Source organism: Aquarana catesbeiana, linkage group LG02 (genome assembly GCF_042186555.1).
Source record: "Aquarana catesbeiana isolate 2022-GZ linkage group LG02, ASM4218655v1, whole genome shotgun sequence".
Classification (NCBI taxonomy): Eukaryota; Metazoa; Chordata; class Amphibia; order Anura; family Ranidae; genus Aquarana; species Aquarana catesbeiana.
The window spans coordinates 418,241,190-418,378,168 of NC_133325.1; the positions used below are offsets into that span (position 1 = coordinate 418,241,190).

At 43.0% G+C, this 136,979-nt stretch overlaps 2 protein-coding genes across 6 annotated transcripts; both read left to right on the forward strand.

The window, feature by feature from the left end:
- The first annotated feature begins 11,670 nt into the window (after positions 1–11,670).
- Positions 11,671–17,726, forward strand: LOC141127115 (uncharacterized). The gene is made up of 3 exons (XM_073613316.1): positions 11,671–12,223; positions 13,283–13,660; positions 17,721–17,726. Exons 1-3 carry the CDS (start codon positions 11,798–11,800, stop codon positions 17,724–17,726), a joined length of 810 nt encoding a protein of 269 aa, XP_073469417.1. The 5' UTR covers positions 11,671–11,797.
- Positions 17,727–41,882: 24,156 nt separating this feature from the next.
- LOC141128244 (gap junction beta-5 protein-like) lies at positions 41,883–117,688 on the forward strand. 5 transcript variants are annotated; one of them, XM_073615431.1, is made up of 3 exons: positions 41,883–42,035; positions 56,896–57,006; positions 62,178–63,237. In XM_073615431.1, the coding sequence occupies exon 3, from the start codon at positions 62,209–62,211 to the stop codon at positions 62,977–62,979; it is 771 nt and encodes a 256-aa protein (XP_073471532.1). In that variant the 5' UTR covers positions 41,883–42,035; positions 56,896–57,006; positions 62,178–62,208; the 3' UTR covers positions 62,980–63,237. The 5 variants fall into 5 exon arrangements, with proteins under 5 accessions (XP_073471532.1, XP_073471533.1, XP_073471535.1 ...); XM_073615432.1 differs by having other exon boundaries at positions 62,181–63,237; XM_073615435.1 differs by lacking the exons at positions 56,896–57,006; positions 62,178–63,237 and adding exons at positions 111,278–111,412; positions 111,493–117,688 and having other exon boundaries at positions 41,888–42,035.
- The last annotated feature ends 19,291 nt before the right edge of the window (positions 117,689–136,979 follow it).

The following is a 136,979-nucleotide window of genomic DNA, read 5'->3' on the forward strand; positions in this document are numbered from 1 at the left end:
CCCTTCTCTGCTAACATTGTATTTTTTGGAAGGTACATTGATGACCTTATCATCATTTGGGACGGCACCCCTGAATGCATTACCTCGTTTATTAAGCATTGCAATGACAAAACATACGGCCTATCTTTTATCCACGAATGCAATCTGACTTCTTTAGCTTTTCTGGACCTTGAACTAGGATATGAGGGACAAAAAAATCTATGCCAAGAATTACACGAAACCGACGGCTGGTAACTCATACCTACATTTCAAGAGCTGCCACCACCCGAAATGGATCACAAATATTCCGAAAGGGCAATTTTGCCACCTCAGACAAAACTGCACCAGAGATACGGACTATGTTGAACTCGGTGTCCCCCTAAAAAACAAATTCCTTGAAAAACAATGCCCTGAGAGCCTGGTAGATGAAGCATACCATCTATATCTCCACGGAAAACCCTCCAAAACCAATTGATTTGAAAAGGACTGTTCCAGCAGGCTTATTACCACATTTCACTCCAAGTACAAGAAAATGAAAAAAATATTGTCCGAGCACTGGAACATTCTACTACAAGACCCTAATTTAAAAACTATTTTTCCTCCACATCCGAGAGTTACATACCATAGGGCCCCAAACCTCAAGAATAAAATTGTCCCCAGCAAAATAAAACCCACCACTGTTCCACCTCCAGTATCCATCTTGATACCGTTAATAGGGATGTATCAGTGTTGAAAAGCACTCTGCAAGACCTGCAAATATGTAGAGCTCGGCCAAAAAAACTTCTGCACCAAGGGAAAGACCTACCCATTAAAAGAATTCTGCAACTGTTCTTCTGAATATGTTGTGTATGGCCTTACCTGCCCATGTTATTTAATCTACATGGGCCGAACCATCAGACTGCTCAGACAACGCTATGGAGAACACAGACGGTTAATCGAAGGTGGCACAGACCCACATAGTGTTCCCAAACACTTCGCTATGGTCCACCAAGGATCTACCGTGGGTCTAAAAGTTTGGGTAATAGAACAAATCCCTAGATCTCTCTCGACAGCCGAGCGATTTAAAAATACATAGAAAAAAACACCATTCTTTGATTACCTTTATCCATTTCCTGTTCTTTATAGATGTTCCTTTTTTATAGATATTTTATATCTCTCTTTTTTTATTATATTTTCTTAGTTAAGTGTACATAATACTTTTATACTTTTTCCAAATAATATAGTAGTTCCATTTGCATCATTAGGGGTAATAATTTGTTATAAACCATCTAATGCCTTTCCTTTTTTGTCGATACAATTTTAGATTGGCCTTCTCATCCACATCCTATTTTATATTTTATGGGGGTGGCGGGTACCCTTAAGTATGGTTCCCCATCCTCACCCCTTTCTCCCCCCCCTTTTCTTTTCCCCTACTTCACCATACCCTCCATTCCAATCTTAATAAATTTTATTTCCCCCCCCCCTTCACCCAGCCGCTTCCTTTTTCCCCCCCGTGGTATCCAGTCCTCTTCATAAATAAGTATGCACTACCATAATTTGTTCATATGGGTTTACTGATCTTGGTATATGTGCATATTATTTACACATATATAATAATAATGTTTCTTATGTACAAGATTGTTTTATGTACAAGACTGTGTGCAGAGATATGCTTGCATGTGCACTGTCCTTTCCTTAATAAATTTATAATCCCTCTCATTGATATCTAGGCCCAAAAGCATATATATAATCCATTTTTATCCCCTATATATACATATTTGTTTCACTCATTTAATAATAGCAAATTAACTATTACTTTTTAAATTATTTTTTCATTTATCATTTTACACCAGTTAGATGAACACATTATGCCAGGTAACCCATACATTACATCTGTTGTTGTTGCTTTTTTGTGTACATATGCAGATGTATGCGTGCATCTGCATACAGTCTTTCCTATATGCTGTCCTAATTTATGTCCTTTTATGCCCCTTTTGTATCAAGCTGTGATGAAGTGCATTCAAAATACGTTTACATCCATGTATGTTATAATTACGAGTATTCTCTTCCTATGTCCCGCCCTTCCGTTATTTAGTTCTGTTTCCACTCCAATGTGCCATCCAATCACGGCGCATCAGATTTTAAACACTCCCCCTCCCCACCCTTTATTGTAATCTGGCTAGTTACTGTCCTATAGCATGAGTTAGGAGCGCGGCTATTTACTTCATCCACAGCCGGCACGCTCGTGAAACGCGTCGTAATATAGTGACGTCACCCCCCCGCCTGGACCCTTCCTTGTGCCCCAAGCCTCTTGTTGAGGACAGACTCCACAGCGTTAGGCCGAGCACCATCCAGCGGTGCTTGAAGCACAGGACGCTTGCACAGCTGAGAGACTCCACCACAGCCGGCTGAATACCATCTAGCTGCACACTAGAATCATCAGAGGACACACACAGATGGGCCAAAGAGATTGGCTCCACTGAAGACAGTCCCAAGTCTTTGGGAAATTATTCAATGCCTTCTTTTAACTACAGAAATGCGAGTTCATTATAAGAAAACTTTATTGCATATTAAACTTGTTAAAAAATCTGCACCCAGAGGCGCCTCTTCTCCCTATTTTTCCCTTCAGTGTCCCCACTCACCAGAAAATATCAGGAACAAAGCTGTGTTGTAACTGGATATGTTAATGTAAATTCAATGTTTCTCCTTTACTCCTCTGTATCTCATTTTAATTTTCATTTGTTAGTCCATGCCATGAAATCACAGAAGAATTTTCCGCTTGCAAAACCGCTTTATTAGATTTAAAATATATGTCAAAATACACTTACAATTCAGTAGTTAAAACAGAGCATGTAGACAGATAATGGCCACTGCCTCAGCATGCGTTCCAACTGCCGGATGTATTACACTAGGACGAGCTCTCTTGATGCGTTTCTTCCCTCCCACTGGGCATCTTCAGAAGCTGAGGCATCCCTGATTGGTCTCCTTATATATTGGTGCTTTACGATTTTTGGTTATATGTTGGTTTTTCGATTTTTGGACGATGTATTTGCTGTATGGGAGGGTGATTTGAATACATTATCGTTATTCCATGCTTATATTAATTATTTGATACCTGGTCTGCAATTTAATATGACCATCAGCCAGGAAAAATGCCTTTTTTAGACACATGTATTAAAATAAAAAATGGTGGGCTTTTTAGCGATTTGTACACAAAACCTACTGTTCATAATCAATTTCTTCATTATAAAAGTTTTCACCCTGTGGAGTATTTAAATCTATCTCAAAAAGCCAACAAGTAAGGGTTAATAGAATTGTCAGTGATCAAGCAAACCGGGAGAAACGCCTTGATGAAATGGAGAGTAATGCTGGCCATACACTATATAGAAAATCGGCCGAAAAATCGTTCATATAGACACTTTGTTCGTTTTTCGGCAAGTTAATGGGCACAAATCGATAATCGTTTGTGACGTTTTTTGTGGAAAAAAACGAACGGCAAGTTTGGAAATTTTCTGCCGAACGTACGATAAATTGCAAGTTTAATGCGTTCTTCGTCCGTGAAAAAACGAATGGTTGCTACTGCGCATGGTTGAAAATAATTGAACCCGGAAGGGAAATATTCGTGTCAAATACGTTCGCGTCAAAACGTCATGACCAATCGTCAACACCAACTATATAAAGGCCCGCACACACGATCGGACTTTTTGACAACAAACATGCAAATTAGCAGTTCTGGAGCAACATCTGACCGTGTGTACGCTCCATCAGACAAATTTTTTTTTTTTTCGGACTTTTGTTGGCTACGAACGGACAAACTTTCTGTCAACCAAACTCCGATCGTGTGTGCACAAAATACCATCGGACTTTAGTCCAAAGTACAAACACGCATGGTCGGAAGCAAGGACCATCACGAATTTTTAATGGCTTAAGAATAAATCTGCTTTGCTGGTTATACTGACAGAGTACAGACAAACATATTTTAGTTAGGATTTGTGTTCTAGTGATATCAATCCTAAAATTTTTTTTTTTAAGGCCATTTTGCTTATTGTGCATTCACAACATAAATAAACTTACAAAATTATTAGACATGTTCTCTGTCATCACAATTAAAAATTATAATTTCAAAAGAAAAAGAGCAAACGATACACATCAAATGCAAAAATCTAGCTTTTCATGACTAAGCCTATTTTTGAAATTTGGTGTTTACAAGTTAAAATCCCTATTTTTTGCTAGAAAATTACTTAGAACCCCCAAATATTATATATATTTTTTTAGAAGAGAGTCTAGAGAATAAAATGGCGATTGTTGCAATATTTTTTATCACACGGTATTTGTGCAGCGGTGTTTTAAACGCAAATTTTTGGAAAAGTGACATTTTCATGAATTTTAAAAAATCCAAACAGTAAAGTTACCCCAATTTTTTTGTATAATGTGAAAGATGATGTTACGCCGAGTAAATAGATACCAAACATGTCACCCTTTATAATTGCACGCACTCGTGGAATGGCGACGAACTACGGTACCTATGAATTTCCATAGGCGACGCTTTAAATTTTTTTTACGGTTACCAGGTTTGAGCTACAGAGGAGGTCTAGGGCTAGAATTATTGCTCTCGCTCTGACGATCGCGGCGATACCTCACATGTGTGGTTTGAACACCGTTTACATATGCGGGCGCGACTTCCGTATGCGTTTTCTTCGCTGCGCGAGCTCGCGGGGACGGGGGCGCTTTAAAAATTTTTTTTTTTTTTATTTATTTATTTTATTTATTTTTGTACTTTTATAAATTGTGTTTAAAATTTTTTTTTTTTTTTTTACTTTTATTGCTGTCACAAGCAATGTAAACATCCCTTATGACAGTAATATGTGGTGACAGGTACTCTTTATGGAGGGATGGGGGGTCTAAAAGACCCCCCATCCCTCCTTTACACTTCAAAGTATTCAGATCGCCGAAAACGGCGATTCTGAATACTGTGTACTTTTTTAAATTCGGCGCCATTGGCAGCCGAGTAAACGGGAAGTGACGTCATGACGTCGCTTCCGCGTTTACAATTAGAAGGCTGGAACGAAGCCGCTCACAGCTTCGTTCCAGCCCGCCCCCAGCCGCCGGAGATTCCCGAATGGACACCGGGCCTCCCGATCGCACGGGAGGGCCGGTAACAGCGGCGGGAGGCGGCGGGAGGGGGGGATGTCCCCTCCCGCTCCTCCGGTATAACAGCCGAGCGGCTTTTAGCCGCATCGGTTGTTATACTCGGGTAGCCGATCGCCCACTGAAAACAACGGTACCAGGATGATGCCTGCAGCTGCGGGCATCATCCCGGTATAACCCCGGAAAGCCGAGGACGCATATGTGCGTTCGGTCGGCGGGAAGGGGTTAAATCATACTGAAATCCAAAAATTCAACCTGCTAAATTATTAGCCCCTAAACTCCCCACACCAGTGGCCTTGTTGTGGATCCTTGGGGCTGCTTTTGCCACTGACCACCATGCTGCTCAGGTGGGTGGGCTTGCTGGGGTGGGTAGGTTTGTTGTGGAGGAGTGTTGTTCAAATGACACACATGAGATTTAGTGGTTAGCTCTTGTTTCCTGGCCTTGCTGAAGAGCTGGATGATTAGAGCCTCACATAGCTCCCTTTGATCTGCGTCAAGCTCACGGAGCTTACTAGCATTAAAACAGCCAAACCCTTCAGCACTATCGGGTGCTGTGTTTATCAGAGAGGTAGCCCTAGTTAAGAACTCAGCTGTGGCCTCATCCATATGTTGGCTTTTCCTGGACCTTTTTTTGGGAGGACGCAGGGGAGGGATCCTGCACTCAGTTGTTGTCTGGCTGCTGGGCCCAGGCTCTTCTTGGCTCTAAAGTTCCTGTGTGTGTAAAACCAACATCATTTTAATTTTTGGACATCATTCATCAACAATTTTCATGTCATGACTTTTTAATTTGTAATGTGTCCAAATAGGAAAGACGAACATTCTGACTCCAGCATTTCTCATTCTTGTCCTAATCCTTTTTGGCCACTGCTGTCTATTGATATGGGACTCACTTTTTTAACCCAAAAAAATTACTATGCATTCAGGGTCGTAACTACCACCATATTGACCCATGCGGGCGCTATGGGGCCCGCAGCCGAGTGGGGCCCAGTGAGGATAAGAGCACCGCCGGCACAGTCTCCCAGCCAGGGCAAGAGAGAGGAGAGGAAGAGGCAAGCTGAATTGCCCGATGTAAGAGCTTTCATTAGGACTTCCAATGTTCCCGGGGCTCACGTCACATAGCTCCACCTTTTGGGCCAGTGCATTTGATAGAACGCCGATCCAATGCGGGACATGTGACGTCATCAAAGGCGTCGGGCCAAGAGGTGGGGCTATGTGATGAGCCCCGGGAAGACGGGAAAATTCTAATGAAAGCTAGTACAGTGGCCAATCCCGCTCTCTGCTGATCCTAGTAGCTTGCCTCTTCCTCAGCATAGGTGGGGCTGTATGGTGCACAGGCAGACCAGGCTGTATTGGGCACAGGTCATGCTGTATGTGGCACAGGTCACGCTGCATTGACAGTAGGGCAGCTGTGGGGGGGGGGCTGTTTGCAGTGTGCCCCATACAACATTTTCTAATTTGCCAACCTATAAAAGTCTATGGTAGAATTCCAAAGTGATAATTTTAAGAGATAATATGCAAGCTAATTGCCATTAGGGATGAGACCAACACCCCCCTGTTAGTTTTGCAACAGAACATTTGAACAGGCCAAAAATTGATTTTAACACGTGAACACCGTTAAAGTCTAAGGGAGTTGAACATGAATAATTATAAGTGGTAATTTTAAAGGCTTATATTCATGGTATTGCCATAAAAAGTGTTTGGTGACCTGGGTCCTGCCCCAGGAGACATGTATGAATGGACAGAAAAGTTTACAAAACACCCATTTTTTCATGAACAGTGATTTTAATAATGAATAAAGTCAAACAATAAAAGTGTAATATTCCTTTAAATTTATTACCTAGGGGGGGTGTCTATAGTATGCCTGTAAAGGGGCGCATGTTTCCCCTGTTTAAAATAGTCAGACAGCAAAATGACATTTCAAATTAAAAAATGTCATTAAAAATTACGAACGGTAGCGACAGAATTTAGAACCAGCTTCTTTTCGCGGGGACTCTCGGATTGCCTTTGTCTCGCACACAAACAGAACGTAATCTTACATCACACGCTCGTTCGATTGATATACACTACCTATGCGTGAAAACTCCGCTACCCGAACGGCATCACGCATTCATACCGCGTGTTAACTTGACATAGACGGCGCATGCCTGAAACTCCGCCCCTGACGTTCTTTTTCTTTAATATTGCCCGCCCCTTTTCTCTTCGGTGCATAGTGAGGAGCAAGATGGCGGAGACACATGTGTCAGAATCCAGATCCAGGAAGGCCACCAACATGTCATTTGAGGAGATGGTGGAGATGGTTTCAATCTTGAAAAAGCAAGATTACGATGGGAAACATGGCCCATATGCCCATCCCAATTTTGTCAAGGACAAAATACTCACTGATGTTGTGAAGGCCTTGGAGCGGAAGTTTGGGGTCCATAGAAAGAAGGACCAACTGAGGAAGCGCTGGTCTGATCTGAAAAACAGGGAGCCAGATCAGTACCTCAAAATAAGGAAGGAACTTCGAAAAAGTAAGTACTTATTTGTCCCATTTATGATTCTTCACTTGCCTGCTTCTCCATGTGCTTTTCTTGACTGTTATACTGAACGTTCGTAGGTGTAAAATAACGTTCGCGGGTAGGAAATAACGTTCGTAAGGACCAACAGTGATCGTTTGCCAATGAATACGACTTTTTTAAACTGATATAGGCTTATGACTGTTTTGGTCATGATCATTTATGTGATTGAACGAATTTAAAAGACATTGTTGTCTAGATGTCTTTGAAATTTTAATTAATTGATAAATAGATTCAGTGGAATGTAAGGAGAGGACACAGCAGCTGGTTACACATCTGGACTCAGGAGCACTAGTGTGGGACACCATAAAAACTTGTCCCAAAAAGGTAAGTATTGAATTTGGGGTCAAAGGTCTTTTTAATCATAAACAATGAGTAAAGGGACAGGGGATTATAGCGGTGCTAAAGTATTCCAGGTGAATAAGAGAAAAGAATGTAAAATGAAAAACTTTTTATTTCACAATATTAAATACATAGAGAGAGCAATAAAATGGTTAACAACCAACAAGCATAGATATTGTGTGCGACCCAAATGCGGTAGGGTAGGCCGGATGGAGACGGCCATCAAAGAAAGGGCTCGGTTTCATGTCTTCAACTTGGTTCTCTTCCTAAACAGACAATTGTACACCACTTGAAAGCAATGTTTCATATTCCTATTTCGGGCCATAAATATCTGTGTGCTAAGTATACCTTTTTTTAATTGTTCATAGGGAATCAAAGACGCAGACAACAGGGTCAACAGGACCCCCAACCTCGCCGGGACCCCCAACATCGCCGGGACCCACAACCTCGCCGGGACCCACAACATCGCCGGGACCCACAACCTCGCCGAGACCCACAACATCGCCGGGACCCCCAACCTGAACCCAGCACCAGCATCACACATGATGAAAGAGAGGTGGGGGAAGTGGGAGCCTGTACCTCACCAGGTGAGTGTCTGACACCCCAGCTTCAGGTAATCTATGTATGCCTGCATATTTCTAAATACATGTTTTTTCTCACTTTTTTAGGTGATGTTCTGGTTGTGGAAGAGCCACCCGACCACTTTACATCAGACAGCGCCCAAAGGCTCATAGCTCAGATAATGCTATGGAATGGCGAAATAGATGCCATGAGAGATCGTCTCAACACAATGCAGCAGGAAATGAAGGACATGATAGATGTTTTGGGTAGAATCTAAACACTTTTGACGTCCATAAACATCTATCATGTTCTTCATTTCCTGCTGCATGATTATGTCCAAATTATTGTTTGTTTCTGTTTGTTAATAAAAAAAAAAAAAAAAATTAAACAAAAATTTTAAAAAATAATGAACAAAATTTTTCATAAAAAATAATGACCAAAAAAATGATAAAAAAATAATGATAAAAAAATGTAAAAAAAATAAAATAAAAACTAAATTTTATATAAATATTTATAAACAATTTTGTAAAAAAAATGATAGAAAAATTTTCAAAAAAAAATATTATCAAAAAATAATTACACACAAAATATCAAAAAAATATTAAAAAAATTAAAAAAAAATTTACATAAAGATTTTTAAGCAACAATTTTGTAAACCAATTGTTTATAATAAATAAAGAAACTTAAAATTAACATATTTTGTTAATGTTGAACTTTGTAAGTTCGTGGTTGTTATACAAGTTCACTTTTACAATATGCCTGTTTGTCAAAATAAAAAAACGCACAGGAATGTGCACATATAAAAACATTTTTGAAAAAAAACAATGTGTGTTTTTTTATTTCAGTGCTCAATACCACTATATTTGTTAAGTTGCTGTGGTTACATTGACAGTGTACTCTAAAATGTGTGTAGCTGAGACACAGCACAATATAATAGTTAGCTCAAAGTGAGATTGTCACCTCATGTTGCACATCAGGTTGGTTTGCACTAGTGGCAAAAATTAAAAAGATCAAGGCTATTTGCAAAGCTAGTAAACAGACAACAGTATTTCCTTGAAAATCTAATTTTATTAAGAAGTAAAATAATTAATCAGCAAGTAAAAAAGTAGTCCATATATTGTTCACTGACAAGACGGGCATTCTGGGAGCCCAAACCAGCACATGCACTTACCATAGCTGGCATCACAGCCTATTGAGCTGGTCGGGAAAAAGGCTCATCACTTTTCTCTGAGGCAATGTAGCCTCATCTGCCCCAAAGACAAAATGTATTACCTCAATATTGTCCAGAGCATTTTGAAAAATTAAGGTCCCTTTTTGTATACGATCCTAAAATTCAGTACGTATCATCACATTTCCGTCAGAGTGTCGTCCATTCATCCCAACATCCAAAAAAGGCTAAATTGTAATTATATGCTCCCTCACCCCCTCTGGTGGCACATTCCTAAACTTTAAGGGGGGGGGGGGGGAGTTGAATTGGTAGCTGGTTTTGACAAGTAAACCTCTACACTTCCATGAGAGCTAAATGCATGAAAAATTAAGTATTATTTTGCCTGACCATCCATCTTTAGAACATTGTCAGGCCAGTGGCCAGGTAAGAAGTGGGCAAATCCATAAATAAGAAGGCACATTGTTCAAATCTATACACATTTTGACATACATCGGACAAAATAATAACAATGTTCGTTAATTAGGATTATTCGTTATGATAAAGTTATAAACACAGGAAGTCAGCACAGCACAGGGATGGTGTGAGCCCCTCATAATGCTAAATTCATCATAACGAACGTATCATTTTGACCTTTTGAAGGTAATCTTGCAGGCCCTTGCACTACATGCTTTTGAGAATTTAGGCAGCAATCTTACCTAAAAAAATAAGGTATACTATGTATGTGTTTTTCAAAATCAGCAGATAGAGTAGTTATATTGGTTGACTGTTTTTTGGGTGTTTTTTTAGGGGGGGGGGGGGGATAAGTGTTTGCACAACCAAAAAGGGAATCTTGCACTCTGCATGAATTTAAAGGACAGGAATAAGATTGGGACACATTTTAGGGGGTGTTTGTGGTAAACCTAAAAATGAAGCCTAAAAAAATACAGTTTTAAGTTACTAGGCTAGGTGTGTGTGGGCCAAAGGTAGCATGCTGGGGAGGTTAGTGAAGGAAAATATGCATGTAGGCCACCAAAAATTTACAGCATGCATGAGGACAAAGAGGGCATTCATTCACAGCATATTACAAAAATGGGAAGGATGGAATAATAAATTTAGAAAATACTTTAGAAAAACACGAAGGTGATATTAAATCCAAAAAATTACACGAATATAGTCCTTCTGCAGGACTTGGATAATAGCACTACATGTCTCAGGAATAATCTCTCCCAGAGCCTTGTGAGAGATCCAAGTGGTAAACTTGATATCATGGGGACCCCTCCCTGTCGCCAAATATCGTAAGGTAGCTATGAGCTTTTGCTCTGCTCGAATAGCAGCCCTCATGCAGGTGTCCTGCTTCATGATATAGGGGGACAGCAAGGACAATAGTTGCTGAAAGCAGGAGTCCGTCATCCGGAGATAATTCAGAGAATCATTTGGATTATTCTCCTGCAGCTCACGCAGCAAGGGCATATGGCTAAATTGGTCACGATTAAGTAGCCAAGTTTTGGCCAAAATAATCCTCATCCTACTACTCTGACTATTCCTGGACCGGGCTAGAGTCACAGCAAGAACTGCAAGCCCATAAACAACACACTCTCTCCTAGGATTGCGTAACATGGCTGGTTGTCATACAATTTTACAAACGGTCGTAAACGCAAAGTAACGCACGAATCTGCACTGACCAAACGTATAATAATTAGAAATTAGCAGAGGGAGCCCGAAGCGTGACGCCGAAGAATTTAACGTCTTCTTTGGAAGTGTCATCCGTACGTTGTAACGTCACTACGTTCGTGATTGTTGACTAAACGTCAGACCGTCTGCATGCAATACAAGTTCAGAGAGACAAGGCCCTTTTTCCAAAAAAACAACGGGAAAGTTTGTACAAGGTCCGATCGTGTGTATGGTGCTTAACACACACCGAACAGAACGTCTTGCCACTGACCAGACAAAAGGATTACACGGGCCAATACACAGAAGATTTTGAAGAACTGAAGGTAAGCAGACCAGTACAATAGTTATAGGGTATTAATTGTTAGGTGTAGTTTGGCAACTGAACAATGCTGCATTTTTGATTATTACAGGAGCAATGGTGGACAAATTTACATCACCACATTTCCTGCCACAATTCATTGAAATGTACCGAGACCTTACATGTCTATGGAAAGTGCGCTCCAAAGACTACTCAGATCGTCAAAAACGTAAAGAAGCGTATACTAAATTAGTGGAACTATGCACTGTTGTGTATGCAAAAGCAGATATATCCTATGTGACCAAAAAAATAGCCAATCTGCGTACGATCTTCAAAAAAGAATTAAATAAAATTAATGAATCCAAAAGATCTGGTGCAGGTGCAGATGAAGTATATGTGCCACGCCTGTGGTATTTTGAGAGTCTACGTTTTCTGACTGACCAGGAGGAAGCACGACCCTCTGTGTCAAGTTTAGACAGTATCAGTGAGAATATTTCAGGAGATGAAGAAGATGGAACATTTGACGAAATGGCAGACAGTCAGGTAAAGTCATAATATTATGTTTTATTATACACATCTGAAACTAAAAATTGAAGAGAATACATCCAAAAATCAAAGCACATGTAACTTGGTAATTTTGTTTATTTAAAGAAAAATCTTACATGACATCTGTATTTAGTAATGAAATAATATATAAATGCAGCCACTCAAATTTACATAGCATTTAGATATTGTTTTGCCAATCTACTGCTCCAGGACCCAGAAAATAGTGCATATAATCAATGCGACTCTGGCGAGCGACTTGACTGGAGAGACGTGGTGGGGCACGGCCTAGGTTTAATAAGCCTTCGGTGTCATTACGCCACTCACCAGGCGTGACATCCCCAGACAAAGTATCTTCCCGGTCCAACTGGGATTGGGGCATGTAGGTGGAGCTAGTACGCCGTAAGAAATTGTGTAACACACAGCAACTATGGACTATTGTGTCAATTTTTGGGGGGGCTACATTTATTGCTGTATGAAATATTCTAAAACGGTTGGCCATAATACCGAACGCGTTTTCAACAACTCGTCTAGCACGAGATAACCTATAATTAAAAATTTTTTGCTCAGGTGTCAGGTTTTTGAGGGCAAAAGGTTTTAAAATATGCTCAGATAACGCAAACGCGTCATCGACAACAAATGAGAAGTTGAGACCTTCAACTGTGTCCTCTTGGGATGGGAGATGTAGAAGTCCATTTTTTAAGTGCTGGAAAAAAGAGGTCTTCTCTATTATTCCCCCATCCGAATTTCTGCCATTTTTCCCTATGTCAACAAAGATAAATTCATACTTGGCATTGACAATTGCCATTAGGACAATGCTAAAGTAGCCTTTATAATTGTAGAAGAATGAGCCAGAGTTTGCTGGGGGTATTATCCGAACATGTTTGCCGTCTATGGCACCACCACAGTTTGGAAAATTCCAATAGTCTTGAAATTGTTTGGCAGTTGATTTCCATTCCTCCACAGATGATGGCAGCTGTGCAAAGATAAAAATATATGTTACAAAAAAATGTAAGGCTTAATTGTCCAAAAATTATAACAATTGGCTTTATTATACAGGATCTATTTGGCAGTGAAACACAAACTGTCACATCACCACCAGTAAGCATTACCAAAAAGAGAAAGACAAAGCAAGATGCAACAGGCAACTTTCTACTACAAGCATCTGCAGCGTTAAATCAGAAGAAGGATGAATGTGATGACCTGGGTGCATTTGCAGCAAAGAAAATGCGCAGGATGTCAGAAGACCAAAAACAATTACTGGAACCATTACTCATTCAACTTCTTAATAAAGGGTTAAGGGGGGAGCTGACCACAAATACACACTTAGCTGAGCACAAAACCACACACCCACAATCATTGCAAACCACCCACCCACAATCATTGCAAACCACACACCCACAATCATTGCAAACCACACACCCACAATCATTGCAAGTACCTCAACAAATGCATCAGTGGCACGTACCATTCCCACAGCAGGATCGTCAACAAAGCAACTGGGGACATGATTATCAGTACACATCTTTGTGAATAACATACATTTGGTTTAAAATATGTTATGTTTGTCAGTTTGACATGTTATGAACTAGTTTGAGTTTACTGATATGTTTAGAGCTTTTAAAATCAAAGTTAAACAAAGCAAGCTGTACAGTGTTTGAGAGTTAAAAATAAAAGCAGTGTGTCATTACCTTTAGGTATTCCTCTTGCATGATCTTTATAATGGCTTGGCAGGTCTCTGGTATGATGCGGCCAAGTGACTGGGCAGAGATTCCGGTAGTGAACTTTAAATCTTCATAACTTCGGCCAGTTGCCAGAAAGCGAAGTGTTGCTACCAGTCTCTGCTCTGCTGGGATGCTTGGTCTTAAGACTGTGTCTTTTTTGGTAATAAGGGGTGACACTTTACTCAATAAGAGCTGAAAGGACTCATCAGGCATCCTCAGATAGTTCTGATAGTCATCTGGATTGTTTTCCTTGAGCTCTCGAACCAATCTCATATGAGAGAAGTCATCCCGGTTCTTCAGCCACTCTTTACTCCATAACCTTCGCCTTTTGATTATGGGTTCCTCTGCTTGTTGTATAGCCATCACTCCAAGCATGACTATGCCAATGGTCCTTTCATCCACATCCATATTGTAGGTAGAGGGTTCGTTCCGACGTCCGCACGAACGTATGTTGCTCCTCGTCAAACACAGGAAGCCACAGTGCAGAGGTCAAACACATTTTGACACTTCCTTTTATAAATGAAAAAAACGAACGAAAAAACGATACATTGCTGTTCATAAACGATTTAACGATTGAAAATCTTTACTTACCTGATGGCGTGATCATTTGCGGTCATTACCGAACGTTCTTTTTTCGAAAATGGGTTCGGCCGATTTTCTGTATAGTGTATGGCCAGCATTAGTTAAGACAGAGGGGTTATCCATTGCAGGTTATAAAAGGAGAGAGGATTGAAATGGCCAATAAAAGAAGTAGGGTGGGTAAAAGATTACCTTTTGTGTCCCAATATCATTAACACTCATTTCGAGTACATAATATTATTAAAAAACATTGGCACATATTAGGGGGAAATGTTCCTCAAATTCCTGAATTTATTAATCCTCCTTTTCCCTCTTATCGTAAGGGTAGGACCATACATATAATAATATATAATAATAGATTCGTTCAATCGGACCAACTTCAACAAAAATAAACAAATTTATTTTTTTTAGGACCACATAACCATGGATCATATCCATGCTTGAGTTGCATGCATTGCAACTCTATGATAAAAGGGAAATATTTCTCACATCCACATCGAGGTTATAACATAGAAATTGAATAGAAGTTATACATGCCAATCGTCATATGTTATCTAATATCTATATAATAAAATGTTTATGCGGTAGGTAAAGGAGAGAATAGCTAGGCACAAATATTCAATGAGGGATAAATTGACAAAACTGCCCCTTGTGAGACATTTTTTTTAAATGGAACACACTGGGGTTTTTTTACAATAGAGTGAATTTGCGAATGTGCGAATAAATCAGGGGTCTCCAAACTACGGCCCTCCAGCTGTTGCAGAACTACGCACCCCATGATGCATTGTAAAACTCTGACATTCGCAGACATGACTAGGCATGATGGGAATTGTAGTTCCTGAACAACTGGAGGGTAGTAGTTTATAGACCCCTGGAATAAATGGTTGCAAAATGGCTAAAACTGTGCAAATTAGCGTGAAAATTAATTTACTTTAGCGCTCGGGAAAAAATAATCACAAAATCGAATTCACTATAGGTCACAGACAACAGAGACCATCTAACTCAGTAGTTTGGATCGAAACACGGAATTGCACATGCTCTAAACATAAATATGTTTAGCGCATGATATGATAGCCTAAATGGTTCTTAAATATGTGGTATATTATTTATAGATAATCTGCTTTTAAACTACTGAAAAAATTGCTGTATAAACTGAAACATCATTGAAAGTCTGAGATTAGATAAATTCCCCTCTTTCTACAACTATGTACCAGCGCATGCTCAGACATGCAAAATAGTCACAGTTTAACTCCCATTCATTTTTTCAGAGCGCTATAGTAAATTTCCAAATTTGCGCATGGCTAAAAGCGTTTGCGAACGTGAAAATGTGTGTTATATAGCCAAATGCAAGTTTCAACCATTGCTTATGTATTTGTACAATTGTGACTTCCACAAAAAAATACATTTTAATTTTGAGATAAACTGTTTATTTTTCTAAAATAAATTGTCCTTGCTGGGTTTTTATGTTGCTTCTTCTTCATATTTTTTTTTTTTTTTTTTTAAGAATGCTAGTAATGTGTAATGTTTTCATGTTTTGGTAAAATATATTTTTCTCTGTCTTTCTCACTTGTTGCTCTCCATCTCACAAAAATCTAATCCGAAACTCCCATAGGTGTCTTCACAAACCACAAACAATATACCATTGCTGATGCAAATTTTAAGTCACAATTTTGTGTGTTGTTTAGTATTTCCAAATGATCATAATTTTACCATAAAAATGTGATATGTGAACCAACATCAGAAATCAAAATGTCATTCCCAAAATTCAGAGGGTAACATCACTATTCTACACTCACACACCAAAACCCACCAAATATCACAGAATAAATCAAGAAGCATAACTTCTGACTAATGTCATACCACCTATAGATATATGTCCAAAGAAATTCAGTGTTTATGTGTATTTATGGGTAGGAGGGCTCCACCACCATTGCAAATCGTCCATATGTTTTCCATGGGCAAGGACAATAATCAGCCATCAGATTTCCCCACCAGCACTATTTGCAGCCTCTTACCAAGCAAAAAGCAACAAAATATGAGATGGTTCAGCATGCTGACAGTAGTTTACCATCAAAACAAATGACATATGCCAGAAACAGGTTGTTCAATGGTTCTTTGGCCTTCCACAGTACATCTCTATTGATTAACTTATTGCACCACTAGGACTTAGAACTGTTTGACATCACAGAGATGCAGCCTCCATCCATAAGGCAGCACAGTGGCTAACAGGTTAGCACTTCTGCTTAGCGGCACTGGGGTTGTTGGTTCAAATTTCAAACATGCCATTTCATGTAGAGAAGTTGTCTGTTCTCCCTATGTTGTTAAACATGTCCCTACACAAATTATGCATAAATGTAGTATTTATGTGTAGGAGGGTTCACCACCATTGCAAATCGTGCCATATGTTTTCCATGGGCAAGGACAATAATCAGCCTTAAGAATTCCCCAACAGCACTAATTGCAGCCTCTTACCAAGCAAAAAGCAACAAAATTAGAGGTGGTTGTCTAGCAGCAAGCTGACAGTAATCAGCTATACCCAGCCTTTAAAACAGATGGCATATCACAGAAACAGGTTGTTCAATGGCTCTCCGACCTTTCACAGTACATCTGCATTGATTAGCTTATTGCACCCTGGGACTAAGGTCTGACTCCATCCATGTGGCAGCACAGTGTCTAACTGGTTAGTACTTCTAGCAAGCAGCACCGAAATTGTTGGTTCAAATCCCAAATATGCCTCTACCTGGCTAGAGGTTTGTATGTTCTTCCTCTATTGTGGTGTTAAAGTTTTTTTTTTCACTAGTGATTACATTTTTGAGGGGTTTCACATGATGGAAACCCAAGAAATTACATTATAAATCAAGCGACCGTGGGTTTGCACCAAATCTATAACTCTGTGTTTTGGGCCAGATATGGATGTATAAGTTTGGTGCGATCCTGCACACATATTTTAATGTTGTATGCTGATGATGAATGACGAATGTGCTTTGTCAACAATTTGTGTGAAGCAGCCCTCACAAAGTTGTCATTTCCTGTTTTGTACCCTCCCCATGCCCAACAACGTACAAGTTTAATTTTTGGTATCACTGATAATGGCCAGAGTCTTGGACATTTGTTATTTTTTAGGTTTACCCCGCACAGATATATATGCTGATGCATTCTTTAATTTGTAATGAGTGTGTGTTCCTTATGAACAGGTCTGAGCACTTGAGGCATACATGAAGAGACAGAATCAATTACACTGGTGGGTGTGTCCTTTACTGGGTGGGTGTAGGTGTGCTAGCAATCCTAGCTAGGTTATATAAAGGCCTACAGTTGTGGTGGTTGTTTGGCCTGAGAAGAGGCCAGAATCTTTGTTTGCAGTGCTTATATTGGTTTACAAATAGATATGTTTTTTGTTTTTTGGGGGGGTTGTGAATAATGTTTGACCCACACCCCACTAAGGCTGTACTTTGATGATTGCTTTATGTATTTGCTGGTATAATTTTGCATTAGATTTTGAGGGGAACTCCATGCCAAATTTTTTTTTTTAAATGGCGTGGGGTCCCCCCAAAATCCATACGAGACCCTTATCTGAGCATGCAGCCTGACAGGTCAGGATAGGGGGGGGATGAGCGAGCGCCCCCCTCCTGAACCGTACCAGGCCACATGTCATGGGACATCAGAAGGGGGTGGGGTCATCTGGTTATGTCACCGGATGGCCCCGTCCTTGCCTATATAACAGCTGTCAAAGCGAAGAGACAGCAGTTGGCTGGGAGGCCTCCCATCGAGGCAGAGCTTTGTTCATTTTTTCTATTTTTGGCATGGACAGTGGATGGACATCATAAGACACTTTTTTTTTCTTTTTTAATAAAAGAATTGTTAAAAGCTCTTCTTCTATGTCTCTTGTGATTTTTACATTTCTACACTTTTGGTGAATGATGTATCTGATACCCATTCACATGGGGGGGGATCTGGGGGCTCCCTTTTTAAAGGGGTTTTCAAGATTCTCATAAACCCCCCACCCGCAGACCCCGACATCCACAGCCCAGGGTTGTCGGGAAGAGGCTCTTGTCCCCATTAGCATGGGGACAACATCAGCATGGGGACAAGGAGTTTTGGGGTGGGGGGTGCAGAGCCTCCTCTGCCCCAAAGCACCCACCCCCCCATGTTGAGGGCATGTGGCCTGGTATGGTCCAGGTGGGGGACGTTCAGTCGTCACCCCCATCCTGATTTGCCGGGCTGTTTGCTTGGATAAGGGTCTGGTATGGATTTTTTTTTTTAATTTTGGCGTGGAGTTCCCCTTAAAATCCATACCAGACCCGAAGGGCCTGGTATGGACTGGGGGACCCTACGCCATTTTAAAAAAAAATGTTTTTATCTATATTGCTGGTAGGGATGAGCTTTGAGTTTGAGTCGAACCCATGTTCGACTCGAACATTGCCTGTTCGTTTGTTCGTTGAATTGCGAAAGTTATGGACTGTTCGCGCCAAATTGGAGTGGCGTGTCACAGCCCATAATTCCCTGCAGCATCGCAGTGCATTGCTGGCTGAGGATTGGCCAAGCATGCACTATGACCCGCATGCTTGGCCAATCACAGCGCCGTCTGTACAGAGAGCCCTAATTGGCCAAAGCCAGGGTGGCTTTGGCCAATTATGGCTCCGGGGGTTTAGCACATGCCCCACACTATATAAGGCCGCCTGCGTGATGGCCTTGTGTAGTGTGTTGCGGCGCCAGAGAGAGATAGACAGAGAGACAGTGTCAGTGTGTATATATACACTGTATTCAGTTTAGCTAGATCCGTTCCTGTTATTCTCTTCCTAATATACTGACAGGCAGGCAGGCAGGTGTTTTTATAGTATTTACAGTATTTACAGTTAGTGTGCTGTGTCCTTTGCACAATGTGCACCTAACGCTACCTGAAGACAATTGCTGGTGTTCCTCTGATCCTGCTAATACCACAGGCAGACAGCTGCAGTATTTACAGTTAGTGTACTGTGTCCTCTGCACAGTGTGCACCTAAAGCTACCTGAAAACAATTGCTGGTGTTCTTCTGATCCTATTAATACCACAGGCAGACAGCTGCAGTATTTACAGTTAGTGTACTGTGTCCTCTGCACAGTGTGCACCTAAAGCTACTTGAAGACAATTGCTGGTGTTCTTCTGATCCTATTAATACCACAGGCAGGCAGCTGCAGTATTTACAGTTAGTGTACTGTTTCCTTTGCACAGTGTGCACCTAAAGCTACCTGAAGACAATTGCTGGTGTTTTTCTGATCCTATTAATACCACAGGCAATACCACTGCTCCTTTAAAAACGATTGTTCATGTTCGTGTTCCATAGACTTAAATGGCATTCTCATCTTCTCTAAAACTTTTTTTTGCCTGCAATAGGTGAATGCCTAATAGCCAATGCCACATCAGCATGTACATAATACCTCCCTTGGGGTGTCAGAGGGAGTGGAAGATCATAAACATCCGGAAGAGGGGAACCCAAACATTAGCGGCTCCTTCAGGGGTAGGAAATAATGTTGTTTACTTATTTTTTTCCTTATTTTTCCCCACGCCAGTGGGCCATGATTAGGGATGCATGCACTGTCCTGTCAGCATGGAGGTGGGGCCTAGCACTCACCATCAGCAGCAGTCTTCAAGGGATCATTTACAGTCCGAAGAAACCCATGGACTTGTACGTGGCTAGGAGGAGGTGGCTGCAGATCATGTTGTCCTTAGTGACCCAGAGGACTCTGGACCGAATACCCCAGCAAACCTACGCTGCATGGCCTCCCTGATCCTGCAAAGCCTGCGGAAGTATCCTCGTATTCATGGTATCAAGGAGAGGGATCATTACTGGCTGGCAACCCTCCTTGATCCACATTACAAGGGTAGGGTTGCCGACCTTATCTTGCCGTTGCAGAGGGAGCAGTAGATGAAACATCTTCAGGAGGCCTTGCAGAAAGGTCTGTGCAACGTGTTCCCAGATACTGGGAGGTTACAAATTCCTGTTCCTGGACAACGTGTTGCTGAGGCTTCGGTCAGTAAAAGGGGGTGCAGGGGAGAAGGTGGCCGTCTGACCGATGCGTTCAGACAATTTTTTAGTCCGCAGCCCCAAGGTATGATCGGTTCCAGCAACCATCGCCAACGTCTGTTTTACATGGTGCAGGAATACCTAGGGGCAAGATCAGACTTGGACACCTTTCCCACCGAAAATCCTCTGGGTTTCTTGGTCTTGAGGATGGTTCACTGGCCAGAGCTTGCACAGTATGCAATTGAGCTATTGGCCTGTCCTGCATCCAGCGTTCTTTCGGAACGCACATTCAGTACTTGCTGCTAGAGGCTTTGTAACCGATCACAGGGTGCGCCTGTCCACCGACTCGGTTGATCGACTGACCTTCATAAAAATGAATCAGTCTTGGATCACCACCAGCTACCAAGCACCTGATGCTGGTGTAACCGAATACATTTTTTTGAAATGTCAGATCCCTTCAAGACTACCTATGCCGATGCTGAGTTGACTATCCTGTTATGCTGAGTGACTATTCTCTTCCTCCTCAATGATCATGCTGATAACATTTTTGGTTCTGGTGTTCTTCTGCGCCACCAGTGGCTAAGGCCCAATTTTTCAGCCACTGTTTAACAGGGACGTGTAATTACAATTTTTGATGCAATACTTTGCAGCAGGGCTCATTCCTGCGCTCCAACTAGAGTATCTGTGAGGGGTTGCAGTGTTGTGGCACCAGTGCCTAAGGCCCAATTTTTCTGCCCCTGTTCTACAGGGACATGTATTTACAATTCTATATAATATTTCACAGCAGGGCCCATTCCAGCACCCACCAAGAGTAACTATGAGGACTTACAGTGTTGCGGCACCAGCATCACCACCACCAAAGGCCCAATTTTTCTACCACTGTTCAACAATGGCATGTAATTAAAATTCTTGATATAATAGTTCACAGCAGGGCGTTCCAGCGCCCACCAAGAGTAACTGTGAGGGCTTACAGAATTGTGGCAACACCAACACCTAAGGCCCAAATTGCTGCAGAGTATATAGGGCAGGCCCCTACTTTCAAACATCCAACTTACAAACGACTCCTACTTGCAAACGAAAGGAGACAACAGGAAGTGAGATGAAATCTACCCCTAGGGAAATTCTCTCCTGTAAGAGTTAATATGGGAAAAACGTGTCTCCTCTCCACTGATGCTTTGGCACCAATCTTTGTTTCACTAAAAACCCCAAATTTTCAAAAAAATTTGTCATTGGGACAGAAAGTGAGGTGAAATCTTCTTAAGAGGTGCACAGACAGCAAAACAAATGTTCCAGGGGTGATAACCCTTCCCTATTTTTTCCAAAAAGCTTAAAAATAGATTTTTTGGCTGGAGCTACACTTTAAAAATGTACCAGTTCAAAATTACAAACAGATTCTACTTAACAACAAACCTACAATCCCTGTCTTGTTTGCACCGCCTGTATACTGCTGTTCAGAGTATATAGGACCTGGGGCCCCACGCCTTTCCTTTTTTTAATTTGGGTGCGGGGTTCCCCTTAATATCCATACAAGACCCAAAGGGGCTGGTAATGGGCTGGGGGGGGTACCCATGCCATTTTTCTCAGTGATTTTCATCCATGTTGCCGGGACCAGACATTAAATTAGATCCGCAAGCAGTTTTAAATGACTTTTTTTCCTTTAAAAATGTCATTTTGTGCAGGGACAATTCTAAACACGGGAAAGACGTGCCACTTCACAGGCATACTATAGACACACCCCCCCCCCCAGGTACGAAGCATCATTAAAATCACTGCTCCGGAAAAAATGTCTGTTTTTAAAACTTTTTTTGCATTGATACATGTCCCCTGGGGCAGGACCCGGGTCCCTAAACCCTTTTTAGAACATAAACTTGCATATTAGCCTTTAAAATTAGCACTTTCAATTAGAAACGTTCGAGTCCCATAGACTTTAACGGGGTTCTAAAGTTTGCGCGAACTTTCGGTCCATTCGCAGGTTCTGGTGTGAACCGAACCGGGGGGTGTTCGGCTCATCCCTAATTGCTGGGAGTCGGCAATACATTACAGCCACAAGAACGTTTAAATTACATTTTTTTCTTTAGAAATATAATTATTGCTGCGGCATGTTCTAGACATCGCGCAGATGCGCCACTTTACAGGCAGAATAAGGGGACCCCACAGGCACGATATTTAAAGAAATATTTAATTTTTATTGTTTCACTTTAAGCATCATTAAAATCACTGCTCCTTTAAAAACGATTGTTTATGTTTGTGTTCCATAGACTTTAATGGCATTCTCATCTTCGCTAAAACTCTTTTTTGCCTGCAATAGGTGAATGCCTAATAGCCAATGCCACATCAGCATGTACATAATACCTCCCTTGGGGTGTCAGAGGGAGTGGAAGATCATTAACATCCGGAAGAGGGGAACCCAAACATAAGCAGCTCCTTCAGGGGTAGGAAATAATGATGTTTACTTATTCTTGTATGTCTCCAATCTTCAGAAAGACTTAAAGTGGTTATAAACATCAGACATGAAATGTGAACAAACCATATCCCATATAGTGTGTCCTTGTTTAAATTAAAAGCAAGTGTCATGTCTGTCTGTTGCTTGGTTCCTTTGCTATCAGCACGAATCACTTCTGATAATATTTCCTGACACCAAGAGAAAAATGGTAACGGGGACAGACCTCCAGCAGATTAACAGCCTCAACTCTGTTCCTGTGAGCTGTGTGAAGGAGATTCCCTCCAATCAGCTCTCAGACCTCTTGTCACTGAGCTCTGCACAGTGTAACTTCAGCTCTCTGCCCCCTTTTTTTGAACTCTCAGATAAGTTTATAAATTCAGCACTTTCAATGAATGTAAGGAAGAGAAGACTGCAGATAAACAGATACAAGTTATTTAGGAGGATGTGTTTCATCTCTGTGTATCACCCGAGGATAGTCTCCTCACTGGGTATATGTAAGGATTTACAACCACTTTAATATACATTGTGTGGCTTATTTTATAAATGTCAATGTACAATACACTAGTTAACAGTGTTGTGAGCCTTAATGTGATAATGGAAATATCTTATGAGGAATTTATAAAGAGTATCTTAGACATCCTTTAGAATTATGTCAAGACATGGCAACAAAAGTGTCAATGCTTGCATCTGATTTGTTTACTCACCAGAGACAGGTAAATTAATTTGTCAGTGCCTGCAGTGAGGTCAAAGTGTTCATACTGTCCATCCATCCCCTGGCCACTGCAGCTGTCACAATGACAGGCACTTGGCCAAGGAGTTTATTACTGGTATAGGCGGAGCATGATGGGGAACTGAGAGACTAGTTCCCATATCTATCCAGTCTGCTTTACTTTTGACTGACAGCACATGCCAGCGGGCAGAACCAAAGCTGCTATTCAGTCTAATAGCAGTTTTCAAATCCAACCACTGCTGTACACTGTTAATCAAATGTAAGACAGACCTGGTGGAGACGTAGTCTTTCAGTTCAACATGAAGCTCCGCCCACCCAGCGACAATTTATTTTCCAAATATGGGCATTGACATATTTGGGTAAAGACATCACTAGTATCTCCAGCCTTTTCGCTTGCATTTTGTTTTCATGATAGAGCTTTGTGAGAGAAGCTGTCACATACTTTATAGCTTCCAAACACAGACATGCCCCATTCTGAGTACTGGTGTACCATATTACACCAGCATAGAGGTCTTAATTACCACCAGTTTCCTAATCTGAGAACCAGTTGGAATTCTTTAACAGAGATTAATTCTTTAATAGAGATTTTTATTTTTTGTGCTATAAATAAAAAAAGACCTTCCTTACATTTTGTGAAAAAAATGCCTTTTTCTTTGTTTCTGTCATAAAATTTAGCAAATTAGTAATTTTTTCTTCATAAATTTTGGCCAAAATTTATACTGCTACATAGCTTTGGTAAAAATAACCCAAATTAGTGTATATTATTTGGTCTTTGTTAAAGTTATAGAGTCTACAAACTATGGTGCCAATCACTGAAAATGTATCACATCTGATCAGTCCTTCAGTACATCAGGTGTATCTCATTTCTTGAGACACTAACAAGTCAGGAAAGTACAAATACCCCCCAAATGACCCCTTTTTTAGAAAGTAGACATTCCAATGTATTAAGGAAGTAGCATGGTGAGTTTTTTTAAGTTGTAATTTTTTCCCACAATATCAGGTTATTTCTCACACACATCATATGCATACAACAAATTACACCCCAAAATATATTCTGCTACTCTTCCCGAGTATGGTGATACCACATGTGTGAGACTTTTACACAGCCTGGCCACATACAAAGACCCAACATTGAAGTAGCACCTTCAGGCATTCTATGAGCATAAATGACACATCTCATTTTTCAACCACCTATTACACTTTTGAAGGCCCTGGAGCACCAGGACAATGGAATTGCCCACAGAATTACTCCATTTTGGAAAGCTAACACCCTAAAGTATAATCTATGAGCCATAATGAATCTTTTGAATGGTTCATTTTTTTCCAGAAGTGTTTGGAAAATGTGGAAAAAAATTAAACGCATTTTTTTTTACACAAAGTTGTGAAGTTATAAGATATTTCTAACACATAGCATGTATATAACAAAAATTACACCTTAAAATACATTCTGCTACTCCTCCCGAGAATGGCGATACCACATGTGTGAGACTTTTACACAGCCTGGCCACATACAGAGGCCCAACTTCGAAGTAACACCTTCAGGCGTTCTAGGAACATAAATTACTCTCATTTCATTCCTACCTATCACACTTTTGAAGGTCCTTGAGCAGCAGGACAGTGGAATTACCCACAAAATGACCCAATTTTGGAAAGCAAACACCCCAACGTATATTCTATGAGGCATGGGCTGCAGATAGGTACTCGGGTACTCTGATGGGCTGCAGATAGGTACTCGGATACTCTGATGGGCTGGAGACAGGTACTCGGGTAACTTGATGAGCTGCAGACAGGTACTCGGATACTTTGATGGGCTGGTGACAGGTACTCGGTTACTTTGATGGGCTGGTGACAGGTCCTCAGGTACTCTGGTGGGCTGGTGACAGGTACTCGGCTACTCTGATGGCCTGGTGACAGGTACTCGGCTACTCTGATGGCCTGGTGACAGGTACTCGGCTACTCTGATGGCCTGATGACGGGTACTCGGCTACTTTGATGGCCTGGTGACGGGTACTCGGCTACTCTGATGGGCTACAGATAGGTACTCGAGTACTCTGATGGGCTGGTGACTGGTATTCAGGTACTCTGAAGGGCGGTGACAGGTACTCAGGTACTCAGTACTCATATGAACTGTGGCAGGTACTCAGGTACTCAGATGGACTGTGATAGGTACTCGGGTACTCAAATGGACTGTGACAGGTACTCGGGTACTCAGATGAACTGTGACAGGTACTCGGGTACTCAGATGGACTGTGACAGGTACTCTGGTAGTGATATGGACTGTGACAGGTACTCAGGTACTCATATGGACTGTGACAGAGACTCAGGTACTTGAGTACTCAGATGAACTGTGACGGGTACTCGGGTACTCAGATGGACTGTGACAGCTACTCGGGTGCTCAGATGGACTGTGATAGGCACTCAAGTACACAGGTGGACTGTGACAGGTACTCGGGTAGTCGGTAGGACTGTGACAGGTACTCGGAAGGACTGTGACGGGTACTCGGATGGACTGTGACAGGTACTCGGGTACTCAGATGGACTGTGACAGGTACTTTGATGGGTGGTGACAGGTCTTCTTTTTTTGGGGGGAATCAGTGTGGTTGGTGTACACTGTAAGCGGTAACGTGATGTTACCGCAATCTCCTTCTCACACACGGTTGGAGTGCGCCATGCGAAGTGGGGCAGTACCATCTGTGATCGGCCGTGACTTCATTACGGCTGATCACGTGGTGGACAACAATGCCCAATGGCTGTTCACTCCCCTCGGTGGCGAGCGGTGTCTCCACCGTCGCCACCGAAGGTACAGGGCTGCGCGCATACGCTGTTTAAATGGACGGACATCATATGACGCCCGCCCAGAACAAGAGCCACGCTGCCTGGCCATCATATGAGCAAGCGGTTAAGTATCTGTTGCGTCGCTGCCATAGCATCAGGTTCTTAACCACTTAAGCCCCAGACCATTTGACTGGCAAAAGACCAGAGCACTTTTTGCGATTCGGCACTGCATCGCTTTAACTGACAATTGCGCGGTTGTGCGACATGGCTCCCAAACAAAATTGACGTCTTTCTTTCCCACAAATAGAGCTTTCTTTTGGTGGTATTTTACCACCTCTGCGGTTTTTATTTTTTGCACTATAAACAAAAAAAAAGCGACAATTTTGAAAAAAACGCATTATTTTTTTACTATAATAAATATACCCCAAAAAATATATAAAAAAAATTTTTTCCACAGTTTAGACCAATACGTATTCTTCTACATAGTTTTGGTAAAAAAAAAAATCGCAATAAGCGTTTGTTGATTGGTTTGCGCAAAAGTTATAGGATCTACAAAATAGGGGATAGTTTTATGGCATTTTTATTAATAATTTTTTTTTTTTACTAGTAATGGCGGTGATCAGCGATTTTTATCATGACTGCGACATTATGGCGGGACAGATCGAACACTTTTGGAAGTGTCTGCGAATTTTTAAATTTACCAATTGCGATCATTACGAATGATCCAAAAAATGTTAAAGAAAAAAAACGAATGAAACGAAAATGAAAACAAACACATTTTTCGGCAGTGCACATGTCTATTGTGAACAATCTGTCTCTGAAAGTCAAAAACAGTTTGTATATAAAAATATATATGCATAAAAATATACTGTGTATATATATATATATATATATATATATATATATATATATATATATATATATATATATATAAAATGTGTCAGAACATGCATAAAAGAATGTCCCAAGTATGCTGAAGAGCTGTCTGCATGACATATTAAGCACAGAGATCTCTAGGGGATGAGAATGTATAATGCCTGGTAAACAACACTTGCTGAAAAGCACAGAAAACAAGCACTTGGTATAGAAAACTAGAAGTTCTTTTAAATAAAAAGATTATAGTAGTTGCAATTTTTTATAACATGTTTACACAAATATCATAAGATTCAGGTACATAACAGGTAAAAAAAAACAAAAGAGGTATTGCTAAAAGATACAATTTGCTTCTTAGGGAAATATTGTTAATTAGAGGATCAATCTTCATTTCATGTGTAAAAACTGACCTTCAGTAACTGACCAGCTCTCACTCACAATGAATGAAAGCTGTTTCTTTTTAACTATTTTCCCTTGTAACTGTAAAGTGTTACAGGAACAAATACAAACACCAGGAATAGAGTGTGTCCCAACCATAAAAAGGTTTTAGACACATTTTATTGCTGGTAAAAAAATGTTTGCAGAGCATTGCACCAGTAATTAGCAGATCGTGGGTGTAATGGCAGGCTGCTGCAGACTCTCAGTAAAGCTGTCTTCTCATATCGCCCATATGGGCAGACAGTTACTGGAGAGCAGGAAGGGTCATTGAACCACAAGAGCGATCATCAGCGCCTTCACAGTTCATTGCAAACTACAAGCCATTTGGCAGAGGGTACTTTAGTTCATTCATTAACAGAACTCTGCGAATGAAAGACACGGCTGTGTGGGTGGAGCCCCACACAGCCACTCTGTTTTCAAATTGTGACAGCGGGTGTAGGGAGAGGATCCCCCCACCTACTGTCACAATGAGGGGAGATCAGCGGTGCAGGGGAAGTTGCTAAACATGCTATCAAGAGATTAATAATATATTAAGGCAAAATCCTACGGTAGAAAGAGTTAAGAGAAGAAAAGAGACATAGAGATAATACAGATACATTACCTAGACAGCCCTTATGTTACCATGTTTGCAGGGGGGGGGCACACCGAGAGGAAGAGACCGCGTGTAGCTCTCTGTACTGTGTTTTATACCCCCCATGCCCCTATTCCCACCAATCCAGGTTCTACACCCCCCCTAGAACCCTGTCATTGGCCCAGAGTTGCATCAAATTCTGATTGGCTACCTCTGAAGTCTCATTGGTTCAGAGTTGCCTCAAAATCTGATTGGCTGTAAGTTCAATCCTAGTTTGTCATCATGCTTCCCACCACGAGGCTAGTCTCCGGTGCCTCTGTGTCTGAAAACCTGAATACCTGTTTAAGCCTTATCTCTTGATTTACAACCGTCAGCCCTCTTTGATATAACATAAATTAGCATTTCAAGGACTTGTGATCAGGTAGGGCCACTATGTTTGAAATGACCATCTCTACGAACAATAGGGTAATTTAGTTACTATGCAGACAGCAGACCAACACGTTGGTGTGTTTGAGATACCAAAAACAGTAAATAGGCCCACCTTCTAATACACATGTTCCTATAAAACATACACATATATACCCATATACCTTAATAAATATATATATATATATATATATATATATATATATATATATATATATATATATATACACACACATACATACACATGAATATACAGTATATATACACAAAACTGGGAATGGTAATCTAATTAGAAAGTCCTCACAATGGTTCCCTTGAAGCTCCTTGATATCAATATGAATATTCAAAATCTCCACCACAGTTCATTCTTGAACTTATGCCCTCCCTCAATGATCCTGTACCCGCCCACAACAGTCCAGAAGCCCCGACCCTTCCCCACCACTGCGGCCTCCTCTTCCTTTCTTGAACACACTGGAACCCATCAAGGTAGACTTGAGACAGCAAAGAAATCCTGGTGCCTTTGAGACTTTACATCCAAACCATGAGTGTCTGTACTGCAATGTTTCATCGCCCCTCTGCCTTGGAAGAGCGGAACTCCAACACTGATGACGGGATCCTGGCATATCTAGTGACTTGGTAATACGGTGTAATGGTTGCACCGATTTGGATTGGACCGCGAGTCAGCACTTTTCAGCATGGCGAAGGAAAGTTCAGGAGAGTCTTATTCATTGCACATTTCTCTCAAGAGATGACTTGGTTTTCGTTGCTTCTTCAGGTGGTGGTCGGGTGGGCCTCCGGACAGTCATGCATGAGTACAAAAAAAAGAAGGAGAATGTCAGTGTACAGATATTGGAGGAATGCCGGATAGGAGCAGAGGGTTGGCTATTAAGACTAAATGCTTATAAGGGGTGTAATGTGGACGAGTAACGTGGGATCCCCACAGGGTACAGAGTCCGAGCAACAGCCAGTATCATCCATGGCCCTTGATGGTAGGGATAGTCAACATTGCCTGCTATTGCCAGGTCCCTGGGTTCACCACACCTGCTCATGGGGCTCAGGTTAAAGCAGTAGGCAGACTAGGGGAGGTAGAATTACATTAAGACATAAGACCTGGATATCCCTGGATACTTTGTGAAATATGGTAGTATGTTTTAGGAAACCATTCTATAGGACCCACTGCACTTTTAAAAACGGAGTCAGGCAGAATCGTTAAAGCCTTACAATTCGCAGCTCATCTCTGATATTCAAAAAAAGTTCCAGAAGACTAATACATTTACTGTTAAAGATGTAGAAGAACATTATCAGCTAATGGACTGGTACCATCACTTAAAGTAATTAAAGATAAGAATATGAAACAAAGAAAGTAGGAACCAGAAAGAAGAGAAAAAATAAAAAAAGCAAAAATTTAAAAAACCATACAGGTTTAATGCTGCTTTAACCCAGACCGTTTATCACACACATTTCAATTTATGTCAAAGAGCATTGAATCTGCATTTATAAAAACAAACAAACAATATATAACTGTCCTGAAAAATTATTATAAAGTGCCTTGAAAAATAATACATTGCCGCCGTTGCAGCAGCAACTTAGCAAAATAAAAATAAAGAGGAACAAAAAAAATAAAACTAGGTAACTCCTCTCCCATATTAGTGATCAACAGGTGAACCGGATCACTGTCACTAAAAATTTACAAGTCAGGTACAAAAAAATATTTTAAAAAAAGGAGAGAATAAAACAATGATTGCCAAAAACTTTTAGAATTTAGTCAAACCAGACTGCACTTTATTGCTCAAAATTTTTTTTTAGAGGCTTTTTCCCAAAACAACAAATAGAAAAATATAGTTCTAGGGTCCTGTTTTAAATGCGCACAATACTCTACATCTGTCTCTTAATAGCTACCCACATCAGGACAGCAACAGGGTGGAGTTTACTAAAGCTGTGGCCCTAAGAGTGTACCTGAATAAACTTTTCCCATTAAGAAACCTTAGTTTGAGATATTTGGATTAAGATCTTTTGATCTTGAGATCACCCAAAATCGTCCACTTTACTCCTCCTAAGACATCCTGATTTCCAGCTCCCTTGTTACCTCCTCCCATGCTCAGCATCAGGACGGCTCCAGAACCTCTGAATATGTTCAGCCAGCTCCTAACCTGACCACCACTAGGTGATCCTTAAAAACTCTTTTATTCCGGGAAGCCTACCCCGCCTCCACCTAAAATGTTACCTCAGCCAGCTCCATGTCAGATAATTCCCAGCAGCTATTATTTTGTACCACCCTCCTTTCCTTAGATCATAAACAGGGCCCTTCTATTCACGACCTGCACAAACTGTTGGCACTATCTACCTGTTGCCCAAACTACCCAACTTTTAACTCTTCCCCGAATCCCAACGGAAGTTTCAGTAGGTGTAAGGGGATGTCAGGTTTGCTATAAACCCTTTCTTCAGGGGTGATCGGGGTACAACCCAGTGTTCCTGCTATATCAATGCCAAGGGCAAGAGGAGATGAACAATAGACTCCCCAAGGTAGTGTACCCTGTTGAGTACCATTTAACCTGATGCTGAAAACAGTGCATCATTAGACATGTGATACCAGCACCAGTACCCTGGTCTCAGATCTCAAGTATTTTTAACTTTGTTTAGGACCAGTTGGGACACTACCCCGGCATCCATTAGACACAACCCCCTCCTGTGCCATCATTGTTGCCTTTTCCCATAGCATAACACCTTCTATTCTCCAGCACTCATCAGTACCATTCATCTGAGGCTGTCCAGACTCAAACCATCAGAACAAGATGGACCCCAGGGTGTAACACAGTAGAGTCTGATAGGATAGTACCCAGATTGACTGTGATATCAGCACAATGTTTCATCCCTGCCATTAGGGATGAGAACAGTGCAAGTTAGATTTTTGACGATCCTGGAACTGAGTCATCCACCAATCTATTACGACTTATAGGCAACCTGGATACTACCCCCACCCGCCTGTCCTTGCAAAGTGATGCTGGACAGGGCAAGTTGATTTTTCTAACCCCTTCCCTAATATATAGCACAAGACCTTCCAATGTGGTCTCAAGTATCTCCAGCTACATAGTGTTTTAAGGTACCCAGTGCTCCACCTCCAGCTCCAATGGCAGTCTCCATTAAGCCTCTCTTTATCCTAAGTATAAGCATAGTGTAGCACTGGGGCACTGGTCTTCCTGGCATGCAGTACACAGACAACCAGTTAAGGTACACAAGGAGTCTAGGACAGGAAGGACACATATGGGTATTAACTGCGGAGAATACAGCATGCCCACACTTATAACCAAAGTGAGGGCCCTTGGAACAGCCAAGAGCTGGTAACACCCCACACAATCTTCCTGCACAACTCTTCTCCATACTCACCCAAAAACCATACAATACTAGGCCAGACCTATACACTCTCAACTTGTATGCCATCAGGCAGGCCCTCGTACTACACATCTGAAGGTACAATGTACCCCTACTCATTCACATGGGGGGGCGGGATCTGGGGGCTCCCTTGTTAAAGGGAGCTTCCAGATTCCTCTAAGCCCCCCACCCACAGACCCCCACAACCACCGGGCCAGGGTTGTGGGAAGGAGGCCCTTGTCTCCATCGACATGGGGACAAGGTGCTTTGGGGGGACCCGAAAGCACCCTCCCCATGTTGAGGGCAAGCGGCCTGGTATGGTTCAGGAGAGGGGGGATGCTCGCTCGTCCTCCCCCCTTCCTGGCCTGCCAGGCTGTTTGTTAAGATAAGGGTCTGGTATGGATTTTGGGTGGGATGGGGCTTGGGGGCTTGGGCCCCACCCCAATAACAAAAAGAATTGCAGTGGAGTTCCCCTTAAAATCTATGCCAGACCCAATGGGACTGGTATGGATTTTGGGGGGAAACTCCACGCTGTTTTATTTAAATTGTGGCGTTGAGTTCCCCTAAAAATCTATACCAGACCCAAAGGGCCTGGTATTGACTGGGGGGGCATGCCGTTTTTTTCTTAATTCTGTCATAGGGTTCCCCCCTTAACCACTTCAATACACTGTATTATATACTGTACACTGACTGCACTATATATATATATATATATATATATATATATATATATATATATAAATAAATAAATACACACTACACTTCCTGCACTGTATACATACATACTAGACTGCCTGCACTGTATATATAGTCTACACTGAATGCAGAGTATATACAGTATCTCACAAAAGTGAGTACACCCCTCACATTTTTGTAAATATTTTATTCTATCTTTTCATGTGACAACACTGAAGAAATGACACTTTGCTACAATGTAACGTAGTGAGTGTATAGCTTGTATAACAGTGTAAATTTGCTGTCCCCTCAAAATACCTCAACACACAGTCATTAATGTCTAAACAACAAAAGTGAGTACACCCCTAAGTGAAAATGCCCAATTTGGGCACAAATTGTCAATATTTTGTGTGGTCACCATTATTTTCCAGCACTGCCTTAACCCTCTTGGGCATGGAGTTCACCAGAGCTTCACAGGTTGCCACTGGAGTCCTCTTCCACTCCTCCCTGATGATATCACGGAGCTGGTGGATGTTAGAGACTCTGCGCTCCTCCCCCTTCCGTTTGAGGATGCCCCACAGATGCTCAATAGGGTTTAGGTCTGGAGCCATGCTTGGCTAGCCCATCACCTTTACCCTCAGCTTCTTTAGCAAGGCAGTGGTCCTCTTGGAAGTGTGTTTGGGGTCGTTATGTTGGAATATTGCCATGCAGCCCAGTCTCCAAAGGGATTGGATCATGTTCTGCTTCAGTATGTCACAGTACATGTTGGTAGTCATGGTTCCCTCAATGAACTGTAGCACCCTAGTGCGAGCAGCACTCATGCAGCCCCAGACCATGACACTCCCACCACCATGCTTGACTGTCTTTTTACTCCTCACCTGGTTGCCGCCACACAAGCTTGACAACATCTGAACCAAATAAGTTTATCTTGGTCTCATCGGACCACAGGACATGGTTCCAGTAATTCATATCCTTAGTCTGCTTGTCTTCAGCTAACTGTTTGTGGGCTTTCTTGTGCATCATCATTAAAAGAGGCTTCCTGGGGCGACAGCCATGCAGACCAATTTGAGGCAGTGTGCGGCATATAGTCTGAGCACTGACAGGCTGCCCCCCAAGCCCTTCAACATCTTCAGCAATGCTGGCAGCACTCATATGTCTATTTTGCAAAGACAACCTCTGGATATGACGCTGAGTACATGCACTCAACTTCTTTGGTTGACCATGGCGAGGCCTGTTCTGAGTGGAACCTGTCCTGTTAAACTGATGTATGGTCTTGGCTAACCATGCTGCAGCTCAGTTTCAGGGTCTTGGCAATCTTCTTATAGCTTAGTCCATATTTATGTAGAGCAACAATTCCTTTTTTTCAGATCCTCACAGAGTTCTTTGCCATTAAGTGCCATGTTGAACTTCCACTGACCAGTATGAGAGAGTGAGAGCAATAACACCAAATTTAACACACCTGCTCACTATTCACACCTGAGACCATGTAACACTAATGAGTCACATGACACCGGGAGGAAAAATGGCTAATTGGACCCAGTTTGGACATTTTCACTTAGGGGTGTACTCGCTTTTGTTGCCAGCGGTTTAGACATTAATGGCTGTGTGTTGAGTTATTTTGAGGGGACAGCAATTTTACACTGTTATATAAGCTGTACACTCAATACTTTACATTGTAGCAAAGTGTCATTTCTTCAGTGTTGTCACATGAAAAGATATAATAAAATATTTACAAAAACGTGATGGACTGTGTGTATATATATATATATATATATATATATATATATATATATATATATATATCCATACATATACACACATACATACACTAAACTGCTTGCACGCCACCAACTAACCTGGCTCTAGCTAGCATTCTCTCAATCATAACACTATATACGTCTGCCATGTAAGCCAATCATGGCTCAATCATGGCTCTCAATCATGGCTCTCACAGCAGAGCATGCTGTGATTGAATGTTCGACTCTAACATTGAGACTATCCCTATACCTGACAAACATTTGGACTAGTGAGCTTTTTGTGGCTGTATCACAGGAAAGATATTACTAGTTTTTCAAAGATTATTGTAAAAAAAAGTTTTTTTTCTCAGTTTACAACTGATTCAGATAATCTTTTCAAGTTTGAACCTGAACTTTGTGAAAAGAAACCCCATTAGAGCAATATTATGTCAATAAATGCTATCATTTGCACAGGAAGTACCAGGTGTGACTCATGGCGTACTTTATGGAAATGCTGTTATGTCAGAAAAATTGGCATAAAAATTACATCCTTTGAAGTGTTCATGAATCACTTAATTCTTAATGTATTCATCTACTGGTTCCTTGAATTTGATATACATAAAAGTCATAACATGAAGAAATTGTATTTGCCTCCAATTTGCACAAATTAAGCCTAAAACTCTCTTATTCAGCTCAGGAATTGAGGGTCACCAGAATGGTTTCCGCCAGGTGGGAAAGAGAGCACCTGTATAGAAACCTTGTCATTGGTTAAACCAAGAGCTTTGAGACTAGCTTGAACAAGTAAAACAAAGATAGAAGTGCAGCTGAAGTAAACTGTATGACATTTGATTAAACAAGGCATAAGACCACTTACATCTAAGTAAGTGAAGTGAAGCACATCGTGGAGTCCTGTGAGGTGAGTCTCTGCGCTGGCTGGGTTGCAGTGGTGGTTCGATAGCCTTATCTCCTGTAGCCGCTGATCGTCAGCTAGATATATTAGGCTGGAACAGGAGCAGGGGCTGGAATACACGTGGACCGCAGCTGAGTCTGACGTCACTGGATATGATGCAATGCGTTTCCGAGCGTGCGCTCTGCCGATGGTGATGAGAGGCGTGCTCCTTTTTCAAGCTGGCTTATGCAGGAGTATATGTGCCTTATATAAGAGGCGTTGATTGGCGGATGTGGTGCATCAATTATCACTCACATGAAGGGACAGTTCGAGAGGCCCTCTAGTGGCCGAGATTGGCACCATCTTGTGGCTTAAAACTAAAACTACTCATGAATAGGACATAGTAAGATTACTAGTGCTTAGTACTGGAAGGACAATAATTGGTGCAGAATTAAAAACATAAAAACACAGGAAGACAACATGCATCTTAAACAAGCCGATGAGAAATAAGATGATGTTAAATAATAAAAATTACTTAAATGATATCCATAGATCCTAAAGGAGAACCCGCATAATATACAACATTGTAAAAAAATCTACTCCGCTAATGTGGTGTGTTTTATGTGGGGAACATTACATGCTCACATAATAAGTATATATTAAAAATAGCTGTCTATGTGTGCATGGGGGAGACCACAATTGGATAAATCATATGCATCATAACAAGATGATGCATAGAAGTAGATACATGCTGGAATGGATGACAATTGTTTCATTGTAAATATATGTAAAAAACAAAACAAACATGTCAGAATTTTGCACCCCTAAAAACTAGGTTACTGGGTCACATGGGGAAAGGAATGTGTAATATGCAATGATAATCCATTGGTGAATATATCCACATGTCGGTCAGATCACCTATAATGTGGACACAACGTCTGGTCATATAGGCAGTTCTGTATGAAAATATGGTATGACCGGATATTATACGTAATAGACTTTTGTCTAGAATCTATTGCCCATCACCTCAACTTTGTAATGGAGATGATGTGCAATATACATAGAATTATCCATGTATATAGTATAGAGTAGATGGAATTGGGTATAAGTAATTAACAGTCATGCTCAGCATGATGGGAAGGGTGGGGCATGTAATGGTGAGGAGGGTGCTATGGATATCATTGTATGTGATAATACCAACGTGGGCAACTAGGTGCCCTATCCTCAGCTATGCCAGCCGCAAGTCTGGCTCAACACCACTGAGAAGCAGGGCAGCCCATCATGCACAGCGCTAGCCAGACCACAGAGTAGTAATATGGGCAACTAAATAAACCTTATACCACTATATACTTACTAAATTGAGTGATGGAAAGAATGCGGGAGGGGGAGAGGGAAAAAGAAGAGGAGAGAAAAATGTGCCCAACCTCCCTTGGATTTGTGACCACCTGACTTCCAGGTTGAAGTAATAGAAAAAGGACCTTAACAAAAATAGTACATAAATTAAAGTATGGACAAAAAAAACAGAGACAGGGGAAAAAAATGGAGGGGGGAGGGGAGGGGGGGTTATTTTTAGGATTAGAAGGGAAGGGGAAAAAAAGAAGGAACAGAGTAATGTGTGTGTGAACTGGTGTGTGATGTTATATGATGGTTGCCACCTCTAGTTTCTCATTCAACCCTCCTGGTGAGAAGGTATCCAGAGAGTATATCCTACGGTGGATTTTTTTTGACAGTTAGCAAAGTGGCAAGGGAAATTATGTTTGTCCTTTCCTTCCTCTACTAGGCAACAGTGTTCTCCAAAACGTTTTCAGAGCGGGCGAATGGTACGGCCTATGTACAACAAGTTACATGGGCATGTCAAACAGTAAATGACAAAATCTGATGAACAATCCAAATATCTATAAAAAGGATCCAATTATTGATCCCTCTTTTTTATGGACATCATACCGACAACAAGGTAATTGACTCAGGATGAACAAACTCATACTTTTCCTCTCACTTACACTCATAAGTCCTCCACTGAACCCTGTTGGGTTTATCCCCACAGGGATTGCATACCCCCCACACTATGTTTTGCACATTGGCACTCTATCATGATTTTCTACAATATTTTCACCATAATCACTCACTATTTATCTCTCTCATTGGCTGACACTTGACTGCAGTCTACCTTTATGTGTCATATTAGTAATATTGTCAATCTGCATTTTTCGTGGTCCAAATACACATATTATATACTTATTAACCATCATTTGGTATAATTCCTTTGTAAGCCCATTAGGTTGAATTTTTTCATTTAGACATTGAGTATTCATAATTCTATGGTACAATTACACATACTACACATATATATATATATATATATATATATATATATATATATATATTTTTTACTATTATCTCTATAGAATCCTTCTTGGACAATTAATTCATCATTAAAGATATAATATGGACATTCTACCATCATCCTGTGGTCCTCACACTGCAACCTTTTGCCAAGATGGCCCCCTCAGTTCCCGTGGTGGACAGTTATGGAGCCAGCCTTGTTGTTCAGCGCCTGGCACTGACAATTGGAGCTGTTTCTTTCTATTACACAGTTATTTGCTCATTTTTGAGCTAATACTTTCAATACTGTTTAGATATAGTGACATTGATGCTTACTCATGTTTTTTATAGATATTTGGATTACGCCTGCTCCTGAGGAAGTGATTTTTTTTCACAAAACGCGTAGAGCATATTGTGCGTTAATCCCTCTAGTGTATTATCATGTACACAATGTATGCCTCTATTTTACTGTGTATTTTGCTGCATCATTGCTATGGTATGCTATCGAGCAACTGTTACATTGCGATACAACATGGTTTTATAGATTGTTATACAATCCAATAAAGATTGGTTTAATCTTGGTGTATTTATCTTATTTATATATTCATATCAAGATTGTGTTAACTGCAATGACCATTGGTATACAAGCCTCATTTAAAGTGCCAAATTCTCTCTCTCTTTTTTGCAAACATACCGGGATGGAGGCACATGTCTATGTGGGCCTCATTTAAAGTCCCAAACTTGTTCTATATGTACCTGCTATGCTGTAATCATCATAATAATGATGATCATAAGCACAGCGAGGTGCTACTTTACACTTGTGTTTGATGGGGCAGTAAAAACATGCAGCTGGATCGCTTTTAGTGCCCCCCACCACTCCCCTTTAAGAAACTTTTACCCAAGCTTTTCAGTTAAGGCCACCAGTCAGTTTTTCATATGGATTGATCTGTGTAGGGGTGGGGTCAGGGACAGGGTTGGGGGCAAGCTGCACAGGGCCCCATGATTTCTAACAGTGGCCCTGTTCTGGAGAGATCAGTGAAAAAAGATGGTTATCCCACCCACCTGTCCTTGTTTAATGTTAGTCATCATATTTTATATGTGGTTGTCACAGCAGCTTTATGGGTTAGGGGTCTTTGCGGGGTCTGTGAAAAGTTGAACTGGTTACAAAGTGGTCATCAGGTGGTATGTTCTCCCCACATTGGTGTTAGTTGTTTAACGGGGCTTGGTCCTTGGGAGATCGAAAGTAGTCAATTCTGGAGCTGTCTTCATGCCGGCCGGGTGCAGCTGGGAACAAGGGTGGATCATATTAAAGTCTTTTTTGGCTAACAGACACCAAAGAGCTATTCTTGTAACCAACAATTGGTATGTTATTTATTTGGCATGTTTTAGTTTTGGTTATTGTAAAACTGGAACTCAATCATTTTGTGGGTAGAGGACTGTTGTGGCCATTTAAACTAATGTCAAGTAGTCTGTTTTTTTTTTTTAATTTGACTAAAGGGACAGACTTAAATCCATCAGCATGCTTTTATGGTGTGACAGTATGCTTGATCTTACATTGGTGGCTTTTTATTATACATGACTGAAGAGGCTGGGTACGCTCATAAACCATATATTGCATATCCACTACTTGCAATTAAGATGATAAAAGAAACAAATGGCCATGTAATTAGAGGATGTGCAGACTGGGCTTTGGTATGCACATTCCACCCTATATAATCATAGTCACCTATACTGTATGTTTAAGTAGAGCACTGGAACACCTATAAATGTAATTAAATCAGTGTTACACTCACCAAGTTGGCAATATTCCCAGATCTATTCTCAGCGTTCTCTGCATTTCAGATAATTTTCTTATAAAACTATCTTTGTCATGCAGTAGAAACAGTCTGACATGAAAGGCCATAAAAAGAATGGCAGTACAGTGTAATTGGCTACAGTGTAAAGCTTAAATTCCAGCCACCACCAAGACTCCCCTCCCTCCATCACTTTCAGAAGCCTCTTTTTACATATCTTTTTTCAGATGTCGTTGGTCCAATTACAGGCTTCATGGGTCCTCTTCATCCTCTGCTTCCTTTAGTCTGAGTGGATCCTGAATGCTGCAGGGAGCGTAATTATGTGGCATCACTCTTTGCAGCATTCTCATTGATTCCCTGGGCATATAGGAAGTAGATTAAATTACATTGGGCATCATTCTGGAAGAGCACCGGATTTCTGATCAATAAGTCAGGAACAGTGCCAGGGAGAAATTAATATTTCAGTGAGAACTACTAATTTTATTTTAGCAATGTCTGGGCATTTTTTTTTAAATAAGCAGGAGTTGGTCTTTAAAGTATACATCTGATCAAAACTTATTTGGTTTTTGATAGAGTGGATAAGGAACTCTTGATGAGTTTTCACTATTATCTGGGGCCCCTTTAAAGAAATGTACCCTTCCTTTGCCCATGGTTTAACCAGAAAGGAAGTGCAGCAAAATCTAGAACTAGGCTAGAACCCTGTGGACTTTGTATTGCTGTTCTTGTCCCTGTTGCAGATTTTCTTCCACTTCCTGTCTGGTAAAACTGTTGTCATTGTGAGATTAAGTGAGGGGACATCTCTTGGGGAGTGTTGGGTGGCAGTAGAAATTTGAAAAAGGGGGTTTTAATCCCTTATTACTCTATCCAAAACTTAAAAAAAAAAAGTTTTAACTGGACTTACACTTTAGGGCAAAGTAACAGGGTTTGTGGAAACCCAGCCCCCTCCTCTGTTGATGCAGTGCTGGACTTAGCAGCTAATCAATAGGGTCACGTTTTGTATCGTCATGGAGAGGAAAATCTTACTGCTCCCTTTAAACTCTATAAACTGAAATCAGGCATTTTGGTGGTGAGCAAATAATATAAATTGGAAACCATGCAATGTTGGGTGGAGCCTACCCTGCGAGGTCATTGTGTACAAAAAGTAAACCTAAAGGACATACTGTTTTGCTGGTTAGATGATTTTATTGTTATGCGCAACCCATTTTTATGCTTGTAATTGTATATATATTTTTTTAATTAAATAATTTGTGTTTTGTGATCTCTACACTATGAGGACTCTATATCTGCATACTTTTGCATGATTCTGAGTATGTTATGTGGGTGCATTAACCGCTTATCAGAAGAACAGCTCAGACTAATGCTTTGTACACACGGTCGGATTTTCTGACGGAAAATGTGTGATAGGACCTTGTTGTCAGAAATTCCGACCATGTGTAGGCTCCATCACACATTTTCCATCGGATTTTCCGACACACAAAGTTTGAGAGCTTGCTATAAAATTTTCCGACAACAAAATCCGCTGTCGGAATTTCCGATCATGTGTACACAAATCCGACACACAAAGTGCCACGCATGCTCAGAATAAATAAAGAGATGAAAGCTATTGGCTACTGCCCCGTTTATAGTCCCGACGTACGTGTTTTACGTCACAGCGTTCAGAACGATCGGATTTTCCGACAACTTTGTGTGACTGTGTGTATGCAAGACAAGTTTGAGCCAACATCCGTCAGAAAAAATCCTAGGATTTTGTTGTCGGAATGTCCGATCAATGTCCGACCGTGTGTACGGGGCATAACAACGATGGCTTTTGTGGAAAGAGCTGTTATTGAGATGGTGCAGCCCCAGGATGAGCTTGTTTAGACCACTCTAAATAAGGGGTTCATTTTCATCTGGCAAGTCCGTAACTTATTTATTATTTCTGGTGACAGGTGATACTGGTGATTTGCCCATTTGGAGATCAAGTCTCATTCATGGGATATTGTTAAAGGGGACTTGTGTCATGTTAATCTTTTCCCACTTATTAGGAACTACTTTTTAATTGCATTTCAGATCACTTTGTCATTATGTAATATTGGTTATTTATTAGCGCAACACTTACTATTTATATTTTGGTGGCTGAAACACAATAAGGCAGGGGAGTGCTTTTTTGGGCCTGGGCAGAAGGGACAAGTTCGGGAATCCATGTACTTGTACAGAAAAAGATTATTTTTTCTAACTGAAGACAACAGTTTCTTCAATATTTCTTTTCTCTTCTCTTCCTTTTCTTTTTACTTCCAGTGTGACATTTCTTGTTCTTAAGTTTATAACTTGAAAAAAGTTGATCCCCTGGTTTTCACTCCACCTTCAGGTAATGTTCATGACACACCCAGTTATGCTATTTGATTTAGTATTAAGCCAAGAGAAGACATGGATGGCAATTCGAGGAGGTCTGAAAGAGAGCAGTAACTGCATCGAGTCATACGTCTCTGGTAAGTAGTTGTTCTTAGAGTAAAATACAAATATTTAGAATTATCTTTTAAAAAATGTGGCTAGCCCCAATAGAATATGGAACTGAAACTGCAACTTATACATTTGAGAAAGCTCTTCAAATATAGTAAGCATACCATATGTACAAGTACTACAGGTAATCTAACTGACATTCAGTATACTATAATTTCATATTTTTTTGTTTTGTATTTTGTGTATGTTTTGTATTTTTTGTTCTATATTTATGTCTTTCTATAACTGCTTGCAATACTTACGTCTTCAAGTTGAAACGAAGCACACAGTGTTACACATACTTAAAATAAAGTCTTTGTTTCCTGAATACCTAAGCTTGTACTTTACCGATCTTTTTTGCATTATATACCCTCCACCATTGCAAAGATTTGATCTTCTTTTTGTCTATCTTGATCTTTTAAAGAGAATGCACAATATTGGGTGAATAGCTTGCTTTTTTGTTATCTTGCTATGCATTTTTTTATTCATTCTGTCATTAATATTCTCATACAATACATAAACAAAAAAAATTAATTTACAAGAACTTAAATTAATTGACAAAACATTGCATACTGAAAAAAATGTTTCAGCAGCATGTCCTGTAGCTTGTTCAAAAATCTATTTATAAGGGTTTTCACACAAGATACACACAACTTACATCCATGATTTGCATTATTTTTCTAAATGAATACAATAATAAAATTGTGTGAATCTTAGATGAAAGTTGTGTAAATCTATTGATAACATGTTATAAACAGACTCCTCATTATTGCACAAACAATATGGCTTAAAAACACACATAATTAAGATTAAATGATTTAGCTAATAATTTTAATCAGCCCACTCAAAATTTTAAAGCATTTCTTCAGTAAACTGCAAGAAAAATAATAAATAACTTGTAAAAAAGTTTGCTTTTGCTTTTTTTTTTTTTATGGCAAAATCTTTTATTGAACAAAAAGAAGAAGATTACATACAATCTGTAGTTTTGACAGTCATCCAAATAAATGAACCAGGTTATCAATTATATATGTACATTTGCTCTCTTTACTTATATGAATATTGGTCTAGTACCTTGTTATTGTTAACATATACTTCCATTCAACTCTACATATCGTGCTAGGTATGACAAGAAAACTAGCATTATTAACCCTTATTGTAACCTTTGAGCGATCAGATTATAGGGGGTGAGGCTAAGCAATAGAGATTTGGGTTCTATTACAATTAGTTGAGTCAGCAAGAAGGGGTTAGTTTAGTCTATCACGTCTGGAGTTTTGATTATACACATGTTTCGGGGGTTTTTAGCTACTTCTCCCATATCTTATCATATTTAGATGGACACCCCCTATTGGAGTACATTAATTTCTTGTATGGTAGAGCTTTGTTGATTTCTGTTAGCCATTGCACAAGTTCCGGCGGGTTAGGCCTCATCCAGGATCTGGTTTACTTTTGCTTTTATAAGGAATTATAAAATCGTATTTGTTGCTCAAGTTCATAGCATTTTTATGATACATGATGGTAATATCGGGCAAAGTTATTTTAGTCTGAGTATTAAAGCTTAACTCTAATCTCACGCTGTAAAGCTCTGCGCAAACTGTTGCCACTATATAAATCCTGTAAAATAATAACTCCGGGACATTCGCCTGTGCAGTGGGGCTAGCACTTTACTTACCCGATCCTCCACTTCCCTGGCAGAGGGAATTTCCCCATGCTCCGGTGGTGGACTGTGCTACAGTGACTTCATGCCCAGTGCAGGACTATGGATACTGCATTGGTTTTTATGATGTCAGGACCTTAGACTGCTGGAACATGGGGAAGAAGACACATGTGGGAACTTGTCTAGCAGGGTGGAGATGCAGAGGATCTGGTAAGCAAACCTACTATTCTGTGTCTCTTAGGCCTAAACGGGCAGTTAACCTTTGCACTGCAGGCACAATCCTACTACAACAGACAGTTTTCCCAGAGTTACATAGTTACATAGTAGGTTACATAGAAGGTGAGGTCAAAAAAAGACACAAGTCCATCAAGTCCAACCTATGTGTGTGATTATATGTCAGTATTACCTTGTATATTCCTGTATGTTGTGGTTGTTCAGTTGCTTATATAATAGTTTCTTGAAACTATCGATGCCCCCCGCTGAGACCACTGCCTGTGGAAGGGAATTCCACATCCTTGCCGCTCTTACAATAAAGAACCCTCTACATAGTTTAAGGTTAAACCTCTTTTCATCTAATTTTAAAGAGTGGCCACGTGTCTTGTTAAACTCCCTTCCGCAAAAAAGTTTTATCCCTATTGTGGGGTCACCAGTATGGTATTTGTAAATTGAAATCATATCCCCTCTCAAGCGTCTCTTCTCCAGAGAGAATAAGTTCAGTGCTCGCAACCTTTTCTCATAACTAATATCCTCCAGACCCTTTATTGGCTTTGTTGCCCTTCTTTGTACTCGCTCCATTTCCAGTACATCCTTCCTGAGGATTGGTGCCCAGAACTGGACAGTGTACTCTAGGTGCGGCCGGACCAGAGTCTTGTAGAGCAGGAGAATTATCTTTTTATCTCTGGAATTAATCCCCTTTTTAATGCATGCCAATATTCTGTTTGCTTTGTTAGCAGCAGCTTGACATTGCATGCCATTGCTGAGCCTATCATCTACTAGGACCCCCAGGTCCTTTTCCATCCTAGATTCCCCCAGTGTATAGATTGCATTTGTATTTTTGCCACCCAAATGCATTATTTTACATTTTTCTACATTGAACCTCATTTGCCATTAATTTGTTCAGATCTTTTTGCAAGGTTTCCACATCCTGCGGAGAAGTTTTTGCCCTGCTTAGCTTAGTATCGTCCGCAAATACAGAGATTGAACTGTTTGCCCCATCCTCCAGGTCGTTTATGAACAAATTAAACAGGATTTTCCCAACACAGAACCGTGGGGGACACCTCTACCCACCCCTGACCATTCCGAGTACTCCCCATTTATCACCACCCTCTGAACTCACCCTTGTAGCCAGTATTTAATCCATGTACTCACCCTATGGTCCATGACAATAGGCCTTATTTTGTACAGTAAATGTTTATGGGGAACTGTGTCAAATGCTTTTGCAAAATCCAGATACACCATGTCTACGGGCCTTCTTTATATAGATGGCAACTCACCTCCTCATAGAAAGTTAATAGATTGGTTTGGCAAGAATGATTCTGCATGAATCCATGCTGATTACTGCTAATGATACCGTTCTTATTACTGAAATCTTGTACATAGTCCCTTATCATCCTCTCCAAGAGTGTACATACTATTGATGTCACCTCCCTCCACGATCTCTTTATCGCTGACTCATTTAATCTACTTGCCATTACAGAAACCTGGCTTCACGAATCCGACACTGCGTCTTCTGCTGCTCTATCCCACGGTGGTCTTATTTGGACTCCCTCCCCCAGACCCAGGGGACGCAAAGGAGGGGGTGTTGGAATCCTTTTAGACCCACATAGCACTTTTCATGTACTTCACCCACCTACTTCTCTGTCACTCTCCTCATTTGAGGCGCACTGCATTTGTCTCTTCTCCCCAGTTTCTCTAAGGATAGCTGTGATCTACTGGCCCCCTGGTCCAGTATCATCCTTTCTTGATGACTTCTCTGCCTGGCTCCTCTACTTTCTCTCTTCTGAAATCCCCACAATCATTCTTGGGGACTTCAACATCCTTACTAATACTAACATTCCTGCAACTTCCAAACTTCTTAGTCTAACCTCCTCCTTTCACCTGAAGCAATGGATACATGCTCCTACTCACTCTGAAGGCAATACCTTTGACCTTGTCTTTTCCCACCTATGCACTCAATGCAACCTCTCCAACTATCCTTACCCTCTCTCTGACCACTACCTTATTAACTTCACTCTCTCCCTCACCTCTGCCTCCTCACCCCCCATACACCCAATGGATACGCGTAGAAACATTCGCCATCTCAACCCTTCTCTTCTCTACTCTGCGACTGACCACCTCTATGACAAAATCGCACCTCTGTCCTGCACCAACCTAGCCACTTCTGTCTACATCACTTCACTTCTAGCCTCACTGGACACACTGGCCCCCCTCACTATACGCAGAATCAGGCCCGACTCTTTCAACCCTGGCAAACAGATGATACTAGAAGTCTGAAAAAACACAGCCCTGCTCTCGAGCGCCTGTGGCGTAAGACGAAGTCTCAGAAAGATTTCAGCCAGTATAAATCTGCCCTCCAAAAATAAAATTCCAGCCTCCTCACTGCCAAGCAGACCTATTTCATCACTCTCATTAAAAACTTATCATCCCGTCAACTCTTCTCTACCTTCAACTCTCTACTTCGCCCTCCACTGTCTCCACCCACTAACTCACTCACTGCCCAGGAGATTGCCAATCAATTCAAATAGAAGATTGATACAATTCGCGAGGCAATCTCTACTGTTCAGATACCCTCCATGCTTTACACCTCATGTCCACAGGTACAATCATTACTTTCCTCTTTCAACTCCACCACTATAGACGAGGTTGCTAAATTACTTGCTAACGTCCATCTTACCACCTACCCTCTGGATCCTGTTCCCTCGCAAATGCTACATTCACCCTCTAGCTCTATTCTACACTCTCTATCCCACATCTTCATCTCTCCCTCTCTTCTGGCATCTTCCCCAACTTTTTAAAACATGCACTTGTCAGCCCCATACTTAAAAATCCCTCACTGAACCCATTCAATCTTAACAACCTACGCCCCATCTCCTTGCTCCTCTTTTTATCCAAACTCCTTGAACGTCTAGTCTACAACCGACTGAGCATCCACCTTGCTGATAATAGCCTTCTTGATCCCCTTCAGTCTGGATTTCGTCCTCAACATTCCACAGAAACTGCTCTCCTAACATTAACAAATGATCTACTAACGGCCAAAACTAAGGGACACTATTCTGTACTCCTACTCCTGGACGTCTCTGCTGCCTTTGATACGGTTGACCACCCCCTCCTCCTCAAAAAACTCCATGCCTTTGGTCTCCTTGACTGTACTCTTCACTGGTTCTCTACCTACTTATTTAACCGCACCTTTAGCGTTACCTATAATTCTACTTCCTCCTCTCCTCTTCCTTTCTCTGTTGGGGTCCCCCAAGGTTCTGTTTTTGGACCTCTACTATTTTCAATCTACACCCCCTCCCTGGGTCAGCTGATCCTGATCCCACGGCTTCCAATACCATCTCTATGCTGACGACACTCCAATCTATTTCTCTACCCCTCAACACACTCCTTCAGTCTCCTCACGTATCACTATTTTACTATCAGATATATCAGTCTGGATGTTGCACCACTTCCTCAAACTCAATCTATTCAAAACCGTACTTATCATTTTTCCTCCCCCACGTGCCACTTCCCCTGATCTCTCTGTCAAAATTGATGGCACAACTATAAGCCCATCCCCACATGCCAAGGTCCTAGGAGTAGTCCTGGACTCTGAGCTTTCCTTAAAGCCGCACGTCAAATCACTCACTTGCCGCCTCAACCTCTGGAACATCTCCAAAATACGCCCCTTTCTAACCAATGACACAACAAAGCTCTTAATTCACTCCCTGGTTATCTCTTGCCTCCATTACTGCAACTCCCTCTTCATTAGCCTACCTCTACATACTCTATCCCCCCTTCAGTCCATCATGAATGCTGCTGCCAGACTCATCCACCTTACCAACCGGTCTGTCTCTGCTACTCCTCTCTGTCAATCTCTCCACTGGCTTCCGCTCACCCAAAGAATTAAATTAAAAATACTACTACCTACAAAGCAATTCACAACTATGCCCCCAGCTACATCACAGACTTAGTCTCAAAATACCAACCTAATCGTTCTCTTCATCTTCTCAAGACCTCCTACTCTCTAGCTCACTCATCACCTCCCAATCTGTCCATCTATCTCCTTCTCTGTTAGCTTTTAGACGATCCCTGAAAACCCTCCTCTTCAGAGAAGCCTATCCTACCCATACCTAACAACTGCATTTTCATTTTGTCCATCTGATCATCCCCCACAGCTACTACCCTTTTTTCCACTTGACCTTCCCTTCTAGATTGTAAGCTGTAATAAACAGGGCCCTCTGATCCCTCCTGTATTGAATTGTATTGTAAATGTACTGTCTTCCCCGATGTTGTAAAGCGCTGTGCAAACTGTTGGCGCTATATAAATCCTGTATAATAATAATATAATAATAATAATGTTAGGCTAACTGGTCTGTAATCCTCAGGGATGTATTTTGGGCCCTTTTTAAATATTGGTGCTACATTTGCTTTTCTCCAATCAGCTGGTACCATTCCAGTCAGTAGACTGTCAGTAAAAATTAGGAACAATGGTCTGGCAATGACTTGACTGAGTTTCCTAAGTACCCTCGGGTGCAAGCCATATGGTCCCGGTGATTTACTAATGTTAAGTTTCCTAAGTCTAATTTTAATTCTGTCCTCTGCAGTTTTGGTAACTGAAGCCCCCCGATTCTCTTGTGAAGACTGAGGAGAAGAATAAATTCAATACCTTTGCCATCTCCCCATCTTTTGTCACCAGATGTCCTTCCACATTTTTTATGGGGCCAATATGGTCTGTCCTCCCTTTTTTACTGTTTACATACTTAAAGAATTTCTTGGGATTTTTTTTTTGCTCTCCTCCGCTATGTGTCTTTCATGTTCTATCTTAGCTGTCCTTATTGCACCCTTACATAGTAACATAGTTGGTAAGGTTGAACATTTCTTGTTGCATTCCTTATAAAGTCTGAATGCTAATGATGATCCCTCAACCTTGTATTTTTGAAGGCCTTCTCCTTTGCTTTTATATGCATTTTTACATTGTAGTTAAGCCATCCAGGACTTTTGTTCGCTCTTTTGAATTTATTACCCAATGGGATGCATTGGCTAATGCCCTTATTTAATATGCTCTTAAAGAAAACTCATCTCTCCTCCGTGTTCTTTGTTCCTAAGATTTTATCCCAATTTATGCCTTCTAGCAAGGTTCGTAATTTAGGGAAGTTGGCTCTTTTGAAATTCAGTGTCTTTGTATTCCCCTTATGTTTCCTATTTGTGTGATTTATACTGAAGCCAATTGACCTGTGATCGCTGTTACCTAAATTGCCCCGTTTTTCCACATCTCTGATCAAGTCTGTATTGTTGGTAATCAGTAGATTCAGTAACGCTTTGTTTCTAGTTGGTGCGTCTACCATCTGACCCATAAAATTGTCCTGCAAGACTTTTAGGAACTGGCGAGCCTTAGATGAATGTGTGGTTCCCTCCGCCCAGTCTGTGTCTGAATAATTAAAATTCCCCATTATGATAACACTTCCCAACCTTGCTGCTAATCCAAATTGTGATAGGAGATCTGTCTCCCCTTCCTCCCTCAGGTTAGGGGTCCTATAGCATACTCCCAGTATTATTTTTGCTTTAGCTTCATCCCTTTGGAGCTCTACCCATAAGGATTCCACCTCCTCCCTAGCTCCCTTAGTGATGTCACCTCTCACAGTCACATTATTCTTGATATATAGGCATACCCCTCCCTCTTTTATACCCTCTCTATTCTTGCGATAAAGGGTATACCCTTGAATGGTTGCCAGCCAATCATGAGAGCTGTTGAACTAGGTTTCTGAAATTCCTACAAAATCCAAATCCTCCTTGTACAACAGTATCTCTAGTTCACCCATCTTGTCCTCCAGGCTCCTGGCATTGGTGAACTTGCCACGTAGTTTAGACCTGTCGCATATTATCCTCTTATTGGGTGTTCCGAGATTGCAACTAGGACTTGCTACTATACTTACCTTGGGTTTTTGTGCTTTGGTCAACCTACCACTAATGCCCCCAATACTACCCTCTGGAATATGTTCCGTGCTGACTATCTCTACCTGTGGACCCTCCCTCCGTCGCTTAGTTTAATAACCCCTCTAACTTTTTGGCCCTCTTCATTCTGCTGATCTGCACCCTCCTCATTTAGGTGTAGTCCATCCCTTCTATAGTACTGATTATCGACTGAGAGGTCGGCCCAGTCCTCCAGGAACCCAAACTCCTCCTTACTACACCAGCTCCTCAGCCACTTGTTTACTTCCCTAATCTCCCTCTGCCTTTCTGGTGTGGCTCGATGTACCAGTAGTATTTCTGAGAATACTACCTTGAGGTCCTTTTCCTCAATTTAGCTCCCAAGTCCCTAAAATCGTTCTTTAGGACACTCCATCTGACTCTGACTTTGTCATTGGTGCCAATGTGCACCATGACAGCTGGTTCTTCCCCAGCCCCTCCCAGTAATCTGTCCACCAGATCCAAGATGTGCCGAACCTGAGCGCCCGGTAGGCAACATACAGTTCGGCGCTTCAGGTCTTTGTTACAGATTGCTCTTTCTGTCCTTCTCAGAATTGAGCCCCCTAACACCAGAATCTGTCTTTCCTTTCCCTTTGCTTTCTCCCCATTCTCACTGGAGGAGTTCTTCCCCTGGCAGCTAGGAGAGTCCCTCAGCTTCAGCAGTGCTGGTCCTTGACTGGTTTCACCAATGTCACCCAATGGAGCGTACTTATTGGGATGCTCCAGTCCTGGATCGGCCTCCCTGGCACTTCCCTCTACCCTTTCTGACTGTCACCCATCTACGCTTTCCTAGCGCCTGCACCTCTTTGTCTCCACCCACATCTGTGCTGGCACCTGCCGTGTACGTTCCTTGCTCTCCTTTAGTATGGAGGGACTTCTCAGTGCTGACGGTTGCTTCCCCAGATTCAGAACCTGGGCTTCCAGGGAAACAATGCGCTTACATTTTGCACAGCAGTATTCACCCTTGATCAGATGATCAAGGAACGCATACATGCCGCAAGATGTACACCGAGTCGCCTCTCCACACCCACCGGGCATCATACCTATTAATTTAATGAGGATTGGGGATTATACCCTGTCCAAATTACCTAACAACTAGCTTCCTGACACTAATACTTAACAAAACAATACACAGGTACACAACAAGACAATACACAGATACTCAACAAGACAATACACAGGGACTCAACAAGACAATACACAGGTACTCGCAGACCTACGTGCACTCGCAGACCTACGTGCACTCACAATACACAAGTACACAGTACACAATACACAAGTACTAATGATCCACACACACTACTCAGACAGTACTCCCACTACACAGGTACTATGACCCCTGTTATAAACTTTTTTTTAACTCACCGCTCAGTCCAGTTCCACTTGGACAGAGTTCCAGCAAGCTCAACGATGAGCAAGCTCAAAATGAGTTCTACAGAAAGTCATATATGCCTCAAGCACCTGCGACCAATTAACCACTCCCCTTAATTAATAGGCTGAAGGAAAAAAAAAAAGGCTGTTTAAAAAGTTAAAAAGTTTAAAAAGGTGTTAAAAAGCTGCAAGGAAAAGCCCCAAAAAGAGTTGGGCTTTAACATACAGTAATAGTTAAATGGAATTATTAGAGCGACTGATTGCAGGAATTGAATTTGGTAGATGAATATAAAGTGTGTGTATGGGGGGATTTATTTTATAGTATTAATATACAAATAGCAATAACCAGTACTAAGATGTACAGTACTTTTGGTGGGCACAAGAGACAAATTAGTTCCTGACAAATTCTAGGGTAGACTTGCTTTGTCTGTAAATTTCAGTTGAGGGGAACAAGTTCCTTTGCACTTGCTGGCAGACATCACATCGCAGTGGTAATTGCAATGTGCATTGAGACTGAAGACATCAAAAATGAATACTTAAAGCTGAACTGCAGTTTAAAGGGGAGTTCCGCTTAAAAATAAAAAATAAAAGTTAGCAGCTACAAATACTGCAGCTGCGGACTTTTAATAATCGGACACTTACCTGTCCCAGGGTCCAGCGATGTGGGGGAACGAAGACCCGCTCGTCTCCCTCGCCTCTCTCGGCACCGGAATTGTCACTGTGGGCGCCCAACTGTGGCTTCACAGCCAGGCACCCACTGCACATGCGCGAGCGGCGTGGTGCGCTGTGACTGGTGATGTAGGGGAACAAAGACCCGCTCGTCTCCCTTGCCTCTCTGTGGCACTGGAATTGTCACTGTGGGCGCCCGGCTGTGGCTTCACAGCCAGGCACCCACTATGCATGCGTGAGCGGCGTGGCACGCTGTGACTGGCCAGGCAATCATCTGGGACCTGTGACGTGTCCCAGATGATTGCCGAGAGGGAGTGGGGAGAGGTGAACTTACTTCTAAAAAGAGTGTCTAAAAAGAGACTTTCCGCTCCCCCCCAAAAAATGACATGCCAAATGTGGCATGTCAGGGGGTCACCTTCCCTTAAAGCGTAATTTCCATTTTTGGGTGGAACTCCGCTTTAAGCAAATATTGTCTAAATACAAGTGACGTGTATACTTTAATCTTAGTGTGTTTTGTGTATATATCTACCAGATCTGTTCAGTTATTCAGTGAGAAACTTTTTTTGTGCAGGAGCTTCCTATACTAGAAACCAGCCACTGGTGCTCTCTTCTTGTGGGGTGACTAATCATGTGTGTGCCCCCTCTTCCTGTTGTTTTTTTGTGGCAGCCTATAGTTATTGAACTGTTGGGTCTCACCCACAGCTATACTATCTGCATAGTATCAGGCTAGGTGCAGAATGATAATGTCACTGAAACCTTTACAGGGTAATATTTGAGTTTGCAAATGCATTTGGTGCACATAAAGTGGATTTATATTATTTGTGGCTATTTAAATAGATATTTAAATTAAATAATACATGTTTTTTTTTCTTTTGCCTGAAGTTCAGCTTTGATCCAGTGGCCCCTTGAGTGCTTCCCCAGCCTGGGGGTACATTTGATTTCACCAGATTTACATGGTGTAACACAATAGGCAAAATGGATGACTGTCTTGCAGAGGGACACTTAAAGTGTTAGTAAACCCACAACAGTAAAATAAGTCTGTATATGCAGTAAAGCATGCTTGTTAAAGTCACTGTGGAACCTAAAGGGGGGTTAATCTTGCGCATTGTGTAAAAAGGCTGTCTGATCCTTCCCTTCTTCCACAGCCCCCAAACCATCTCCTGATAGAACAAAGGTTAGTGGGTAATCTGCACATGCTCAGTTTGGTGTGTATTGCTAGAGAGGTTTTTTTTCAATCAGCACTGTCCAGACAGAAGGTCAGGGGTCCTGCAACCTTATAGGACAATCAGAGGAGAATGAAAACTCCTCCAAGAAGCCTTAACCAGACACAGAGAAAAGTCACAAGACTGCTCTAACTGCTGAAGGAAAAAGGTATTTAGCAGTTTATATTTACTAAAATAATTGCATTTCCATGGTCTGTATACTGTGGGAGACCAGATATAGTGAATGCAGGCTCCTGGGTTTACACTTTATCAGCTAATCAGGTGTAAAGTAATATGAATCATACATGTGCATCTTTGTAAAAGGTCCAGACAGGGAGAGTGAAAAGGTGAAAAAAGTTACTTCCTGCGGGATGTAAAGAAATTATTCAGTAAGGAGGGTCCTAAAAAAAAATCTACTGTATACTAAATTGTTTTTACATGAAGGCATAAAAGCATATTTAATAACATATTACAAAGACAATTATTTGCACTAGGGTGTGACAACAAATCAAAAGCCAGCCTTTAGCAGCTTGAAGATTATTTAAAGCTACTCTGTGAATCATTGCTAGGAGTGTGCAGTTTACACTTCAGCATTATATGAAGTACACTGGACTATTTTAAAAGACGTGCAGCAGAATGCAACTGTATTTACATACATTTATCATGTTACTAGAATGAAGTCTGTCAAGTTTTATCTACTTTGGCCTATATCAGGACTACATAGTGACAGTAACAAAGTGCTAGTGATGATAAATGCTAGTGTCTTATTACTGATTGCATAATAACATTTTAACAGCTGTACTTTTTCTAGATTGTCCGTACATTCATACGATGCATACCTCCCAACCATGTGAGATAAGAAAGAGGGACATACTGTATAATAGCATGCAGTATTTAGGACATACCCCTGCCAAACCCCCAGTAATACAAACTGTGAAGATGAATGCATAAAAATGAAAAGCTAAACCCAAACCTGTTTTTTTTTTTTTTTTATATAATTACTTTTCCTTAATTTATTTATTTATTTATTTTTTAACAAATGGAATAATGTCAAGATTGGACAAAAGGTTACATTTAGTAAAACATTTTTGATAGTTAATTCCCTTCCGGCACAGTCTATTATAATATGAAGGACAAGCGGGGGCCCTATTATCCTGGGAGGAGGTCATATGACATCCACCCAGGATCAGGCCACGCTCTGGTGTGATCTGTCACCTGCTGTGTCCACCGGACACAGTCGATAAGAGTTCACTGTACCGGCCCACTGCCAGTGCCATGTGATCACTGTGGCCAATCACAGCAGATCACATGACATTTGCAAACATTAAAAAGGCTTTGATTTATGCCTTTCGAAGTGTACTATTGTGAGGAGCTCTGTGGTTGGTCACAGTGATAACAACAGAAAGGAACAGAAAGGGCCAATTACACAGATTTTGGTTATTTTTGCCAAAGAAATGTCGCAGTACACATTTTAGCATAAATTTATGAAGAGAGAATATTAATTTGCAAAATGTTATATCAGAAACGAAAGAGGCCTCCAGATTTCAATTAGCCCCCCGCCCGCAGACCCCTACAACCACCGAAGAGCCCCTTGTGCCTATCAACATGACGGCATGTGGCCTGGTATGGTTCAGAAAGGCACTTGCTCGTCTGCCCCCCCCTTTCCTGAACTGCTGGGCTGCATGTTTGGATGAGGGTCTGGTATGAATTTAGGGAGGGGCATTTTTTTTCATTCATTTTTCATTGCCAGAATTCTTTTTTTTTAGGTTCAGCTGTCAGTGGGGAAACTCAATTTTCGACTGATTCGAATTTGAATCTTCCTGAAAATTTGGAATTTGTTAGAAAATGAAGAAACCAAACAAAATTAAACACATTTTTCTGTTCTGCACGTCTATCGACTTTGTAGAGCATAAACAAAACGATCACATTGGTCAAAGCTAAAGTTGTAACAAAGACGTACTTATCCAAAGTAGCATCAAAATCGCACAAAAGTTGCATCATAGACACAGCAAGTCGCACAGTAAAGGCACAGGTGTGAATGGACACTAACCCTCTCCCCCTGGAGCAAGAAAATTTCCTGTGTGTAAAATAACCTGTGTGTATGCATTGACTTGCGTTATACAGCCATAGGTCTGAATGATGTTTTATAGCCAGTGCTAATATATACTAAAACATTAATGTGTATGTAAACACTAACAATAAATTTCTCTTATTTTCTCTCTTTTGGCCCGTTATATATACTATTAAAAGTGTTTTGTTATGTCTGGTGGATAAGCGCCAAAAATGTTTGTTGACTTTGTCATAAATCTTTTTAGTTGATAACTTCTGTAATCTCTCTCTGCCTGCGCAAAAGGAGTGGTTACGAGTTAAGGAGGAAGATGGAGCTATAGAGAGATCTATGTTTTTTGTTATCCATCAGAAATGAAGTAGGCAGCACTGACACTACATGCTTAGGAATTCAGAGCTGTGTTGTCATGTCACAGAGGAAAACAGGCATACACTATTTTAATTTGCTCATCAACAGTTGCAGCACGTTTAACTGCTTCCCGACCAGCCTCCGCATTTGTACTGCGACAGGTTGGCTGTCCTGCGTGAATCGCCCTCATTGTACGTTGGGCGCGTACGCGGTGATATGTGGGCGCCGGAGGCACACGTGTGCGCCTTTCCGCTAGAGGGGAAAGCAATCATTGGTTTTCAGCGGGCTTGATGCCCACAGGCCACCCGTGATTGCTCCACAGAGAGGCAAAACGAGGATCTGCCAGTGTAAACAAACAGATTCCTGTTCTGTCAGAGAGAGACTGTCTGTTCCTAGTGATTGGGAACAGTAATCTCTCTCTACTCCGTCAGTACACTCCCCCCACAGTTAGAAAGCACCTCCCTAGGGAACATTTAACCCCTTGATCGCCCCCTGGTGTTAACCCCTTCCCTGCCAGTGTCATTTATACAGTAATCAGTGCATTTTTATAGCACTGATTGCTGTATAAATGTCACTGATCCCAAAAAAGTGTCAAAAGTGTCTGATCTGTCCGCTGCAATGTCGCAGTCACGGTAAAAATCGCAGATCATCATCATTACTAGTAAAAAAATTATAAAAATAAAAATGCCATAAATCTATCGCCTATTTTGTAGACGCAATAACTTTTTTGCAAACCAATCAATATACACTAATTGGGATTTTTTTACCAAAAATATGTAGAAGAATACAGATAGGCCTAAACTGAGGAAGACATTTTTTTTTTACATTTTTTTGGGATATTTATTATAGAAAAAAGTAAAAAAAACTATTGTTTTTTTTTTCAAAATTGTTGCCCTTTTTTTTTTGTTTATAGCGCAAAAAATAAAAACCGCAGAGGTGATCAAATACCACCTAAAAAAGGTCTATTTGTGGGAAAAAAGGACATCAGTTACTTTTATATCATCGCACAACTACGCAATTGTCAGTTAAAGTGACGCAGTGCCATCCGGTCCTTAAGTTGTTAAAGCAATAAAACATGGGGAAATTCAATTTTTTTCTTGCCTTGACAATTTTAAAAAAGTCAGTAGTTCCTGTGATTATAAATTTACTAGAAATATGTCAGACTGTCACTGTCATATATCAATGCACATTTGGTTACAACATTCATTCAAAATATATAGCAAATATATATATATTGTACATTATGGTTTCATTTTGCCACACACATTTGCTTTGGAAGATTTCATCTAGGGCTAGTCAGTGACATGCGTTGGAGTCGACAGGGACAGTAAAACTAAAGTAATTTTAATGTCCCCACGTTGTCTAATCCTCAGATGCGGAACGAATGGGAAGAGTGACTGTGTGCCTCCAGCCCCGCGGCCATTAGACAACGCTGAAGAACTGACACGAACTGGAAAGTGGACGAGGCTGAGCCATCCCAATGAGTAAGTCCCCACAGGGAGAAACTGTAAATACTTCAACACCAGGGAAACTGGGCAGATGGGCGAACCATGAACCCTCAACAATCGCAAATGCGCCCCCCTGCCCCCTTGATCCATCTTAGATCAGCGGATAAAAAGGACCACTGAAGAGCCATCACAGTGGACATCCGCCACTGACAAGCCCCCCTGAGCAGCCTTGGACTTACTAACTGACTCGCCCACCCTGAGACCTCCATAAAAAGCCAAAGCGAAAGCCACATGGAATAACAGAGCTTTGAAACCAGAAGAACACACCGCACTCGTCTGCATGAACAAGGATTGCAGTAAGTCAAAAGTGATCGGCCAGTGGCCGCCCGGCCTCTGAGCTACTTTTCAGTAACCTCGAAGGGCCTGTTTAACCAAAAAATTCTTGGTAAAATCCGGGATGCCTTGCAATTTAAATAGGAAGGCCAGTCCGGCCAATTTACGGTTAATGGCGGAAATAGTCACACTTTTAACAAAACTTAAACAAACATAATAGATCAAGAGATGTCTGACCTCAGAACTGACCATATCCCCCCCGCCCGCTGAAGATGCCCCCCTCCCCACTCCTGCAAGACCTTAGTGTATGAAGACCACGTCGATTCACTCAAGGAGATTTGAATCAAAACGGAGGCGACCCCAACGCAATCCGTCACGGCTGAGGAGGGCAAGGGGTTCCACGTTCCTCCGCGCCTGCCGCCAACTCCCAGAACCTGTCCAACTGAAAATGAGAGAGAACATCAGCTAACGCATTCTTCACCCACGGAAGATGCACAGCATAAAGAAACATATTTAGCTGAAGACAACGCAAAACAAGATGTAAAAGCCGGATTACAGGAGGGGAGGACCCTGACAGTGAAACGATGACCTGAACCACCCCAAGGTTGTCACAGTGGAGACGAACCTTTTTATTAGTTCCCCCAGATTACTATAGCAGCCACGACCAGAAAAAGTTCTAGAAGCACCAAATTCTTTAGGAAGCCCGCTTCCCACTGTTCGGCAGGCAAGCACTCCGCACTCCACCGACCCCCTAAAAATGCTCCATAGCCAGTGGAGCTGGCGACATCCGAAAAAAGCTTGAGATCATAATTGCTGACTGGCCCCTCCATCCATAGTGACCGACCATTGAAAGTTTCCAAAAAAAAAAAACTCTGCCCATCAGCATAATGCGGCATGCAAAATTCAGCTTGCCAAGGAGAGACTGTAACTCTCGGAGCTGGATTTTGTGTTTGCCAAACACCAAACGGACCTCTTCCTTGAGAGAAAGCAACTTGTCATCAGGCAGATGACACTCCATCGCCTGAGAATCAATTACTATCCCCAGGAACTTGATGGATGATGTGGGGCCCTCGGTTTTGTCAGCTGCTAGGGGAATCCCAAAACGCTCAGCAAGATACCGTAGCCAACAGAATCCCACATAAATTGGAAGAGGGAGGGCCAGCGCACAGAAAGTCATCCAAGTAATGAATAACTGAATTGACTCCCACCACGTCGAGAACCACCCATTCAAGGAAAGAGCTAAAGGTCTCGAAAAAAGCACAAGATATGGAGCAGCTCATAGGAAGGCATCGATCCACATAAAAGGCGCCCAACCATCTACAACCCAAGAGGTGAAAACTGCACGGGTGGACCGGCAACAATGAAAGGCAGATTCAATGTTGGTCTTAGCCATGAGACCACCCTTACCGTAGTGCCATACCCAAAAACCTGCAGTGTCAAACGAGGTATAAGGCACCGCACATGCCTCCGGGTCAATAGCATATTTGACCGAACCACCTTTTGGGAACAAAAGATGGTGAATCAAGCAAAACTTATTGGGCTCCTTCTTTGGAACGACACCCAAAGGAGAGACCACAAATTGTCCAAGGAGGGGTGAGGAACAGGGGCCGCACATCCGGCCAAATAACACCTCCTTAGCAAGTTTTTCTGAAACCACTACAGAGTGTAAAAGAGCCAACAGCAAATTGTCTGCGGCGGGAGGGATCTGAGGAAGGGAGCAAGGGATCAAGAAACCCTCGGTGAAATCTGCCTGCAATAACTGGGCTGCAGGCCGGTACGCATATCTACTTAGAAAGGGGGCCATCCTGTCTACCTTCACTGGAGTCTTGCCTTTTTGCCGCAGCATCACCGGGATGGGCCCTGCTGGTCTTGAAATAGCCCCCAGCAGATCCGAAACCCATGCCAACACTGGCGCTGAGCTAGAAGCTGCCGGTGTCGGTGCATCAAAATGCTGTTCTAACGAACACAGCCCAGCCACAAGATCATGGACGGCTGTAAAATCCCTGTGCACAGCGGGCCCGGGGCCCACCGGCCGAGGGGGGGAGGGGCCCACTGTAGAAGTAGGGGTACCTGCACTGACCACGGGACTCTGACCCACCCTAACCCCGACACAGAAGACAAAGAAAGCTGTAAAAAAGAAATGGAATTAGATATGGACTTACCAGGCTGACCAGGACCCGATCCCACAGCCGCAGATCCGCAATCCCCCATCGCTGACCACAGCGAAGCGACCCCGTCTTCAGAACCTGACAGCTTGCCCTCAGATCGTGAGGAATCCTGTGGATCATTTTGAAGCTGAAGGTCTGACCACAGAAGGCCCAGGCTGCATGCTGTCCCTCCTGCGCCTCCGCCCTGCAGGACTGGCATGCCTGGCCGTCGCTGTGTGGCTCCTCTTCACCCCTTCACTGGTATGAGGGGCCCTGCTGTTCTGGCCGGCTCCCGCATTCTGCTGACCATGCCTGCATATGGGGGTGAGGGGGTCTCCGGCCGCTCTGCCCAACTGGCCGAAGTCCTTCAAAGTGCATGGACCGGGGACAACACAGTACTAAGCCCCCATCCCACATAGCTCCGCCCATGACAATGATTCCTCCCAGCACGAGCACCGGAGCAAGCCATTGGTGGCTGAGGCGGCTGAACTGGAGGGTCCATGGCTGGGCTCCCTGAATGGCGCTGCTCTTGCGAGGGAGGCGAAGGGCTAAAGAGCTCCGGTGGGCATGCCCGCCACGCGTGTCTCACAGGGGAATCAGCTGGAGCCAAAGAGAAGGCTCCCAGCATGGGCGCTACCTGTGTTTGGAGCCAGTCCATCCCCATTGATGCTGCCATGGAGCAGAGCTGCTCCTGCAGGGTCCTCAGGTCCGCCATGTGTAGAATGGCAGAGGGGTTGGGTGTGATGCTGCTAAAAGCTTCTCCTCCCTGTGTCTGCGGAGCCGGATATCCGGCCCCCCCGTACAACCAAAAGATTGATCCTGCAGCCACTCCCCCCGCTGGCAGACCAATGACCTAAGGTTAAATTAACTAAACAATTGTTAACCTCTGGCTTCCTGGATTGCCCTGTGTTCACTCGCCATGCTAGCCCCACACTTATTTTTTTTTTTTGCTGGGGGTTATACTAGTGTGCTGCATGCTTTGCCGTGTTTCAGAAAACGTGCAGAAACGTGAGATTCTTCCTACGTTTTCAAAACAGCCAAGTGTGATCCAATAGAAACCCTAACCCTACCACTAATCCTACAATAACCTCAAATGTTTGTTTATAAGCAAAGTAATTAATTGCCATGTTAGGCCCCTTTCACAGGATCGGATCCACCTGTCCGTTTTTAAGGTGGATCAGATCGGGCCTCCCATTGACTTCAATGGGGAGGCGGGTGTCAGCGTATATATGTGATCACTGACACCCACCTGCCAGGCAGTCCGTTTTCATCCAATCTCCCCATAGAGAAGAGTGGGGCTCTTACGGGTCTGTCTCTGCACAGTGAGTGGAGACGGACCCGTCATCCGCTTGCTCAGCGGGGATCAGTGGATCGATCCCACGCTGAGTAAAACGGATCTGCCCCAAGTGAAAGGGGCCTTAGCAAGACAGTCATGTTAGTCATGACAAACACATTATTTTGTTCATCAACAAACCTGTGTGTTCACCATGTAAAAACAAAGCCAAGTTTACACAGTAATGGACTCTGACATAGCTTTCTCTATCAATTAAAGGCAAATTTTGACAACATTTTGGCAAAGGCAAAATCCATAGTTTTGCTGTGAGATCAAGATCAACAAAATTAACTACTCATCCCGGTTTTGATTACTAATGTAATATAAACTGTTTATTCAACAAAATAAAGGTTTACTTAACTTGGTAAGTACAAATAAAGTGATATTAAAGTTTTTTTTCTTTACAGAGCAGCCCCAATCCTCCTCTTCGCAGGTCCCCCGAAGGTGCTTCGGCTCCTCCCTCCTGCCGAGTGCCCCCACAGCAGGAAGCTTGTCATGGAGGTACCCGAGCAGGCTTGTTTCCAAGCCGCTGCTCTGTCTGTCCATTCAGACACAGAGCATGGTTCAGCCCCATCCCTGCTCTCTCCTCATTGGTTCACTGGCTGTGATTGAGAGCCAGTGGCTCCCGCTACTGTCTCAGCCAATGAGGAGGCAGAGACCCCAGAGAGCTGCTGCTCTCATGCACCTAGAGGATCAAGATGGGGCTCAAGTAAGTATTAGGGGGGCTGCTGCACACAGAAGGTTTTTTACCTTCATTCATAGAGTGCATGAAGGTAAAAAATCTTCAGCCTTTACAAACACTTTAAGCTGTTTTTATTTCAAGCATCCAATCATGAGCAGCCAAATATCATTTTGTATTTACTTTGCTCATGATTGTCCATATAGCAAGGATGACTTGCCACAAATCTGTGGCAGTGTTGAGTTGTAATTCTGTTAACTTGCTAAACATTTTCACTGGAAAGTTGTACACTTGCAGAGCACTTGAAGCACAATTTCAAGTTGACACTTTTCCAATTTGTAGCAAATGTGCGTGGCAAGTCTCTAGCAAGAGCAAAGTTGCAGTGGTGAGTCTACAGCAAGAGCTCTGAAAGTCTACAGCATGAAAATTCAGCCACAGTGACCCCTGTGGTGGGATGACTATTGCACAACATAACTGAACCAGAACTTGCAGAAGACTCGCTGGATGAGTAGTATTTAAAGTGATCAGCCTCTACTATTTAGTAAATCATAGTATGTGATTTAGAATAATATCAAAATTATAGGAATAACATTCAGTAATTATATTTAGGATTCAGTTAAAAAATCCAGAAAGCAGGAAAGTAAAAAAAAATGTTTTTAAGCATAAATTGTTTAAACTGTTTGAATAAACCACATTTTATATATTTTTTTATTAGCAGATTCTTCAGAGTAAACAGAAGAGCAACCATGAACTGGGGTGTGTATGAAGCTCTGCTGACAGGTGTCAATAAATTCTCCACTGAATTTGGTCGGGTTTGGCTCTCTATCGTTTTTATATTTCGCATCTTGGTATATGGAGTAACTGCAGTCCGTGTCTGGGGAGATGACCAAAAAGACTTTGACTGCAACACTCGACAGCCAGGTTGTTCTAATGTTTGCTATGACAACTACTTTCCTGTGTCTCACATTCGGCTGTGGGCTTTACAGCTCATCTTAGTCACTTGCCCTTCTCTTCTTGTTGTGATGCATGTTGCCTATCGGGAAAATCGAGAGAGAAAACACCGGGAAAGATTGGGAGAAAAATGTCAGAAGCTCTACAAAGACATTAGCAAAAAGAGAGGTGGCCTATGGTGGACCTATCTTTTGAGTCTTCTAGTCAAAGCTTCTGTGGACATAACTTTCATTTATGTTTTTCATCGACTCTATAAAAATTTCTTTCTTCCTCGACTAGTAAAATGCACGCTTAGTCCATGTCCCAATACAGTAGACTGTTTCATCTCCAGACCATCTGAAAAGAACATCTTTACTCTCTTCATGATCATTACATCTGCTTTGTGTGTCCTTCTGAACCTTGTGGAAGCATCATATCTTATAGGGAAAAAATGTAGAGAGGCTATGCAAGCCAGAAAGCAGAAAGCTTTGGGAGAGACATGCTCTGATCATTGTGTCAATGTTTCTAAGAAGCAACAATGCACGGACAAAAATTGTAAGACACAAGTCACAAGTATTGATTCTTAAGTGTGCCATGGCAGTAAAGACAAACATGGGACCCAGTGTACATGGACATTATCAACCAACAGTTCTTTAATTTTATGGATTTAATTCAGATACAGTTAGTATACAGGATATCTAGAAACTTATTTTGCAACATTTGTATTGTATATAGCCTGGCATATTTATTCAATTCCCCCAAAATGTTATGTTAAGTTTGAAATTAGCTTTTTATATATTCATGTTTATATTAAACAGCTTAATAAAGTATTTTAGGAGACAAGACATGCATACCTATAACAGCTTTTTAGACCCTATTTAAAGGAGCTTTAAACCATAACTGGATGCCATTTAATAAGCTAAAGCCCTGTGTATCATAAACAAAACTGTGTTTTTTCCATCATTGCTTGGGACCTACATTCTCATGGGGATAATTAGGGATGAGCTGAATGTACTGTGGTTCAGTTCATGGGACATTCATCAAACATATGTAAAGTTTGGGTGGCAAATCTGTAAAATAATATATCCCAATTTTCGAGGCTAATAGGCAAGGAACTGGCAAAAAGGGCATTGGAAACTGGGCTATGCCCTAAAAGAAATGTACTGATGTAAAAAAATATTTTAAAAAATATTGTTTCCTGGAGCAGGGATTTTAATATTGCTTAAAGTGAAACAATAAACAACACAATTTCTTTAAAATCTGCTTGGGGGATTCCTTAAAGCTGTAGTAAACCGGGCTGTTTAAAAAAAAAAAAAACACCTGTAAGGCAATTGCATAATGTGCTAGTATGTAAGGTTTCATCTCTGTGTATCATCTGAGGTGGTCCACTTCGTATATGTGAGGGTTTACAACCAGTTTAACCACTTCCCGCCCACCATATAGCAGAATGATGGCCGGAAAGTGTTTGTAATAGCCTGACTGGGCGTCATATGACGGGGGCGCACATCGTGGCGATCGGTGGTGTGGTGTTTCAGTTTGACACACTGCATCATGCCTGTAAAGAGCCTATGATGTAGGCTCTTTACCATGTGATAGGCTGTGTCCAATCACAGCTCATCACATGGTAACTAGGAAGTGAGGTTTATTGGCTTTTCCTCTACTTGCGCTGACAAGGCGCAAGTAGAGGAGAGCCAATCGGCTGCTCTCTTGATGGGGGGTTTGCACTGATAATCAGCGCATTGATTATCAGTGCAGACCCATTGAGGGTGCCCACCAGGGATACCCACTAGAGCCCACCAGGGATGCCAACTAGAGACCACCAGGGATGCCAATCAGTGCCCATTCAAAATGCCTATCTGTGCCCATCAGTGATACCTGTCAGTGCATCTTAATCAGTGCTGCCTATCAGTGCCATCTATCAGTGCCACCTATCAGTGCCCATCAGTGCAGCCTATAAGTGCCCACCAGTGCCTCCTATCAGTGCCTATTAGTGCCACCTATGAATGCCCATCAGTGCCGCTCATGAGGGCCCATCAGTGCCACCTATCAGTGCCCATCCGTGCTGCATATCAGTGCCCATTAGTGCTGCTTATCAGTGCCCATCAGTGCTGCTTATCAGTGCCGATTAACAGTGCCCATCAGTAGGGATGAGCCGAACACCCCCCCTGTTCGGTTCGCACCAGAACTTGCGAACAGGCAAAAAATTTGTTCGAACACGCGAACACTGTTAAAGTCTATGGGACACGAACATGAATAATCAAAAGTGCTCATTTTAAAGGCTTATATGCAAGTTATTGTCATAAAAAGTGTTTGGGGACCTGGGTCCTGCCCCAGGGGACAAGGATCAATGTAAAAAAAAAAGTTTTAAAAACGGACATTTTTTCGGGAGCAGTGATTTTAATAAAGTGAAACAATAAAAGTGTAACATCCCTTCAAATTTCGTACCTGGGGGTGTCTATAGTATACCTGTAAAGGGGCGCATGTTTCCCGTGTTTAGAACAGTCTGACAGCAAAATGACATTTCAAAGGAAAAAAACTACTCGCGGCTATTAATGAATTGCTGGTCTCGACAATACACATAAAAGTTCATTGATAAAACAGCATGGGAATTCACCATAGGGGAACCCCGAACCAAAATTAAAAAAAAAAAATGACGTGGGGGTCCCCCTAAATTCCATACCAGGCCCTTCAGGTCTTTTATGGATATTAAGATGAACCCCAGCCAAAATTTAAAAAAAAAAATGGCGTGGGGTCCCCCTCAAAATCTATACCAGACCCTTCAGGTCTGGTATGGATTTTAAGGGGAACCCCGCACCAAAATTAAAAAAAAGTGGCGTGGGGTCCCCCTAAAAATCCATACCAGACCCTTATCCGAGCATGCAACCTGGCAGGCCGCAGGAAAAGATGGGGGGACGAGAGAGCGCCCCCCCTCCTGAACCGTACCAGGCCACATGCCCTCAACATTGGGAGGGTGCTTTGGGGTAGCCCCCCAAAACGCCTTGTCCCCATGTTGATGAGGACAAGGGCCTCATCCCCACAACCCTGGCCGGTGGTTGTGGGGGTCTGCGGGCGGGGGGCTTATCGGAATCTGGAAGCCACCTTTAACAAGGGGACCCCCAGATCCCGGCCCTCCCCCCTGTGTGAAATGGTAAGGGGGTACAAAAGTACCCCCACCATTTCACAAAAAAACTGTCAAAAATGTTAAAAATGACAAGAGAGTTTTTGACAATTCCTTTATTTAAATGCTTCTTCTTTCTTCTATCTTCCTTCGGTTTCTTCCTCCATCTTCTTCTTCTTCTGGTTTTTCTGGTTCTTACTCCGGTGTACTCGTCCGGCATCTTCCTCCGTGGCTTCGGCATCTTCTTCCCTTCTTCTCCTCGGGCCGCTCCGCATCCATGATGGCATGGAGGGAGGCTCCCACTGTGTAAAGCTTCTCTCTTCATTTTCTTCTCTTCATCTTCTTCTCTTCATCTTCTTGTCTTCATCTTCTTTTCAGGCCGCGCAGCATCCATGATGGCATGGAGGGAGGCTCCCGCTGTGTGACGCTTCTCCTCTTCTGACTGTCCTTAAATAACGGGGGGGCAGGGCCACCCGATGACCCTGTCCCCCTCTGGCGCACGGTGACTTGACGGGACTTCCCTGTGGCGTCACGGGGAATACCACAGGGAAGTCCCGTCAAGTCACTTTTTTAGTGAAATGGTACAAGTACCCCCTTACCATTTCACACAGGGGGGAGGGCTGGGATCTGGGGGTCCCCTTGTTAAAGGGGGCTTCCAGATTCCGATAAGCCCCCCGCCCGCAGACCCCCACAACCACCAGCCAGGGTTGTGGGGATGAGGCCCTTGTCCTCATCAACATGGGGACAAGGTGTTTTGGGGGGCTACCCCAAAAGCACCCTCCCAATGTTGAGGGCATGTGGCCTGGTACGGTTCAGGAGGGGGGGCACTCTCTCGTACCCCCTCTTTTCCTGCAGCCTGCCAGGTTGCGTGCTCAGATAAGGGTCTGGTATGGATTTTTGGGGGGACCCCACGCCATCTTTTTTTTTTAATTTTGGCGCGGGGTTCCCCTTAAAATCCCTATCAGACCTGAAGGGTCTGGTATAGATTTTGAGGGGGACCTCACGCCATTTTTTTTTTTAATTTTGGCCGGGGTTCCCCTTAATATCCATACCAGACCTGAAGGGCCTGGTATGTAATTTAGGGGGACCCCCCACGTCATTTTTTTTTTAAATTTTGATTCGGGGTTCCCCTGTGGGGAATTCCCATGCCGTTTTTATCAATGAACTTTTATGTGTATTGTCGGACCGGCAATTCATTAATAGCCGCGAGTAGTTTAAATGACTTTTTTTCCTTTGAAAAGTCATTTTGCTGTCAGACTGTTCTAAACACGGGAAACATGTGCCCCTTTACAGACATACTATAGACACCCCCCAGGTATGAAATTTAAAGGGATATTACACTTTTATTGTTTCACTTTAAGCATTATTAAAATCACTGCTCCCGAAAAAACGTCCGTTTTTAAAACTTTTTTTTGCATTGATCCATGTCCCCTGGGGCAGGACCCAGGTCCCCAAACACTTTTTATGACAATACCATGAATATAAGCCTTTAAAATTAGCACTTTTGATTTCTCCCATAGACTTTTAAAGGGTGTTCCGCGGCATTCGAATTTGCCGCGAACACCCCAAATTGTTTGCTGTTCGGCGAACTTGCGAACAGCCGATGTTCGAGTCGAACATGAGTTCGACTCGAACTTGAAGCTCATCCCTACCCATCAGTGCTGCATATAAGTGCCCCATTATCAGTACCCATCAGTGCCACCTCATCAGTGGCCATCAATGCTGCCTCATCAGTGCCCGTCAGTGCTGCTTTATCAGTGCTCACCAGTGAAGGAGAAAACTTACTTATTTACAAACTTTAACCACTTCAATACCAGGCACTTATGCACCTTCCTGCCCAGACCAAGTTTTAGCTTTCAGCGCTCTCACACTTTGAATGACAATTACTCAGTCATGCTACACTGTAGCCAAACAAAATTTTTATAATTTTCTTCTCACAAATAGAGCTTTCTTTTGGTGGTATTTAATCACCGCAAATTGCAAATAAGTCTTTTTTCTTTATAAATTTGTGGCAAAATTTATACTGCTACATATCTTTGGTAAAAATAATCCAAATTAACCACTTGAGCCCCGGACCATTATGCTGCCTAAGGACCAGAGGTCTTTTTCCAATTTGGCACTGCGTTGCTTTAACTGCTAATTGCGCGGTCATGCAATGCTGTACCCAAACGAAATTTGCGTCCTTTTCTTCCCACAAATAGAGCTTTCTTTTGATGGTATTTGATCACCTCTGCAGTTTTTATTTTTTGCGCTATAAACGGAAAAAGAATATTTTCTACTTTTTGTTATTAAAAAAATCCAATAAACTAAATTTTAGTCATACATTTAGGCCAAAATGTATTCGGCCACATGTCTTTGGTAAAAAAAATGTCAATAAGCATATATTTATTGGTTTGCGCAAAAGTTATAGCGTCTACAAACTAGGGTACATTTTCTGTAATTTACACAGCTTTTAGTTTATGACTGCCTATGTCATTTCTTGAGGTGCTAAAATGGCAGGGCAGTACAAAACCCCCCCAAATGACCCCATTTTGGAAAGTAGACACCCCAAGGAAATTGCTGAGAGGCATGTTGAACCCATTGAATATTTATTTTTTTTGTCCCAAGTGATTGAATAATGACAAAAAAAAAAAAAAAAAAAAAGTATTTACAAAAAGTTGTCACTAAATGATATATTGCTCACACAGGCCATGGGCCTATGTGGAATTGCACCCCAAAATACATTCAGCTGCTTCTCCTGAGTATGGGGATACCACATGTGTGGGACTTTTTGGGAGCTTAGCCGCGTACGGGGCCCCGAAAACCAAGCACCGCCTTCAGGATTTCTAAGGGTGTAAATTTTTTATTTCACTCTTCACTGCCTATCACAGTTTTGGAGGCCATGGAATGCCCAGGTGGCACAAAACCCCCCCAAATGACCCCATTTTGGAAAGTAGACACCCCAAGCCATTTGCTGAGAGGCATATTGAGTCCATGGAATATTTTATATTTTGACACAAGTTGCGGGAAAGTGACACTTTTTTTTTTTTTTTTTGCACAAAGTTGTCACTAAATGATATATTGCTCACACAGGCCATGGGCATATGTGGAATTGCACCCCAAAATACATTTAGCTGCTTCTCCTGAGTATGGGGATACCACATGTGTGGGACTTTTTGGGAACCTAGCCACGTACGGGGCCCCGAAAACCAAGCACCACCTTCAGGATTTCTAAGGGTGAAAATTTTTGATTTCACTCTTCACTGCCTATCACAGTTTCGGAGGCCATGGAATGCCCAGGTGGCACAAAACCCCCCCAAATGACCCCATTTTGGAAAGTAGACACCCCAAGCTATTTGCTGAGAGGCATGGTGAGTATTTTGCAGCTCTCATTTGTTTTTGAAAATGAAGAAAGACAAGAAAAAACTTTTTTTTTTTTCTTTTTTCAATTTTCAAAACTTTGTGACAAAAAGTGAGGTCTGCAAAATACTCACTATACCTCTCAGCAAATAGCTTTGGGTGTCTACTTTCCAAAATGGGGTCATTTGGGGGGGTTTTGTGCCACCTGGGCTTTCCATGGCCTCCGAAACTGTGATAGGCAGTGAAGAGTGAAATCAAAAATTCACGCCCTTAGAAAGCCTGAAGGCGGTGCTTGGTTTTCGGGGTCCCGTACGCGGCTAGGCTCCCAAAAAGTCTCACACATGTGGTATCCCCGTACTCAGGAGAAGCAGCAGAATGTATTTTGGGGTGTAATTTCACATATTCCCATGGCATGTTTGAGCAATATATCATTTAGTGACAACTTTGTGCAAAAAAAAAATTTGTCTCTTTCCCGCAACTTGTGTCGCAATATAAAATATTCCATGGACTCGACATGCCTCTCAGCAAATAGCTTGGGGTGTCTACTTTCCAAAATGGGGTCATTTGGGGGGGTTTTGAACTGTCCTGGCATTTTATGCTCAACATTTAGAAGCTTATGTCACACATCACTCACTCTTCTAACCACTTGAAGACAAAGCCCTTTCTGACACTCATTGTTTACATGAAAAAGTTATTTTTTTTTGCAAAAAAATTACTTTGAACCCCCAAACATTATATATTTTTTTAAAGCAAATGCCCTACAGATTAAAATGGTGGGTGTTTCATTTTTTTTTTTCACACAGTATTTGCGCAGCGATTTTTTAAACGCATTTTTTGGGGAAAAAACACACTTTTTTAAATTTTAATGCACTAAAACACACTATATTGCCCAAATGTTTGATGAAATAAAAAAGATGATCTTAGGCCGAGTACATGGATACCAAACATGACATGCTTTAAAATTGCGCACAAACGTGCAGTGGCAACAAAATAAATACATTTTTAAAAGCCTTTAAAAGCCTTTACAGGTTACCACTTTAGATTTACAGAGGAGGTCTACTACAAAAATTACTGCCCTCGATCTGACCTTCGCGGCGATACCTCACATGCATGGTGCAATTGCTGTTTACGTTTGACGACAGACCGCCGCTTGCGTTCGCCTTAGCGCGAGAGCAGGGGGCGACGGCGACAGGGGTGCTTTTTTTTTTTTTTTTTTTTTCTTTATTATTTTTTTGCTTTTTTATCTAATTTTTAAACTGTTCCTTTCATTTTTTTTTTTTTTAATCATTTTTATTGTTATCTCGGGGAATGTAAATATCCCCTATGATAGCAATAGGTAGTGACAGGTACTCTTTTTTGAAAAAATTGGGGTCTATTAGACCCTAGATCTCTCCTCTGCCCTCAAAGCATCTGATGACACCAAGATCGGTGTGATAAAATGCTTCCCCAATTTCCCAATGGCGCTATTTACATCCGGCGAAATCTAAGTCATAAAATGCTCGTAGCTTCCGGTTTCTTAGGCCATAGAGATGTTTGGAGCCACTCTGGTCTCTGATCAGCTCTATGGTCAGCTGGCTGAATCACCGGCTGCATTCTCAGGTTCCCTGTTGAGACAGGAGAGCCAGAGAAAAACACGGAAGACGGTGGGGGGGGGGGCATTCCCTCCCACGGCTTGTAAAAGCAGTCTAGAGGCTAATTAGCCACTAGGATTGCTTTTACATGAAAGCCGACCGCTGGCTGAAAAGAATGATACCAAGATGATACCTAAACCTGCAGGCATCATTCTGGTATAACCATTCAAAGTCGTGAATGGCGTACCTGAAGACAAAAAAATGGTTAACAATAAAGCACAGTAAACGGTAAAGTATAAAAAATTGCATACCTGAAAAGCAAACATGATAAAACATAATAACAATAAAACATTGCAGAATAGAATACAGTAAAAAAGAGCAGAACAAGAGAGAGAGAATAGAGAGAGAGAGAACAATAAAACGACAACTATTTTTTTTTATTTTATATATTTTTTTTTTTTTTTACACTTTTTTTGTAACTAACTTTTATAACGGTAACCGGTTCCAGGTTCGGGTCTCTCAAAATGCGATGGCATCTTGGGAGACCCTGTGAAAGTGTGCCTAGTCTGTGCAATGCTGTACCCTTCGCTAATACTCAACTAATGAATGGTAGCGTTCAAAACATTCACCAATGCAAAGACCAGGATTGTCAGGACAGGAGGGACAATAATAGAGGGTGTCACGCCTACATTCGCGCTTGCTGCAGACACGACATCTTTTTTGGGGGTTCGTTGGATAGGGGTACTCGGGAGGACATAAAGAAAATGCCTCTCATGCAGCCACTGCATATGGTTGGGGATGTGAATGGGGGAAGTACGGGCGCTGCAGAAGCGGTGGGTTCCCAATTAGGATTGGCGACTGCAGCAGGAAGGGCACTATGGGCACGACGGGCCTGTGTTTGTCTTCTTGGTGGCAGTGGGACACTACTTGTGCTTGCCACCTCACCAGCTTGAACTGCACTTATGGGACTCGCCACGTCACCAAGTGTTACTGCAGTGCTGGTTTGACTACGACCGGGGTGTACTAGGCCGCTGGCGCTTGCCAGTTCAATAAAAAGCTACCAAAAAAACTGTTAGCGATCGCAGGGATCAGGCCTGACTCTGCGAATGCTGCAGTTATGCGTTAAGTGTTTTGTAAGTGACAGTGATCGATCGATACTGCACTTGGGTGGGCTGGGCCGGGCGGAGGGGCAAAATGCAGGTGCTAGCAGGTATCTGGGCCGATCCCGCTAACACTGCGTTTTTGGGAACCCTAAACTGCTGGGGACGCCAGTATAGATCTGATCGGATCAGATATTGATCCGCTCAGATACTATACCACTAAGGGAGGTGTACGGTGCGTGCGTGGGTGTTAGCGGTACTGGCGCTAATCTGACGCTGCTTGGGGCTGGTGCTTGCCAGTTCACCAAAATACTACCAAAAAAACTGTTAGCGATCGCAGGGATCAGGCCTGACTCTGCGAACGCTGCAGTTATGCATTTAGTGTTTTGTAAGTGTCAGTGATCGATCGATACTGCACTTGGGTGGGCTGGGCTGGGCCGGGCGGAGGGGCAAAACGCAGGTGCTAGCAGGTATCTGGGCTGATCCCGCTAACACTGCGTTTTTGGGAACCCTAAACTGCTGGGGACGCTAGTATAGATCTGATCGGATCAGATATTGATCCGATCAGATACTATACCACTAAGGGAGCTGTACGGTGCGTGCGTGGGTGTTAGCGCTACTGGCGCTAACCTGACGCTGCCTGGGGCTGGTGCTTGACAGTTCACCAAAATGCTACCAAAAAAACTGTTAGCGATCGCAGGGATCAGGCCTGACTCTGCGAACGCTGCAGTTATGCGTTTAGTGTTTTGTAAGTGACAGTGATCGATCGATACTGCACTTGGGCTGGGCCGGGCGGAGGGGCAAAACGCAGGTGCTAGCAGGTATCTGGGCTGATCCCGCTAACACTGTGTTTTTGGGAACCCTAAACTGCTGGGGACGCTAGTATAGATCTGATCGGATCAGATATTGATCCGATCAGATACTATACCACTAAGGGAGGCGTATGCTGCGTGCGTGGGTGTTAGCGGTACTGGCGCTAATCTGACGCTGCCTGGGGCGACGCATATCACCGCCGGGCGATCAGGGGGCTAAACCTTTATTCGGTAATAAACGGCGGGTGCCCTGACACTATAAAAAATAAACAAACTAACCAGCGTCACCCGTAACAGTTATACGGTGATCAGTGGTGAAAGGGTTAACTAGGGGGCCATCAAGGGGTTAAAACATTTATTCGGTAGTATATGGGGGTCCCTGTCGCTATAAAACGCTGACGGCGAACCTAAATATTTAGGTCCCGAACTAGCGTCACCAGCGACACTAATACAGCGATCAGAAAAATGATCGCTTAGCAACACTGGTGACAGGGGGTGATCAAGGGGTTAAAACTTTATTAGGGGGGTTAGGGGGGTATCCTGGACCGACAGGGGGGTAATACTAACTGTCCCAACACTGTAACTGTCACAAACTGACACCAATGCAGTAATCAGAAAAAAAAAAAAACTGCTGGTGTCAGTTTGTGACGGGGGGGTGATTGGGGGGGATCGGGGGGCGATCGGGGGGGGGGATCGGGGTGTTTTGTGTGCCTGGCATGTTCTACTGTGTTGTGTAGTGTTGGTGCACTCACATACCTGTCTTCTCTCCTCGGGCCGGAACGGAAATTACCGAGCCGAGGAGAGATGACATCATTTCCTTTGCTGCTGTTTAGCATACAGCAGCAAAGGAATGATGTGATTGGCCGGCGGCGATCGCAAGGGGGGGGCCACGAACGGATGGCCTCCCCCTCATCTCCGATCGCCGTGGGACAAAAGACGACCGCCTCGGGCACCGGGGGGGAGTCCGATAGGACCCCCCACCCGCGGAAGGCAAATCACGTATATGTACGTGATTTTGCCTGTCCGTGCCACCTTGCCGACGTAAATCGGCGTGAGGCGGTCGTCAAGTGGTTAATGTATATTATTTGGTCTTTGTGAAAGTTATACAGTCTACAAACTGTGGTGTCAATCACTGAAAATTGATCACATCTGATCACACCTGATGTACTGAAGGCCATTTCTTGAGACACTAAGAAGCCAGGAAAGTACAAATATTCCCCAAATTACCCCTTTTTGGAAAGTAGACAGTCCAAGGTATTTACTAAGAGGCATGGTGAGTTTTTTGAAGTTGTAATTTTTTACACATTTCTTGGGAAAATTAAGATTTTTTTTTTTTTTTTTACACAAACTGGTCATATTAACAGGTTATTTCTCTCACACAGCATATGGATAATTGCAACTACACTCCAAAATACATTCTGCTACTCCTCCCGAGTATGGCGATACCACATGTGAGAGACTTTTACACAGCCTGGCCATATACAAAGGCCCAACATTGAAGTAGCACTTTCAGGCATTCTACAAGCATAATGGGCAATGGAATTGTCCACAAAATGACCCCATTTTGGAAAGCAAACACCGCAACGTATAATCTATGAGGCATAATGAGTCTTTTGAACGATTAATTTTTTTCCAGAAGTTTTTGGAAAATGTGGAAAAAAAATGAAAATGATTTTTTTTACACAAAGTTGTCCATTTATAAGCTATTTCTAACACATAGCATGTATATAGCAAAAATGACACACCAAAATGCATTCCGCTACTCCCCCTGACTATGGCGATACCACATGTGTGAGACTTTTACACAGCCTGGCCATATACAAAGGCCCAACAATGAAGTAGCACTTTCAGGCGTTCTACAAGCATAAATTGCACATATCCTTTCTCAACCGTCTATTACACTTTGGAAGGCCCTGGAGAATCAGGACAATTAAATTGTCCACAAAATGACCCATTTTGGTAGGCAAACACCCCAACGTATAATCTACGAGGCATAATGAGTCTTTTGAACTTTTCATTTTTTTCCAGAAGTTTTTGGAAAATGTGGGAAAAAAAATCAAAATGCATTTTTTTTACACAAAGTTGTACATCTTTATGTTATTTCTAACACATAGCATGTACATAGCAAAAATGACACCCCAAAATGAATTCCGCTACTCCTCCTGAGTATGGCGATACCACATGTGTGAGACTTTTACACAGCCTGGCCACATACAAAGGCCCAATAGTGAAGTAGCACTTCCAGGAGTTCTACACGCATAATGCTACGTACACACGACCCGACTTTACGGCATACTTGGTCCGGCGAACCGGAGTCCGTCGGACAATTCGATCATGTGTGGGCTTCAGCTGACTTTTTTTCACCAAAAGTTTGACGGACCTAGAAATTAAACATGTGTCAAATCTTTTTGACGGACTCGAGTTTGGTCGAAAAGTCCGCTCGTCTGTATGCTAGTCCGATGGACAAAAAAACAACGCTAGGCCAGCTATTGGCTACTGGCTATGAACTTCCTTGTTTTAGTCCGGTCGTACGTCATCACGTATGAATCCGTCAGACTTTGGTTGATCGTGTGTAGGCAAGTCCGTTCATTCGGAAAGTCCATTGTAAAGTCAGTCGAAAATTCTGCAGGACAAAGTATGCCGTTAAGTCCGGTCGTGCGTACGTGGCATAAATTGCACATATCCTTTCTCAACCACCTATTACACTTTTGAAGGCCCTGGAGCACCAGGACAATGGTATTGTCCACAAAATGACCCCATTTTGGAAAGCAAACACCCCAACGTATAATCTATGAGGCATAATGAGTCTTTTGAACGGTTCATTTTTTTCCAGAAGTTTTTGGAAAATGTGGAAAAAAAATGAAAATGCATTTTTTTTACACAAAGTTGTCCATTTATAAGCTATTTCTAACACATAGCATGTATATAGCAAAAATGACACACCAAAATGCATTCCGCTACTCCCCCTGACTATGGCGATACCACATGTGTGAGACTTTTACATAGCCTGGCCACATACAAAGGCCTAACATTGAAGTAGCACTTTCAGGCGTTCTACAAGCATAAATTGCACATATCCTTTCTCAACCGTCTATTACACTTTTGAAAGTCCTGGAGCACCAGGACAATGGAATTGTCCACAAAATTACCCCATTTTGGAAAGCACGCACCTCAACGTATAATCTATGAGGCATAATGAGTCTTTTGAACGTTTCATTTTTTTCCAGAGGGTTTTGGAAAATGTAAAGTTAGTGTCTGATTTGATTGCCATCATATCGCAGTCCGGCTATAAGTCGCTGATTGCTGACATTACCAGTAATGAATACATAAATAAAAATATCCCATAGTTTGTAGATGCTATAAGTTTTGTGCAAACCAATCAATATATGCTTATTGGGATTTTTTTACCAAAAATATGTAGCAGAATACATATTGGCCTAAATTGATGAAGAAATTAGATTTTTAAAATTTTTTTATTGGATATGTTTTATAGCAGAAAGTAAAAAATATTGGTTTTCATTTTCAAAATTGTCAGTCTTTTTTTGTTTATAGCGCAAAAAAATAAAAACTGCAGAGGTGATCAAATACAACCAAAAGAAACCTCTATTTGTGGGGGAAAAAAAGACATAAAATTAATTTGGGTACAGTGTTGCACGACCGTGCAATTGTCAGTTAAAGTAACGCAGTGCCGTATTGCAAAAAATGGCCAGTCATGAAGGGGGATAAATATTCTGGAGGTCAAGTGGTTAAGAATGCTTTCAGAAATAGAAATGTTAATAAATTATTTTTATGAGTTAACAAAATAGAAAGTAAATTAACAGTAGAAATCAAATCAATATTTGGTGTCACCACCTATTGCCTTCAAAACAGCATCAATTCTTCAATTTTTCTAGTTACGCTTGCACACAGTTTTTGAAGGAACTTGGCAGGAAGGTTGTTCCAAACATCTTGGAGAACCACAGATCTTTTGTGGATGTAGGCTGCCTCAAATGCTTCTACCTCTTCATGTAATCCCAGACAGACTTGATGATATTGACATCAGAGCTCTGTGGGTGCCAAAATTATCACTTCCAGGAGTCCTTGTTCTTCTTTACACTGAAGATAGTTCCTAATTACATTGGCGGTATGTTTGGGGTTGCCCTGCTGTAGAATAAATTTGCTGCAAATCACACCACTCCCTGATGGTATGGCATGATGGCAAAGTATCTACCTGTATTTCTCAGCATTGAGGACAACATTGTTATTGACCAAACCCTCAACTTCATTAGTAAAAGTGATTTTATTTATTTCAGGTACTTATATAGCGCCGTCAATTTACGCAGCGCTTTACATATACATTGTACATTCACATCAGTCGCTACCCTCAAGGAGCTTACAATCTAAGGTCCCTAACTCACATTCATACATACTAGGGACAATTTAGACAGGATCCAATGAACCTACCAGCATGTCTTTGGATTGTGGGAAGAAACCGGAGTACCCAGAGGAAACCCACGCAGGCACAGGGAGAACATGCAAACTCCAGGCCGGTAGTGTCATGGTTGAGATTCGAACCAGCGACCCTTCTTACTGCTAGGCGAGAGTGCTACCCACTACACCAAAGTGATGCCCCAAAATTGCAAGGAACCACCACCATGATCTACTGTTGCATTCAGACATTTATTATTGTACAGTTCTCCAATCCTACGTGAACAAACTGCCTCCTGCTACAGCCAAATATTTAACATTTTTACTCATTAGTCCAGAGCACCTGCTGCAATTTTTCTGCATCCCAGTTCCCATGTTTTCATCCATAGGACATGGAAACAAGGCTAACTGACGCAACTTTAAAAAAATAAACTATTAACACTTCTATTTCTGCAGCATTCTTAATGTACAGCATTTTTTCACACGTCTAAGACTTTGAACAGTACATTGCATATATACCGTATCTCAAAAAAGTACACCCCATACATTTTTGTAAATATTTTCAGGTGACAACACTGAACAAAAATGACACTTTGCTATAATGTAAAGTAGTGAGTGTACAACTAGTATAGAAGTGTAAATTTGCTGTCCCCTGAAAATAACTCCACACACAGCCATTAATGTCTAAACCGCTGGCAACAAAAGTGAGTACACCCCCTAAGTGAAAATGTCCAAATTAGGCCCAATTAGCCATTTTCCATCCCCGGTGTCACATGACTCGTTAGTGTTACAGGGTCTCAGGTGTGAATGGGGAGTGGGGAGTAGGTATGTTAAATTTGGTGTTATTGCTCTTATTCTCTCACGCTGGTCACTGGAATTCAACATGACACTTCATGGCAAAGAACTCTCTGAGGATCTGAAAAAAAGAATTATTGCTCTACATAAAGATGGCCTAGGCTATAAGAAGATTGCCAAGACCCTGAAACTGAGCTGCAGCATGGTGGCCAAGACCATACAACGGTATAACAGGACAGGTTCCACTCAGAACAGGCCTCACCATGATCAATCAAAGAAGCTGAGTGCAAGTGCTTAGCGCCATATCTAGAGGTTGTCTTTTGGAAATAGACTTATGAGTTTGAAGGGGTGGGGGGCTCAGCCTGTCAGTGCTCAAACCATATGCCGCACACTGCATCAAATTGATCTGCATGGCTGTCATCCCAGAAGGAAGCCTCTTCTAAAGATGATGCACAAGAAAACCCGCAAACAATTTGCTGAAGACAAGCAGACCAAGGACATGGATTACTGGAACCATGTCCTGTGTTCTGATGAGACCAAGATAAACTTATTTGGTTCAGATGGTATCAAGCGTGCGTGGCGGCAACCAAGTGAGGAGTACAAGGACAAGTCTCTCTTGCCTACAGTGAAGCATGGTGGTGGGAGTGTCATGGTCTGGGGCTGCGTGAGTGCTGCCAGCACTGGGGAGCTACAGTTCATTGAGGGAACCATGAATGCCAACATGTACTGTGCCATACTGAAGCATAGCATAATCCCCTCCCTTCGGAGACTGGGCTGCAGGGCAGTATTCCAACATGATAACGACCCCAAACACACCTCCAAGAAAACCACTGCCTTGCTTAAGAGGCTGAGGGTAAAGGTGATGGACTTGCCAAGCATGTCTCCAGACCTAAATCCTATTGAGCATCTGTGGGGCATCCTCAAATGGAAGGCGGAGGAGCGCAAGGTTTCTAACATCCACCAGCTCCGTGATGTTGTCATGGAGGAGGAGTGGAAGAGGACTCCAGTGGCAACCTGTGAAGCTCTGGTGAATTCCATGCCAAAGAGGGTAAGGCAGTGCTGGAAATAATGGTGGCCACACAAAATATTGACACTTTGGGCCCAATTTGGACATTTTCACTTAGAGGTGTACTCACTTTTGCTGCCAGCGGTTTAGACATTAATGGCTGAGCGTTGCGTTATTTTGAGGGGACAGCAAATGTTCACTGTTATACAAGCTGTACACTCACTACTTTACATTGTAGCAAAGTGTCATTTCTTCAGTGTTGTCACATGAAAAGATATAATAAAATATTTAGAAAAATGTGAGGGGTGTACTCACTTCTGTGAGATACTGTTTATGTATATATATATATATATATATATATATATATACAGTATCTCACAAAAGTGAGTACACCCCTCACATTTTTCTAAATATTTTATTATATCTTTTCATGTGACAACACTGAAGAAATGACACTTTGCTACAATGTAAAGTAGTGAGTGTACACCTTGTATAAAAGTATAAAAATATTTTGTGTGGTCACCATTATTTTCCAGCACTGCCTTAACCCTCTTGGGCATGGAGTTCACTAGAGGTTCGCAGGTTGCCACTGGAGCCCTGCTCCACTCCTCCATGATGACATCACAGAGCTGGTGGATGTTAGAGATCTTGCACTCCTCTACCTTCTGTTTGAGGATGCCCCATAGATGCTAAATAGGGTTTAGGTCTGGAGACATGCTTGGCCAGTCCATCACCTTTACCCTCAGCTTCTTTAGCAAGGCAGTGGTCGTCTTGGAGGTGTGTTTGGGGTCGTTATCATGTTGGAATTCTGCCCTGAGGCCCAGTCTCTGAAGGGAGGGGCTCATGCTCTGCTTCAGTATGTCACAGTACATGTTGGCATTCATGGTTCCCTCAATGAACTGTAGCTCCCCAGTGCCAGCTTGTATAAAAGTGTAAATTTGCTGTCCCCTCAAAATAACTCAACACGCAGTCATTAATGTCTAAACAAAAGTGAGTACAACCCTAAGTGAAAATGTCCAAATTGGGCTCAATTAGCCATTTCCCCTCCCTGGTGTCATGTGACTCGTTAGTATTACAAGGTCTCAGGAGTGATTGGGGAGTAGGTGTGTCACAACACAGCAGAAATTACACTTTGCTACAATGTAAAGTAGTGAGTGTACACCTTGTATAACAGTGTAAATTTGCTGTCCCCCTCAAAATAACTCAACGCGGAGAAAAAAATGTCTAAAATGCTGGCAACAAAAGTGAGTACACCCCTAAGTGAAAATGTCCAAATTGGAGCCAAAGTATCAATATTTTGTGTGGTCACCATTTTTTTCCAGCACTGCCTTAACCCTCTTGGGCATGGAGTTCACTAGAGCTTCACAGGTTGCCACTGGAGCCCTGCTCCACTCCTCCATGATGACATCACGGAGCTGCTGGATGTTAGAGACCTTGCGCTCCTCCACCCTCCGTTTGAGGATGCCCCATAGATGCTAAATAGGGTTTAGGTCTGGAGACACCTCCCCCTGCAGGCTGGAGGGAGCAAAAAGCCTAATGCTCTCTCCAGTAAGTGATGGAAGCTGCTCCTCCTGACAGGAGTGAAATCGCGATCACTCACTGTCAGAGAGGAGCAGTTTAAGGACTGCACATGACCAGCCCATTGAACCATCAACCCACCGGGAAACTCCCGGTAGTCCCGATGGCCAGTACATGCCCTGAAAAAAGAATTGTTGCTCTACATAAAGATGGCCTAGGCCAGTGATGGCAAACCTTGGCACCCCAGATGTTTTGGAACTACATTTCCCATGATGCTCATGCGCTCTGTGGTATAGTTGAGCATCATGGGAAATGTAGTTCCAAAACATCTGGGGTGCCAAGGTTCACCATCACTGGCCTAGGCTATAAGAAGATTGCCAAGATCCTGAAACTAAGCTGCAGCATGGTGGCCAAGACCATACATCGGTTTAACAGGACAGGTTCCACTCAGAACAGGCCTCACCATGGTCGTCCAAAGAAGTTGAGTTCACATGCTCAGCATCATATCCAAATGTTGTCTTTGGGAAATAGAGTGCTGCCAGCATTGCTGCAGAGGTTGAAGGGGTGGGGGGTAAGCCTGTCAGTGCTCAGACCATACGCCGCACACTGCATCAAATTGGTCTGCATGGCTGCTTTCCAGAAGGAAGCCTATCCTAAAGATGATGCACAAGAAAGCCTGCAAACAGTTTGCTGAAGACAAGCAGACTAAGGACATGGATTACTGGAACCATGTCCTGTGGTCTGATGAGACCAAGATAAACTTATTTGGTTCAGATGGCCTCAAGTGTGTGTGGCGGCAACCAGGTGAGGAGTACAGAGACAAGTGAGTCTTGCCTACAGTCAAGCATGGTAGTGGGAGTGTCATGGTCTGGGGCTGCATGAGTGCTGCTGGCACTGGGGAGCTACAGTTCATTGCGGAAACCATGAATGCCAACATGTACTGTGACATACTGAAACAGAGCATGAGCCCCTCCCTTCAGAGACTGGGCCGCAGGGCAGAATTCCAACATGATAACGACCCCAAACACACCTCCAAGATGACCACTGCCTTGCTAAAGAAGCTGAGGGTAAAGGTGATGGACTGGCCAAGCATGTCTCCAGACCTAAACCCTATTTAGCATCTTTGGGGCATCCTCAAACAGAAGGTCGAGGAGTGCAAGGTCTCTAACATCCACCAGCTCTGTGATATCATCATGGAGGAGTGGAGCAGGGCTCCAGTAGCAACCTGCGAACCTCTAGTGAACTCCATGCCCAAGAGGGTTAAGGCAGTGCTGGAAAATAATGGTGACCACACAAAATATTTTTATACTTTTAAACAAGGTGTACACTCTACTCTACTACTTTACATTGTAGCAAAGTGTCATTTCTTCAGTGTTGTCACAAGAAAAGATATAATAAAATATTTACAAAAATGTGAGGGGTGTACTCACTTTTGTGAGATACTGTATATATATATATATATATATATATATATATATATATATATATATGATGTGAATGTACAATGTATATGTAAATTGATGGCGCTATATAAGTACCTGAAACAAATTAAATAAAATTATATTATATATATATATATATATATATATATATATATATATATATATATATATATATATATATATATATATATATATATATATATATATGTATATATATATATATATATGTGTATATATGTATATATATATATATATATATATATATATATATATATATATACAGTACATAACTGCATTAGTTGGTACTTTTTTTGTATCTGCCTGGAGTTTAATTTAATCTAGCACGTTTTATGCTGTGTGGTACAAATTGCAGTTTTTCCTTTATCAGTGTTATATATACAAGAATATAGCCTAAAGAATATAATTGCTGTGTTTCTCATAACCTTGAGCTGACACTGCGAGCATTCCAAGCATGGAACACTCACAGACCCTGAATGATTTGAACAGTAAGCTAAAGTTCATTGATACAGAGCCTTTACAAATGAAGATGTGGCATACGTAACAGTTTTACTGTCTCTCTCTACAACATTGTTTTAACAGTACTGATTTACTGTTTATTTGGTTGCTTGAGTAAAAGCCAGTTATATGGACCTAGTAAAAGTGTTTTGACACGTTATCAACAGACAGTTAAAACTCTTGAGATTAATGTTGCTACAACTGCAAAACAACGTTCTATACTTGTGCGTGCAAGTTGATACCATACACAGTTATGGGAAGTCTTCTCGGAAGTTCCTTTTTTTATTCTTTACAGTAAATAAAGAACTGAAAAATTACACCTTTGGCTGTTTTCATCGATACTATTTGCTAAACAGTTTAAACTACACTACAAAGGTGTTTTTAACAGTTTAAAACATATCTATTTCTCAAACTCCTTATACTTACCTGTCTACATTCCTGTCAGAACCACACTGTGCAGCCCATGGGGAACCATTCAACCGCCCATGAAAACTTTCCAGATAGTCCTTGCTTCCTTTGCACATGTGCGGACAAATCCCAATTATTTCTATGGAGAAGCAATTATCATGGGTCCAACTATAAAATGCCTCTCCATTAGGATTGAATAGGAGTTTTTTTTTGCACGTGTAGAATATGTAGTTGATCACTCAGGCAGTAAATTTGTTCATTGTCAGTGTTCCCCTCTGGATGCCCATAAATGTTCTTAATTAGGAATAGAAAACATACATGGTTGTTGAAGACATCCCAACCTGCAAAAACTCCTTTCAGGGATGTGATGCTTTGCGCCGATGCCGAACCCCCCCCCCCCCCCCCCCCCAATTGCAGCCTTACCAGTGGCCATGAAATGCAGCCTGATCAGTGCCGATTAAAGGTGGAGTAGGGGGTGGGATGCAGTTTGTAGCGACACGTGCAACACGTCTCATCAAAACATATGTAACATATAAATTTAATAGCAGTGGACATTCTATCCTGCAGTAATATCCAGGTACTCTGGGTTCCTCGCACACTCCAAAGACATGCTGGAAGGTAAATTGACTTCTGTCTAAATCAGACCTGGTATGGGAGTTAGGGAAATTAGATTGTAAGCTCATTGAGGACAGGGACTGAATATGTAAAGTGCTGTGTAAATTGACAGCACTATATAAGTAATAAATAAAAATAATAAGGGGCTCTGAAGGAGGAATGGTTAGTATCAGATGAAGAGGGCCGCTCTGGGGTTAAAGTTTGTTTCATAGCCAGCCTAAAATACAGATTTCTTGTAACATACTGTATTAGCAGCTACAAAGAGATATCCAAAAAAATAGTTTCTACTGAGTCACTGCAGAGATTTTTAGGCCGGGTTCACACTAGTGCGACAAACGCTCCGACATTGAAAGCTCATATTGCATGACGTGTGAAAATCAATGTTTCCCTATGGGAGCCATCTTAACTGGTCCGACACAAGTCGGTCCAACTTTGGAAATGCTCCCTGTATTACTTTGGTCCTACTTTGATTCTACTTCAGCCAATTGACTATCATTGAAGTCAGAGCAAAGTTGGATCGCCTTCTTGCATCATCCGATTTTGGCATGCGACTTGTGCTCTGATGATCTTGAGGGGGAACTTCGCGCCAAATTTTAAATAAAAAAACAGCATGGGTTCCCCCTCCAAGAGCATACCAGGCCCTTCGGTCTGATATGGATTTTAAGGGGAACCCCCTACGCCAAAAAAAGGCATGGGGTCTTCCCAAAATCCATACCAGACCCTTATCCAAGCCCGGAGCCCAGTCACGAAAGGGGGTGGGGGCGAGCGAGCGTCCCCCCCTCCTGAACCATACCAGGCCACATGCCCTCAACATGGGGGGTGGGTGCTTTGGGGCGGGGGGGTGCCCTGCGGCCCCCCACCCCAAAGCACCTTGTCCCCATGTTGATGAGGACAAGGGCCTCTTCCCGACAACCCTGGCCATTGGTTGTTGGGGTCTGCAGGTGGGGGGCTTATCGGAATCCGGGAGCCCCCTTTTATAAGGGGGCCCCCAGATCCCGGCCCCCCGCCCTATGTGAATGAGTATGGGGTACATCATACCCCTACCCATTCACCTGGGGAAAGAGAGTCAATAAAATAAACACACTAGACAGGTTTTTAAATTAATTTATTAGGCAGCTCCGGGGGTCTTCTTCCAACTTCGGGGGTCTCTTCCAACTTCTCTGCGCTCTCCGGCCTCTTCTCCGCGCTTCTCCGCTATCTTCTGCTCTTTTGCTGGCTCTTTTGCTAGCGGTGGCCCGATCTTCTCCGTCGTCTTCTTCCCTCTGGTCTTCTTCCGACGTTGACATGACGCTCCCACTGTAATGCAGTGTGCGCAGTGCGCAACGACTTATATATGCATGGGGCGTGGTCACCGGGTGATGTCATCCTTTGACCCCGCCCCTTATGACGTTACTGCCTGGGGCATGATGAGACAGTGATGTCATAAGGGGCGGGGTCGGTGACCGCGCCCCATGCCTTTATAAGTCGTTGCGCACCACGCACACAGCATTACAGCGGGAGAAAGCGTCGTGTCAACATGGGAAGAAGAGAAGAGGGAAGAAAATGACTGAGAAGACCAGGCCACTGCTAGCAAAAGAGCGGGCAAAAGAGCAGAAGATAGCGGAGGAGCCCGGCAGAAGATACAGGAGAGCGGGAGAAGAACCGGAGAGCGCGGAGAAGAAGCCGGAGAGCGCGGAGAAGTCGGAAGAAGATCCCCGAAGTCGGAAGAAGACCCCCAGAGCTGCCTAATAAATTACTTTAAAAACCTGTCTAGTGTGTTTTTTTTATTGACACTTTTTTTCTAGGTGAATGTGTAGGGGTATGATGTACCCTATACTCATTCACATAGGGCGGGGGGCCGTGATCTGGGGGCCCCTTATTAAAGGGAGCTCCCGGATTCCGATAAGACCCCCGCCCGCAGACCCCGACCACCAACGGCCAGGGTTGTCGGGAAGAGGCCCTTGTCCTCATCAGCATAAAATACATACCAGACTGAAGGGCCTGGTATGCTCTTGGAGAGGGAACCCATGCTGGTTTTTTATTCAAAATTTGGCGTGGAGCTCCTCCTCAAGATTCATACCAAACACAATGCCTGGTATTGGCGGGGATCCAAGTTGGATCCCTGTTCATTGAGAGTCGGACATATGTCGGCTTCAAGTTGCAGGGCAAAGTCGGATCCAAAGTAGGATGGCTGTCGTGTCGCACCAGTGTGAACCCGGCCTTAGACATTTCTAAGTGACATTAAGGCCGAGTTCACACTAGTGCGACAAAAGCTCCGACATTGGGAGCTCATGTCGCATGACGTGTGAAAACCAATGTTTCCTTATGGGAACCGTCTTAACTGGTCCGACACATGTCGGTCCGACTTTGAAAATGCTCCCTGTACTACTTTGGTCCGACTTTGATCCTACTTCAGCCCATTGACTATCACTGAATTCGGATCGCCGAATGATCCGATGATGCATGATCCAACTTTGGCATGTGACTTGTGCTGTGATGATCTTGAGGAGGAACTCCACGCCAATTTTTTAAATAAAAAACCGGCATGGGTTCCCCTTCCAAGGGCATAGCAGGCCCTTGGGTCTGGTACGGATTTTAAGGGGAACCCCCTACACTGAAAAAATGGCGTGGGGGTCCCCCCCAAATCCATACCAGGCCCTTATCTGAGCAAGCAGCCCGGCCAGTCAGGAAAAGGGGTGGGGAGGAACGAGCGCCCCCCCTCCTGAACCGTACCAGGCCGCATGCCCTCAACATGGGGGGTGGGTGCTTTGGGGCAGGGGGGCTCCCTGCAGCCCCCCCACCCCAAAGCACCTTGTCCCCATGTTGATGAGAACAAGGGCCTCTTCCCAACAACCCTTATCGGAATCCGGGAGCCCCCTTTAATAAGGGGCCCCCAGATCCCGGCCCCCCACCCTATGTGAATGAGTATGGGTTACATCGTACCCCTACCCATTCACCTAGGATAAAAGTGTAAAAAAAACACACTAGACAGGTTTTTAAAGTAATTTATTCGGCAGCTCCGGGGGTCTTCTTCCGACTTTGGGGGTCTCTTCCTTCTTCTCCGCGCTCTCCGGCCTCTTCTCCACACTCTCCGGTTCTTCTCCCGCTCTCCGGTATCTTCTGCCGGGCTCCTCCGCTATCTTCTGCTAGCTCTTTTGCTAGCGTTGGCCCGGTCTTCTCCATCGTCTTCTTCCCTTCGGTCTTCTTTCGATGTTGACACGACGCTTCCTCCCGCTGTAATGCCATGTGCGCGGTGCACAATGACTTATATAGGCATGGGGCATGGTCACCGGGTGATGTCATCCAATGACCCCGCCCCTTATGACATCACCGCCCCATCATGCTCCGGGCGGTGATGTCAAAAGGGACTGGGTCACCGGGTGTTTTTTTTATTGACACTTTTTTTCCTAGGTGAATGGGTACGATGTACCCCATACTCATTCACATAGGGTGGGGGGCCGGGATCTGGGGGCCCCCTTTCTAAAGGGTGCTCCCGGATTCCGATAAGCCCGCCACCTGCAGACCCCGACAACCAATGGCCAGGGTTGTCAGGAAGAGGCCCTTGTCCTCATCAACATGGGGACAAGGTGCTTTGGGGTGGGGGGCTGCAGGGCGCCCCCTGCCCCAAAGCACACACCCCCCCATGTTGAGAGCATGTGGCCTGGTACGGTTCAGGAGGGGGCTCCCTCGTCCCCACCCCCTTTCCTGACCGGCTGGACTGCGGGCTTGGATAAGAGTCTGGTATGGATTTTGGGGGGACCCCCATGCATTTTTTCGGTATGGGGGGTTCCCCTTAAAATCCATACCAGACCCAAGGGCCTGGTATGCTCCTGGAGGGGGAACCCATGCCGGTTTTATATTTAAAATTTGGCGTGGAGTTCCCCCTCAAGATCATCAGAGCACAAGTCGCATGCCAAAGTCAGATCATGCAAGACGGCGATCCAACCTTGATCCGACTTCAGTGATAGTCAATGGGCTGAAGTAGGATCAAAGTCGGACCAAAGTAGTACAGGGAGAATTTTCAAAGTCGGACCAACATGTGTCGGACCAGTTAAGACGGCTCCCACAGGGAAACATGTGGGAGCCGTCTTAACTAGTACAGGGAGAATTTTCAAAGGGAAACATGTGGGAGCCGTCTTAACTAGTACAGGGAGAATTTTCAAAGTCGGACCAACATGTGTCGGACCAGTTAAGACGGCTCCCACAGGGAAACATTGATTTTCACACGTCATGCAACATGAGCTCCCAATGTCGGAGCATTTGTCGCACTAGTGTGAACCCAGCCTAAATGTCAAATAAAGATTTTTAATGATCCTGGGAAACAGAGAAGTCGTCCTGGTCTGTGCTCTCATCAGAGTTGCTGGATATTACATTAATTACAGACTGATACAGACAGGAAGTTTCACAAATCTAGTATTGCTGGCACTAATCCAGCTTGTTCTACAAATACATTTTAGTAATTCACCTTACTAGCAAACAAAGATGAAACGTGACTTGTGCTCATGAACACAATACAAGTGACAGTTTAACTGGGGACGGGACAGGCACTCTATGGTGATTAGCGGTACGAGCTCGCCGCTCGTCGGATCTCCACGCATTGCTATTGTTTTTTAATGAGTACTCTGATTAGTTTTAATAAAATCTATTGTTTGCCAAACGATACTACACCATTGTGGGATTCTCCTTTTGATGTCTTTATCTTGGTGACCCCGGGATACTATTTGAGAGACGGATGCCCCCAGAGGAGATAAGCCAGGATAGGATCTAATTAGTATCACTCCCACGATTGGCTGATGCTGTGGTTTTGCTAGCTAAGGGTCGCCATGCCCAATATTGGCTAAAGCGAGTACCCTATTATCTTCAGGTAAGGGGCCACTGCCCACCACTGCGTGCTGTGTTGCATGAAGAAAGGATACACATCACAACTGTTATCAGTCACTTTAATTTATTCCCAATGGATCACCGTTTATACACACTATTTGGACTTTATTAACCTTCAGTGGATCACTTTTTATGCACGTGGATTTGTGGACTTTATTTGTTGAATATCACAAGGTTCCAGTTAAACTGTCACTTGTATTGTGTTCATGAGCACAAGTCACGTTTCATCTTTGTTTGTTTGCAATATGCCCGGCTGCACTGTATACACCTATCTTTATTCATTTTCTAGCCAGGTATTGCCATTTGATTTTATTGCATCCGTTATGTGTTATTTATTTATGATTATTTTTGCACCAGGTTGCCTATGTTGGTGAATCACGGATTTGTTTACTAATATACTAGAACCATTATTATAAGTGTGACACACTTACACTATTTATTTATTGATTTATATATTTTCCCACATATTTTTATATGCTTTAAGGATTAGCGCAACACCACACTTTTAATCATTTCTTTTATATATAGGGTCAGGTTGCACCCCACTTGGTGTAGGCGGCTTTTCCTAGTGTTTCCTTTCCCCGTATATGGTAGCGCAGGAATACTCTTTATCTGTTAATTCACCTTACTGGCAGCTGTCATGGCTTGAATCAAGAGCATTTGAGCTGGCCTGGGGAGCGTTCTGGTCACTGCTGGGCTGGGCAGCGATCGGTGCTGCTGTGTGCAGAGTGATGAACTTTCTCTGCCAGCTCCGCCCATCCCTACTGCTGCTCAGACCGTGCAAGCCTCGATCCAGCGAGGTACACTTTAACAGCATCCAAACCTGGGAACGATCGTTCTTCTCCTGTCTGGACACTGGCATAGCTGCAGAGAGGAGGGACACAGTGGGCACAGACACAACCTCAGCCCAGCGTGAGGGCTGTAGCAGAGTGTTGGGCATGGAGTGGTGTGACAGCCAGATGATTTCAATGAACAGATCTTCAGCATGTAATGAGCATAGGGCCCGATGCTCCCCCTCCTGACAAGACTCTGCCCACCCCTCCTCCCAGCTCTGTCTGCCTGTCACTCGGCCACAGATAGAGTAGCCCGAGCGGCCTTACTCCATTCGGCCACTCGGGCTGCTCTGTCTGTGGCTGAGTGACAGGCTCAGCCGGGAGATCGCCCGGTGCTCGCGGGTGCCCGGGAGCCCGCAACAAAATGTGGGAGACTCCTGTGACTCGTGGGAGACTTGGCATGTCTGTTGTTGTCACACTCCTTGACACTTTCAGGCATGCTGATATTAGGCCCCAAGGAAGTTTCATGACGTAGGGATAAAATGTTGTAGTGGTAACAATGGTAGGTGAGTTAGGACACCTTCTGTGCAAGCTACCCAACCCTCAGGTACACTTTATACATCTGCACACTTTACAGCATACAATGGCAGGAGACTTGTGGATGCATATCTTGGTAACAGATGGAGACAAAGAAAATAAAGTACTGTAAGCCGGGCTACCATCAGGGGACAGCAGGGCGGGAAGAAAGTAGGGGCTCTTCATGACTGTGATGGCTTTCTGTATGCATACGAGTCGCCCATTAAATCTGTGACTTGGGGTGTCTGGTCTTTTTATGAATTTTGATTCTGTTGTAAAGCATATACATTTATTGTTTTAAATTTTCTCTTTTTTTTCTTTTCTTCTATGTGGATAAATACATTGGTCACTTTAAATGAATGGCTTAACAATATTGTTTTGCAATTTTTTTGCAAATTTGTTGTTCCATTTTTCCCTTTGTATGCATCTGCTGTGTAGCAATCTTGATGTTTGTGACCAGCTTTGATGTCTGTGGCTGTTTCTGTCCAGATGATTGCTTGCTTGAGCATCTGTGTGTCAGACTGATCCATTTCTAACACATGACAGCCAATGATGATCTTATAAACACCCCCTTATGCTCAGAACTCCCATCCCCATGATTAAGCTCCAAGGGGGGAGCAAAACATGTTGGGGGCATGGCCTGGCTGGAGTCTGGGCTGAGGCTGCCATTCATCTCACTTCATGCACATGGGTCTGCTTCATGATGTGCGGTTTATGGATCTTTTCCTTTGACATTGCCGTTGCTTGGAGCTGGAATGAGTTCCCTGTCCCTGCCTGCACTCACAGCAGTCTAGTTGGACTCTCTACCTGAGTGGCACCTAAATTTTGTCTTTTTGGGCCACAACTAGGGCTCCCCCCCGGGTACAGTTTGCACCAGAACTTGCGAACAGGCAAAAAAATTGAGCAAACACGCAAACACCATTAAAGTCTATGGGACATGAACATGAAAAATCAAAAGTGCTAATTTTAAAGGCTTATATGCATGTTATTGCCATAAAAAGTGTGTTAAAAATGACCGTTTTTTTTCAGGAGCAGTGATTTATAAAGTGAAACAATAAAAATTAAATATTCGTTTAAATATCGTACCTGGGAGGTCTCCTTAGTCTGCCTGTAAAGTAGCGCATCTTTCCCGTGTTAAGAAGAGTACCACAGCAAAATGACATTTCTAAAGGAACAAATCTCATTTAAAACTGCTCACGGCTGCAATTTATTGTCGGATCCTGGCAATATAGATAAAAATCATTGAAAAAAAGGGTGTGGCTTGAACTCAGAGGAAGATACAGCTTAACTTGTGAGCTTCCGCTGACCGAGAGGTTCAACAGACTTCAACGGAGGTTTCCCAAACACCAGCACACCAGAGAACCATGGGGACCTCCTCCCGCAGCTCCTTTGCCTCCCGCTCCAGGTCTCCCCATGATTTGACTGGCAGAATCAGTCAAAATATCCCAGAAATGTTCCAGTCCCAGGCAGGCAACATGGCACCCACTCAAGGCTCACCCCCATCAACAGGCCTGACATCCGGAGTCATCACACAGCTCTCTCCTGATAATGGAGAGATAGTTCTCATGCCACACCAGCACCCCAGCCTATGCAATCTCTGATCCGTGGCAGCAGACATGACAAAACCCTAACAGCTGCTATCACTGACCTCTGGATCGACATACAAGCGATAGCAGGCATAGTCCATGAAGTGGAGAAGGTAACAGCAAATCACTCCTCAGTGCTCCGACGCACATGCCATGTCCTGGACACTCACACCATGCAACTCCGGGAACTAAATCTTCATATGGAGCAGTGGTCATCAACCCTGTCCTCAGGGCCCACTAACAGGCCAGGTTTTATGTATTACCTTGGAGAGATGCAGACTAGAATACTGCAATCACTGAGCAGCAAATGATATCACCTGTGATGTATTTCAGTTATCATGCAAACCTGGCCTGTTAGTGGGCCCTGAGGACAGGGTTGATGACCACAGATATGGAGGACTTAGATAACTGTGGCAGGAGCCACAATCTCCGTCTACGGGGCCCTCACATAAACGATTGATGCAGACCAACTACAGGCCGAGGTGGTAGGCCTTTTCAATAACCTACTAGATAGGCCCCAATAGGGATGGGATGCATCCATCGCTCCCTCCGCCCATGAGGCAGGCATTCTGATCCACCCAGAGATGTAGTCTGCTGCATAATAGACTACCAAATTAAGGAGGAGATCTTAAGGAGGGCCCGTAACAAAACCCCGCTATCATACAATGGCACAGATATTTGCCTGTTCCAAGATCTTTCCAACATCACACTTCAGCGCCGGAGAGAACTACGTCCACTCCTGGATGTCCTGCGCATCAAGGTAATCCAATATAGGTGGAAGTTCCCCTTCTGCCTATCAGCCTCAACACAAGGCTGCTCTGCACTGCTCAGAGTGCCAGAAGATTTGTGTCACTTCTGCGAAACAATGGAAATCTCATTCACGGAGGTACCCGAATGGTATTTCATCCTCCTGTGCGAGACACACTCCACCCAGAAGTGAACCCGTGGAGACCCAAGAGCACCGCTTCCATAGGCAACGTTCGCCATCCGAAGATGGGACTCATCACTCCGCTCCAGGCCCTAACCATGTTTCCAGTCCATTGAAAGCACCGCAAGCCAGAAGAGCTCGCCGTGATCGTTGATCGGCGGTGCCGGAGCCCGCACTACTCGGTTAAGTTGTTTCCCAGTTGTTCTTTTTTCTTATCTCTGCACAGTTACATTTATTCCACCCATAATCCAAACGAAATCCCTTTCTAAATGGAACTCCCTCCACCCTACCATAAGATCCACAGGTAAGCAAGACTCTGCACTTGTGCCTTCACTGTTTAAACACTCTGTGACCCCATCCCCTAGTTTATTGGCCCGTCTAACCACATAAGTCCGGGACTTTATCTGCAGTTGGCAATGTACAGAATGATGGCTATATCAGCTACACCCATGGACATAATGAAGGTCCCAACCAGCAGTACTACTCCACCACGACTCCTGTCCTAAAACAACCCCCCCTTTTTTTTATGTATGTGTATACAAATACATGTAATATGGGTACAGTTATGGATAAAGACAGGTAGAGGGCCACTCAACCCCTTTGGGTGGTCCACGATGGGAGGATGATCCGCAGGGCCCTAACACTCTGCCCACATTACAAGACTTCCCCTGTGTGGTCACTGACAGATATTCCAAACTGGTTTACGCTTTTACAATCACGCATCTTGACAAATAGCACTTAACTGGCCAGAATAAATACCCAGTCCTCAGCACAGGCTAATGTCCATTTGCTACAGTCAATAACATATTAGCCGCTCACATCCATTACTGCCTTATTATAGGGGCTTGGGGACGTGTTCCCTGTGGATCATCCTCGACGCAACATAGGGGAAATGTCCACCGGAAATTCTCTACTGTTGAACTTATCTGCAGTGTTCACTTACCTAGTGTATACCTTATGTCTAATTACAACACGCCATCCACTAATAAGATGCCGTTCTAGTGGGGAATGAATACAGAATTCCTGTAGTTGCAAGTGACATGGCAATAGGGATCAGCTCCCAACTCTATAATTGACTACACCTTTAGATTCTGACACCCTACGGACTCTAACCTTTATACCGGGATCCTCACCCCCTGTTCTCATTTCATACAGCCGGCCAGTCAACACACTTAATCTATCATGGGTGCAGAAACCCCATCTGTACTAATATTCCCTACTGGGATGGCATACTTGATGATAATGTTTTACTATGCAGGGACTAACTGATATCACAACACCTACGTTATAATGCCCGAGACATAGGAGATACACAATACTGATGTGACTTACCCAAACTTGTGCCTTATGGAGGACCCTTTCTAGATAGTTGCTAGAAGTCCCTCCGATGGTAAGACCACTTCTGCCCATCTGGCTTTCAACCCCTCTAAAAAAAAAAAAAAAATTTTGTTGCGTTAGAGATAATAGCTGCATGCACAGGTTATAGTGGGATGGATGAGGAGGGGGGGTGAGGAGGGGGGGAGAGAGTAGGGTGAGTGAGTCCAGGAACTGGATACTCTTGGAAGTGGCAGCAATAAGTCAATAAAAAGTGTCCAAAGATGTATGGTTCCTGGTGTAAATAAATACAGTGGAGGGGGGGGGGGGGGGGAGTCTGTAGCCTGGGTGTCTAACCTTAGGGAAAAGTCACTGGCACTCGAGAGGCAGCATGCTGAAGGGTAGAAAAACCTTTCGGAAGAAATAAAAGGAGAAAAAGCAGCGCCAACATAAGTGCAGTAGTTAAAACACACATTTTTTATTGCAGTAGAGATACACTCACTCTGAGTAGGTAAAAAACAGGCACATCAAATGAAAGAAGTCCGGATGGGCGGTGATGTTGGCGGCAGGGCTCCACAGGGGGCGATCCTTCAATGCCGAGCAGTCCTGTCTGGCAATGCTGGTGGGTTCCAGTGTCCCAGACTAGGGTCAGTGAGGCACAGATTAGGCCCAGAGTGATGACGCTGATGGCGTGCACACGTTCGTAGCATGCATGCTCCTTCGTCAGGCATAGTGATAGCGGGCGAGTCAATCAGGTCATAGCACCGCCCTGTGTAGGTTGATGGACTGATTGGCTCTAGAAAGCCGGAGGGCTGGGTCAGATGGGTAATGGAAACTCTGAATCAGACATGGTATTAAGAAGACGAGTGACATAATGTAGTATAACAGAGAGAGGAAACAAAAAGGGGGGAGGGAGAAGAAAAAGTAGAGGGAAAGAAGAGAAAAGGTGGGTGGGGGGTGGTACAGTGGGGAATGAGAGGACGATTGATTGGCAAATTTGATACAAGGTCCGGGAGGAACGGGAACTGGTATGGAAGGTGAACATACATTGTATTAGATGTAAAACATATATAACTGTATGAACATAGAGTATTTGTAAATATGAATTTACAGAACTGGATTGATTTCTATTTCTTCGTTTAGGCCTCCAGGCGCAAGGGCATCAAGGGTATATATCCAAAAAGTTTCCCTCTGGCAGAGATGCTTAAAGCGCTCTGCCTTAGGGAGAGTCCTGGGTATCTGTTCGATTACCCAGACCCGCATTCCATTAGTGGAGCCCTGATGGTACTCCTTGAAATGTCTAAGAATGGTTAAATCTTCTACCGATCTGCGGTGTTCTCCAAATCTTTTTCTGAGTGTTCGGATGGTTCGGCCAATATAGAGTAGGTCACAGGGGCAACGAATGCCATACATCACAAAATCTGAAGAGCAATTAAAAAAATCTCTGAGCTGATAGGTATTTCCTTTTGTGCTAAAGGATTTTTGGCGATGAGAGACAAATTTACAAGTAAGACATTTTAACTTTTTACATTGGTACATACCTTTTAGTGTAAGGAAAGTCCGGTATGGAGTGGGTTCATTGTGTATGGTTTTTAGTTTACTCGGAGCAATGAGGCTTTTTATGCTTCTGGATAGGGATGAGCTTCGAGTTTGAGTCGAACTCATGTTCGAATCGAACATTGGCTGTTCGCCCGTTCACTGAACAGCGAACAATTTGGGGTGTTTGCGGCAAATTCGAAAGCCGCAGAACACCCTTTAAAGGTCTATGGGATAAATCAAAAGTGCTAATTTTAAAGGCTTATATGCAAGTTATTGTCATAAAAAGTGTTTGGGGACCTGGGTCCTGCCCCAGGGGACAAGGATCAATGCAAAAAAATTTTTTAAAAACGGCCGATTTTTCGGGAGCAGTGATTTTAATAATGCTTAAAGTGAAACAATAAAAGTATAATATTCCTTTAAATTTCGTACCTGGGGGGTGTCTATAGTATGCCAGTAAAGGGGCGCATGTTTCCCGTGTTTAGAACAGTCTGACAGCAAAATGACATTTCAAAGGAAAAAAAGTCATTTAAAACTACTCGCGGCTATTAATGAATTGCCGGTCTGACAATACACATAAAAGTTCATAGATAAAAACGGCATGGGTATTCCCCACAGGGGAACACCGAACCAAAATTAAAAAAAAAAAATGACGTGAGGGTCCCCCTAAATTCCATACCAGGCCCTTCAGGTCTGGTATGGATATTAAGCGGAACCCCACGCCAAAATAAAAAAAAAAAAGGTGTGGGGTCCCCCCAAAAATCCATACCAGACCCTTATCTGAGCATGCAACCTGGCAGGCCGTAGGAAAAGAGGGGAGAATGAGAGAGCACCCCCCCTCCTGAACCGTACCAGGCCACATGCCCTCAACATTGGGAGGGTGCTTTGGAGAAGCCCCCCAAAACACCTTGACCATGTTGATGGGGACAAGGGCCTTATACCCACATCCACAACCCTTGCCCAGTGGTTGTGGGGGCCCTCCAAGCCATCATGGATGCGGAGCGGCCCGAGGATAAGAAGGGAAGAAGACGCCGCGGATGAAGATGCAGGACGAGAACACCGGAGGAAGAACCAGAAGAAGAAGAAGATGGAGGAAGAAACTGAAGCAAGATAGAAGGTAGAAGATAGAAGAAAGAAGAAGCATTTAAATAAAGGAATTGTCAAAAACTGTCTCTTGTCATTTTTAACATTTTTGACAGTTTTTTTGTGAAATGGTAGGGGTACTTTTGTACCCCCTTACCATATCTCACAGGGGGAGGGCTGGGATCTGGGGGTCCCCTTGTTAAAGGGGGCTTCCAGATTCTGATAAGCCCCCCGCCCGCAGACCCCCACAACCACTGGGCAAGGGTTGTGGGTGTGGGTATAAGGCCCTTGTCCCCATCAACATGGTCAAGGTGTTTTGGGGGGCTTCTCCAAAGCACCCTCCCAATGTTGAGGGCATGTGGCCTGGTACGGTTCAGGAGGGGGGGTGCTCTCTCATTCTCCCCTCTTTTCCTACAGCCTGCCAGGTTGCATGCTCAGATAAGGGTCTGGTATGGATTTTTGGGGGGACCCCACACCTTTTTTTTTTTTTATTTTGGCGTTTTTAAAATTTTGGTTTGGGGTTCCCCTGTGGGGAATTCCCATGCCGTTTTTATCAATTAACTTTTATGTGTATTGTCGGACCGGCAATTCATTAATAGCCGCAAGTAGTTTTCAATGACTTTTTTTCTTTTGAAATGTCATTTTGCTGTCAGACTGTTCTAAACACGGGAAACATGCGCCCCTTTACAGGCATACTATAGACACCCCCCAGGTATGAAATTTAAAGGAATATTACACTTTTATTGTTTCACTTTAAGCATTATTAAAATCACTGCTCCCGAAAAAACGGCCGTTCTTAAAACTTTTTTTGCATTGATCCATGTCCCCTGGGGCAGGACCCAGGTCCCCGAACACTTTTTATGACAATAACTTGCATACTTTATAAGCCTTTAAAATTAGCACTTTTGATTATTCATGTTCGTGTCCCATACACTTTAACAGTGTTCGCGTGTTCGAACTAATTTTTTGCCTGTTCACAAGTTCTGGTGCGAACCGAACAGGGGAGTGTTCGACTCATCCCCACTTCTGGCCTTACGGTATGTAATTCTAGGTATAGTGTTAATATATGATTTTAACAGGGGATCCTTCAATAGGATACCCCAGTGTTTTTGGAAGATTTTTTTCCATTTTTTATACTGGAATGAAATTGGTGATGAACCTAGTAGTGTGGGGTTGGGAGGGGACAGTAGGTTGAGTTTGTGGAGGAGATGTAGAACAAGCAATGGTGGACTTATCATCCAGGAAGTTGGCAAATGCTTCTTCTACTAGAGCTGGGGGGTACCCTTTGTCCTCAAACTTGGTTTTTAGCAGATTTACCTGTCTAATGTAGTCAGAGTTATGAGTACAATTACGTTTTAGGTGGTTGAATTGGTTTTTTGGAATATTGGATATCCATCTGGGGTGATGACAGCTCTGATAGTGTAAATATGAATTGACTGCTGTAGGCTTTATGTAGTTTTTGGCATAGATCATGTTGTCAGTGTGGCAAAGCTCAAGGTCCAAGAAGGCCAAACTGTCTGGGTTTCACGCAAATTAAAAAGAAAGACCTAGATCATTAGAATTACAATAGGCCACAAAGTCATCAACAGGTGGTCCAGTCATGTCCCATATGATAATGATATCGTCTATGTAGAGGCCTATCTAAATTATATATTCAGAAAAAGGGTTATCGTTCCAGAAAGACAAATGTTCCCAGAGTCCCATTGTCAGGTTAGCATAGCTAGGCGCAAAATTGGCGCCCATTGCCGTTCCTTGGGTTTGTAAATAAAAATTGTTATCAAATAAAAAATAGTTGTGGGTCAGGCAAAAGTTGGTTGAATCTAGAATGAAATTTGAAATGGAAGGGTCTAGGGATAGAAAATGTTTGACAGCTTGAAGACCAATGTTATGGGGAATTGAGGTGTACAAAGAATTTACGTCTAGGGAAACGCACTGGTATGTGGGTTCCCAGGTGTAACTTTTAAGGATATCCAAAAGGTGGGCACCATCACAAATGTAGGTTGGTAGGTTTTGTGCTAATGGTTGTAAGAAGTGATCGATATATATGGAGAAAAAGCTGGTGATGCTCTCCATGGCCGCTACAATGGGTCGTCCTGGGGGATTTTCCGGATCTTTATGTATTTTTGGGAGCTGGTAGAAGTAGGTGGTGTTGTAATATGCTCTGGATAATAAGGAAGCTTCGGCTTTGGTGATGATATGGTCATTGAGAGCTTGTTTAACAAGGGTTTCAGCCTCCAAGGAGAAGAGAGGGAGTGGGTCACTGGTGAGGCGTGTATATGTATTGCTATGTGAAAGAAGTCTGTAGGCTTCATCAAGATAGGCATCACTGTTTTGGATAACAATACCACCCCCTTTGTCTGCTGTTTTGATGACGATGGACGTATTGTTGGTTATAGAGTATACGACTTGATAGAAACTTTGTATGTAGGGCCTTTAATGTGGCTGGGATTGAATATGGATTTTGGACAAAAAGGAGTATGTTTTATGGGAGGCGAATCACATAAGTATTGTGTAAAATAAGGAGTATCTGGAATGGTAGCTTCTTCATCAACATTATAGAGCTCCTCTAGAATGGCTAGACAAGGATCATCCAGGTCATTGTCAAGTGTGGATGGGGATGTAGTATTGTCAATTGGCTCTTGGCTATCAGTAAGTTTCTCTTTATTGGTTTTGATGTTGAAAAAACATTTAACTGTCAAATTCCATATAAATTTGTTTAGATCTACAAACAGAGTAAAAGGATTGGGTTGTGTGGTGGGTGCAAAATTTAAACCTTTGTTTAACAGAGAGGTCTCTTCGGGAGTAAGGGCATGAGAGGAGAGATTGAAAATCTTTACAGTTTGGCAATCTTTTCTTTGGGCCTTGTGTCTGGTTCTTCTGCCTCATCGTCTGCCTCTTCTAATTTTCTTTTTAGGACAGCTTGAGGGGTTAGGACTAAAAAAGACTGGCCAGTGACTGATGTGGATGGGTCAGGATGGTGGCCTGTCAATGACAGGGAAGGAAAAACATCTCGAGTATCAAGACTCGAGGGGTTAATGGATACATTTTTCTTCCTAAGTAAGGATTCTGTGCGGGATGGAGTTCTCGATGTGCCACAAGAGGCAGTGTAGGTTAGTAGAGGAGGATTCCACAGAAAGTGGTGGATTGATTTTTTTTAAACTAGGAATGTTGGGATTAATGGTGTCCATTATTCTGGTTTTGGAGGCAGTATCAGTAGAGGCAGTGGAGTTTGGTTCTGGGTGACCTATATGGTTGGCTTGGGAAGTTCTTTTGGGTTTCCTATGGCATTTTGGTTTGGGCTGTAAGGAATGAAGGAAATGTTCAGGTGGGGGCTGCAGGTGATTGTTGGATGGAAGCCTAGTAGATCGATGGTTATAGGATTTAGGATGTGGGTGGTGGTGGAAACATGGGGTTGAATGGTATGGTTCGAAAGGCTGGAAGGAGGGAGGGAAAGAGATCTGCATCAGGGGCACCGGTGTGGGATTTTTATTTTTCCATTGGAAGACTTTTTTATTGTTGTAATCATCCAGATCTCTTCTCATTTTTTGAAGTTTGGTTTTAATTAGTTTGTCTTCGTCTCTTTTAACTTTCTTTTTTAGGAGATCTAGCCATGTAGTGGGGAGATTGGGTGTCGGATTAGTACAGGTATGGATTAATTGTGTGAGTTTATCTAGAAGTGTAGAGGTTTTTAAGTCTCGTTGTATGATGATGTTTATCCATTTTTGGAAGCAAAATTCAGAGATATGTTCCCATTCAGTTTGAAGGTCGGGGGAAAGGAAGGAACACCTAGTTTTTATCCTAAGGCCCCTAGGGGTGACCTTAAAGGACAGGTACAGTATTCCTGAAGGAAAAATGAATCCCATCTTTGGTGGTTAAGCATTATAATGGTATCTTCAATTTTTCTGAACAGTGCACACAACTTTCCATAAAGGTTCTCTCTGACTTTAAATTTTGGACTAAAAAAATCAGTTGGAAAGTGTGAAAATAATTCATCCAAAAAAGCATATTTGGAGTGCTCCAAAGATAGGAGCATATCCATGGTGGAAAGGGAGGAGGAAGGAATAAGGAGGGCGCGGTGTATGTGGACACTCACATATACATAAAAGCATGTATATAGAAAGCAAAGAATGAAAAATACAATGAACATAGATTGAAAAATACAATGAGCATTGACTGGAAATACAGTGGACATTGGCTGAGGGATACAGTATGTGATAAAAACAGATGGTAAGCAAATGAAAAGATGAATATTAAAAAAAGAGTATAAAAAGCTGGTGGACTACAAAGGAATTGGGGACTTATAGTAAGACTGGTAACAACCATAAAATATTTTGATGGGAATGCCCATAAAATGGAGGGGAGGAGGGGGGGGGTAAAGGGGGGGGGGGGAGAAAACAGTCAATAAGTAAAACCACACTGTGCTGACAGTAAGCACCAAGCAGCAAACAAAGGCTTCTGCAATATATACAAAGAAAAAAAATATTTTTGTTGCGCTAGAGATAATAGCTGTATGCACAGGTTATAGTGGGATGGATGAGGAGGGGGGGAGTAGGGTGAGAGAGTCCAGGAATTGGATACTCTTGGAAGTGGCAGCAATGAGTCAATAAAAAGTGTCCAAAGATGTATGGTTCCTGGTGTAAATAAATACAGTGGAGGGGGGGAGAAGGGGGAGGGGGGAAAAGTCTGTAGCCTGGCTGTGTAACCTTAGGGAAAAGTCACTGGCACTAGCTTGGGAGGCAGCACGCTGAAGGGCAGAAAAACCTTTAGGAAGAAATAAAAGGAGAAAAAGCAGCGCCAACCTAAGTGCAGTAGTTAAAACACACACTTTTTATTGCAGTAGAGATACACTCACTCCGAGTAGGTAAAAAACAGGCACATCAAATGAAAGAAGTCCGGATGGACGGTGATGTTGGCGGCAGGGCTTTCAACCCCTCTGTCTGATTAGTACACCACATAGGTTGCATGACTAATGGGAGCAACTGTCCCTCTATCAGCTTCCCTCGGCTTCTACCCCTTCCTAATAAGTCACAGATTTACCCTCCTCCTGGCTACGTTACTCTAACTGAACCAATACATGGTCATAAATAGGAAGCTGTATGACTCTCACCCACTAGGGAACTGACAAGAGTACAGCTTAGGGAATGCATAGACACACTTAAAACTCATCATATGGGATAATGGACTGTTTCATTTTGTTCACTGTATTGGTTTTTTTACAGTTCTAATAAACATGGTACTGAATTTACTGTGTACTTTCCATTTTAATGCTCTGAGGACAGGATATTTTTAGCTGATTTTAACACTACTCCCAGTCCCCAAATACTGGCGAGGAGTACGGATTAGTTCCCCGCTCCCGTCCCCTATCTCGTTCCAGGGTTTCCATCCCCTGTCAGACTGCCACACCCTCACACCCTTACAGTCAGCCAATCGGCTACCAAGTAGCTCTGCCTTAATCCTACCTCACCCCTCTCATATTCAACCTCCTCAACCCACGCATGTATTACCTCCCCCTATGTCTAGCGGACAGCACCCCATCCACGGATTCTACCACTTTCCACCGTCACTGGCTTCTCCCCCCACAGTGGTATCCAGCAATACTCCTTTTGATCTATACTCATAATCATACCCTATACCACTGAACCACTCCGGCTATACCTTGAAGAAGGAATATAGTCCACTCGGACAAGCGAGCCGGCCCTCGCTACTCGCCAGACACTATCACATATTCCCACAGCCTTGGATCTCTCAGTCCTTCCCATGGTTACTCCCTTACCGAATTCCCTAAATTACATATTCTTCTTTGACCCCCCTTTCCCTCCTGCTCCTCTCCTGAGCTATCCCTAACCTGTATTGATCTGCTGCTCTCCACCAGACACATACCCTTTATCTCCAAGACTTAATCCACCTCTTCCTCCAATGCGTACCTGATTCCAGCAAGTTTCCCTACCTATTTAAAGTCAAGGACTCGAGCTACTCCTGCACAATGACACGATTGCCACCCAAACAAGCCAAATCCACAACCAAAATCATCTCCTTAAATTTACGTGGCCTCAATCTCCCAGAAGGATGCTCCCAATTACTTCTTTCCATGCATAGAAACAAAGTGGACATCATCTTCCTTCAGGAGACACGATTTAAAACAGACTCAACCCCAAAACTCTCCAACACCCACCTCCCAACCTCCTTGCATGAAACAAACCACACCGTAAAAGCTAAAGGGGTCTCTATCCTATTTGCAAAACATTGTCTGTTCCAAATCAAAGATATTTGCATAGATGAGGAAGCACGTTATATCTTTGTTAAAGGCTTACTGTTCAGGAAACAAGTCACCCTTGCGAATATATATGCGCCAAACGCTAAACAAGTCTCTTTTTTCAGATCAACACTACAAATACTCTCAACTAGGGATGAGCCCGATGTTCGAGTCAAACATAAGTTCGACTCGAACATCAGGTGTTTGCCTGTTCGCCAAACAGAGAACAATATGCAGTGTTCACAGCTAATTCGAAAACGCCCGTTTTTTCGGGAGCAGTGATTTTTTTAATGCTTAAAGTGAAACCAATAAAAACTAAATATTCCTTTAAATATTGTGCCTGGGGGGTGTCTATAGTATGCCTGTAAAGTGGTGCATTTTTCCCATGTTTAGAACATTACCACAGCAAAATGACATTTCTAAAGGAAAAATTGTCATTTAAAACTGATCGCAGCTGAAAATGAATTGTCGGGTCTCGGCACTATAGATAAAACTCATTGAAAAAAAGAGCATGGGATCCCCCTCAGTCCATTACCAGGCCCTTTGGGTCTGGTATGAATATTAAGAGGAACCCTGAACCAAAATTAAAAAACAAATTGGTGGGGTCCCACTAAAATCCATACCAAATCCATGGAAATTAGGGGAACCCTGTGCCAATTTTTTTTTTTTAAATGGCATAGGGTTCCCCCCAAAATCCATACCAGACCCTTGTTTTGAAAGAAGAAACTTGTTGCGCTAAATAAATGAACATATATGGATAGCTGCTAACACAATATTGTTGGGTGCAATAACAAAGATAGGGAAAAATGGTGTACCGCTTAAAAAATGGTGATAAATAAACAAAAAGTTCATATAAAATAAATTCAATAATAAAAAGATGATCTAATGTTCGCAATATAGTCCATCTGAAAAAATCAATAGAATGAAGAAAGAAGACCATCACCAACACCCGATATAACTGACTCTTACCGTCAGTACATAGGATATATGCAATATACAAATCACTGCACGGTCAAATCCATGGTTCCTCCTATTCATTAAAACAATCCACTAATTCAGCAAGACATCTTTCATCCAATGACCTGCCAGATATTAAGCAACTTGATCATAGCTTAACCTCAGCTTAGGAAGTAAGCTCCAAAGAAATGGCACGGTGGTCACATGTATAGAAAATAAAGATAATGATAACTTCAAGCGCATATACAGTATACAATATTCAGGATTCATCGAATTGGCCAGGCATATAGTCCATGGCTAAAGAGTTAGCAGCCCAGGGGTTAATGAGGGTCTGGCAGTTAGAAGCATATGGATATGGGATTACATGTTTAAAAAGGGTTTGGCAGTCCAGGGGTTAAAAAGGTGTAGCAGTTCACAATGTGTGAAGTAGGTTGATGAAGCAATGGATCTAGAAGGCGGCTGCTATCCCCAGAGATGCTGGCTCTGTGATATGTAAAAGAGGGTAAAGAAGGGAAGCGCCACCTGAGTGCAGTATTAGTGAATACTTTTAATGACACAAAGTTTAAAAACACTTACAAAAGACATAATTAAAAAGGGCTCATCTGTAGATGGATGATCCTGGTAGGTTCCTGGTGGGGATGATCCTGGTGAGTTCCTCGAGCTCCAGTCTGGGTGTAACTTGTAACACATATCAGCTCCACATAATGACAATTCCCTCCATACACATGATTCCTTTCCCTTTCCCCCTCCCCCCCCCCCTTCCTTTTTTCAGAATTTTATATTGATTTTTTATATTGATTTTTTATATTGACTTTTTATTTGATTTTCATTAATTTTTTATTGAATTTTTTATTGACTTTTTCATAATTGATTGTTGACTTAATTTATTTATATGTGATATGCATCAACATTCTCTCAGCCATCATGCGCCCTCCTCCCATGTGTCATTCTATTTGTGTTCCTTCCCCTCCCCCACCTCAGTACGGTCCTTCACAAACCACATTTCACATCCCCTCCCTCTTCTCCCCCCCTTTAGCCCACCGCACTGTATTATTCCATCACAGCGCTGTGCTATCAGCCGGCGCTGAGCCTTGTTGTCCCACAGCGCCGGCATATAAATAGCACAGCATCTATACACTGCCCCCTCAGGCCTTTGGAAGGAGCAGCTGCTCCGAGCGTGTAGCCTATCCACAGACTCCCTCACAGCTAGTATCCTCCCTCCATGCGAGCCCTCCCCTTGGAATGTACCTGGAAGCCGGAAGCTGCTGAACAGCCCGTGACGTCACGCACACCTTCTGTGCGCTCCAGCCTCCCCCTGATGGCCACAGGACGAACCATCTGCTGAAAAGCTTCTCTAACAGCCTTACATCGCTGATACAACACCCAGACTGGAGCTCGAGGAACTCACCAGGATCATCCCCACCAGGAACCTACCAGGATCATCCATCTACAGATGAGCCCTTTTTAATTATGTCTTTTGTAAGTGTTTTTAAACTTTGTGTCATTAAAAGTATTCACTAATACTGCACTCAGGTGGCGCTTCCCTTCTTTACCCTCTTTCACATGTATAGAAAATGAAAGAGACACTCTCATTGCGCAGACATCCAACAGAGAGGTAATTTATTCCATTAAAAACTATGTATCAAAACTCACAAATGTATGCAAGACAGGCATAAAGGAAAGCGTCCAGCGCTTACTACCAACAAGATGGAGGCAACTCCTCTGTCCACACCGCTGCATCACTCGTACCTTGCTCAACCCGACGTTTCGTCACAAACGTGCATCTTCAGGGGCGTGGTCATGACATGTGACGCTACTATTTATATAAGGGACGCACATGAGTGAATTGCCGGAAATAAGATGCGACCCACAGGGCATAAGTCATCATCCCCCTCCCGTGAACCGCACCTCCCGGAAGCTGCGTGCATTCCATATAGCGGAAGTAGTGATCTCCCAGCCACTGAACCGCAAACAAACAAAATAATCAAAAAAATGCACTCCACAGGCCAGAAATCAGCATTATCAATAATCCGGGAGCACACTACACAAAAAAAAAAAAGGGCAATGCATATCTATAGATAAGACGGTATGAGGTATTCCAAATGGCAGCGCAAACATTACTTAAGCCTCAAATTGAAAATTAAAAGATGATAGCCAAAGTGATTCCTAAATATTCTTTAAAATTAAATGGCATAATTGATCTAATGGGAGGAGGGATTGTGAGTGTGCGTGGACTTAAGGAGCAGCAACCTCTTGTGGTAATACAACATTATGCATCTATAGTGTAAAAACATGAAACAACAAATACATACTATATGAACAGACCGTTCAAACCTAGCTGAGATTTTAATAGATAGTAGCCCCAACATAGAAAATACAAGAAATATGTTCAAATAAAACCATATTTTGATACTAAGCAATGGAAAACACATCAATCAAAGAATTCTACCAATGCATAATGATCAAAAGAAACCCCATTTATACAGTACCTTCTACCGATTATTAATAAATTCGTTAACATCCCATTCGATATTCATACTGAATGGGGTGTAAGTCTGGGCTTGGTAGATCCACCTTGTTTCTAAACGTGAAACCTCCCTCACCATGTTACTGCCCCTCCAGTGTCCACAAAATTTGTCAATACTGAGGAATGTAGTGCCTTCTGGATTACAATCATGCTTCAAAGCGTAATGCTTGGAGAGGCTATGCTTTCAAAAACCACATTTAATGTTAGCTACGTGCTTGCCAAGCCTTACGTGAAGCATGCGTTCGTCCAATGTATTGCTTTGAACATGGACACTTAATCACGTAAACCACATATTTAGTGGAACACGTGATGAAGGGTTTGATCGGAAAGATTTCCTGAGTAGAAGTTGATTGGAAGGAACCTATCCTCCTACTCCTATTTTTGTTTAATTTGCAAATAGGGCATCTTCTACATGGGTACAAACCTCCCATACTCTGAAAGAAACTCCTGGTATGGATTTTAAGGGGAACCCTGCACCAAAATTAAAGAAAAAATAGCGTAAGAGTCCCCCCAAAATCCATACCAGACCCCTATCCGAGCACGCAACCTGGCAGGCCACAGGAAAGAGGGGGAGATGAGAGAGTGCCCTCCCTGAACTGTACCAGGCCAAATGCCCTCAACATGGGGAGGGTGCTTTGGGGTAGCCCCCCAAAGCACCTTGTCCCCATGTTGATGGGGACAAGGGCCTCATCCACAAAACCCTTGCCCGGTGGTTGTAGGGGTCTGCAGGCGGGAGGCTTTTCGGAATCTGGAAGCAAACCTTTAACAAGGGGACCCCCAGATCCCAGTCTCCCCTCCGTGTGAAATGGTACAAGTACCCCTACCATTTCACAAAAAAAGTGTCAAAATGTTAAAAAAGATGAGACACTTTTTTTGTGAAATGGTAGGGGGACTTGTACCCGTTACCAATTTACACAGGGGGGGGAGGCCGGGATCTGGGGGTCCCCTTGTTAAAGGGGGCTTCCAGATTCCGATAAGCTCCCCACTCGCAGACCCCCACAACCACCACCATCAACATAGGGACAAGGTGCTTTGGGGGGCTACCCCAAATCACCCTCCCCATGCTGAGGGCATGTGGCCTGGTATGGTTCAGGAGGGGGGAGCGCTCTCTCACCACCCCTCTTTTGCTGCGGCCTGCCAGGTTGCATGCTTGGATAAGGGTCTGGTGTGGGTTCCCCTTAAAATCCATACCAGGCCTGAAGGGTCTGGTATGGATTTTGAGGGGGACCCCTACGCCATTTTAAATAAAAATTTGGCGCAGGGTTCCCCTTAATTTCCATATCAGACCCAAAGGGCCTGGTATGGATTTTAGGGGGACCCCCACGCTTTTTTTTTTAAATTTTGGTTTGGGGTTCCCCTTAATATTCATACTAGACCCAAAGGGCCTGGTAATGGACTGGGGGGGATCCCATGCTCTTTATTTCCCAGAGTTTTAACTATATTGCCGAGACCCGGCAATTCATTGCAGCCGCGATCAGTTTTAAATGACAATTTTTCCTATAGAAATGTCATTTTGCTGTGGTACTGTTCTTAACACGGGAAAAATGCGCCACTTTACAGGCATACTATAGACACCCCCCCAGGCACAATATTTAAAGGAATATTTTATTTTTATTGTTTCACTTTAAGCATTAAAAAAGTCACTGCTCCCGAAAAAACGTCCGTTTTTAAAAATATTTTTCCATTGATATATGTCCCCTGGGCAAAACCCACGTCCCCAAACACTTTCTATGACAATAACTTGAATATAAGCCTTTAAAATGAGCACTTTTGATTATTCATGTTCGTGTTCCGTAGACTTTAATGGTGTTTGTGTGTTTTGCTGAATTTTTTGCCTGTTCGCATATTCTGCTGCGAACCAAACAGGAGGGTGTTCGTCTCATCCCTACTCTCAACGTTCCAGGAAGTCCTCCTTGATCTTGGTGGCAATTTCAATGTCCCTCTCAATCTTCTGCACGACACATCAGCTGGTACTTCCACCATGCCTTAGAAAGCACCACAAGCAATTAAAACACAACTCCAGGAGCTGACACTACATATGGCATACGCTTTACCCTAATGTAAAAGATTACACATTCTACTCAGCTCCACACTACTCCGCTTGACTACATATTCCTGTCGCAAAGAGACCTACCGCTGCTGAGCGCAGCCAGCATAGACCCCATGTATTTATCGGACCACCATCCTATATCCATGTCCAAAGAAATTGCAGACATTCCGCCTATGTCCTTGATTTGGCGCCTAGATCCCTCCCTCCTCATGGACCAGGTTATAACACTTGATAAAGTAAACAAATGCCTTTCACAGTACTTCTGAGAGAATAGCTCCCCGGACATATCACCAATGATGAGAATGGAGGCACATAAATGTACCATACTTGGAGAACTTTCCGCTAAACATAAAAGAGAAAGACAATCACACATTACAAAATTGACCCGTCGTATCCATATGCTGGAACAGGCTCACAAAACTACCCAAGCATCATCTTCCCTCTCAGACCTAATCCAAGCCAGGACAGAACTTTTGGAGGTACTAGAAGAAAAAACAAAACGTAACTATATACTGTCCCAAAAAATATTCTAGGAGTACGGAAATAAGTCCAGAAAGTTTCTGGCGAGAGCCCTTCAATCCAAAAAAGCGTCCATGACAATTCACTCTCTCACTGTCCCAACACAGTGTAAAATAGGATCCAACGATCAAATAGCAGATCACTTTGTCCAGTATTTTACCACCTTTACAATTTAAACCTTTCCGGCCCTCGGACAGATCATACCACGAGATCACAGATGATTAGGGATTTCCTCCTAGAACTTACCCCCGAACATCTGTCCAATTTGGAAGCTAGTGACCTGGAGTAGCCTCTCTCACTCATAGAGATAGACTTATGCCGCGTACACACAGTCGGATTTTCCAATGGAAAATGTTCGATGGGAGCTTTTTGTCAGAAATTCCGACCGTGTGTAGGCTCCATCGGACATTTTCCATCAGAATTTCCGACACACAAAATTTGAGATCTGCATCTCAAATTTTCCAAAAGCAAAATCCGTTCTCGTAAATTCCGATCCTGTGTACACAATTCCGACGCATGCACGTACGAGACAGAAGCGCTCGGTCTGGTAAAACTACCGTTCGTAATGGAGATAGCACATTTGTCACGCTGCAATTTTTTAAATCTTTTAATGCAGCACATTCTCTTCTTCTTTAGAATGCTAGAATAATAAAGTTATTTTGCTGCTCATATTCACACAGAGTTCTGACAACCTGATTTCTTTATTATTTCTCTTGATCTCATGAATAATTGTTTTTTTTTTTTTTTTTGGTCAGATCTCCATAATAATGTTTAGAATTTTTGGTTATAGTGTTTTTTTAATTTTTTTTTTATAGTGATCTCCATAATTTTTTCTTTCGTTTTGTGTGTCAAGTTACCACAACACCATTATTATCTTGTATTTTTTAACCTCAAGGAGGTTGGTATGTATTGGTGTCCCTTGTTAATTTGACATTGTATTTTGGAAATGTACCTGCCAACTCACAAACAAACTGCCTTTTTTGAAGTAAAACACATAGGCAAGTATTTGTGAAAAATAAATAGCCATTTATTCTGGGTCATAGCAAAATAAAGAGGAAGGCATCGCTGGTGAAATTTGCAAAGCTTTTGTACCCCAGGGCACACATCAATTATTTTACAGTCAAAATTGGTGGCCTGAGGAGGCCTTATAATAGTGAGCACAATCCGGTCCAGGACTACAAGAGATCAGGAACAGCAGCAGATGACATATATGTCCCCAGGCTGTGGTCTTACCACAGCCTGCCTCTTTTGTCAGAGCAGACTGAACCCAGGCCATCACTCTCTTGTCTTCCTTCCATACTTCCTTCCAGGCTGTGGCTCTGGTGTTGGAGTTGTGGCAGGAGGTGGAGGAGGAGGACCATGGTTGAACTCATAAACGTGGCTTTGGCTTGTGGGTTCGTCCCTCAACCCCTTATTTAGGGCTTGTAACATAACTTCCTCACATAAGAGGTGTTGGCCCTCCTCCATTTCCAACATTTTGCAGGCTGCCATGCAGGTATAGTCCTCTAGAATATTGGGGGGTTCTGAGGGCTGCAGTAGCCCTCCAAAGTAGGCTAAGTGCTGCCTCCTCCAGGTTATTCCTCTTCCAGGGACTTTTTTTTGGAAGGTGGAGGGGAGGGACCTGGGATTCGGGCAGACTACTGGGCCCGGCCACCTCCTGGCTGCCACTTACACCCCGCCACCTCCTGGCTGCCACTTTCCACGACCTCCTCCTGCCTGAGACTTTCCTGTGTATGAAAAAGGGACATAGTTTTAGTTTTTGGTTCATAAATCACACACAATTTTCAGCTCATGACTGTTGCAAATTGAATGTTAACAAATAGAAAAGACTAGCATTCTGATCCCAGCATTTTTCATTCTTGTCACAATCATTTGTGGCCACTACTGTCTATGTAAAACACTTTGTAAAATCAGAAATTACTGATCAATAATAACATCTAGTTAACATCATTAATTGTTTGACTAGAAATATGTTATACCTCGCTCAAGCTGGGCTCCTCCACTTCTTCCTGGCTGGAAGGCCCAGATTGGACGTCGGAAGCCTCAGCTGAGGTAGAAGGAAGCCTTGAAGGAAGATTGGAGAGTGATGGCTTGGGTTCAGTCTGGCCTGCCAGAAAATGCAGTCTGTCATAGTACCACAGCCTGGGTACATAAATGTCATCTGCTGCAGCTCCTAATCTCTGGGAATCCTAGACCTTCTTGCGCTCCCTATCATAAGTGCTCCTCATGCCACCAATTAGGGCCTTCAAATAAGGGATGTCTGCCGTGGGGATCACCGGCTTCACAAATTCCAGCAATTGATCCAGCGCTGCCTTCCTCTTTTTTTGATTGTTATAAAAGGGGTGGTTTACCTGCCACAGACAGGGCAGCTCCCTGTACATATCAATGAATATGGGGATAAAGTCCTGATCATTCAATAGATCCATTTTCTCTGCACAAACACAACACAAGACAAAGCCTAATGTCAGGCTAAACTCTCCTAATCTTGTCCCAATATAGGCCTCAATATATAAGCAGTATAGGCCACTGATGCACTTAGTTAAAATTGTACCTTCGTTCAAACGATCGGCGCTTCTGATACACCTTCCTCCTCTCACGGATCGTACATACGACACACGCATGTTATGCTTTATATACACTGTGCATGCGTGAAACTCCGCCCGCCCCAGACATTCTTTCTAGTCTATTCCCCGCCCCTTGTCTTTCTGCGCAGTGGGAGAGCACATGGCGGAGACACAGCAGGTGCCTGAGAGTAGCAGCAATGATGAGGAAAGCCCGGAACCACAAACGTCCCGATCCAAGAGGATATTTAAGGCCTCAAATATGTCCTTTATAGAGATGGTGGAGACGATGGACATCTTCAAGAGGGCCAACTAACTAAATTTGGTCATGCCTATTTGTCTTAAAAGAAGTTTAGTACATTGTTGTCCAGATGGGTTTGTAATTAGAATGAAATGCAAACTTGATTCAGTGTAAGGAGAGGACACTCAGCAGCTGTTTACACATCTGGATGCAGGAGCACTAGTGTGGGGACATCAGAACAAACTTTTTAGGTTGTCCCACACAGGTGCTCCAGTGGATACTAGGGGTGTTTCCATGTGTGAAAATTGCACAAAAAAGGTAAGTATTCCAGCTTTAGAAAGGGCAAAAAAATGTCTTCAGCTTTGAACTCTGCCAAAACAGATAATTGTACGACACTTCCAAGTAATGTTTCATATTCCTATTTCTTGCCTCAAATATCTGTGTGCTAAGTATACCTTTATTTTACTCACATAGGGGAGAAAAGACTCGGGACGTCTGAGGTCACCAGGGACCCCCAACCTCCTAAAGAAGGGAAAATCCAAAAACAACATCCAGAGGATGTGGAGGAAGGAGAGGTTTATGAATTGGGCAAAATAGTGACCACAACAGGTGAGTGTCTGAGACCACAGCTTCAGGTAATAGATGTATGCCTGCATATTTCTAAAACATGGTGTGTTTGTTTCTTTTAGGTGATGTGGATGTTGTGGAAGAAGAATCTCATTTCACAAGTGCAAGTGCACATGTCCTCATCAGGGAGATCATGGTGTACAATCGTGATTTACAGAAGATCAAGGAAGACATCAATGATGTGGAAAAATGACTTAAAAACATCATTGATGTTTTAGGCAGAATCAAAAACACACCAACATTTCTAAAATCACTTCTCTTTTTCCAACTTTTCACCAAAATTTGAAAGCCAAATTTTGAAGATGCACACAGTATGTCAACATGTGCTATCTGCCATCACAGGATATCTTGGTATGTATTTTGGTGGTGCAACCCCTTCCTCGCAACTATGGTAGCTGAGAGGAAGGGGTTGTACCCCCGAAATATGTCCATTGATCCCCCATGATGGGAGCTAGCACATGGTGACATTAGGCATGGGATCAGGAGGGAAATCCCCATTTTGACTGTCAATTTGTGTGCATCTTCAAAATTTGGCTTTCACTGGGGTGACATCACCCCATCCGATGAAGGCAATATCAACACAATTTGGACATACTATACTATCATGTCTGATATTGCCTTCACTTTGTCAAAGTTGAACTTTGGAAGTTCCTGAGTTGTGTATTGTTTTTTGGTTTTAAACATGCCTGTTTTAACACAAAAAAAGCTATTTGTACTGTCCAAAAAAAATATAGTTCTTACTAAAATATGTTGGTTGTTTCAAAAAACCCTTTTCTAACGCACATGTGAATGTGCACAGAGTGAAAAGTTTTCTGCTCAGCAATGTGTGGCTTCTTCTTTCAATGCTCAATTTCATTTTTTGGACTAAGTTGGTGTTTACACTGAAATGGGGGTTATTTAATAAAGGCAAATCCACTTTGCACTACAAGTGCACTTTCAGTGCAGTTTCAAGTGCAGTTTCATGTGCACTTTTGCAGTGCACCTGGAGTGCAAAGTGGATTTTCATTTAGTAAGTAACTCCCACAGTGCTTTATAATTTGCCACAATCGCGCCATTTTAGTGACTCCCCAAAATTCATTCATGGTGCTGAAAATGATGAATATTTTTCCCAGTAATGCATTACATACATTAATAACAAAAACAAGGTGTGTGTGTAGCAGACCCACAACATAATAATATTTTGCTGAAGAAGAGATTGTCACCTCATGTATCAAATAAATTACGTTTGCACTATTGAAGAAAAGGGCCAGAAAGAAAAGCCCATTGGAGAACCTAGGAGACAGCTAAAAGAAACCCATGCAGTAAATCAAAGGAAATCTTCTTTCAGTTTAAGTTAAAAAAAATTGATAAAATGTTTCTTAAACAGTTTCTGGCATATCAATGGCCCCCCTACCCGCAAAATACTCGACATACATCTGTCTTCGCGGGCGCTTTGGGGGGGCAAGCTAGGACGGCCAGCTTCAAGCGCCGTCAGGGTTTCTTCTCGAAGTCTGGCCTCAGGCCCAACTGAGGCCACATAGTTCATTGAATTTCTCCTTAAAAAGTTGTGTAGAATGCAGCATGCAAGGATTATATGGTTAAGTTTATATTCCGCCATGTTGATTAGCATAAGGAATAGGCGGAACCGGCTGGCCATTATCCTGAAAACGTTCTCCACCACTCTTCTGGCTCTGGCCAGATGGTAGTTATAAACCCTCTGGTCCGGGGTGAGGGTCCTCATGGCTTCAAAATGGCTGGTCAGAATGAACTAACAGAAAGCACTGAAAAACAGAAAGGCCAGAGCTGAAAATCAGAAATGAGCGGACAAGAACGCACTGCAAAATCAAATAGGTAATACAAATACGAACCCACGAGCACAAACTGAAGAGCAGTAATGATCAGAAAAGCACGAGGCTGAAAAGCGCGAATTGTGTGACCGTGTGTATGCAAGACAAGTTTGAGCCAACATGCGGATGCTGGCTCAAAGCCCATGGATTTTGTTGTCGGAATGTGCGATCGTGTGTACGCGGCATTAATATTTAAACAGTTGAAACCTGGAAAGAGTCCTGGGCCAGACGGTTTGACAACAGGATACTATAAAACATTTATAGAAACACCTAAACCACACATCTTGAGTGCATTTAACTCCCTCTCATCAGACAACCTCCCACCTCAAGACCTCCTAACAGCACACATTACTGTGATCCCAAAACCGAACAAAGACCCCTCCCTGGTAACCAACTACCTTTTAAACTCCCTATTGAACGTGGACCTCAAAATATATGCCAAAATCCTAGCAAATCGCCTCCTACCCTAATTACCCAAACTCATTTCACTAGACCAAGTGGACTTTATAAAAGGCAGAGAAGCGAGAGATAACACCATAAAAGACATTAATATTCACAAATAGTTGACTTCTACGCAACAACATGGATTTTTTCTATCCCTGGATGCGGAGAAGGCATTTGATAGGGTGGCTTGGAACTACATGTCGGAAGTCCTCAAAGTGAATGGCATACGAGACCATATGCTGCAATTTATATTGGCACTCAACTCCTCCTCAACCACAAAGTTTCGAGTCAATGGCCACCTGTCAAATGCCTTCTCAATATCGAACGGAACTCACCAAGGATGCCCGCTCTCCCCGCTAATATTTGCTCTCACCCTAGAACCACTACTTCAACGCCTTCAGTCCAACCCGCATATCAAAGAGTGTCAATCTCCAAGACTACCTACAAGTTATCCACATTTGCAGATGACATTCTCTTGTTTCTGACAGAACCACACACTGAATTACCTAAGTTGCTTAAGCATTTCACCACGTTTAATACCTTAATACTAACCTATAATTTTGCAAAATCAGAAGCTCTAAACATTTCCCTACAGAAAGAGACCCTTGCACATTGTCAAACTAACTTCCCATTTAGGTGGAACCGAGACTCGATCACATATCTCGGGATCCAACTGCCATCTCAATTATCTGACTTATATACTTAAAACTACCTCCCGAACCTCCAACACATTCAGAATGGCCTGAAGTCATGGTCGCCGGGCATCTTCTCATGCTTTGGGAGGGCGTCAATAATCAAAATGAACATCCTCCCAAGAATACTTTATGTTTTGCAAACGATTCTCATAAAATTGCCACAGGCCTTTTATGCCTCATACCGCAGAGCCTGTACAGAATTTCTGTGGGGCAAAGGCCGCCCTAGACTTAGCTTTGAAAGATTAACTTTACCCAAATTAAAAGGTGGCATAGGTCTTCCAGATATTGTCAAATACAACTGGGCTTGTCAATTAACAAGAATAGTAGATTGGAATGTTCATACCCATACGAAAGCTTGGACAAACATGGAATATGAGTTCTCCTCTATACCAGTACGTCATCTACCCTGGATCACCCCAATGAATGTTCCACCAGACTGCAAAAAAACACCCCTTAATTTACAATTTTCAAATTTCCTCTTTAACGGGTCCACTAACTCCCATCCATAACAAACCGGAATTCACAAAATGCCTCGTTCCTTTCAGAAATCTGGCACAGCACCGATATATGTGCAGAACACTTCTTCTCCGGCGACACTTTCTGACCCTATCCAAATTGTCTACGCAAGTGTCTCGACAATCCTTCCCGCTCTGGACCTACTTCCAACTCTGACACTTCCTCCATTACCCTCAAAAAATGCTCCGAATATTCCAGACAACTTACACCTTTTGAAGTGATTTGTACCAAATAAGATCCACAAAGACACTTGATTTCAGACATATACTCCTTCCTATTCTCTAACCACAACCCCAAATCCAATATAGCAAGCCGTTGGTGGGAAAGGGAACTCTCGATTAACCTCTCAGAAGAGTGGGAAAACATCTATTCTTATATCTACAAGGGTTCAATCAACGTATCTGCGCAGGAAAATGGCTTCAAAGTTTTTTCTAGGTGGTACAAGACTCCTCTTAGACTACACAATATCTCCCCCACTATACCCCCCAAATGTTGGAGATGCTCTGACGAAGGATCACTCCTTCACATATGGTGGTCATGTCCCTCAATCCAAAATTTCCTGGAAAGAGGTCCACCACCTCACTACTCAAAATACCACCTACCAGATAGATGTCACCCCAGCCCAAATGCTCCTACACCACTCCATCCCAAAAAAAGATTATCATCTCTCTCTTTCTTTGCAGCTCTTAAATGCTGCAAAAATGTGCAGCCCAATTCTCTGGAAGTCCTCCAAGCCCCCAACCATTGCGGACTGGATCAGACACATAAATAAAGTGGCAGAAATGGAGGAATTAGTACACCAAGCCAAAGACACTCCCACTAAATTCATGAAAATCTGGTCTTGCTGGCATCACTTCCAAATGACTGACGAATACTCCCAACTACTGTCTAAGGGATATATAAAGGAACACAATGTCAAGTCGGAGGAGGAGGAGGAAAAGTCCACCCTTTTCCTCTATCATCTTCTTCTCCCCCATTTCTCCTTTCCTATACCTTTACACACTCACTACACTACAAGCCTAACTACCATTTTACCATGCATTAATATTTAATTGCATCAAACTCCTGATGAGTGGACATCTATATGATCCACGAAATGCATTGAGTTCCATGGATGCTACACAATTTGTTTCATTATATATTATCATATACTTTGTTATGGCTTTTTATGAATAATATGTTTACTATATACAGACTTTTTTTATGATGTTTCATTTACAAATGACTATGTGAATATTGTGATACAATCTTTGTAATGTATTTTTGCATTTTTGGTAACCATAAACTATACTCCTCCTCTTGTGGCCCACCTCACTTAGTCCCATGACCAATATCTTGTGTTTATGTGAAATATTTTGGAATGGAAGTGGATCACTCATGGTGTATGCCTCAGATCATTCTCTGGTCTATGTTGTCATATTTGGGTGGAAGACACCCGGGTCTCCTTAGATCTGATGCAACACCATTTTACTTACACTTTTACATAAATATCTATACATATATACTCATAGTTACCATAACACCATATTTTAGTTAACCAGATAATAATTTAATTTTATTAAATGTTCTATCCACCTGTCGCTCTTTGTTTGGGCTCAATGGGAGGTGGGAGGGTCAGCCTGGATCTGCTTGATCTGGGGTTGCGAGGTGCGGCTTGTCACCTCACTCCCTTCCCCATCTTTGATTGCATCCAGGGTGTGGGCGCGTGGGGCCACGCTGCACCTCGACGCCATGTTTTCATGCCCGTCATGCAGCCGTTTCTGTTTCTGTGCTGTTGGGGCTATGGTGTCCACCTGACGCCGCACGATGGTCCGGCTCGGTCTCCCCTCAGTGCAGCGTTCACATGGCATTGACGGGGTCCCGCTCACAAGCCGTGGGTTTATATAACTGGGACTAGTCACAATTTCAAATTGCACACCGCTCTCCTTATCCAGCACTTGTTGCTGTACATTGGTAATATATTTGGTAGTTCTTCCACATTCTATTTTTCACTACATGCACACTTGTTTTGTTGCTTGGTTTTTGTTTTTGTCGTTTTTTGATGGTATGTTAATACACAATGGTTACATATCTGCTCATCCTACTCAATCCCTTCACTTCATTGATCAATTTTTTGTGCTTTTTTTGACTCACCCAACACATTAATATAGTCATTTAATTTTTTCTTATGTCACATTATAATATTATTTACTACATATACATTTATTCCAGAATTGACTGGTTCACATGAGTTTACACATTATATGAACTACACCAGAGGTCCTCGATGTTCCCCTGCGGCTTGTCACTCGGGGCAGTTCTCTAGAGGCATTTATCTGGCGCCTCCACGTCTCCTCCCTGACACTGAGCCCTTTCCTTGAGTCGTCATGTGAGTAGCAAAGTCATTCAGTATGATACTCTCCCATTAATTTGTGGAGAATTACTCATTAAACTACTTTTATTTCTTCCTTTCTTTCTTCTTTTCATACAGACCTACATGAGAATAATACTTTTACCATGCATTAATATTTTATCGCATTAATATTTTATCGCATCAAACTCCTGATGAGTAGATATCGATACGATCCACGAAACACGTTGAGTTCCATGGATGCTACACAATTTGTTTCATTAGATATTATCATATACTTTGTTATGACTTTTTACGAATAATATGTTTACTATATACAGACTTTTTTATGATGTTTCATTTACAGATGTCTATGTGAATATTGTGATACAATCTTTGTAATGTATTTTTGCATTTTTGGTAACCATAAACTATACTCCTCATCTTATTTTGTGGCCAGCCTCACTTAAAGTCTCATGACCAATATCTTGTTTTTATGTGAAGCCTAACTACCACCTCTTTCCAGAGACTGATATTACACTCGCCACCCTATCCCTAGGCCTTTTATCGCCACTGTCAATTATATACACTATCACTCTCCTCTCCCGTGAGGAGCGTCTCTACCTGACATTCCCCCCCTCAACTGACCTTATAGGTTCTCCCCACCAACTCAATTGACCGCTTTGAATACCGATTGTGCCTACTAGATCCGCCTTTTACCTGTGGATTGCTAGTGGTCCGGTGACTGCAATCCTACAGGAAATCAACTCATCTAGAGACACTAGGAAACTACCCGAAGACACGACTACGTAACCAACCACTGATAGCATATAACAATCTCCATATGGACATCTGGTCTAATGACTCTACACATGCTCCCTATCACCACCCGTGCTCTTCAAGACTTGTACCCTTGACCTACACATATAGCGGAAAAAACCCAAGATCCACGTTGACTCACAGCTACCCTAACGTATAAGCGCACTAGATTGCAATAAAATGACGGGGTAACTACAGTCCGCTATCTTAACAGAGTAACTGGGCTGTCTACACAACCACTTGGTAAATTTCAGGGCTATTCACCCCTGCTGTTCATCTTTTTGTTTTTTGTTTATGCTATCTTCTTTTTACACCTTACTAGCGTATAATGTACTCTTTCCAATGCTATCTCTGATAATTTGTAACAATGCATTGTACTACACTTTATACATTCTATAAGTGTATCCCTTTTGTATATTTTATCTTCTGTATACAATAAACACTGATTTCGAAAAAAAAATTATAAAAAAAATGGTGTGGGTTTCGCCCAGTCCATTATCGGGCTCTTGAGTTCTGGTATGGATATAAAAGGGAGCCCTGCGCCAAAATAAAAAAAAAATGGTGTGGGGGTCCCCCTCAAAATCCATACAAGGCCCTTCAGTTCTGGTATGGATTTTAAGGCGAACCCTGCACCAATATTTTTAAAAATATCCATACCAGACCCTTATCTGAGCATGCAACCTGGCAGGCCGCAGAAAAAGGGTGGGATGAGAGAGCAACCCCCCCTCCTGAACCGTACCATGACATTTTATTTTTTTTAATACAGGAATTGTCCCAAACTGTCTCCTGTCATTTTTACTTTTTTGACACTTTTTTTGGTGAATGAGTAGGGGTACAATGTACCCGATACCCATTTACATAGGGGGGTTGGGATCTGGGGGATTCCATATTCTGATAAGACCCCCAAAACCACCAGGTAAGGGTTGTGTGGATGAGGCCCTTGTCCCCATCAACATGGGGAGGGTGCTTTGGCCTGTGGCCTGGCATGGGTTAGGAGGGGCCTGCCAGGTTGCGTGCTCGGATAAGGGCCTGATATGGATTTTAGGGGGGACCACACGGCATTTTTTTATTTTGGCACAGGGTTTCCCTGATATCCATACCAGACCTGAAGGGCCTGGTAATGGACTGGGGGGGAACTCACTCTTTTTCAATGATTTTATGTATATTGCCGGGATCCGGCAATAAATTACACCCGCGAGCAGTTTTAAATGAAATTTTTTCCTTTACAAATGTCATTTTACTGCTTTCATTCATAACACTATGTACGGCCACTGTGTAAGCAGCCTTACATAGTGTGGGGCGTGGACTCAGCCCTCTGAGCCATGATTGGCCAAAGGCACCCTGCATTATGGGGCGTTCCACGGGCGCTCGAAATTCCTGCGAACGCCCCATAATGTTCTAAATTCGGCAATGGGCGAACACCCGATGTTCCAGTTGAGCTTACGTTTGACTCGAACACCAGGCTCACCTCTAGTCAAAACTATCAGTCCCTCCTCTCACTCTGGGGTGCTAGATATAATCGTAGACTCTGATCTGTCCTTTCAACCTCAAATCTATTTGCTGCCAAAAGCTTGTAGACTTCATCTCTGTGACATCTCTAAAATTAGCCCCTTTTTAGCTAATGAAACCATCAAGCTACTCATTCACTCCCTTATTATCTCTCGCCTTGAATCCTTTCTCTTAGGCCTACCTCTATGCAGGCTATCCCCCCTTCAGTCTACCATGAATGCTGCTGCCAGACTTATCAGCCTTTCCAACCACTCAGTGTCTGCTCCCCCCTCTGCCAATCCCTCTACTGGCTTCTGATTGCCCAGCAAAATAAATTCAAAATACACACAAGCAACAACATACAAAGCCATTCACAACTCTGGCCCGAGCTACAGCACCAATCTTGTCTCAAAATATCACCCAAACCATCATCTCCGCTCCTCCCAAGACCTCTCCTCCTCCCATGCTTTTTTCCAGGATTTCTCCAGAGCCTCTCCCATCCTCTGGAACTCTCTTTCTCAATATATCTGACTAGCTCCAACTCTGGCCATCTTTAGGCGATCCCTGACAACTCATCTCTTCAGGGAAATTTATACCTTCTGCACCTAACAACTTAATTGTTCATTCTTCCATCAGCTCATCCCTCACAGTTATTACCTTTTGTACCACTTGCCCCACCCTATTAGAATGTAAGGAAGGCCCTTTTAACCCTCCTATATTTTATTGCATTGTACTGTATTATCTCCCTTTATATTGTAAAGTGCTGTGCAAAAGACATGTGCAATTAATTTTGGTCCGAATACAAATTCAGACAAATTTTTGGTTACTTGGAGATTCAGATGTATGAATGAAATAGTAACGAATAGTAACGAATTTCGTTGAAATTCTTTAAAATGTTTTTGTTTATTCTAACGGATTCCAAATTTTTAAGAACGATTAGAATTTGGATCGGTCGAGAAAAGATCGACCAATTTGAATTCTGTGTGAAGAATAGCTGGTTGTTAAGCAGGGCCAGGAAGCAGCCATGTCCTTAACAACCGATGACTCATCAGCTGTCAGAAGGCTTCCCTGCTGATAGCTGAAATGTACACAGAACAAAGGCAATAGGAAATTCTGAGAAAAACACTGTGGGGTCCCCCCCAAGCCATGCCAGGCCCTACGTGTCTGGTATGGATTCTAAGTAAGCCCCACACCAAAATTAAAAAGAAAAACGGTGTGGGGTCCCCCCTAATATCCATACCAGACCCTTATCTAAAAATGCAGCCTGGAAAGGGGACCCCCAGATCCTGGTCACCCTATGTGAATAAGTACCCTTAGCCATTCACCAAAAATCTGTAAAAAGTGAATAAAGACAATAAACGAGTTTTTGACAATTCCTTTATTTAAAATAAAAAACAATGTCCCCTGAAGTAGATCCACACCGCTGAACTCGAAAAAAAGAAAAAAAGCCTCCAGCCTCATCGAACGCTCCCCGCACACTGCCTGCTCCTCTGTCTGACATTTCTTAAATAGCTAAGGGACGGAGTCACCCGATGATGCCAGCAGGTGAACTCACCCCTTGTGACATCACCGACCGGGCATGCTAGGTCGATGATGTCACAAGGGGGTGAGGGTCACCAGGTGACGTCACCATATAGCCCTGTCCCTTAGCTATTTAGGAACTGTCACCCGGCAGAGTAGGCATTATGCGGTCAGCCTTCATCACAGGCGGAGCTTTTATTTTTTTTTAATAAAAGACTTGTCAAAAACTGTTTACTGTTTTTCTTTATTTTTGACACTATTTTTGGTGAATGAGTAGGGGCGCAATGTACCCCATACTCATTCACATTGGGAGGCCAGGATATGGGGCCCCCTTGTTAAAGGGGGCTTCCAGATTGCGATGAGCCCCTCAGTCCCCAACACCCACTGCAGGGTTGTTGGGAAAAGGGCCCTTGTCCCCATCAACGTGGGGACAAGGTGCTTTGGGGTGTGGATGCATGTGGCCTGGTATGGTTCAGGAGGGGGCGCTCCTGAACCATACCAGGGGGGAGCGCTCGCTCGTCCCCTCCTTTGCTGGGTGCTCGGATAAGGGTCTGGTATGGATTTTGGGAGGGACCCTACACGTTTTTCTTTTTAATTTTGGCGTGAAATTTTATTCATTATTTTTTTTTAAATAGCTGGGTGCCAGCAATGGCAACCACAAGTCAATTTAAATGTGATTTAACTCCTTTTTTTTACTTTAGAAATTTCATTTTTGCTGCTGCATGTTCTATACACGCTACAGATGCACCTCTTTACAGGCAGACTAAGGGGACCCCCCCCCCCAGGCACCATATTTAAAAGAATTTTTCATTTTTATTGTTTCAGTTTAAGTGGGGTTCCCACTGCAAAATAAAAAAAAACGCTGTGTGCCCCCCCAAAATCCATACCAGACCCTTACATGAGATTAAGGTGCTTTGGTATGGGGGGAGCAGAGCCCCTCTGCCCCAAAGCACCCCCCCATGTTGAGGGCATGTAGCCTGTTATGGCTCAGGAGGTGGGAATGCTTGCTCATCTCCCTTGGCCTGCTTTGCTGCATGTCCGGATAAGGGTCTGGCATGGATTTTGGGGGGATCTTAGCCGTTTTTTTTTTTCATCTTGGTGTGGGATTCCCCTTAGAATCCATACCAGGCCTGAAAGGCCTGGTATGGATTGGGGGCCCCAAACTGTTTTTTTTTTTTTTTTTTCTATTGCCGGCATTGTTTTGTTTACATTTCAGCTGTCAGTGGGGAAGCCCGCTGACAGCTGATGAGTCATCGGTTTTTAAGGACACAGCGGCCGGTTTCTCGGCCCGCTGCTTAACAGCCAGCTATTCTTCATAAACTAAACACAATGTAACAAAAATTATACGAAAATAAACAAATTCTGAAATGACACTAAATGAATTCCGCAACAAAATGAAATTGGTAACATAACGAATATATCCGAAACGTAACACATTTTTCCGTTCTGCACATGTCTACTGTGCTAAATAATAATAAGAAATGTAGCAATATGGACTACAATCCTAAAGCACCGTACCCTCTGGTATTTCTAGTGATCAGTGTATCAGATGACATCATATTTGTGTGCCAAACAAAAAGGATTGTGGGATGAGTAGTTCTCCCGTCAGATAATTGCTTTGCATGATTATGTGCCTGGACTACACATCCCAGGGATCTTTGCTACCATTAGGAAGATTGCTGAGAGTAGCTATAAAAGAAGCAAAAGCCCACGAGGAGCTTGCTTCCTCTCGAGCCTGACACAAGATGGACCTCTCCGTGCATGGAGAGAGGGGTCAGGGCCTACCACACGGAGTACCACCTTCCAACCCATACCTGAGGGGCCTAGCTATTTGCCATCGGACATCCTTCCAGCATCACTCCACTCCAGTCGCCTGCCAGTCGGTGCACCAAGCTTCACATTGGGAGATCGAGACCTGCTGCATGAGTGTCCCTACACGAGTTACTGTCCAGAAGACATCATATCGATCTGGTCGTTGGTGAGAAGGCAGTCGCCCAACCTTTACCCATGCTTTGTCACATTTTCACTGGGACATTTTGCACAAACATCTTTACTTTAGGAATACTCTAATGAATCTATTTGAACACTATGCTTAGATATCTTTATCCTTCCTCACTACAAGAAACCTATTTCTTCCCACAACACCTAATCGGATTACAGTTAATGAGCTCCTACATCAGATCTGCAACGGGAACATTGATGCTATTGCTGATACAAGGGCCATTAGAACTTCACTTCTAGACCTGCTGTCTCTACTTAGCATAACAGTATCGGCTGGCCAGGTTCCATCTTCTGCATAGTGTCAGTATAATCTGTTAGCTGAAACATCCCTTTAGGGGGTAGCATTATTTCTTTAAGGAAGTGTGTATATCATATTGTCATTTGTTAATATTTTGCCTTGTGTCTTTCGGAGTGAATCCTTTGTTGAATTGGCGCTGTTGCCTAAAACTCAGCAGATATATTACCTTCTTTTTGTGACAACATCTCCTTTAATTGGTTCAAGTAAATATTCTCAGAACATAAACACATGGAATTGTCTGATTTATTACTCTACAGTGATATAAGGATGTCTGTACCCAGAGTGGCAGGTGGGTTGGAATGTTCACTAGGTCATGGTAATGCAGATGAGCAGGTAATTCCAAGCAGTCCCTTAGGGGGCCGTGCTACAAAATAATGATACTGTATCCTACATACCACCCCTAAGTTGTTTTTAATTTACTTAATTTTTTTCACGTGGTGATCTTAGTATTGGGTTCACAAGGATGGTAGTTGGAAAGTAGCTCTATTAAAGTGGTTGTAAACCCTGGTAAAAAAAAAAAAAAAACTCTGCAAGACAAAGGCATAATGAGCTAGTATGCCGTCACTCTCGCACATGCTCGCGGGAGCCGCTGGTAACAGCACACAGACTGAAGCAAGACTTGCTTCAGTTTGCCCCAGTGCGCATGTGCCGATGTCATTGGCACATGCAGGGGACGGGGGATATCTCCTAAACTGTGCAGGTTTAGGAGATATCCCGGGTAGCTACAGGTAAGCCTTATTATAGGCTTACCTGTAGCATAAAGTTGTTGTAATGGGTTTACAACCACTTTAAGAAAGTTTCCTTTTTACATTTCGATATTTATAATATAAAAACGTGTACTGTATTTTTGCCATGTTTGGATGCTTGTGGTGCATTCATTTCTGATCATCTTCATCCATTTTTGGGATTTGTTGGTGTAGTATGCCTTTGAAGGATGGAGTGCGGGGAGTAAACACAGATGATATTTGTTTAATTGGCAACATACTTACATTTTTATATAAATGCAGGTGGTAATCATAGTCATTTTAAACGTTTGCTGTTGATTGCAGGTCAGATTTGATGGGCTAAACTCAATCAGGCTAAAGACAGTTGGTGTTAGAAGATTCAGAGCTGAGTTACTACATGTCCTGTATGAGGTACAACAACACCAATAAACAATTTGTTTTTTTTTTTGCAGTGGAGGATTGTCAGTTGAATGACAAATGCTGGCCAGATTATTTGTAGTTTCCGTTAATTCGTATTGGCCATGACACACAACACTGTGCATCCTGTTCCATTCACATAAGGGTGCGGTCAATAGCTTAGGCTCCATAACCACTGTAGCATTGTTCTTTATCTTCAGAAACTACCTCTTAATGACACTTTATATGTCTGCACTAGCACAAAAGCTAAAACATGGCTAGTATTTGATCATTTCAGCTCTTACATGCACATGATATGCCTGCAGGCTTTCTTTTGAAGGAAGTACAATGGCTAAATTTGTGAAGCTGATATGTCACTAATCCCGTTCTCATGTCATTGTCTGTTGTTGTTTTCTTCAATGTTCAGTACTGTTCTGGCATTGAATTGTCCATCAACTAAAAATGGGGAGGGTAAATCTCAGAGGCACATCTGCTTTACATAGTCTACTGCACTCCACCACCTGAGTTTACTCCTTCTCTTCCTTCTTCTCCTGCTCCCTACAACAATTAGCAACCAATTTTGTAATATCTAGGAAAAAAAAGGAATACATTGTCACCCACTTTGTCAAGATGCTGTTGGTGCTATTACTGCTGTGCCAGTTACCCATTTAAAGCTTCTTTTGGTGAGTTAAGAAAAGTATTTAGCCTGATTGAGGATACATCTCTAATAAGCTTGCCACAATATTATACCATACATCTCATATAAAAGTAAATTTGCAATGGGAAGTTATTGGATGGACAGGCCAGCAGGAAATTCAGAAAAAGGATCCAGATAAAGGTTACAAATCAGAAACCATGACATTACAGCTACTCTTCATAATAATGGACAACCTTTTAGAATTAATTGCAGAAAGGGGTTATTTGGTTTGAAAACCAGCTAAATCTGTGAATTGCAATTTTTTGCATACTCCTGAATATATCTATGCAGATTTTTACCAATCTGAAAAAAAAATTATAATAGTCTGCAGATTAGACAAATATATGTACAGTTATTCAGAACCGAATTTTTTTATGATTTGTTCATCTCAGTTAGGCTGTATGCAAATATTTAGATTCACAGCACTGCCAACCACCTGCCACCTTACTCATTCCACTGACGCAGGTATGCTCTTTTCTACCTTTAAAAAAATAATTCTGCATAGCTGTGTCTTATAATAGTTAAAATCATGAATCACCATGAAAATAGCATACGATTAATAATATTTGCCTGTTTTGTTGCTCCCAAATCATACCTTTTGTAGTGTCACCCCCAAAGGAGCTGCTGGTAAATTTGGGTCCTCTTTTCCTCTCTTGGCCCTAAACAGAGCCCCACTCCTACTGACACCACCAAATTACTTTGGCCAGGGAGTCTCCTGGCAGCCACACAGTAACAATACGCACACACAGTTATAAAATAGATGACCACATTGTATTAATGGCGATAAAGAGAATGGCAAACACTCCCATTCTCCCATCACTCCCCAAGTGAGACGTGTAAGATTAACAAGGTATTGAGGATAGCTTACTTGTAGGCCCTCAGTCAAGAGAGTCTTAGGTTTAAAGAGGTTATAACCCTAAAAAAATAAAGATCCTGTTCCCTTATAGCAGGTTAAACAGCACAGTGGTAATCTGTCCCTTTCTATGCTGTTGATCCTGCCTGTTCCTGTGTCCCTCTATGTAAAATGACCACGGTAATCATGGCTGCTGATCCATGATTAGGGATGAGCTTCGAGTTCGAGTCGAACTCATGTTCGACTCGAACATCGGCTGTTCGCCAGTTTGCTGTACAGCGAACAATTTGGGGTGTTCGCGGCAATTTCGAAAGACGCGGAATACCCTTTAAAAGTCTATGGGAGATATCAAAAGTGCTAATTTTAAAGGCTTATATGCATGGTATTGTCATAAAAAGTGTTTGGGGACCTGGGTCCTGCCCCAGGGGACATGAATCAATGCAAAAAAAAGTTTTAAAAACGGCCGTTTTTTCGGGAGCAGTGATTTTATTAATGCTTAAAGTGAAACAATAAAAGTGTAATATTCCTTTAAATTTCGTACCTGGGGGGGTGTCTATAGTATGCCTGTAAAGGGGCGCATGTTTCCTGTGTTAAGAACAGTCTGACAGCAAAATGACATTTCAAAGGAAAAAAAGTCATTTAAAACTACTCGCGGCTATTAATGAATTGCCGGTCCGACAATACACATAAAAGTTCATTGATAAAAACGGCATGGGAATTCCCCGCAGGGGAACCACCGAACCAATATTTAAAAAAAAATGATGTGGCAGGTCCCCTTAAATTCCATACCAGGCCCTTCAGGTCTGGTATGGATATTAAGGGGAACCCCATGACAAAATTTAAAAACAAAATGGCATGGGGTCCCCCCAAAAATCCATACCAGACCCTTGTCCGAGCACGCAACCTGGCAGGCCACAGAAAAAGAAGGGGGGACGAGAGAGCGCCCCCCCTCCTGAACCATACCAGGCCACATGCCCTCAACATGGGGGGAGGGTGCTTTGGGGTAGCCCCCCAAAGCACCTTGTCCCCATGTTGATGGGGACAAGGGCCTCTTCCTCACAACCCTTGCCCGGTGGTTGTGGGGGTCTGCAGGCGGGGGGGCTTATTGGAATCTGGAAGCCCCTTTTAACAAGGGGACCCCCTGATCCCGACCCATCCCCCCTGTGTGAAATGGTAAGGGGGTACAAATGTACCCCTACCATTTCACAAAAAAACTGTCAAAAATTTTAAAAATGACAAGAGACAGTTTTTGACAATTCCTTTATTTAAATGCTCCTTCTTTATTCTATCTTCTATCTTCTTTCTTCTATCTTCTATCTTCTATCTTCCTTCGGTTTCTTCCTCCATCTTCTTCTTCTTCTTGTTCTTCTGGTTCTTCCTCCAGTGTTCTCGTCCGGCATCTTCCTTCGCGGCATCTTCTTCCCTTCTTCTACTCGGGCCGCTCCGCATCCATGATGGGAGGCTCCCGCTGTGTGACGCTTCTTCTCTTCTGACGGTTCTTAAATAACGGAGGGTGGGGCCACCCGGTGACCCTGCTCCCTCTGACATCACGGGGAATGCCACAGGGAAGTCCCCGTCAAGTTCCCGTGCGTCAGAGGGGGGTGGGGTCACCGGGTGGCCCCGCTCCCCTTACAGTATTTAAGAACCGTCAGAAGAGGAGAAGCGTCACACGGTGGGAGCCTCCCATCATGGTGGATGTGGAGCGGCCCAAGAAGAAGAAGGGAAGAAGACGCTACGGAGGAAGATGCTGGACGAGAACACTGGAGGAAGAACCAGAAGAACCAGAAGAAGAAGAAGATGGAGGATGAAACTGAAGGAAGATAGAAGATAGAAGATAGAACATAGAAGAAAGAAGATAGAAGAAAGAAGAAGCATTTAAATAAAGGAATTGTCAAAAACTGTCTCTTGTCATTTTTTACATTTTTTACACTTTTTTTGTGAAATGGTAGGGGGTACCCCCTTACCATTTCACATGGGGGGAAGGGCCGGGATATGGGGTTCCCTTGTTAAAGGGGGCTTCCAGATTCCGATAAGCTCCCCGCCCGCAAACCCCCACAACCACCGGGCAAAGGTTGTGGGGATGATGCCCTTGTCCCCATCAACATGGGTACAAGGTGCTTTGGGGGGCTACCCCAAAGCACCCTCCCAATGTTGAGGGCATGTGGCCTGGTATGGTTCAGGAGGGGGGGCCACTCTCTCATCCCCCTCTTTTCCTGCGGCCTGCAAGGTTGCGTGCTCGGATAAGGGTCTGGTATGGATTTTGAGGGGGACCCCACGCCATTTTTTTTTTTAAATTTTGGTTCAGAGTTCCCCTGTGGGGAATTCCCATGCCGTTTTTATCATTGAACTTTTATGTGTATTGTCGGACCGGCAATTCATTAAAAGCCGCGAGTAGTTTTAAATAACTTTTTTCCTTTGAAATGTCATTTTGCTGTCAGACTGTTCTAAACACGGGAAACATGCACCCCTTTACAGGCATACTATAGACACCTCCCAGGTACGAAATTTAAAGGAATATTACAATTTTATTGTTTCACTTTAAGCATTATTAAAATCACTGCTCCCGAAAAAATGGCCGTTTTTAAAACTTTTTTTTGCATTGATCCATGTCCCTTGGGGCAGGACCCAGGTCCCCAAACACTTTTTATGACAATAACTTGCATATAAGCCTTTAAAATTAGCACTTATGATTATTCATGTTCGTGTCCCATAGACTTTAACGGTGTTCGCGTGTTCAAACTAATTTTTTGCCTGTTTGCATATTCTGGTGCGAACCGAACAGGAGGGTGTTCGGCTCATCCCGATCCACGATACCGTGCTCAATTTACATACCTCCGTCTTCCCGCTGCTCTCCTCTCTCCCCTCCCCTCCCAATCTTTTCTCATCCCCTCCTGCAGCTATTAGTAGCTGTCAGTAAAGTCAAAGAAAGATTACTGCCAGCCTCTCCATTCTATTAAGCTATACTACACTGTGTACATGTTTGTGTAAAATTATGCCTCTAAATACCTTATTTCAGATCTTTTCTGTTTGGTCATGTGACCTCCCGCAATCTAAGGGCTACAGTGGGAGGGGCTGAGCGGGCAGCACAGAGGTCACGTGACCTCCCAGCTGACATTAGAGGGGGATCTCAACCCCTCCCGCTGTAGCCCTTAGATCGAAGAAGGAGAGCGGCCGGAGATCATGTGACCAAACAGTAAAGATCTGAAAGAAGGTATTTAGAGGCATAATTGTATACAAACATGTATACAGTGTAGTATAGCTTTTTAGAACATAGAGGCTAGCTGTAATCTTTCTTTGATTTTACAACCACTTTAAGCACTAGGACATTTGTCAAATCTCCTGCATACCTGTACTTCTAAGGCCTCATGTACACTGCTGCTGCTATGCTAAACGGATGTTTAGGAGCAGTTGGGCATTTTTTTCAACTGCTCCTGAACTCTCCTCTATGTTATCTTATCAGTACATGTACACAGGGTCATTTCCAGTCGTTTCTAGGCAGTTGAGTTTAGAGGCTGAGTTTAGAGGCATTTCAAGCGTCAAGTGCTTCTAAACACGGTAACTCACATTTAGCCATGTTTCATTTACAGGCATTTTTCATTTTTGGCTGTTTTGAAAAAAAAATTTAAATGTTTTTTTTAAACACTTGTGAACGCAAATGCGGCAAAAACGGATGTTTTAAATGTGGGTTACTATCTGTCAACTTAAATCCTTCAGGAGAGGTTGTAAAAACGTGTACATGAAGCCTTAGAAAGATAAGCCCTGAGCACAATCAATCTGGAAAGTTGACTTTTCCGCAGGCTTAGTTGGGGCACAGATATAGAGAATAGAATGATTCTCTATAAGAGATAAAGTGTTTGTCACAGCAACCTTAATATGTGAAGTTGGTGTGGGGGGCTCACTTTAAGATACTGGATTGTAGGAAAGAGTCACTGCAGGATTGGGGGGGGGAGAGGCATTTGTCCCTTTAAAGAATTAAGTTTAACTTAAGCTGCAAAATTCCTCCCTTAGATGGCTTGAACAAGAATGGATGCAGGCAGTTCTGCCTAGCATAGAGCAGAGGGGTTAACTTAGTTCAGTAATCTGCAGGCAGTAACTGTGATAGTATTCGAAGGATGGCAGTCTGTAGCAAAAAAGGAAAAAGCATAAAAGGCACATATGTCACTTGGCCTATGCTGAAGAGTGTCTTGTACCTCAAAGACCCTTAATGGCAACAATTGTTTACAACTGAAAATTACAATAGGTGGGTCAGGAACCCTCTCACCGAGTCCTTATGTAATGATCAGTGAAGTGATGAGCATCCATCAATGAGGGGTCCCTTTTCTTCTCTTGAGAATGCGGCTGTGATGGCAGTGCATCTCACACTTCTGCAGGAAGCAGGTTTCCACAAATCTCCTGCTTCCAAACTCCCCCTCCGTGTTACCAGGCTTTTGCTTTATCCACTCCCCTGGTTATTACTTCTGGACTCTATAGTTTAGTTTCAGCTTCACTGTGAAGAAAGTTCTGTTTCCAATCATAGGTGTGTGCAGCCTATTGCACTAGGGTGTGTACCCCAAAGCTCATACACACACACACACACACACACACACACACACACACACACTCTCTCTCTCTAAGGGCCCATTCACACTAGGAACTGCATGTGAATTGTACAGGAATGCTGTGTGGTTCCTGTGCAATTCACATGCAGTTCTGTGCAGTTTGATTTCAGCCCATTAATTTTGAATGGGCTGTATTCGCACTGCACTAAAAGTAGTGCATGCACTGCTTTTTGAAACGCACCACAACCGCATTGCATACTTTTGTACCATGCGATCTTGTGTGGGCCAGTGTGGGGGCAAATGCATTGCGTTAACTTACCCCCCCTGCATATGGCAAGGGCAGTGCGATTGGAATGTGGTTCAAGAAGCCGCACAGGAACTGCTCTGCCGCACTGCATTCCAGTGTGAACGGGCCCTTATAAATAAATATAAACAAACATTTAAAAATGTATCAAAACATGGACATTGTCAGTAGGGTTGTGGTAGTGAGGGGTTCGGGGGTAAGGTTTTGCTGAGCATTAAGCACATCCCTGACCCCTGCACTCTGTACATTACACACACCCTTGTGCTCTGTGTATTACACACACCTGACCCCTGCACTCTCTGTGCATTACACACCCTGGCTGATGCAGTCTGTGTGTTACACACCCTTGACTCCTGCACTATACAATCTAGAACTCTGTGTACTACATATTTCTGATCTCTGAATTGAAAAGTTTCATTCAATAGTGGTGTCTGTGTGACCCTTGCTTGTGACATAGTATTTAAACAGTATTTTGTGGGTATAAGGACTCACCTTATGTGAACTGTATATAGTGAAAAGCTTAGGTTTTATTTAACCATGCCACTTTAAGTTCCCCCACTTTTAATCACAATTTGACCATGAGGTGCCCAAAGGTTCCCCAGGTCTTTCATAATCCTAGCAATTACCTTGCTGCTGATATTGCCCCTTACCCTATAACTTATTTGCATCTCCTGCCTGATAAATTTAACATAATGATTTCTCGGCTGATACTGATTTTTCCCTGTTATCTGTTTTAAGGTGAATCTAAAGTTTATGTATGTGGTAGGCAGTTCCCTGCCTCTTAATTCAGCTTCTGTGAAGAAAGAGAAACTCTGTTTCTCGTGGCCTCAATGCCAAGCCAAAATCCTCTTTACCGCTGCCTGCACCCGCATGGTCAGTCCTCAAAAACTTATAGGTATATATCTGTAAGTCAAAGAGGTTGTAAAGGAAATGTTTTACTTTAATACATTTCCCTCATTAGGGTAAAAAAAATGTCCCACCTGTATCAACCCATCGGCTCCCACTGCTGTCAATCAAATGCCATGGGGAGAGAGCAGAGGGTGGGACTGAGCCACTCTGTGTGTGTTAATAGGAGCACACAGCCTTGCTTTGGACTGAACCCACAGGTGTGCCCCTATAGGAAGGCAGGAGACCCCAGAAGAGCAAGAGCAAGAATACCACCTGGATTGTTGATGTTATAGCCCCTTATGTTAGGAAATATGGCACAGAAAGAAGAAGTTAACATGGAGGGATAGACGAGGAAGTCAAGTTACATATTGCCAAACTTCATACCAAGCAAACAGTTCCAAGCCATACTTTTAATTATTTACTCTATATTACTATTCAGGATTTATATAGCATAAAAGGAAAACAATAACAATACATTTTCATACCGTGCTCCTATTCATAATGAATGTGCAAACCAACACAAATAAAGTGCTCAATACAATATTGATTGTTGGGTATAAAAATTTTCATACACTGCCTCCAGATGTCTTCAATTAAGTGAAAGTGAAGTACAGTAAAACCTTGGATTGAGAGTGTTTTGCAAGACAAGCAAAATGTTTTCATAAATCTTGACTTATAATACAAGCAACCAACGGTAAAGGAACAGCTTCCTTGAACATCTAATCAATTGGATACACATATACAGATCGATCCCGATCCAATGTTTTAGCGATCTCTGTATAATCACCAGATCTGTGAGTAACCCACACTAAAAGGTGTATACTAAACATTACAAACTGGAAATTACCTGCAGGTTGCAGGAACCCTGTCTGTAGTTACATTAAATGTATCTGTGAGGATTGTTCCATTTTTACTACAATATTTACGAACATTGGGGGTCTTTTACTTAGATGAATGCACTGCACTGGTCCAGATCTTAATTGGTGTGCCGGATAAATCCCTAATTGAGCGTGTGAACCGGCGCACACACAGCAGTCCCTACATGCGAGAATGTTTCCAGTGCAATACCATCAGGCTGGTTCTTGGCGAGGTACATCTCGCGCTCACTGCAATAGGAAAAACACATCTTCCTATTAAAGCAGCGAGAAAAAACGGCATGGGTTTCCCCTCCAGGGGCATACCAGGCCCTTCGGTCTGGTATGGATTTTAAGGGGAACCCCCTACGCTGAAAAAATCCATACCTGACCCTTATCCGAGCACGCAGCCCGGCCGGTCAGGGAAGGGGGAGGGGGACGAGCGAGCCGCATGCCCTCAACATGGGGGATGGGTGCTTTGGGGAAGGGGGGCACGCTATTTACTTGCTTTCCATCAATCTCGACAGAGAAAAACAGGCCCTGTGACGCTGACGTCATTACGTTTTTCTCTGTTGAGATTGATGGGAAGCAAGTGAACACTATGGGAGCATTTTTTGCTTTTATTTTCCGAGTACCTTGGACCTAGCTGTTATTGCAGATGCCGTCATAGGTTTTTGGGAGACCTCAATATTCCCTGTGCCTGGTGAGACCACCTGGGTGGTCATCTGCAGTAGGTAAGGAACCTATATACTCACTCGGGTGTGCTATCATCTGGGATATTGGATCTGTCTATATCACAAATTTTTCGATTATCATCTTCATAATGTTTATGGACTTTCTGTTCTCCTAATTTTTGCACTGTTTGCATTGAGATGGAACTTTATGTATGTTTTCAATTTCTTTTTTACTATTTGTGGTGGTAAAATGTTGTTTGAATTATATTTTATTGATTGATTGTTTTCAGTCGATATTTATTCACCAATTTATGGTTTATCACACAATATGTTAATTTGTTTTTTGTTGTGGTAATTGTCTCTTTGCGGCATTTGTCTTAGGATATGTGTAATTTTTCATTATCACCTCTAAGCACTATTTTATTTATTTATTTATTATGTTAAAAATATTTTCATTCAATATTTCTTTGGTTCGGTAACCCACATCTATTAATGTTCGCATCAAAAAGAAGTCTGTTCCCCTTGCCCTGGAGAATGTTAGGGGGGACTTGTGTGGCCTACAGCACTGTGACCTCTTTTACTACTGTATAAACTGCCACTGGTCCAGTGGTGGGTAATTCTATACTAGCTGCTTCTTTCTCTCTGGCTACTATGGTCTCTGAGTCTTCTGGTGGACAAGATGCTGAACTTCTTCGGGAGCACCCTGCTCTTTTTCATTTATCCATGTTGAGTATGGTAGCCACTGATTCCTTTGCTATTCCTGTGCTATTCTCATAACATGCACAAATGTCACTATGAAGAGGCCATGGTGGTATTCATCACCTTGTGGTATTCATCTGAATACAAAAAGGAAACATTAGATTTGCTATTATTTCTTCCCTTCCTCCAATTAATTTTTAGGTAAAGTCAACTGTAAAGATGGTGACCAGTCTGATGATGGTAGGCATAGACCTATTAGTAGATTTTGTAATAAATGGTTTCAAGTGTTTTGTGTTTATGTTAGTGTTTTAGTTGAAAAAAATTCCTGAGTGGAGTAATGGCTTTTCATAAAGCCTCATACACACGATCAGACTTCCATCGGACTTTTCCGTGGATTTTTGTCCAAATGGGCGTTGGCCGTGAACTTGTTCTGCATACACACGGCAGAACATTTTCAGCCAACTTTCACCAAATCACGTGGTTTTTCAGCTCTTTACCGCCACCCTTTGGGCAACTTCAGCGTGCTCTCCTCCAATGTTCAGACTTGTCCTGACACACCTCCCCTACACACCCTTTCACTGAGAAGATCAGTGTACTGCTTTCTCTCCTCCCCCAGCTCTTATGCCAGTGGTTCTCAACCTGGGGGGTCGGGACCCCCTCGGGGGTCGATTGATGATTTGCCAGGGGTCATCGAATCCTGGGCTGTTCCTGAAGCCCACACCGCTCTCCCATCCTTTTCGCGGCTGCCCAGCAGGGCTGTCCCTGGAGCCCGCAGCCGCCCACTCAGCCTCTTCGCAGCCACCCATTCAGTTTGCAGCACGGCTGGGGGGCAGAGACTAGAGGTCAGCTGACTGGTGAGGAATGTGAAATGGGAGGGGACCCTATCTTCTGATTTTGGCATAGGTGTCAATGCTACAAGACACCACAAAGTCAGAGACACAGTGAAGCCGGTGACACAGTGAGTAACACTACCTGTGATTATAGTTGCCATTAAAAATCCCCACTACAGTTCTCAGATCAGCAGATGACCTTGATCAAGAGCACCTAGGTTGGCTGATCAGAATTCCCCCCAGCACCGCCACTCATCCCAACTCCCCGCCAGCACCGCCACTCATCCCAACTCCCGGCCAGCACCGCCACTCATCCCAACTCCCCGCCAGCACCGCCACTCATCCCAACACTCTGCCAGCACCGCCACTCATCCCAACTCCCCCCAGCACTGCCACTCATCCCAACTCCCCCCCAGCACTGCCACTCATCCCAACTCCCCGCCAGCACTGCCACTCATCCCAACTCCCCCCAGCACTGCCACTCATCCCAACTCCCCCCAGCACTGCCACTCATCCCAACTCCCCCCCAGCACTGCCACTCATTCCAACTCCCCCCCAGCACTGCCAGTCATCCCAACTCCCCGCCAGCACCGCCACTCATCCCAGCTCCCCGCCAGCACCGCCACTCATCCCAACTCCCCGCCAGCACTGCCACTCATCCCAACTACCCGCCAGCACTGTCACTCATCCCAACTCCCCGCCAGCACTGTCACTCATCCCAACACCCCCCAGCACTGCCACTCATCCCAACTCCCCCCAGCACTGCCACTCATCCCAACTCCCCGCCAGCACTGCCACTCATCCCAACTACCCGCCAGCACTGTCACTCATCCCAACTCCCCGCCAGCACTGTCACTCATCCCAACACCCCCCAGCACTGCCACTCATCCCAACTCCCCCCAGCACTGCCACTCATCCCAACTCCCCCCCAGCACTGCCACTCATCCCAACTCCCCCCCAGCACTGCCACTCATCCCAACTCCCCCCCAGCACTGCCACTCATCCCAACTCCCCCCAGCACTGCCACTCATCCCAACTCCCCCCAGCACTGCCACTCATCCCAACTCCTTGCCAGCACTGACACTCATCCCATTCCCCCCACCAAGGAGTAAGAGAAGGAAAAAAAATAGAGAATACATGGACGGGAGAGGAAAAATGGGGGAGGAATAAAGAAAAAGGGAGACAAAGAATAAGAGAAAGAACAAGAAAGAAGGCTAGAGAGAGGGATGGGAAAAAAACAAGAAACTAGGATAGAGAGAGATGAAAGGGAAAGAAAGGAGAACAAAGACAAAGGTGTCCGTTTATGAAGCAGTGAAATCTATTCACTGCTTCATTCTCCGGTATTCACAGTGAAGATTTTTCTCCTCTGTGTGCCAGTTTATGAAGCTTTGTAGATCGCTTCACCTTTGGAGGAGTGAAGAGATCTACAAATGCTTTTAACAGTGGAGAACGGCTCCTGATACTGGAATCTCGTGAGACTTTACGAGATTACAGCACCAGAAATACAGAGATGTCAGTTTATTAAGCAGTGATAAATTATCACCGCTCAATACACGGACAGACGGCGTGAATTACTGTTAATAAAATAATGAGTCCCCCTACATTATATACATATGTATACACACACACACATTATATATACATGTATATACACATACATTATATATATATACATATACACATTATATGTATATATGTATATATATGTATACACATAAATATGACAGGGGGACATGCTTACAGTGTTGGGGGGTCTGAACGAGGCATAAGGAAGTTAAAAATCTTCCTCCTTCCCCCTCAGATCCCCCCAGATTTCCTCTTCACTCCCCGATTCACCATCTCTGAGCTGGTGAACCTAGGAGTGTGAATTCTGACTCAGATCGCCAGTGAAGCGGTGAGATCACCGCTTCATAAACTGGCCGTTTCTGTGTCATTCAATGAGGATTCTCCGTGTGTAGAGATAATCGGCGGGAGAACAAGTTCAAACATGTTCTCCCCCGATTATCACTGTTTCATAAACTGTTTATGGACTGTGATCAGCGGCGATCCTCGGGATCACCGCTGATCACTGCTTCATAAACGGACACCAAAGAGTGGCACATCCTAAAATGTACCATAAGGAATTTTAATACTGTGCAAGTGGAATGGACTTGG

Coding starts and splice junctions, on each gene's coding strand:
- LOC141127115 (XM_073613316.1), top strand. CDS start 11,798: ATGGTGGACAAATTTACATCACCACATTTCCTGCCACAATTCATTGAA. Junction 12,224..13,282: donor ACGAAATGGCAGACAGTCAG/GTAAAGTCATAA, acceptor TTTATTATACAG/GATCTATTTGGCAGTGAAAC.
- LOC141128244 (XM_073615431.1), top strand. CDS start 62,209: ATGAACTGGGGTGTGTATGAAGCTCTGCTGACAGGTGTCAATAAATTC.